Raw genomic sequence first — 140,862 nt, forward strand, 5'->3', positions numbered from 1 at the left:
GGGATGGGCACTCCAAACCTCCCTGGGCAGCCCCTGCCAAGGCCTGAGCACCCTTTCCATGGGGAAATTCCTGCTGCTGTCCACCCTGAGCCTGCCCTGGCCCAGCCTGAGGCCGTTCCCTCTCCTCCTGTCCCTGTTCCCTGCCAGCAGAGCCCGACCCCCCCGGCTGCCCCCTCCTGTCAGGGACTTGTGCAGAGCCACAAGGTCCCCCCTGAGCCTCCTTTGCTCCAGCCTGAGCCCCTTTCCCAGCTCCCTCAGGAACTCTCCAGCCCCTTCCCAGCTCCCTCAGGAATTCTCCAGCCCCTTCCCGGCTCTGTTCCCTGCCCTGGACACACTCCAGCCCCTCCATGTCCCTCTTAAAGTGAGGGGCCCAGAGCTGATGCCAAGATTGGAGGTCCCTCAGCAGTGCCAGCACAGGGGGATGGTCTGGATGCCCAGGTCCTGCTGCCACACTATTCCTGGTCCAGGCCAGGTGCCTTTGGCCTCTTGTCCACCTTGGCACACCTGGGCTCACATTCAGCCGCTGTCACCAGGTTCCTTTGAGCAGAGCAGCTCTTGAGCCACTCCTTCCCACTCCATTGCAGAAATACATCCCTGTACAGAAATAAATTCCTTTATTTATATATCCCATTGTGTCCCATGTCCAATGTGTCCAGAGCCTGCAGCTGGGGAAGGAGAAGGGTTGGAGTTTGTTCTCCCCCCTGCCCAGCCCTGAGACAACAAATACTGCACCACTGCCTGTGGGGGTACAAAAATACATGTTTTTCACAAATAGCGCTGCGTCACTGCGTCCAGGATTCTCTTCCATTTTCCTTGTAAAGTGCAGTGCTGATGTGACCATGTGGTTCTTCATGAGCAATCCAGGGTCAGGTCCTGGGCTGGAGCCTCTGAAGGGAAGCACAGATGGGCTGGAGCGGCTCCTCCATGGCCATGCTGGTGACAGTGAGGGGAGCCAGCCCCGCACTGCCCAGCACAGCTCCGTAGGCTCTCCCAGCATGGCCCAGTTCAGCCCCGCAGACTGTCCCAGTTCGGTCTGGCAGGCTGTCCCAGCACAGCCCAGTTCAGGCCCTCAGGCTGTCCCAGCACAGCCCAGTTCAGGCCCTCAGGCTGTACCAGCACAGCCCAGTTCAGCTCCCCAGGCTCTCTCAGCCCAGCCCAGCCTGGTTCCAGGGCCTCTCCCAGCCCAGCCCAGCTCTGCAGTCTCTCCCAGTTCAGTCCAGCCCAGCCCAGCTCAGCTCCAGGGGCTCTCCCACAGCTCCCCCAGGCCCCGTGGGCCAGCACAGGGGCCATTCCCGCCCGCCCGTGTCCCGGCAGCACCGTCCGTGTGTCCGGCTGAGGCAGCGCTGCAGCTTCACCTGCGGGGATGGTGATTCTATGTTCCCGTCTCCAAAAGCTCCTCCAAGCTCTTCCTGATGTGCGGGGGCTGGGCTGCAGCGTGGGCGAGCAGGCCGGGGCCCATCTGTGCGGACAGGGCCTGGGCCAAGCTGGCCGTGGCCGTGCGGCCGCCGCCGCCGGGGCCGGGCACGGAGCCGCCGCCGGCCGTGCTGCCCAGCAGGTGCCACAGCACAGGCAGCACCTTCTGCTCCACCGCACTCGGCTTCCGCGGGTACAGCTCCGGCACCAGCTCTGCAGGGCAGCAAGCAGCGGCTCAGCATAAAATACTCACTTAAATGACAGTTTAGATGTGATGCCCGGCTTTGAGAGGGGTTTAAATCGTCTCCTCAAACTGCTACTGTACACGAGAGTTTGCTGCTGCAACGCCGGCAGCTCCCACAAAAAATATGTGATTTCCCCACAATCACTCCTGTTATCCTCTCCCAGCAGTTTACACAGTAGCACCAGTGCTGCTGATAATTACACTTTTCCATTAAACTGAAAAACTGAAACAAAGAAAGGGGATTTTTGGTTGGTCTTTTTTTTCAGTTAGGGTTCTCATAAGGACCTTTATTTCTCACAGTGTAAGGTCTGGTACTTCCAATTTCCCCTCTATCTCACAAATAAGCAATAGGTATTTAAGAAAAAAAGCAGCCTTATGCTGTAAATATAGAATCATAGAATGATGGAATATCCTGAGCTAGAAGGGACCCACAAGGATCACGAGCCCAACTCCTGGCCCTGCACATATATACATAAAATATATGTAAAAAATAAATATATATGTTTAAAGATGAAATATTTTCCCTACTTGGACAATTAAACCACTGAATCATTTTGGTTGGAATAGATCCTGAAACATTAATTCAGTGTTTCATTAGCGAATGCCAGAACAGCCTCTTCTGCTGTATAATATAAACCCCTCCAAAAATCCCAGCAAGAGAGGGACTGTTTAAAGGCTGATTAACACCCTCAGAAAGCATAAATTTAGGGATATTTCAAGAACAGCCTGTCCATTGTGTTACTGAGTTCCATTTCACACAGAACTGCTCTGAAAGTGAGCCAAGGAACACGTTTGGTTCAAGCATATTTCCCATAAAGACACTCCTTGTTCACTTAAAACATGGAAACTCAGCCTTTCTCAAGGAATTCCTGGCTGGGAGGGTGGGCAGGCCCTGGCACAGGGTGCCCAGAGCAGCTGGGGCTGCCCCTGGATCCCTGGCAGTGCCCAAGGCCAGGCTGGACATTGGGGCTTGGAGCAGCCTGGCACAGTGGGAGGTGTCCCTGCCATGGCAGGGGTGGCACTGGGTGGGATTGAAGGTCCCCCCAACCCAAACCAGTCTGGATTCCTGGCAAGAGTATGAGGGAATGAGCACTGGGAGAGGGAATACGGTGCCATGCTAAAATTATTATCTGCCTAAGGTATTTATAAATGTTAATCCTTAAGGTATTTAAATATATAAGGTATTTAAATTTAAATTAAATCCTTAATATATTTATAAATATTTATAAATTCCAGGTATTTCTAGATCTTCCAGCTGACTATATAATACTAATAACAATCCTTTGTTTTGTCAGCAACAGCTCCAATTTCCATTAAAGAGCTGAAATGTGACAACTGTTGCACAACCTCCTGAGACAGAAGGGAAGGTACAGAGCCATCTCCACCTTGCAATTAATTTCCCTAATTAAGGTGGTACCCAAGCAACCAACCAAGCAAAGGAAAACAGCACTTTACCAGCCAGCTTTTCTGTCAGGTCCTGCTTTGCTTTTCCACTCAGGAACTGGGCTTTGGTGCAGAGCGGCTGCAGGAGCAGGGAGTTGTCTACAGGCAAAGAGCAGAACACGTTAAATTCTTAAATGGGAAATTAAATTATCTGGAAATAAACACAATGTGGGAAAAGGTAAATAAGAAAATGCTGTGGAAAAATGACCAAGCACTACTGAGCCATATCAGGATGATTTGTGTGGTTTAAAAAGGGTGAGAATAAACCCAATGGTTTTTACACAGTGTAACAACTCTGTGAAACTCTTGGAAAGAGTAACACTTTCAATTTACAGCTTCATCACCACAACTGAAACTATTCCAAATTAAGAGAGAATAAATTGCTTACCCAAGTGTTGACATAGAGCCTGGATAACATTTGTGGCAGCTGCATAAATCCCTGGATTTTTGGAGTTGAGGTTGTTGTCCACTATGGCAGGAATTAACATGTTGATCACAGGTGATAAATTGTCTTTGAGCAGTGGAATCATCCTGTGCATGGCCTCCAAAGCCACCTGGTTCACTTTGCTGTTGGAGTCGTGTAAGCGAGGCTTGAAAGCATCAAAGATCTGGAAAAGCATCCAAACAGCACTCGTGGAATTGGGAATCAGTGCTTGAGGTGCAAAGCTCGTTACCTGCTTTATTGTTACACTCTAATTGTCCATCTCTGCAATGATGGCTCTGGTATCTCCAGGGGTTGGAAACAGATGGTCTGTAAGGTCCCTTCCAACCCGAACCACTCTGGGATTCTGGGATATGCAAATACCTGGGATCATTTTCAGGGCAAGTCAAGCAACAGTTGCTATTTTAACCCCGTGCATTATTCAACCACATCTCACCTCATCTGCCCTGAGTCCCTGCACTGCAATGGACTCCAGGCACAGTAACTCTCACTGTGACTCATATTTCCTGCAAGCCAGTATTTTTATGGCTCTGTTCAGCACAGGGAACGTTTGAAGGGTTTCAAACCCATTCAGTTCGGATAGCAGGAAGTTCCAGAGCAGAATTCCATCATTCCACACACAGACACGGCACTGCTGGAGGACAAGCTTGGGTTTCCTTTCATTGTATCCATCTTTAATTCACACCTGCTGGACCTCTTCTTTCTCCTACAGAACTCCCTTTCCTACTGGACAGGATCCTCATCCTGAGCATTAGCACAATACTTTCCTCACCTTCTCCCACACACAAACTTCTAACTCTATTTCAGACAGTTTTTCAGTACCTGATTAAACCTTTCTGGTTTTTTTTCCAACTATTTCACTATTTGGATATTTACCCAAGAGTGGCATGAAAAACAGCACACAGGAATCCAGAAAATCATGGAATCACAGACTGGTTTGGATGGGAAGGGATGTTAAATCCCATCCCATTCCACTCCCTGCCATCATCAGGGACACCTTCTCCAATCCCAGGTGGCTCCAAGCCCTGTCCAAGCTGGCCTTGGACACTTCCAGGGACTCAGGGGCAGCTGCAGCTTCTCTGGGCAGTAGCTCAAAAGTGCTGAGTGAAAACTTCCATGTTTCCCTCCTCTTCCCTTCCATGTTTCCCTCCTCTTCCCTTCCATGTTTCCCTCCTCTTCCCTTCCATGTTTCCCTCCTCTTCCCTTCCATGTTTCCCTCCTCTTTCCTTCCATGTTTCCCTCCTCTTCCCTTCCATGTTTCCCTCCTCTTCCAAGTTTCCCTCCTCTTCCCTTCCAAGTTTCCCTCCTCTTCCCTTCCATGTTTCCCTCCTCTTCCCTTCCATGTTTCCCTCCTCTTCCCTTCCTTTCCTCCCTCAGTGCCCCACACAGACGCACCCCCTGCTCCTCAATGCTCTCTGTTAATCATCCTTATTCCAAGAAGGACCAAGACTTTTATGGAAAACTTTGTGACCCGGCTCTAAATCCCTTTGAATTCCGGCCTTTCCCTGGAGTTACCTTGACGATGTTGGCAAGCACCAGGGCCGGGTTGCTCTCCGTGTCCACCAGCAGCTGCCGGACGCCGCTGATGCGCTCCCGGAAGTCTTTGGCATTCAGTGACCCGATAATGTCCCTGACATATTCCTCACCTTCCAGGGCACTGCGAGGAGCTGCTCTCCTTGGGGCTTCGTGGGCCTCTGTGCTGTCCCTGTGGGAAAGGGGAACGTTATTCCATGTATTACCACAGGCCCGGGCCCTAGGGTGTATCACCGTGTCCCACAGCCATAGGGAGGAGGAGGAGAGAAGCTCCAGCAGGCAGGAATTGTGCAGCAAGATTGATTTATTTAATTATTTTACAAACTCTTTTATAGACTTCTTTCTTCATAGTCTAATTGGACAAAGGATCAGCCACCCCTTGGGGTGATTGGCTAAAATCCTAAAACATCCATTATCAAAATATTTTCTACTATACCATAAACAAGACTTTCCAAGGTTGCAGGTGGCTTGGTTGTTTACGTTCCCTGCTACCTCTTCTGTGAGAGAGAAAAGTCTCTCACGGACTTAGAAAATAACAAGAAAATCCTTGCTAGCAGCATTTTTGTATCTACATTCCATGAGCCACGTTGGAACAGGAGGCTCATCCCAGACATTCTCTTCCCATCTAACTGCAAGTATCAGGAGTAAACAGAAACTTTCACCTTAAACACAGTGAATTAAAAATAAATCACCGAACAGCAATCGTTGCTCTCAAAGTCTTATATCCATTCTGCTCCAAATGCAGCTGGTTTTGTGACCAGTAACAACTGGGAACTTCCCTCACATCAATGGGTCACAACCCTCCCAAAAAACTTACTGCAGTTTAATTCTTTTTTCTCAAAGCACTTTAAAGTCTGACCCCAGACCAGGTGTTACCTGAGCAACGTGCCATGCTGAGGTGGAAACAGCTCTTTCTAGAACATTTATAAACAAATTTCCTGTGGGACCTGATCTCATTAGAGAGTCATGGAAAGAATTCTAAAACCTGTGGAATCACCTCTCTGTCCAGGCAAGTATTTACAGACCATCCAGGCAGAGTCATTGCCTCACTCCTAATTCCTGAACACAAGGCTTGGGTGGGGAAGGGAATAAGCAATCAAAATTTATCAGTACATGTAGAATCAGTTATTATTTTGAATTGTGGAGGGTGTGTTAAAGAAATGTGGTTCTGAACAGTCACACTGTAGTCACAGCCCTCTGAATTCTGTTCTTGGATGCAGTTTTTGGCTTGCTTTAAATCTGAGAGTGTTTCTTTTTCAGTTCATTGAATCACAGAACCATGGAATGGTTTGGGTTGGAAGGACCTCAAAGCCCACCCAGTGCCACCCCTGCCATGGGCAGGGACACCTCCCACTGTCCCAGCCCCAATGTCCAGCCTGGCCTTGGGCACTGCCAGGGATCCAGGGGCAGCCCCAGCTGCTCTGGCAATTCCAGCCCAGCCCCTGCCCACCCTCCCAGAAAGGACATAGTGGAGTGTCCTGGGGTGATCCATAACGTTCTTGTATTCCAGATCTCTCCCAGCCAGGGAGCCTCTGTGTGTGTGTGTGTGTGTGGTGCTATCCTGAGTGTTTCTGAAATCCCCCCACCCCGGCACTTTGCAGCATTTCCCCGTGTGGTGTTGGCTTCGTGGGCTGCTTGCTCTTTGTCCAGGCAGAGGTCCTTTTTCTCATCCCTTTTTGGGCTCTCTTTTCATTTTTGGTTTTTCCCTCAGCTCGGAGGGACTGCACTGAGCGGGTCTGAGCTGCCTTAAGGGTGAATTCTGCGGGTGCCCGTCCATAGCAGGAGAAGAGCAGCCCCACTCTGGATCACCGTGGGCAGAACCAGCCAGGCAGAGTGGCCCCAGCCCTGGTGCTTGGCCTGGCCCTGCCTGTCCCCTGATGTGGGGAGGAGGCTGACCCTGGATGAGCTTTTGGGCCTTTGTCTGCTGCTGGAACTGCTCCAGGAGGCTCCTGCCTTCCAAACAGGGATCTGACACCAGCTTGTCCCTTTGTCCTAAATCCTGAGACCATCCCTGAGAGCAGTGGGTATTTCCAGGTCTCTCCTTGCTCCTGTGGAGTCCATGAGATGTAGCACTTTGCTATCCAGCAGTTATTTACATTTCCCCCTGCTGCCTGTTGGCATTCTGTTTGTTAATAAACTGTTATTTTCTCACTTGTATCTACTCATATCTCATTCCTTATTGGCAGAGAGGGATTGATTGGAATCAAGGGGAGGCTCCTCATTTCAGAGTGCCCCCCTCTTTAAACTGTCTCAAAGCAAGACAAGGTGACAGTGCTGAGGTGGCCCCACCAGAACCAGCTGGCAGAGGGTGGGAGGTGACACTCTCTCCTCACTGATGGATCCCACGGGACCAGTAGGAAATGGGAAGTAGCTGTATGGAGCCCTACATGGGGAGTCAGGGAAGCTGCTGAAGGACAAAGTGGATCCAGTCACACTGCAGAGGTGAGAGCCTCCAGCTGGCTCTGGACACGCTGAGCAGAGAAGTGGCCAACACTCTCCCTCTGCACTGGCTGGTGGATGGTGGCAAATGCTCTGTGAGAGTGGCAGGGAGGGTGGAAAAAGGGCAATTGGCAGAGGGAAACTGATTGTGGCTGCTGGAGAATGGCAGGACATCAGTGCCTGGGTAGAGAGGCTGACAGTGAAAGGCCATCCTGTGCCTGAGAGTCGGGATAATGAGGAGCATCACAACAACAAACAGCAGGATCAGGCTGCAAGAGTAAAGTGTCATGGGCAGATCTGGACTGGCAGCACAAGGAGAGTGATTTCCAGCTTGGTGGGCCCGTGCTGCCTCAGCTCAGCGGGGAAGAGGTGCCACCTCTAAGTGGGCACAAGACCGAGGGGCGGCTTTAACCACAGACACTGTATCCTGGGTAATCCATGACTGGATCCATGAAACGTGAGCTGAGATCAAGCAGGACCAAGCGGGTGAAGCCCCTGTGGTCTGGGGTCTAAGTATCAGAATGGGGAGGCCCTGTGGCACAGACCAGGGGATGTCAGCAAAGACTGACTGGGTTAATCTGGCCTCGAGCAAACACAAACCCATCCATGGTTTGTCTCAGAGACATGGCTGCACTTGGTGGGTGACACAGAAACGTGTTGTGTACCTCAGAGGGAGTTGATTTGGGCTGAGAATGGCCTGTAATGTTGGTTGTAAAAATGCCTGCTGAACGTCACTGCCAGTGCACAATTTAACTCCCATGGACTGCTCCAGTCCGAGCAGTGATGGACCCCATGAACTCTGCCCATACCCTGGGGATGGGCAGTGAGCACTGCAATAACTGTATTTGTACACAGCTGTATGTATAATGTATAGATATCTGTGTTTACAGTCCAAATGTACTCATTTGTGCATCAATCAGATGATATGGAATAAGGGGTGGGATGTCCTGGGGTAATCCATAAAGTCATTGTAATTAACATCTATCTGAGCCCAGAAATTGTTACTGTACCTCCAAGACCTAAAAAAAGTCAATATAAAACCTGTAAGAAGATAAAACAAAACTTAAAATGGCCAGAATATGATCTAAACCCTTCAGCATCCCAGTCAGGGTCTAAGTCCTTGGTGACCACAGCTGTGCACAAATGACTGATCCGTGCTGCGGCTCCAACCAGGACTGGTTTTTCCGTGAGTCTGAACAGCAACATCTTGGATGATGCTGCCATGGATCCATTGGATCCACATTGCCCAGAGCAGCTGGGGCTGCCCCTGGATCCCTGGCAGTGGTCCAGGCCAGACTGGATGGGGCTGGGAGCACCCTGGGACAGTGGGAGGTGTCCCTGCCATGGCAGGGGTGGCACTGGATGGGCTCTGAGGCCCCTTCCAACCCAAACCATTCCATGATTCTGCAATTCCATACTGGGAATTCCAGGTGGTTTGTGTCCTGTGTGTATTCATAGATGGTCAACAGACAAATTAACTTCAAAATGCACAAAGCCATTTTAATATAACTGGTCACTCCGTTGAAGAGTTTCCCTGGAACGGGTCAAGACCTTCCTTTTCCTTCAGGGATGTTGAACTTTCACAGCCCTGTGTGGCTGTTTCTGTGCTCCCTCCTTGGCCAGGTTCCTCCCAGGATAAGCACTGGAGCTCATTACCTGTCCGGGATGTTGGGAGCATCTCTGCAAGTAGAGGACAACCTCAAATGTCCAACACTTCCAGTCTGGGAACGCCTTCCTTTGGCTGAGGGTGTATCCAAGGGCATCTCCCCCAGGCCCTGCACAAAGGTACAGCAGGAATTCATGGAACAAGAGAATCACAGGGAATTCATGTGGCTGCAGTGCTGGAATTGTCTACACCCAACAGCCCCTGGGACACGTCCACCTGCCCCAGGTGTTCCACAAGAGCTTTCCCACACACCTTCTCTCGAAGGCTGCCAACAGCTTCCTTAATGTAAGGCAAATCCTTGGCTGGCACGAACTTCTCCAGGGTTTTATCCAAGTCAGGATGGGCCATCATGCTGAAGAGCATCTTCCGCCCGTAGAACCTGCAGGGAGAGCACCGGGACATCCAGGAACAGGGACTGGCTTTGTCACTGGGTCACTACAGGTGCGTCATTCCAAAGTGGAAGGGTGCAGGGAGATCGTGTCCAGGGCAGGGAACGGAGCTGGGAAGGGGCTGGAGCCCCAGGAGAGGCTGAGGGAGCTGGGAAAGGGGCTCAGGCTGGAGCAAAGGAGGCTCAGGGGGGACCTTGTGGCTCTGCACAAGTCCCTGACAGGAGGGGGCAGCCGGGGGGGTCGGGCTCTGCTGGCAGGGAACAGGGACAGGAGGAGAGGGAACGGCCTCAGGCTGGGCCAGGGCAGGCTCAGGGTGGACAGCAGCAGGAATTTCCCCATGGAAAGGGCGCTCAGGCCTTGGCAGGGGCTGCGCAGGCAGGTTGGGAGTCCGCAGTCACTGTTACTGGAGGTCTTTTCCAACCTCAGTGATTCCATGACTCTAAGATTGCTGCTGACATGAGTAACCAGACCCCCTTCCATCCTCCCCCAGAGGATGTGCTCAAGGCCCACTATTTAATTAACTGACCAAATTAATGAGAACAGCCTTCCACTTCTGCTGGCTTTAACCAGGACGCTCCAGCCTTGTCAGCCAGATACAGATCGGATCCAAGTGTGGATCCCAGAGCCAGCATTCCCTCTGTGGCTGCATCTCCTCCATGCCCAGCAGGCACATCCTGTGAGCCCCTCTCCTCCCTGCAGCCAGGGCGTGTGGGAGGTATCCAGGTAATTCCTGCCACATGCACTATCCCGACAGTGCTGCCAGTGCTGGGATAGACTCAAAGCTTTGTTTGGAAGGAACCTTAAAGCTCATTCCATTCCAGCTCTGCCACCATCCCAGGGTGCTCCAGGCCTCATCCAACCCTTAACGATCCCCAAGGTATTTTCCAACCTAAGCGATGCTGTCGTGCAGGGCACACCCAGAGAGCCAGGCAGACCGTGCTGCCCGAGGGAGGGAACACTCACCGGGTTTGCTGGGAGCTGTCCTGGGCAAACCTGGCTATGGCAGGGAGCAGCCGGTCAGCCACGGGCTTGGCTCCGGCCAGGATGCGCTCCGGGCCCATGCGCTCCACGATGTCCCCGAGGTGCTGGGCTGTGCATCTCCTCACGGCTGAGTGCAGGTGGCTGGGGAGGGAAACAGGCCTGAGGGCCAGCCCTGGAGGGGCTGCTCACAGCATTCACCTGCCCTACCAAACAAAACCTTGGAATCACGGAATCCTGAATGGTTGGGCTGGAAGGGACCTCCAAGCCCATCCTGTCCCACCCTGTGACACCTTCCACTACAATTATTCTTGCTGGACACAGGCAGGGAGGTTTTAGAATTTCAGTTCTAGTTTTCCTTCAGACAATTTTATTTTACAAAGCACACAACTGTTCTTTCAATGAGCTCTAAGAAAAACCAGGCCCTGTGCTCAGAGACACATCCTGGGGACTTGGCATCACTGTAAAATTGACTAAAGCAGTGTTCAATCGACTTCTAAAGACCCTGCAGGAGTCTCATGATCCCTGTTTTGTACAAAATAAACACCTGTGCTGATGCAAAGGAGAGAACAGCCAGAATCAGCTTTCAAACTTGTGCAGCAAACGACCCTTTTATCTAAATCCTGCCTCCCCTGCTGATCCCACCTGTGTTCAAGAACACAATCCTGCAAGCTCTAATGTCTCCAATTTTATACTTGGATTAAAAATCCTGCTTTGAGGACAGTTTGTAACTCCTGCTGCACTTTCAAAGGGAAAACAATAACTGTGAGGCTGAAAGACCTCACGCCATGAAGCAAACAAACCCCTTCTTCCCAGGAAAGCCCCTGCTCATGGAAACAGCTGGAAAACACTTGTGTGCACATAACACCTTAACCACAGCTCCTACAGACAAGACACAGGATTTTTAAATTCCTGAAGTAAAACCACTCTCAGCTCTGTCCCTGGAATCATGCTCTTGGATCATATATCTAATCACAGAACGGTTTGGGTGGGGAAGAGACCTCAAAGCTCATCTTATTCCAACCCCTGCCATGGGCAGTGACACCTCCCACTGGAATTATTCTTGTTGGTAAAGTCAAACCCAGTTTTGGAGCTGATGAAGAATCAGTATTTTTGTCTAGTCAGAATTAACAGTCATGATCACAGCAGGCTTGAAAGGAGCTGAGCAGAAACCAGGTACATCTTAAGAGGTCTCATGAATTCTAAGTGCCACCATAATTGAAGGTTTTTGTTGTGGTGAATTGAAGCAACTCAGCCCAATCTAGAGAGAACATCCCTGGGGAATTGCAGTTGTGTCAAACAACCCTTTTCACTTCCTACAGAGATACAAATTCCCCCTTTGAAGGGTCATTCCCATATTCCTGGTCACAGCCTCTGGAGCTGGAGCTGCCCTGTGCTCCAGGGCCTTCCCTGCTGACAGGGCCAGAGTTTCCTGAAGCCAGGCCTGGAAAAGCTGCACCTTTAGGCCGTGCCTGATATGTTATCCATTAAAAACATACTGTACTCCATGAGTTAGGAAAGTCTGAGCTGTGAACAGATTCATCTGTGCCCAAATGCTGTATTCAGCCTCACAGCTCAATTCTGATGCCTTGAGAGAGCAGAAAACCTATACAAATTCACAAACTGGAGGGGGAAAGTCCTTACAGCAAACCCCTCAGCAGGTGAGTTTGAATCTGCCAGTGAAGGTGGGGAGGTCTGACACAGACAACTCTGACCAGGAGGGCCAAGGGTCTCTGAAGCCAAGAAGGGAGAACCCAAAAAGGGCACTTCTCTTGGATGCTGAATGAAAGCCAGGGGTAGCTGCTGCCTGCTGCTCCTAAATTCACCAAATCATGGGATTAGCCTGGTTTGGGTTGGGAGGGACCATAAATCCATGGGCAGGGACACCTTCCACTGTCCCAGGCTGCTCCAAGCCTCTTGTCCAGCCTGGTCTGGGACACTTCCAGGGATGGGGCATCCATCCCAAGTCAGTTTGAATCCCAGGAATTCATAAAGAACAGAAATCCCAAGGCTGATTTTTGCCTTTCAGTTTAAAGAGCAGGAAACTGCAGTACAGCTGTCAGGAGACAAAATCCATGTATCCCACACCAACCAGCTTCCAGGGAAACAAAAGAGGAGAGAGAACGTTTTGAATCAAGACTAACTCTGAGGATTGGAGCTGTGCAGGAAATCTGTGGAGGGATTTCCAATGGAGCACCTGAAATGTGTCATGAAGGGAAATGTAGCCTGGGAAATGTCACCAGGGGTGGCAGAGAAGAGAGGAAGCACCAGGGGGTGCACCCAGCTCAGATGTGGTGAGCAGTGAATGAGGATGGAAAAGGAGAACAGACTGAACAGCCAGGGAAAGACGGGAATTAACTCCACAAAAATTGGCCAGCAGCACTGAGAAGGAAATTAAAATGCAGACACAGGCTCAGCCTAGAGAGGAACAGGACATCCAGCAAGATAGATGCAGCTAGAGAATTTTAAGTTATAAATCAGTTTTCCAAATAAAGAGGGGTGCTGAGAACTGGATAAGACAGGACCTGATTGCAGAGCAAAGGAGGAAAAGAACATTATGTCAGCTTTACCAGGCAAAGCAAAACAGCAGCTCCCCAAGCATACACAGTAACAGCAAATAAAATTACTGAAGTGGTGCAAGCCGCCAGAAAATACACCAAGCTCCAAAATCAACAGCCAGCCTCTCACACAGTGCACAGAAGGGAACAGAGGGGCTTTAATTTAATTTATGCCAACAAACATCGCCCTGGCTTTAGCAGAGGTTTAGCAGAGCTGATTTACTGGATTTTCAAATTTCTGTTTACTGTACTCAGCTTTGATGTTAAAAAGCCTACATTTGATAAATGTACTCTATTCACAATATTTTTTATAAAGTCTTTATAGGAATTACCTTTGCCCTCCATTTATAAGAGAACAAAGTGCACGTGCTGGAGTCACATTATTAACCATGGCCTTCAGTGCCTTGTCTACCTCTTCCCTTATAAAAGTGTTGGATTCCCCAGCTTTGTGCAAAAGGACTTTTACTGCATTATCTAGTTCTTGATCCATGCTCTTTTTCAGGTGGGTGAACAAATCCCCTAAACAGACCACAGCAGCTCGAGAAACACCTGAGCGTAAATTCTTGACCTGCACACAGGAAAAACCCAAAAAACAATGAATAATGTTTATCAAATAGACTTTAAAATAAATATTCATGTTTCCCCTTTGTCATTTTTAAGTAACATTACAAGCAACTGAGAAACACATTTCTAATTTGATTCACAATAGGTGAGAATTAAAATACACACTCATAAAAATGTTATTAACTTACAATCTACATTTTCTCAGTCTCTGAGTCTCAAATCATCCTTGAGACCACCCAGTTGAGGAAAGCTCACCACAGGTGAGCGGCATAAATCACTTCAGAGAGCTATAAAATACATATATACACACAGAGAGCCAGTGGAATATTCTAATAGGAAAATTCAACCTCTTGAGCCACAGCCAAAGTTGTTTCGTGGAGCTTTGCAGTCAGAATAGGGGCATGGTAGGCAGACAAGCACCTGACAAAGTTCAGACCCTCAATTTTCTTCTCCCTGTGTGAAAAAAAAAAAATTAAATTCCATCCATTTGAAAATTTTCATTAAAATATTAAAGTGTGGAATTCTAAGGAATCAAATAGCAAACAAATTAGATAGTAAAATAAAGCAATGAGAAATCATGGAGTGGTTTGGGTGGGAAGGGATCTCAAAGCCCACCCAGTGCCACCCCTGCCATGGCAGGGACACCTCCCACTGTCCCAGGCTGCTCCCAGCCCCAATGTCCAGCCTGGCCTTGGGCACTGCCAGGGATCCAGGGGCAGCCCCAGCTGCTCTGGGCACCCTGTGCCAGGGCCTGCCCACCCTGCCAGCCAGGAAATAATGCAGGAAACTCTTTCCTGTGGGATGTTTTAGCACAGCAGCCTCTCAGCTGTGTCCCACAGTTCTGCTCCCAGCTGGCACCAGTGGAGATTAAAGGATCTGTTTCCTTCCCCAGACTGAAGGCAGCAGCTCTGTAACCACATTCCAAAGTCAGGAGACACTTTTATTCCACACAAAGCACTAAGGAAGAGCTTCTGTTCCACACAAAGCACCAAGGAAGAGCTTCTACTCCACACAAAGCACCAAGGATGGAGCTTCTACTCCACACAAAGCACCAAGGAAGAGCTTCTACTCCACACAAAGCACCAAGGAAGAGCTTCTACTCCACACAAAGCACCAAGGAAGAGCTTCTACTCCACACAAAGCACCAAGGAAGAGCTTCTACTCCACACAAAGCACCAAGGACATGCTGCTAATTCCACACAAAGCACCAAAGAAGGAGCTTCTACTCCACACAAAGCACCAAGGATGGAGTTTCTACTCCACACAAAGCACCAAGGATGGAGCTTCTACTCCACACAAAGCACCAAGGATGGAGTTTCTACTCCACACAAAGCACCAAGGATGGAGCTTCTACTCCACACAAAGCACCAAGGATGGAGCTTCTGCTCCACACAAAGCACCAAGGATGGAGCTTCTATTCCACACAAAGCACCGAGGATGGAGCTTCTACTCCACACAAAGCACCAAGGATGGAGCTTCTGTTCCACACAAAGCACCAAGGATGGAGCTTCTACTCCACACAAAGCACCAAGGATGGAGTTTCTACTCCACACAAAGCACCAAGGAAGAGCTTCTACTCCACACAAAGCACCAAGGAAGGAGCTTCTGCTCCACACAAAGCACCAAGGATGGAGCTTCTACTCCACACAAAGCACCAAGGAAGAGCTTCTATTCCACACTAAGCACCAAAGAAGAGCTTCTACTCCACACAAAGCACCAAGGACATGCTGCTAATTCCACACAAAGCACCAAGGAAGGAGCTTCTATTCCACACAAAGCACCGAGGATGGAGCTTCTATTCCACACAAAGCACCGAGGATGGAGCTTCTACTCCACACAAAGCACCAAGGAAGAGCTTCTGTTCCACACAAAGCACCAAGGAAGAGCTTCTACTCCACACAAAGCACCAAGGACATGCTGCTAATTCCACACAAAACACCAGGAAGGTGTCTGTGGGGCCTCTCCAGTCCTTAAACTCACACCCTCCAAGTCTCTGTAAATGAGGGCTGAGAACTGGCCCTTCAAAGTTCCTTTAATCTCAAATCTCACCGAACTCCCCCATTCTTCTCCTCTCTCACCCACAGCCCCCCCTCACTGTTTTTTTAACATTGCACCCACTTCTCTGCATTTTACAGAGATTTCCCCCGCTGCCCACCGTGCCCAGGCCCCTGGGTATAAAAAGGTATAATGTGCACGCACCAGTCCTGGTCATTCAGCAGTGCCAGCGCCTCTGCCAGCGCCGTGTCGGGCCTGGGGAAGGGCTGCAGCTCGGCGGGGTCCAGAACCTCGGGGCTCGGCGGCAGCGGCGGCTCCCGGCAGCGGCCCCGCGGCGCCGGGCACGGCTCCTCTGCGGGAACGGGAACGGGAACGGAAGGGAAGGGAAGGGAGCATCAGCAGCGCTGCACGCTGTGCCAGCCAGAGCAGGGCACAGCGCAGAGCCAGCTGCAAAATGCTGCTGCTGCGGAAAACGAGCTGCACTCCCCTGTGAGAATTTAAAGGGTTTAATAGAGAGACAAGAAGAGACGCATAAAATAAAGCAAAGGGATAACGGCCGGGTGCCTTGGCGCTCTGCCAAGAGCACACCTGATGCTCGAGGTGAGTCCTTTTTATACCATTTTTACTGTCTGTTCTCTATTCATATTCAAACTTTTCAGGAGCTGTTGTGCATGGCCACTCCTTGGGTCCGCCTTTTCAGAGCATGCGTAGTCTTCTGCCTTGCGGTTTTATTTCTTTTGATTCTTGGGGTTGGGCCCGCTAGGTAAGAGTCGATGGTGGGGTGGATCTCTCAATTCCCCAGACAGTCAGGGCTGATTGCAGCTTTGGCCTCTTTGCCCCCCGGGCAGAGCGGTAATAGCGGCTCTCGGACCCTCCTGGCCGCCCGTTCTCCGGGCGGAGCAGCCTTTGGGCCCTTTTGTTCTCTGGACAAAGTGTTGGTCAGCAGCTCCTCGGGGCTCATCCTCTGCTCGCTTGGAGGTTATCTTACTTGCTCACACTTGCTAACATTCTTGTTAAAACGAGAGAAAACTACATCCACACAGCAAAAAGCACTTCTAAGATTATATAATATCTACCTTTATACTTGCAAGAAGCCAATATAATCTATGTTCATAACACTACGGTGCAGGAACCCAGAGTGCCGAGAGGATTCCTCTGCCTGTTTTTAAGGGTTCTTGCCTCCCTGAACAACACTGTTTTAGCTTCAAACCTTGGAAAAAATTACCAACAGTCAGACAAGAACTAGAAAATACAGTGGTGTGAATTAGGTGGTAGACTAATTACGTGATAGACTAATTAGGTGATAGACTACTATGTGAGATTGTCACAGGGTGAAAAATTTAGAGGTTTTGGGCTTCTCTTTGTAGTAAATAGATAAGAGTAAAAAGTACCAAAATGGAGGATTGTTGTTGTTCTCTAAACCTTCTTCTCCTTCTTCTACTACTCCATGTTCTGCAGTAAAAGTAGTTTGGAATGATTGGATAGAGAATTCTGCAGTTCCTGCCCGTGTTACTGAATAATCGGTAGAAAAGTGAAAATAATGTACGTTTTTAGTAACTATTGGTTGAAATATCTTTAAAAGCTGTGTAAATCTGGATGACTCGAGCTCACTCCTGCTTTTCTGTCTTCTGTGCTGTACCTGGATCACGCTGATGGCTCTGTTCCTCTGATAAGACTTAATACACAACTATCTGGAAGCATTGAAACTCCAGGAAAAGTCTGTTTATCTTTGAAACTCCTTGCAAGGACTTTCAGCAAATTCTCTCCCATCAGGAGGGACTTGATTTAGCACGGTTCAGTGTCAATACGGAAAGCAGGTTTTCCAAAGGACACAGAATCCCAGAATGGGTTGGGTTGGAAGGATCCTAAATCCCACCCAGTGCCACCCCTGCCATGGCAGGGACACCTCCCACTGTGCCAGGCTGCTCCAAGCCCCAATGTCCAGCCTGGCCTTGGGCACTGCCAGGGATGGGGAAGCCTCAATCACTCAGCGTTTCATTCATGTAAATTCGATTTTGCACACAACCTTCACTTCTGAGAGTCACAAACACAAAGGTAGTGGTTGTTTAATGCAAAACCAGATGCACAGTGTGCTAAAACAACATCATAAACCTTGAAGAGACACTGGAGAAATTCTGGCCACCTTTAAGCACCATCAGTAGGAGCTTTTAACATTTTTCTACTGCTTATTTTAAAGACTCAGTGCCAAAATGTACCCAGAAAAGGGTTTTGGGGGACAGGAGGGACTCAGTTTGCTGTTAATGCATTGTGTCATTTCAGATCCTGATCAAACAAAAACCCTCTGATGGTTCATGAATCTCCCTAACAGATTCTAGATGAAAAATCATCAACTGAATCCCCAATGAGGAATTAAATCCCCTCCAGCCCCAGCCCCACAGTGCTGATCTTCCAGAGCACCTCAGGACTGTCCACTGCACAAATAAATTGTAATTTGGGACTGTCCCACTCCACCTACCCAAATATTTTAAGAGTTTACTGTCCCAGCTTACCAGAATCTAGCAAGGATGAACACTTTGACCTCTTCAAACTGGATGTTCTTTTCAGGGAAGGGTTCAAGGCCACATTCTCTAAGGACAAAGATCCATTTCTTGGTGATGTCAATAAATCCCCACAGAAATTAAATCCTAGGAAAGAAGGAAATGTCCAGACTACAATAAAACCCATTAGAACCAAGTTAAAAACCAGTACTTCCAGCCCATTTCAGCAGCATTGAACAGGGAATATTCATTTAAGGCAAACCCTCATCCTCACTTTCTGCTGTGAGTTTCTCTGGTTCACTCATACTCAGTCTAATCCTTTCCCAAGGGTTTTCTTCCTTCCCTTCCAAGTCTTTGACTTCCTGCTGCTCTTTATGGTTGTCCTCTTTGTCTTCTTTCCTTTTCTTCCTCAGCTTCTCCTGAGCAGATTTGGACAAGGTCACTTTTATCTGCAACAAAATTCATGCACAGGCTAGCCCAGAACTGATGCCCCAGTTCTTGATGCTGGCCAAGGTCAGCAAGGAAAATTAGGATTTCCTCTGATCTGACCCTTCTCTCTCATGTGTTTATGACACTTTTTGTGCCTCAGGAAAGCTCAGCCACATTTAATACATTCCCCTATTTCCTCCTTTGATCCCTCCAAGGGTTCACATCTTCAGTGGAAATCAGAAAATTAAGACATTGTTAATCATTAACTTCAAGTTTTAGTATTCCTCAAATGTTATTTTAAAGGCTTGTAGAAAGAGTTTCATTTCAATCTTTTTTGACTTTGTGTCACACTTCACTCAGATAAATTTTGCTCCATTTCCATTTGTAAAGAGTATTGAACAAACAGCACCACTCCTCAGGAAACCAGGTTATGGGCAGATATTCAGGGAGGCTTTTAAGAAAAGTTTAGGAATGGAGCTGGATTAATTCATCCCTGGGGAAAACAGGACCTGATCCGACCCAGCCAATCCCTCCTTCCACATCTGCACGTGCTGTGGGAGTCAGGGAGGGCATTTTCCAGCTCCACTCCCTCCTGCAGCCCTTCTCCAGGGATTTCTGAGCATGGTGGGAAGCTCCTGGCACATCCATTTGCCATCCAGGTGGCACCAAGAGGAAAAGCCAGGAGCAGCAGCTCGATGGCTTTGGCTGTTCCCATCAATCTCGTGTTGCCCCAGCACAGAGACTGCGGCTGTGCTGGGCTGGGTTCACCCCCACAAGACCAGGAGGAGATGGCACCAAGCTGGGCAGTGCTTACCTCTCCTTCATCCTCTGCATGGCAATGGGAGTGGGAAGTGCTGGTCTGCTGGAAGCTTCTCCCTGGGGCTGCCTCAGCTCCCTCCCTGGCAGCCTGGTCATCCCCATTGGTCATGTGAGCTCGGGCAGGAGGGCTCCCAAAAACACCTGGGGGGAAGAACACGGGGTCACAGACTGGTTTGGGATGGAAGGGACATTAAACCTTCTCGTTCCAGAGATGCTGTGACTGGAATTGTCTATCCAGGAACTGCAGCACTTCCATGTATAACTCTTTGTATTCCAATTAAACTGGGGACTGTCAACAATCTACAACATTGTATGGATCTATTTGTTCGTTTCCCACCCCAAAAAGGCACATTTCCCCTCATTTCATAACTCAAAGAGCTACAGGAGATGATTTTGGGTCTGTGGTACCTTTACCAACAACAACAACATCTTCAGATGTGAAGCCCAGGTCGTTCTTTGGTGCAAAAGCAGACACTGACTCTGCAGGGCCTGAAAGCACAAAAAGCACTCACTGTAGAACAAATCATGTTGGTTATGCTTTGGGGCACGTTTTAACCTCCCAAAACATCAGCCCTCATCTGAACTGATCCCTTCCTGAACCGGGGTATGGTCAGGTTACTGAAGTCAACAGGATTTACTGAATACTCATATGAAGGATGTTCATACCCCACTGAGCCTGGAGCCAGGCTGGGAATGTTCCCCTGGAGAGGAGAAAGCTCCAGAGAGAGCTCAGAGCCCCTTGCAGGGCCTCAAGGGGCTCCAGAAGAGCTGCAGAGGGACTGGGCACAAGGCATGGAGGGACAGCCTGTGGACACAGCTCCCTCAGCTCCTTTCCTCCATCCAGCAGCACCAAAACTGATGAAACACAAATAATCACAAGCAGTTGGTCCCTGCCCATTTCAGGGATCTGTACTGCACTGGGAGGGTAAAACACCAGCACCACTTAACCTCAGTTCCCACAGGAAATGAGCAGCTTGCAAGCCTGGAACTCCTCACCTGAGGACCCTGAAACCCCAGTTTGGCCCCAGAGCAGCCAGAAATTCCCTTTGGTGAGCGCTGAGGGGGTGCAGGCTCACCAGCCAAGGGAGAACAGCCACATCAAGGGGCCACTGCAGTCCCTCAGGGGAGTGCTGACAGGAACATACCTGTGCCAGGGTGATGCTCTGCCACCTCTGTGTCCCTGGGCCTTGCTGGAGATAATTTTGCAGGGTGGGATTTGCTGCCAAGTGCTGGGAAAGTGTCTGACCTGTTCAGATAAACACATTTCATACGTACAGTCCTGCACACTCGTCAAAGTCCAGCCAAAAACACTTTGTAGCAAAGACAAAAACAGATTTCAGTTTCTCCATGGAAAAACTATTTCCAGTATTTCCAGGAATGTTCACACTGAGCAGAGAAGGAATTCAGTGGGAATTATTTGATGAGCAGGTCCATTATGAAGAACAACATAAAGAAAGCCCTTATGAGGAAACCTTACACTAGGAATAAATCTAGGCTACATCCATAAAGTAAGGAATTGTTTGGCCTGGGGACTGATGATGCTGGTTCCAACCTGGCCAAGGACAGTGACCAAATCCTCCTGCCACTTCCAGGGATGAGCTGGAAGTGAAGAATGTCCAGCAGAGACATTCAGGAAAGTGCTCTGATCTACAAGAACAATTTCTAAATGGTTTTAAATTTCAAATGATTCTCTGCATAGGAAAGATGATGGAACCCAGAGCCAGTGCAATCCCCACAACCAAAGACTCTTTTAAGCTCCAAGGGAAGGCCCCTGCTCCAGGAATGTCCCTAATTCCTGTATCCAGCTCCCACCACTCATGGCAGTTTATCAGCAGATAACCAAACCCTTCCAAAAGCAAACACACCAAAAGCCCCACTCTTGGTGCCCAGGCACAGATTTTGTGAACAGACAATGCCCGTTTGTGCCAGTGCTCACAAACCCCCAGAGCTAAATTCTCTGGCATTTTTCTGAGCATTCCAAGGCTTTCAGTGTCATTTGGGATGGACTCTGTCACTTCTCCCAGCTCTGTGTGACTGCCACATGTCCCCTCTCTTCCTGGCTAGTTCAGAACTCCTCTGGCTGAGGATCCAGTAAAATATTGAGCACTGGGGTAATGGATATGGCAACGTTGTACAGAGCATGGCTTAGCCCAAACCAGCACACCCAGGACTCTGCAGCCCTGACTTCTGAAGGATTCCAGCACTTGAATGTGGTATTTTAAAGATTATTTTAAAAATGTGACTCAGCAATAATGCACACAGGGAAGGGATGTGAATATAAATTAGTTCTGGGCTGCACAACTGAACACCTTCTGTTTGTGAATCATTCCGGGCTCCTTCTGCCTCAAACCCCTTTCCTTTTTACATTCCCCATTTTGCTTTCTGTTCTGTTCACGCAGTCATACATCAGTTACATGGAAGGCTCCCTGCTCAGGGCAGGGCTTGGAATTGGGTGATTCTTCAGGTCCCTTCCAACCCAAATTGCTCTGGGATTCTGGGAGTCTAGAAAAGATTCTTTTAGGACACACAAAAATATCTTCAGAGCAGAGCTACAAAGAGCTTCATCATGGGCTCTGGGAGCAGAAAAGGAAATTTTTTGGACTGAGAAATTTGCAAAATTCCTCAACCTCCTTTTTATTTCATTGAACAATAGTTTATACTTCTCATAACCAGCTGGGTTGTTGCCCTTTACAACCAGAGCAGCAGTTGTTACCACACAATTTCTATTTAGAAGAGCTCTGGAAAGGCATTTTAAATTCACAATTATCTCTCAGGAATAAATAGAACCAGTTCTCGATCCACAATAAGAAACACATGCACTGTTTTCCTCTTCTCAACAAACCCAAGCCATTCCTCCTTCAATTTCCAGGCTGTAATAACCCAAACTTATCCTTCCTATTCACTCTTGTCCTTCTCACTCCCCTGTTCAGCTCTGGGTCATGTTCTTGGTGTGCCAGGGAAAGTCTTTATCAAATATTTATTGCCCCTGGCACTGCCTCCCTGCCCTAGGCACTGCAAATTCACGTTAAAAGCCATTAAAAAATAGAATAATGTCATTAAGCAGCTCTTGTATTTTCAGAGAGGAACATAATTCACATAGAAAAATCAGGCTATTAAGCAAGGCAACCCTATATAAAATATGTGCCAGTTGAGATCATGATTTAACTAAGGCTGTGTGGGGATTTCCAGGCTGAGGGGACACCAAGTGACACTCACATCACTCTCCTCCTGGGGGGCAGGGCGGCCACGGGGGAGCTCAGGGATTCCTGGCTATAAATCCCACTCTCGCCGGTGGAGGCGGCGCTGGGGGAGGAGCCCTGGGAGGGGCAGTCCCCGGAAAATTCGAGTTTCACAGCGGAGTCGGGGCTCTCCAGGTCTGCGATGCTGCTGCTCAGCTTTGCCCTCTTCTTGGCTGCGCTGTTCCGCAGGGATCTCAGGGAATTCTGCATCTGGACAGCGGGGAAAAAATGACAGGGGGGAGTCACTGCAGAGGGAAAAAGCTTTTTTCAGCTAAATAATGTCTATTCCTGAGTATTCCGCTCAGTCCATGGGGTGCACGAGGCACTGCTGGGCAGTGTGATCAGCACTCACACGGTTTTTGTGGGATTACAATGATTCCTTGTTTTATTTCACAAGAATAATTATCCTGCAAGCAAATACAACTTCACAGCACTGCTGCACCCCAGCTGCCCTTCCCACAGCACAGGGACAGATTCCTGCTAAAATGCATCAACTGCTCCGTGGTTTTCAGTAGATTTAAAGGAGGGGTTTGACGGCTGCCAGCACACACAGTGGCACCTCAGGCTTTTCCCAGCAAATCTGCTCATCACAGAAACAGAACCATGGAATGGCTTGGAAAGGACCTTAAGGATCATCCCATCCCAGCCCTGCCATGGCAGGGACACCTCCCACTGTGCCAGGCTGCTCCCAGCCCCAATGTCCAGCCTGGCCTTGGGCACTGCCAGGGATCCAGGGGCAGCCCCAGCTGCTCTGGGCACCCTGTGCCAGGGCCTGCCCACCCTCCCAGCAAGGAATTCCTTCCCAATATCCCATCTAACCACCTCTAAGTCATGCAATCAGTGCCCAGCAAGCAGAGATCCTACACAAATAAGCAAGGAAATCTATAAATATCAAGAGTTTCATGCTGCAGCATTCTTCCCTCTTTTTGCTGAATATCTTTTGCTGAATATTTTTCATGTCAGAAATTCCTCCTCTGTTTAACACCTCAAGTTCCTTTCAGTGGTGTTGGAACCCAAAGTGCAGGGAGTGTTTCTCTGCCTGTCCTGAGGGGCCCAGCCCCCCTGGAAAACACTGTTTTTAACCTTCGTCCATGGAGAGGGCTGCCAAGGCTCTGGGATGAATTAGAATCTACAAGGGTGGGAGTTAGCTGGTAGTATAATACATAGTTTGTTACAGGGTGAAAAATTTAGAGATTTTAGGTTTAGTAGTACAGTAAGTAGATGAAGGCAAGATGGAGGATCCCTGTGGTTTGTCAGGTCTCTTCCTTCTTCTTCACCTACTCCATTTTCTGCAGTGTTGGTAGCACAGAGTGATTGGTGAGGAAAGGCTGCAGCACAGGCTGTGTGACAGGACAGTTCATTAGGCATTGGTGGAAGAGTCAAAACAATGTACACTTTTAGTGACCATTGGTCAGTTTACCTTTAAAAGGCCTTGAGTTTTCCTGCATTTGCCTTTTGGTATCTGCTCTGCTTCACGCTGTGTTGTTGGCATGTAAGTTACTGATAAGATACAATAAACAGCCTGAAGGCCGAGAAGATGCAAAAGTCCCGTTCATCTCTTACTCCTGGCAAGGACTTTCTCCCCCATTTTGGGAGGACATTTGGGGTCAAGACCCTTCACATCTGGTGCCCTCACTGGGGCGGACCCTGCCAGGAGCTCACTGGACAGCAGCCAACAGCCAAAACCAAAATACCTCCGGAGGCAGAACTGGAAGCCCAGGACCTCGTGAACCGGTGCACAGGGACCAGAACGCCGTGACCTGCTGGCCACAGCCCGGACTGGGACTCCAAGGAGCGAAAGAAACAACTGAGAGCTGGTAAGCTGTCCAAAACTAGAAATGGGAGGGGGTCTCTCGAAAACAGAGACCGATGTTCCCAATAACTTAGAATCGATGATTAAGAAACACCCAGCAACTATAACAAGAAAGCAATTAGAAACCTTGGTATCCTGGATAAAAAAGAAATACCCAAATGTTACAGTAAAGGATCTTTTCGATCCAGGTTTTTTGGAAAATGTAAATATGCTATTATATCATTTAGCAACCTTAAATGACAAACGTGCCACGAGCTTATTATCACCTGGGAGAGTACTTTATGAAGTGATACAGGAGGCAAAAACATCCACTTCTCCTGAAAAAGAGGCTTTGCAAACTCCCCAGGACCTCCAAACCGTTCCACTAAAATCTGGAACCTCTAAACTTGCTGCAGAAACTGCCCAAAAGCCTCTGCTAGCGGCAGGGGCTCCTCAGACCCCCCTCCCAGCTCCGGGGGAAGACACCCCGCCCGAAATAGGGGACAAAATCTCCGCCCTTCTAAGTGCGGACGATGATGACCCGTGCCTGCAGGCGGGAGGATCGGTAGAAGGCGGGGGGGAAGCCGCAGTAAAACCAAAAAAAGCGTCTCGTCCCAGACCCGCAGTTAAAACTTGTAATCGCTCCCACAGAGGAACATAATACCATTTTTTTTCGAACTCTCTCCGACCACGCGTGCTCAGAGGGAAAGGGAGGGGGCTGACTCTTCCCTTTCCGTGGCTCCTGCTGCCTCCAGAACAGCGGAGCTCGTCTCCGAGAGCGTGGTCTCACAGCCCTCGCCGTCCCTGCTCCCCCGCGCCCCCTCCCAAGGCACAGGGGCACATCCAGCGGCGTCTGCCGGCCCCCTTCCCCGAGCGGCTCGGTAGCCGTCAGCCCGCAGCCGTCAGCCCGCAGCCGTCAGCCCGCAGCCGTCAGCCCGCAGCCGTCAGCCCGCTCCTCCGACAGCGCAGGCGGCATCGGGGCAGCGCTGACCGCTCCTGCCGTCCCTCGCAACCGGGGACGGTCCCGGAGCGCTCCCGCTTCCCATTCTCCAGCCCACTTCCGAATTCGGCTCCTACAGCGCGCCACGGGCTGCGAGGTTCCCGTCTCTACCGATTACCCCGCCGCTGCCATTCCTCCGTCTCACGCTGCATCTCTTCCCCGTTTGGGCCACCCCGCCCCGCCGCGCTTCGGTCCCAGCCCCGGCACAGCCTCGGGCTCGGGCCGGTCCCGGTCCCAGCCCCGGTCCCGGTCCCAGCCCCAGCCCCGGCACAGCCCCGGTCCCGGTTCCAGCCCCAGCCCCAGCCCTGGCACAGCCCCGGCACAGCCCCGGTCCCGGTTCCAGCCCCAGCCCCGGTCCCGGTCCCAGCCCCGGCACAGCCCCGGTCCCGGTTCCAACCCCAGCCCCGGTCCCAGCCCCAGGCCCGGCACAGCCCCGGTCCCGGTTCCAGCCCCGGCACAGCCCCGGTCCCGGTCCCGGTTCCAGCCCCAGCCCCGGTCCCGGTCCCGTCCCGCCTCTGCCCGCGCCCCGGGCCGTCCATGGCAAACCCGCACCGGAGCCTCGGCAGGGAGGGCGTGCGGCGGCAGCGCCTCCCGGTGGAACAGCGCGAGAACTGCAGCAAACTCAATCGTATTTCAGATTCGACACCGCGGAATCGAAGCCGACGCCGCCAACGCAGCCAAGGCCAAATTTCACCACGTTTCCTTCTATTCGTTCACCAGGAGAACAAGATAAAATAAATATTGTCCCGGTTAAACGGGAAGTCTCGGAGGGAGACCTATCATTTACAGCACATCCTCTGCAAACTACTGAAGATCATTCAGCTGACGTTATAGGACTCTTACAACCACAAGTACCTGCTCAACACCTCGGTGATGAAAATATCGTAACCATCACAGCCTCACAAGGCATTCCTAGATCATCGCAAGGTTCACCTTATTTTTATACTGTAACAAGTACCACTCCAGTTTCTTCAATGCCCATTCCTGGAGTTCACTTCCAACAACAACATTCCACCTCCTCGACACATCAACATCAATTTCAATTTTCAAAAGACTTTGTACGTCAGCTTTTTCTCCAACCTGTGGAATGTGCTAGAGAACTTCTACCTCAACATCGTGCACTGGGTCCCCAACCCTCATCCTTGGAAGACGATGGCAGGCCCCTACCTGCATCCACTGTAAATATTCCTTCTGTGTCTACATCAATGCCACCTACCGTTCCGGCAATGGTGGCTTCAGCCATCCCATCCCTACTTCCTCACGGTGCACCACTACAGATACCCCTCCCCACTCCTCAGCCAGGAGAGGGAAGAGGAGATGGGATGCATGGATTCTTCAGTCAAGAAGAAACTGCATCCTGGCAAGGATATTTAACAAATATGTTTCAAGACATACGTCCGGTTTAACAGACTGGGCAAGCATCAGGAAAAAAGGAGTCAAAGAGAGAGACTTTGCTATGGCAGGAACAGATAATATCGTACTGCCAGTGACATATGGGAGACACAATCAGAATCCTGCATGGCAACCTCTGGATTATCAAGTCATCAAAGATTTAATGGACACACTGAGAAACGATGGATCGGGAAGCCCATACTTTAAACAGCTTTTAAGAGGCACATTTAACAATTACGATTTGGTACCTTTTGACTGTAGGAACATTGCCTCAATAATTTTTACGGACACACAACTCCTGCTGTGGGAGGCAGGATGGAGGAGAGCGCTTCACAAGCTGAGAGGAAGATACACGGGAGGACCGCAGCAGCTCTCACACTGGAGCAATTGGCTGGGGATGAACCTCACGACAGACCAGAAGATCAGGCAGTGCTCTTGCCTCGAAATGTGCTTGTGGACATGAAAGAAGCAGCGCAAAACGCAATCTTAGAAATTCCACCAGACAGAACCCCAGAAGGCGCCTACACAAAAGTAAAACGAGGTCCTTCTGAGTCCTTCACCTCATTTGTCGATTGTCTCAAGCAAGCCTTGGACAGACAAGTCAGTGATGAAGCAGCAAAACCACATCTGCTACAAGGTCTTGCATTTGCAAACGCTAATGCAGAGTGCAAGTGTATAATCAGTGCCATGCCTGGTCTACCAAGCGTGACTGAAATGATAGAGGCATGCAGCGAGGTGGGCACACCTGAGCATATTGCAACAATCCAAGCAAGCATTTTGGGACAAGAAATCAGAAAACTCCTTTCAAAAACTCTCACAGCGCTTTGTCCAGATTTACAACAAAGTAACTCCACAGAAGTGGTGGCCACAAAATTCTCAAGAAGGACGTGCTTCAGGTGTGAAAAATTTGGAGACATCACAAGGTTTTGCCCAGTCTGCAGAGAACGCAGGAGCACCGAATCACAGCGCAAGATGCAGCGATTCGAACCTGCATCAACAACCTGCAAAGTCTACAGCAGCTCTTAGGGAAAATGAACTGAATCAGGCTGATTTTGGAGACCACCAATGATGAATTTGCTCCAGTTTTTGACTTGCTAAGAGGAGACTGTGACATCATGTCTCCCAGGACTCTTACTCCTGAGGCTCAAAAGGCCCTTGACAGAGTGGCAAATGCCAAATACTCATTTTTTGGAAAATACAAAAATATCCATCTGCCAGCGGATACATTTTCCAATGCAGTTTTTGCTTCCTTGCACACAGGAGAAACAGTGAAACATGCATGTCAGCATTTTCTGCAAGCATTTGCATCATTAGGTGTTCCTCGAGAAATAAAACCAGACAATGATCCAGCTTACATAGCAAAAGAGCTACATAAATTCTTAATGAGTTGGGGTGCACATCACTTCTTCGGTATTCCTCGTTCTCCTACAGGGTAAGCAATCATAAGCAATCACTTTAAAATTCCTTTTGGATAAACAAAAAAAGGGGGAGGCAGAAGCTATGCCTCAAATGCGCTTGAATAAAGCGCTGTACGTCAAATTTTTTAAACAGTTCTTTTGCAGAATCCAATTCACCAATAATTAGACATTTTTCCAACACCATATAGGCAAAGTTAAAGGCAAACCCTTTGGTTTAGATTAGAAATCCAGAGAGAGGGAAAATTGAAAGTGCATTTCAACTAATAACCTGGGGCAAAGGGTACGCTTGTGTCTCTAGAGGTGCTGGTCCAAAGTGGATTCCTTCAGAGAACGGGAAGCCCTACAAGCCACAGGAATACCCGGACACCCCTGGAAGCAGAGAAGCAAGCACACAGACCTGAACTGCCAAAAGCTTGCAGCTGATGATCAACATCTTTCATCCCACATGCAGAAGCTGTGATCATGGTTGGATGATCTGTCCGATTGGTTAAGCCTCACTCCAGTATGGAGGGAATTTTTGAAATGGGGTGTGTACGTTTTGATTGTCATTTTAGTTATCACAGTATTTGTGCATTGTCTGCTTCAGTGTATCCAAAAATGTTCTAACAGAGCAGTTAAAGCAGTGTTCATGGTTCAAACAGGAGGGGGAGATGGTGGAACACAAAGTGCAGGGAGTGTTTCTCTGCCTGTCCTGAGGGGCCCAGCCCCCCTGGAAAACACTGGTTTTAACCTTCGTCCATGGAGAGGGCTGCCAAGGCTCTGGGATGAATTAGAATCTACAAGGGTGGGAGTTAGCTGGTAGTATAATACATAGTTTGTTACAGGGTGAAAAATTTAGAGATTTTAGGTTTAGTAGTACAGTAAGTAGATGAAGGCAAGATGGAGGATCCCTGTGGTTTGTCAGGTCTCTTCCTTCTTCTTCACCTACTCCATTTTCTGCAGTGTTGGTAGCACAGAGTGATTGGTGAGGAAAGGCTGCAGCACAGGCTGTGTGACAGGACAGTTCATTAGGCATTGGTGGAAGAGTCAAAACAATGTACACTTTTAGTGACCATTGGTCAGTTTACCTTTAAAAGGCCTTGAGTTTTCCTGCATTTGCCTTTTGGTATCTGCTCTGCTTCACGCTGTGTTGTTGGCATGTAAGTTACTGATAAGATACAATAAACAGCCTGAAGGCCGAGAAGATGCAAAAGTCCTGTTCATCTCTTACTCCTGGCAAGGACTTTCTCCCCCATTTTGGGAGGACATTTGGGGGTCAGGACCCTTCACAAGTGGGAACCAGAGGATGGAAGGTACAGACAAAAAGGCAAATCCAGGAAGTCACAGAATCCCAGACCGGTTTGGGATGGAAAGGACCTTCAAGTTCACCTTGTTCCATGGGCAGGGACACCTTCCATTGTCCCAGGCTGCTCCAAGCCCCATCCACCCTTCAATGCCTCCAGGGATGGGACAACACTGTGAAAGTGCATTTTTCACATTTCACCCACCTCTTCTTGGTCCACGTCCTCAGGCTCCACGTGCAGCTCTGCCAGCCCTGCTGCCAGCTCCGTGCCCTCGCTGCCATCCCTGGTCCCGGGGGGCTCCCTGGGGCTGGGCAGGCGCGGGATGGGGGGCACGGGCCGGGCCCCTCGCAGCCTCCCCTGGGGCACCGGGGGTCTCCCCAGGGGGGCCCTCAGCTGCAGGGATTGCTTCTCCAGAGGCAGGGAGGGCTTCTCCAGAGGCAGGGAGGGCTTCTCCAGAGGCAGGGAGGGCTTCTCCAGAGGCAGGGAGGGCTTCTCCAGCGGGCTATCCCCTGAAACACACAGGGACTGTCAGGGCTGGGCAGGGACAGCACCAGGACAAACTCTATATCTCACTTCTGTGTCCACAAAACCCCTTGTGCCATGGAATGAGTGTTAAAAACACACTTGTGCAGGCTCAGGTACCAATTTATTCCACTTTTAGTGTCTCCTTCCTTTAGGAAAATATAAATCAGTGTTTCATGCATGTGCATCCCAACACAGAATCAAAATATCCTCAGCTGGAGGAGGCCCACAAGGATCATCAAAGTCCATGCACATGTCCTTAGTCCCTTTAAAAAGTAATTAACTTTCTTCATTAAGAGAAAAACACTCATCTCCACACTCCCCTGGAAGCTGCTGTAACAACAAAGGTACTCCAAAGAACCAGAAAAAAATCAAAATGCGTATACAAAACCTGATAAGTGATAAATACAATAATAAATAATAAATACAATAATAAAGCAAGTGATAAACACATCTACAAGGCAGAGTCACATTGAAGGACAGGCAATTCCCAAAGCATTCAGCTGGAAATTTTCCACACATGCACAAAAATATGGGTCTCAGTGAAGATGAAGTTTCCAACAGGCTTCTTTAATCTGTGCAAAATTTGGTGTGGAAACTGTTACTTTGTTTCAGAAGCCTCCTGAGTGATTAGGAATCAACCAAGACAGAGAGCAAAGCTGTTTTTACCCAGGGGGTTGGAACTGGATGAGTTTTAAGGTCTCTTCCAACCTAAACCATTCTGGGATTCCATGATCAAATAAAGAAGCAAAAAGACAAAATACACTGAGTAACCCTGTTCTTGCATGTGTATGAACCAGGGTATGAACACTAACAGGTGTTTCTGTACTGACTTTCCCTAAAAGTGTTCCTCTGGGGGTTTGTTTTAGCTCAGTTTGAAGCCCCTGAGATGTTGCTGGGAAGAAAAGCAGAGCTGCAGCATATTTTGCTTTATGACAAAGCCAAAGGCTCCACTTTTGAGGAGAAGCCTGCAGGGATGTGACCAGTGAAGCCATCAATCAATCAATCAATCCACCCCTCCCATTCCTAACTGTACCTGGGGCACTGCCCAATTCCCTCCCACCTGCCTCTGTGGATTTTCTGACCACTGAAAAATCACTCAGAATACAACCCCCAAATCCCTTTTTATCACACTGAGAACATTCCCACCTGTGTTTTCTCCTGGCTTTTGGCTGAGCAGCTGCTTCTGGGACCCAGGCTTAGGCAGCCCTTCGAAGCTTTTGAGAGGCCAGGAGCTGGAGAGGCTCATGGGATCCTCCTGGGACTTCCTCGGGGAGGCAGCTGGGGAGGAGAGGTGCTTGGGGCTGTTCCTGGGGGATGACAGGGGGAAGGAGGGCAGGATGAAGGTGCCCTGGCTGGCACTGGGACCTTGGAAGGACACGGTGGGCTCTGCCTGAGTGCAAAAACTTCTCTGGGTCTTGCTGGAAAAACTGAGGCTGGAACAAACTGAACAAAAGAAAAGAGAACAGTACTTGTGGTAACCGGCTTTTGTAATAATAATTTATAATGAAATAATGCACCACAAGAATGATTTCCAGTGAAATAATGCACCATAAAAATAATTTCCAGTGAAATGATACATCATTAGGATAATGTCCCATGAAATAAAGCACCATTAGGCAGCCAAAGCCTGAAGGCTTTGCCCAAGCAAGCAGACAAACCAAACAACTTCATTCTGCAAACTGCACTCCCCCTCCAAATGTGAGTTTAAGCCTTAAAACGATTTCTCTGGCATGTTTTGGAGAACTCTAGTTCAAACAAAAGAGTGATGCAAGTAGATCAAACACTGCTCTGATTCTCCCACAGCAGCACCTTTGCTCTAACACCCCGACACAGCCAGAGATCAAAGGTGGGGCTGGAAATTAACAACCACAAATTAAATTACACAGGAGGAGCCATCTGGAGAGGGACTGAACAACCTTTCAGTAACAGTTTTCATTTCTTAGGGAAGCAAAGGAACAAAGAGACAACTCCAAAGTGACATGCCCTGCCTTCGGCCACTGGCAGAAGCCACATACCTTTGTCCTGCTGACAGTTATTTAATCCCAAAAGCTGTAAATCAGAGTCCACACTGCCACTCTTCCCACGTGCCTGTGGGTATCCAAGTGTCCCACATTTCCCTGAAATCTGGGGCTGATGAGAGCCCACAGCACCTTTCAAAAGAGAACACAAAGAACTAAATCAATATTTCACACGTGGTGTCCACCAGAGAATATCCACTGATACTTCATCGGGAATAGACTCCGTGTGGCTCTGAGTGTGAAACCCAAACACACTCCGAGTACTTAATTCCAGAGTCTCTAAGCAACCTCACAGAGCAGCTCGGAGGGAAAAAGGGAAAAGGACTGGCCACTCTTCCAGGGCACTGCTCCAGCTGGGAACTGCAGGGAGGTGAAAGAACCCCCTGGAACAATCCCCTCTTTGAGTTTGTGACAGTGAAGGGGAGCAAACACCTTAAAACCCAAACCACGGCGAGCGAGCAAACTTGGCAAGGCCAGGATTCCTCAAAGGGACAAGGACAGAACCCAGGGCCACGGGGACACAATCACTCAGGTCTGGTCTTGCCCAGGCTTTTCAGACCCTTGTGGCTACTAAAGCACTAAAATCTGTTTTGCCTGGGCAGCTCCAGCACGTCCCTGTGCCCCCACTCACCAGCACCACGGGCAGAAGGCTCCGAGTTCAGCTCCACACTGGGCTGCAATAAAGTCCTGGAAGCTCTTTTCCTGCTGAAAAATAACTCTTCACTGGCTGGGATTCCTTGGGAGGGCCGGAGCTTCGGGGAGTGAAGGAAATCATTGGATGCAGAGAATTGTAGGGAAAAGCAAAATAAACTGTGTGTGAAACGAAAGCACAGTCCTGCTCCGGGCAAACAGCACAATGACAAACATTTTGATACAAGTTTTACTTTCCCAGCTACCCAATTTTCAAATACTTCAAGCATTTTAGCTGTTTTCCAGGTCTTACTAAAATACAGGTTAAAACTACTCACACTGAAAGGGGGAAAAAAAGCCCAAGAAAATTAACTGCTAGAGAATTGCACTATTTTAAAAATTAAATTTTAGAAATTAAACACTGACCTTTTGAATTATGTGCTTTAGATGGGGAAGGGTTTAAACAGACAACAGAACCCCAAAATCCCAGAATGGAACAGTTTCTTGCAAACCACACAGGCCAGAGTCAGTCTAAAAGCTGTACCTGGCAACACCAGCAGCTTTTACTGAGAACTGGCCACAGGTAGGGAGAAATTATCAATAATACCAGTATTTAGCAAAGAAAAGGTAATACTTTAAATAAATTTCTGATTTAATTAGTAAAATCAGTGGTTTAAATCATTCCCAGGCTGTATTTACTCTGCTCTCCTCTTTCACAAAGAAGGCTGCACACAGAAGAGTCTGAGCAGAAATGGAAATATTTATTTATTCAGTAGTGGGAGGAGCAGCACCAGGTTCAGCCTCAAAACTCCTTTATCCAACATCCTGGTGTTCCAAATTCGGTGTTTATCCCAATTCCCCTGGTGAATGGGGGAATCTGTAGTCTAACACATCCACAACATGTTTATAAGTATATTTTCTTCTTTTATTTCACTGAATTTCTCAGTTCACCACAAAGATGGGTTCTCAGACTGGGAAAACTCCTGGAATATGGAACTGCAGCTTCCCATGAGCCTATAACTCCATTATCTCCTAAAGCCAGCCTGGCCCACACAGCCCAGGTTGTGCTGGACAGAGAGAGAGCCCTGGGATAGCTCCCAGATGTCCCAAACCTTCCCTGCTCCAGGAGAAACCTCAGGGTGACTGAACAGATTGTCTGCCAAATTCAGTGCCTGGGACACACAAACAGCAGCCAAAGGCTCTGGTTGAACGTCTTTGAGGGGTTAATTAATATTGCAATGGAGTTTCACAAAGGCATCACAAAATGAAGCAAAGGAATGGATGGGATTCTCATTGGGATGAGAATCATGACAATGAGCACAAACTAATTGTCCTTAATTCCTTATAACATTTACTGTGTCACAGAGGAGCTGAAAAATAGAACTGGTTGTGGAAAATAGAGAAAAACCTCAGAGTTCCAACAAAACCTCCAGGTCCTTTCCAAGTAAAGAGGAGACGCCACAGACACATCCAAGCCAAGAGAATTCCATCTCCATATCCTACCAACAAGACTCCTCTTGGAATAATAAACTTTCCAATTCAAACTTTTTAATTACATATTCCCAATTCTTTTTTGACTGTTCCTCTTAAAAATGGAAACTTTCACTCACACGTGGGTACCTGTGACAGGAAGTAAATAAGGGAAGCAGCAACTTCCCTGGTTTTCCATCCAGTGCTTTAAAAAGCAATTCCCAGAGGGACAGACGTGGACATCAGCTCCTGGAGGAAACACTTCCCTGGGCCTGGGAGGGGTTTTGTGCTTAACAAATTGGCCAAAATGTTGGTTTTGCTTACAAAACCATGCTCGGATTTACTGCCAGCATTTCCCAGGCTCCAGTGGGATTGATGTCCCAGCCTCCAGCCTGAAGCATCCTAAGCAAAGCCACCAAAATGCCCAAAAGCTGAAAACTTGACATCAAAATTCCCTGACAGCCAGAGCTAAAGGTTTTCAATCACCCTGCAGGGATTAGGCTCTCCCTGGAAGGATTTTGGGACAAGTGCTTAAAGCACACAAGGAAAAACTTCGGGAGCCTCCATCCAAACCAGGCTCCGAGGGACACAGGAGGAAAAGAACAGCAGGAAAATGAAGTGGATTATTCCAGGTAATGACAAGCTGGCATAAAAGAGGTGAGACCTTGGCATTCCTGCTCCTGTGATCAGCAAACATTTTCCATCCACATATCCTCCAGTCCATAATGAAATATTCCTTGTACAAATCACCACAGCCTGGTTTTGGCTGGGATTGTGGGAATTTTCTGCTTAGGAGCTGGTACAGGATAAACTTTCATCCCGTTTTTGCCTACAGATAAAGCAATATGTGCAGAAGGAGCAAATTCCAACACTGCCATGACTGTGCAGCTTCGCTCAGCTGTTCCCATCGCAGCTCCAGGAGTGAAAACTCTGCTTCCTTGTACACAAATTATAATTACAGCATTGCAAATTCACTAAACACAGGCTTGAGGGTGGTGGGAAATAAAGCAAACCCAAGGCTGCCAGATGCTTCCCTGGAGTAGATGACAGATCCCAGCAAAGGGATTTCTCAAAAGAAAGGGATTTCCTTTAAATTCCATGAATACTGGAAAATACCTGAATCCATCCACCACAGGAATTGTTAACTTGGTTATCAAAGCACAGCCTGTGAGAGTGACCCATCAGGGAATGGTTTTGGGTGGGAAGGGACATTAAAGCCCACCCAGTGCCACCCCTGCCCTGGCAGGGACACCTCCCACTGTCTCAGGCTGCTCCCAGCCCCAGTGTCCAGCCTGGCCTGGAATCACATGGAAACATTCCCTCCCTGCATCCCTTCCCTGTGGAGCTGTGCCACTGGATGACACTAAAGGTGCTCCTAATCCAACACCAGCAGCATCAACAACCTGCTCCCAGGGGAGAGACCAGCACCACACAAAGACAACAATATCTCCCTAAAATCCTCTCCCAGCTCCAGAAAAACCAGGGCTCAGGTCCCAGAGGGACACCGCAGCTCCCAAGGAAGGGACACCTTTATCTCCCACAGACTGGGCACCCTCTGTGTCCCTCTGATCCTTGGAAAACAAAGAGGTCTTGTTCCATAAATCTGATTTCCCAGGGCATTTGAACCCTTGGAGGCCTCCACAAAGCCCAGCTATCAAGCTCTCCAGCTATCAGATCAATATGGAAACGAGGAGAGTTCCACACCGTGTAGCCAACACCGCAGTTAGGGGAGATCCCAGAGTTCACATGAACTTTGTGACAAGGCTTAAATGTCCAGTGAAATGTTCAAATGCTCTTGTTCCCCCCAAAAGGAACCTTTGGGTACCAAAAGGTATCTCCAGCAGCAGGGCCAGGGCCTGCAGGGTCTGTAACTCTTACCCAGCAACACCCAACATTCAAACCTGCCCTTGGACACCTGAACACCTCCAGGGACGGAGAATCCACAGCTCTCCAGAGAAGCCAGACAAACCCTTGAAGTCAATGTGCCTTATCTACCTTTTATTTTTAGTACACATTAACTTACACATGTTTTACTCACATCTTATCTGATCAGGAAAGTCTAGACACAGCCTTGGACAATCACTGTGTAACATGACCCTAAAAATATTGGCAGGGAAACAGCTTTAAACATTAAGCTACTTTCATGCATCCTTTCAGTAATTGAATGACTCCAAAAGTTAATTTTTAAGCAAATTCATTTCAAAGGAATGTCTGAATTAATAATTAATATCTGACACGTACAGAAACAAGTGGACTGCCTGAGATTCTCGCATGATAAATGCATTTTCCTGACTGAAGGAGTTAAGGGCAGATCCAGGGCTAACCTCCCACACACCCTGACTGCTGAATGCCCCAGGGACAAGAGCCTGACTTACACAGCTCCTGGAATGTCTTCATCCAGCTCCTGTCCCTGCCCAGACCCCCCAACAACCCCACCCTGGGCATCCCTGGCAGCGCTGTCCAAACGCTCCTGGAGCTCTGGCAGCCTCGGGGCCGTGCCCATTCCCTGGGGAGCCTGGGCAGTGCCCAGCAGCCTCTGGGGGAAGAGCCTTTCCTGATCTCCAGCCTGAGACTGGCACAGCTGCAGCTGCTCCCTCAGGTCCCTCTGGTCACCAGCATCACTGGACAAACTGTCCCCTGCCCCAGAGAGCTTCAGTCAGATGTGATGAGACAAAGGACAGGATGTGAAGAAGGAGCAGCAAAGGTGTCAGCTACAGCAATCAGGTGAATATTCCACTATTAAACCACCCCGATGTTTTAAGTTTCCTTTGCAGTAACTGGGGTCTGGCCAACAGGACTCCAGTTCATCCTGTGCCAAATCAGGTTGCCATGGCTGGAGGGCAGGGATGGATAGGATATTGGGAATTGGGAATTCCTGGCTGGGAGGGTGGGGAGGGGCTGGCACAGGGTGCCCAGAGCAGCTGTGGCTGCCCCTGGATCCCTGGCAGTGCCCAAGGCCAGGCTGGACACTGGGGCTGGGAGCAGCCTGGGACAGTGGGAGGTGTCCCTGCCATGGCAGGGCTGGCACTGGGTGGGATTTAAGGTCCCTTTCCAACCCAAACGATTCTGGGAATTGATGATTTCCCCACCTCTAAATGCACTTTACACACCAACCAAACAGAACCCATTAGCTAATTGCTTTCTCTCCCTCCCTGCAGGGGAGGAAGAAAACTCCTCCCACTGTACAGGGATAAACACAACAACATGTACAAAAGGTTCATTCCTTTCCAGAGCCCCTCCCTGACTTCCTTGGACAGGGGCTGTTCCAGGCAGGGAATGTTTCCCCTTCCCAAGCCCCAACCAGGTGTTGGTGCCTGTACTAACTTGCTTTTTATTCACAGCTGCAGAAAAACACCAGCAGCAGCAGCAGCAGCACAGGGCTCAGCCCAACCTCCCAGGAGAACACTGGCAAATAACTGGGTTTTTTACAGGCTGTATTAGTTAATACCGAAAACCTGTCCCAAAAAGGAAACCCTCCTTGCTCCAGAGGTGTTTCCTACACATCTTGTCCAGACCCTGTCTGTAGATATCCCAAGGGAACTTACTGCCTGATTCATCAGCTCGGGAAGACACAGATGTCTTTAGGAGCCTCAGGAAAGGTAACACAGGCACCAAGGAAAGGGATGAGCACGTCGGCATTCCAAGTCTGGGCATGAACGTCAAGGTTTGACAGTACAGAAACATTCACTGAGTTTATTTTGTTAAGAGCCTGCCCCACAGCCAGGCTGCAGAGGAGCACTCGCTGTCCATGACCTCATCCAGCACAGCAACAAGTTACCAAGCAACTGAGAATTAAAATCTGAGTGCGTAAATGTGGCACTGAGGAATCTCCTCTGCACAGCCTCTGATTTCCTGAGGATTTCTGTTTGCTTCAGCTCCCTCACAGGAGGTCAAGTTACGATAAATCAAACGTGTCCACTTTATAAAAACCCCCCAAAACACAACAGAAAAACCACCACACAAAGATACACCTCCACGAGTGGTATCCAAAACAGGTCACAGAACCATTGGCAAAGGAAAAACGACCTGGACAATTTTCCAGAGGTTCCTCCCCTTTCCAGCTGCCGACGTGGTCAGTAGGTGATTACACTCAAACTCAACCAAAATCGTTATTCCAGCCTGACCTGGAATTTTTCCTGCTCGGATCAGCCCAAGGAGCAAGAGCCACCCAGGCATTTGGCAGTGCCCAGGTTTATCCCAGAGCACCCTGGCTCAGCCCCACCCCAGAGCTCTGCCTTCAGAGCCTGAGCTGAAGGAATTGCTCAGTTTTCCTCCAAACAGGAAAGTGTCTGCAGTCAGTCCCAGGCTCTCCAACGCAAACATACAAATAAAGGATGCCTTCCCCACTTCTGTGCTCATTCCCAGAGGTTCACCTGTCATCGCTGACATGGCAGAGTCATGACACTACTGTAGGACCTGAGAAGTGTCTCAGGGAGTCCAACAAACCTCAAAAAAAGATTCGTATATTTTTTTGTAAGTGATAGGTAGCCTGGTAAGTTACTTGGTTGAATCTGACATAAGGAATTCCCAAATTTACCCTCCCAGAGCGATTTGACTGTACAGATCCATGAAACAGCAGCCATGCCTCCAAATATCTCTCACTTAACAAGCCTCTGACAACTTTCCCTCCTCCCTTCAGAAATACCTTAAGGATAAAGGCACCCAGGGAGCTACATACCTGCTCCACACCCTTCGTGACAGGCATCCTGACCGCCGAGCCACCTTCCCTGTCCGCAGCCAGCTCGTTCTCCCAGGGCAGCTTGTTTTTGCCTCTGCCGGCACTCAGGACTCTCCTGGGGCTCAGTCCCCGCTCGGCACACGCGGGGCCGTGCAGCGCAGCCTGGCCGGCGGGGTGGCCGCAGTGGCCGTGCGCGCTCCGGCTCCTGCTGCCCATCAGCAGCCACTCGGTGTCGGCTCCGGGCGGGTGGCAGGGCCCGCGGCAGTGGCCGGAGGAGGACAAGGGCACGCCGTACTCCACGAGTCCCTGCTCGCCCAGCCTGGGCAGCACCTTCCTGGCCAGCCGGGCTTGCACGGCGTGCACGACCCCCGCGCCGCCGGGCCGCAGCTCCACGGCATCCAGGGCGCGGAGCAGCGCGCCGGAGTTGCCGGGGCCCAGCGCCGAGGCCAGCGCGGCGAACGCCTCCATGGCAGCGTGCCGGACCCGGCGCTTCGCGTCCAGCAGCGCCGGCGCCAGCGCGGCCGCCAGCCGGGGCAGGTCCAGCTCGGCGGCGGGGTAGGCGAGCAGCGCGGCGATGCACGTGTTGAGCAGCTCCTCGCGGAGCCGGGCGCTGCGGTGCCGCAGCAGCCGCTCCTGCAGCAGCAGGCGCAGCACGGGCCGCGGGCCGGCCGCCGCCATCAGCCGCAGCAGCAGCCGGGCGCCGTCCCGCCGCATGGCCGGCTGCGCGTCCCCGAGCGCCCGGGCGGCCGCCAACACCAGCGGGGCCAGCACGGCGGGGACGCGGCGGCCGAGGCGCAGCGCCAGCAGCCGGGTCACCTCCAGCGCCCCCCGCGCCACCGCGAAGTTGGGGTCGTGCAGCAGCGTGTCCAGCAGCGCGATCAGCCCCACCACGGCGGCGGCGGGCGCGGCGCTCAGCGCGGCCGGGCTGGAGCCCTCCACCGCCCGCCGCAGCTGCTCCACGGCCTGGGCACGGTTCCGGTAGTCCTGCCGGTCCAGCAGCCGCGCGCGGAGCTCCGGCGGCACCAGCGACAGCTCCGGCCCCTCTGGGGGAGCCGCGTCCTCCTGCGGGTCGGGGGCCTCCGTGTCTTCTTGCGGGCCGGGGGGCTCCGTGCCCGGACCGTCCTGAGCGGGGCTGGGGGCCTCCGTGTCTTCTTGCGGGCCGGGGGGCTCCGTGCCCGGACCGTTGTGAAAGGGGCCGGGGGCATCCGTGCCCGGACCGTTCAAAGCGGGGTCGGGGGGCTCCGTGCCCGGACCCTTCTGCGGGGCGCTAGGGCCGGAGGGCTCCGTGCCGTCCTCAGCCTCCTGCGCGGAGCCGCCGCGCTCCCAGGCGCGGCCGCAGCCCGGCGGTGCGACGGGTCCCGGCGGCGGCTCCGCCATGGCCCGAGGCCGCGGCCATGGGCCGCCCGCAGGCCCCGCCCAGCAACGCCGCCGTCGCCAGGGGGCGCCGCGTGCCGCGCCGGCGCGGCGCCGACCACGCCGCGGTAAGGAGGGGGGACACGGTGCCCCCCTCCCCCGCCTTCTCCAGCGGCGAGCGGGCGGGACGGGGAGCGGATGCGGTGGCGAAGAAGCGGAGAGCGGCGGCGCGCGAGCCGCGGGGACGAAGCTGAAGCGAAACCGCCGGGGAAGCGAAAACGCGGCGTCCCTCCCGCGCGGTGCGCGGTGTGGTACCGCCCGGGCAGCGGCGGGTGTGGGTGTGCGCGGCGGCACGGCCGTTGATTGGCGGGGCGCGCGGGGCGGGGCGGCCGGAAGTGACGTCGCGGGCGGTGGCGGAGCGGCGGAACGAGGCGGCGGCGCGGCCGGGCCGGGCCTGGGGCACCCCGGCACAGGTGGGAGCGGGGACACCGGCACCGCCGGGACACCGGCACCGCCGGGACACAGCGGCAGCGCCGCGTCCCTGGGAGGGGTGCGGATGCAGCCGGAGCGGCTGCCGGTACGCGGGGGGCCAGCCAGGCACGGGGAGACCCCCGTGTGAGCGGAGAGTGGCGGAGCCGCAGAGACCCGGAGTGGTTTGGGCTGGAAGGGAGCTCAGGCAGGGACAGCGTTCACAGAGCAGGGTGCTCCGAGCCCCGTCCCCCGCCGGGACCGGCCGTGCCCCCGGCGGAGCTCGGGCAGCGGCGTTGGGCACGGCCGCCGCGGCAGCAGGAATCCCGTACGCGGGCCGGTCCTGCTGGCGATTTTCCTTCTCGCCCGGGCCGGGTGCTCGGGGCTGGTGCTGTGGGGGCATTCCCAGAGCCAGCCCAGCGGCTGCTCTGCCCCGAACCTTGCGCGTCCCAGCTGCGGTTCGCGCTCGGGGCCGGGGAGCGCCCGCAGCCCTTCCCGCTGCTGCTGCCCCGCGCCGGAGCCGCTGCGCTCCCGGCTCACGCTGCTGCTCTGCACGCCCAAATGCCTCCGCTCAGGTGCTTCCTCTGCTGGTTAACCTCTTAACTTACAGTACCTGCTGCTGCTCGAGGTAAGGTTGAAAGGCTGAAAGGATCTGATCCCCCGGAGGTGTCCGTTTGATGTGTGCCGTGAGCTCAGACCGCTGGGCTGGGATGCAGCTGCAGGGCTGCTTCACGTTCCAGCTGCTGATCGCTTGCTGGACATTCAAATAAATAACAGCGAATCCATGGTATGGGCGAGCCTGGCTATGCAGGGGGTGTGAGAGGTTCTACCAGGGTGGTGCACCAAGCTTTATTGCTGCCAAATAACTTAAATATGGTTATTTTTAGGTGTTTGGGCAGGTTTTGCAGCTGAGCTGTGACCATTCCTTTTTCCATGTGGTGCTTTCCTGTGTTTCCTAATTTCTGTGTGTTTGTTGTGTTTCTGAACACAAACACAAAAGGGGAATAAAGGGGTTTTGTTACTGGACGGCTTTTTTATCATTTTAAATTTTTAATTTTTCCGTGTATAATTTGTGCTGCGCATTTGTGACAGGGAGAATAATGTTGTCTGTGATCTTGCCTTTTGCAGATGTGCTTAAATTAGCTTCCTTCAGTTATTTTTTCCAGTACAGAGTGATAATGGGAGAACTTATTTATCTCTTCATGGGTAAGAGGTTTTCCAGCCCCAGCTGGGAGCCTTCCCTTCTCTGTCACTGCTATTGTGTTCTGTATTTAAACGTTGGCAACCCATTTGATTATTTCAAATTAAGCACTTTTAAGTGGGCTCCCCTGCAAGCGAGGTGTCAGTTAGGGAGCTGTACAAATGATGAACTTATTATTAAGATAAAAGAAGCGAGATCCTGAAGATCATTTAGCGAATCAAAAGCGGCTCAGCTCAGGAGTGGGGTGGTTGCGGTGTTCCCTGCAGAACAATGGGATTCTTTCCTCGTGGCCCTGGATCCTGACACGTTCCTACCCTCCACCTCTCACCAGTGCAGTGCTGGGGGCTGAATAAAGAGCTGCTGCACCCTGGGAATGTTCATGGAGCTGAAATTAGAGCAGGTATCCGAGTGCTCCAGTGTCACGATGCACACGGGAACTTTGGGGAAGAGGAGTTTTGTGGAGCTGTGGAGGAGTGAGGATCCTCCCCTCTGCACTCCAGGGGAGCGTGGGCAGCTGGCAGCGCTGGGGAGGTGCTGAGAATTCCAGGGTGCTCAGCCTGTCCTCCTGGGCCCTGCTCACCTGGGCAGCCCTGAGCTCTCCAGAGGCTGAGACCATCCCAGCAGGGATTTCCTGTCATGGTGGAAGCCCCAGGGTGAGGGGAGGTGAGGATCAGGTCTCCCCCTTCTTCCATGCTCCTCTGTGCATCCACAGCACGGGAATCTGCTCCAGCCCTGCTGGCTCTGCGGGAGTGGTTTGCAGAGGGAAGGCAGGGAATGGGAATGGGAAGCTGCTCCCTGCCAGAGCCTGGCCAAAGAAAGGCACAGCAGGACTGGGCTGCTCCCCAGGAGTGCTAAGTAGGCAGGAATTGAACTGAACAAAAGGAGTTTGAGAACTTTTAAAACTTTGTCTCAAACCAGTGGTATTCTTTAGTTATTTCTGTTTATTTTTATTTCAGTCACTGCTCAGTTCTCGTGAATCCCTGATGTAGAATCACAGAATATCCTGAATGGGAAGGGATCCACAGGAATCATCGATCCAGCTCCTGTGTCTGCACAGACAGCCCAACAACCAGATCAGAGATATTTTACTCCAGAACAAAAAAGAAAAGATGATTGTGTGGTTTTTTTTAATTCAGAGTCGAATCTAGCATAGACTGTTAATGAACACTTGAAGTCCTGGGTTTAAGTTGCATGAAAAAGTGCAGCCTGTGAGGGTTGAAAGGGGAGCTGGGAAGTAACAAACCTTAATAAGATAAAAGCCAAAATGGAAAAATACCTTTTAACTGTTACGTGTGGCATGACTCAGTAACATAAATGTGAAGTGACACATCCCAAACTGTGTTTCCCAGATGGACCCGTCGTCCCCGCCCTTCCTGCTGGCCAAGCTGACCCCGCTGCACTCGGAGCAGCTCCTGCAGGGCCTCAACCTCCTGCGGCAGCACCAGGAGCTCTGCGACATCGTGCTGCGCGTGGGCGAGGCCAAGATCCACGCGCACAAGGTGGTGCTGGCCAGCATCAGCCCCTACTTCAAGGCCATGTTCACCGGGAACCTGTCGGAGAAGGAGAACGCCGAGGTGGAGTTCCAGTGCGTGGACGAGGCGGCGCTGCAGGCCATCGTGGAGTACGCCTACACCGGCACCGTCTTCATCTCGCAGGACACCGTGGAGTCGCTGCTGCCCGCCGCCAACCTGCTGCAGGTCAAGCTGGTGGTGAAGGAGTGCTGCGCCTTCCTGGAGAGCCAGCTGGACCCCGGCAACTGCATCGGCATCTCGCGCTTCGCCGAGACCTACGGCTGCCACGAGCTGTACCTGGCGGCCAACAAGTTCATCTGCCAGAACTTCGAGGACGTGTGCCAGACCGAGGAGTTCTTCGAGCTGACGCACTCGGAGCTGGACGAGATCGTGTCCAACGACTGCCTGAACGTGGTGACGGAGGAGACGGTGTTCTACGCGCTGGAGTCCTGGATCAAGTACGACGTGCAGGAGCGGCAGAAGTACCTGGCGCAGCTGCTGCACTGCGTGCGCCTGCCCCTGCTCAGCGTCAAGTTCCTCACGCGGCTCTACGAGGCCAACCACCTGATCCGGGATGACCACACCTGCAAGCACCTGCTCAACGAGGCCCTCAAGTACCACTTCATGCCCGAGCACAGACTGTCCCACCAGACCATGCTGCTGACGCGGCCCCGCTGCGCGCCCAAGGTGCTCTGCGCCGTGGGGGGCAAGGCCGGGCTCTTCGCCTGCCTGGAGAGGTGAGGAATGGCCCAGAGGGCAGTGGGACGCAGGCACTGGGGGCTTGGATCCCCCCACTCACTGAGTTTGGAAGAGAGCTGTGAGTCCCACCAGAGTCTGTGAGGTGTAGGTGCTGCTGTCCCTCATAAAACCTCTTCAGTAGGTTTTTATTGGCAAGGATGAGCCCCAGATTCAAAATGCTTTTTTGTTTCATGAGTAATTTGCAATGCGAGGGGGTTTTGTTTGTGCCAGACGTTTGTTTGTGCAAACAAAAACTTCTGAAATAATTTTCCTTCTGCTGATTGAGTTAATAACGTGGTTAATTAAAGTTTGTGCAGTTCTTAGTCTTCCCTCCAGGTATTTTTGTTTTACTTAATTTTCCCCCGATTTATTACTATTTCAAACAAGTCATAAAGATTAACTCAATATATGACAAATATGCTTCCTGATAATTCAAAAGTCCTTGGAATTAAAACAGACTTAATCACAGTAGAGTGAAGAAGAAGGGAGGCTCAAGGGGGACTGTTCCCTCCAACTCCCTGACAGGAGGGGGCAGCCGGGGGGGTCGGGCTCTGCTGGCAGGGAACAGGGACAGGAGAGAGGGAACGGCCTCAGGCTGGGCCAGGGCAGGCTCAGGGTGGGCAGCAGCAGGAATTTCCCCATGGAAAGGGTGCTCAGGCCTTGGCAGGGGCTGCCCAGGGAGCTTTGGAGTGCCCATCCCTGGAGGTGTCCAAGGAATTCCTGGAGGTGGCACTCAGAGCTCTGGGCTGGGACAAGGTGGGCATCGGGCACAGCTGGGACTCCATGGGCTGGGAGGGCTTTTCCAACCTCAATGATCCTGGGATTCCATGAAGGAGTTCTGGATCATGATGTGACCGTGGCTTTAAGCCCAGCTGCCGAGCAGGTGTCCCTGTCTGTGCTGGCAGGAGCGGGTGAGTTCTGACCCCTCCTCCTTCACCTGCATTCCAGAATGAACCTCCTCAGTTCCTGGAGAGCATCCCTGAGGTTCATCCTGGGAGCAGAAGGAACCAAAGAGAGAGACAAACAACTTTGTGCCCCAAGATGGTGTGGCTGGCTTTGCTTAGAAGGTGGGATTAACATTCCCAGAGCTGGTGGTTAAGCTGTGGGGAGGCTGTTTATATACATGTGTCCATGTATAGACATACAGACATACAGACATTTATACATACACAGAAAGAGCTTTGATGTTGTGTGCCCTTATCAGCCCCAGGAACGTTCCCTGTGCCCAGCCAGACTGCCTGAACTGGTTCCACAGCTGGGTTCTGGATAATATTCTGGGATATTCTTTTCTGGGACAGTTCTGTGCTTGCAGAGAGAAACACATTTAAAAAGCTGGGAAGAGCTGCTTGTTCTTTTCCCTGTGTTCAGAGATGTCAAAATCATTTAAAGTTTATTTTCCCAATGATAGTCACTGATATTAAACCAGGTGTTGGGACTGGGAATTGTTTGGTTTATAGCCTTAAAAAATAAAGGGGGTTTGTGTTTTATAAGAAGTGTTTGAGTGAATGAAGTCATTCTCTGATATTCTTCAGCTCTGCTTCTTTCCCACCTTCTTCAATGATTATAAAAATGTAGTCTACCAATATAATTTGGATTATTTTAAATTTTTTGGTGCTTCATAATAACAAAATCACATAGAATATATTTAATCTCTATTCTCTGGTGTTTCAGCAGCTCCTGGTTCTGGGCTCTTAGTGCCTGTCAGCTCTCCAGGGGCCTCATGCTCCTGTATGGTTTTTGAACAGATCATGTTTCCTCTGTACCAGATAGCCTCTTAATTATTTAGGTAATTTATTAATTAAACTATTCAGGTGGATTGGTTAGACTTTATACGGGGCAAGCTAGGCCAACTGTGTTCTCACAGGGAGTGTAATTAAAAGAAAATGCTATTTTAAGATTTAAATGTAAGATTTAAATGTAAGATTTAAATGTAAGATTTCAAGTGCTGTTTAAAAGAAATAAGCCGTTTTAAGGACAGATTTTTCAGGTTAGTTTGTGCTACGCTGACATTCTGTTTAATTATAAAAAATTATAAATTATAGAGTGCATGTAAAACACGTATTTATACACTGCAAGTTGTAGTTTCTAAATGTCTATTTTTAAGTATAGGTATCTTGTGCTTCCCTCTCTCTAATTTGCTTTTCTCTCTCCTGTTTCTGTGGCTGTTTTTTTTTTTTGTGTGTGTTTACTCTTCTCCTCCCTTTGGGTCATGTTTGCAGCTGGTTCCTGTTTTGGTTCCTGTTTTGGTTCACGTTTTGCTCAGCTGCTCCTTGCTCTTCCCTTCCAGCATGGAGATGTATTTCCCCCAGAACGACTCGTGGATCGGCCTGGCCCCTCTCAGCATCCCCCGCTACGAGTTCGGGATCTGCGTGCTGGAGCAGAAGATCTATGTGGTGGGCGGCATCGCCACGCACGTGTGCCAGGGCATCAGCTACAGGAAGCACGAGAGCTCCGTGGAGTGCTGGGACCCCGACACCAACACGTGGAGCTCCCTGGAGAGGATGTTCGAGAGCCGCAGCACGCTGGGCGTGGCCGTGCTGGCCGGGGAGCTGTACGCCCTGGGCGGCTACGACGGCCAGTCCTACCTGAGGAGCGTGGAGAAGTACATCCCCAAGGTCAAGGAGTGGCAGCTGGTGGCCCCCATGAGCAGGACACGGAGCTGCTTCGCTGCTGCCGTGCTGGACGGGATGATTTATGCCATCGGGGGGTATGGACCTGCCCACATGAACAGGTGCGTGCTGGGGGGGTCCCTGTGCCCACCTGGGCACCAGCAAACCCCCCTGGGCAGCCTCATTAATCCCTCTGCCCATCAGCCCTTTCCCTCTGTAATCCTCTGTGCTAATTCTGCCTGGCAGCACCAGCTGTGCCTGTGACACCCCTGCAGTGGATCCCCATCCCTGAGGTCCCAGGATCACCCCTGCAGTGAATCCCCATCCCTGAGATTCCAGGATCACAGCTGTGCCTGTGACACCCCTGCAGTGGATCCCCTGCAGTGAATCCCCATCCCTGAGATCCCGGGATCCTGGCTGTGCCTGTGACACCCCTGCAGTGAATCCCCATCCCTGAGATCCCAGGATCACCCCTGCACTGAATCCCCATCCCTGAGATCCCAGGATCACCCCTGCACTGAATCCCCATCCCTGAGATCCCAGGATCACCGCTGCAGTGGATCCCCATCCCTGAGATCCTAGGATCACAGCTGTGTTTTCCTTGCAGCATGGAGCGCTACGATCCGAGCAAGAACTCCTGGGAAACCGTGGCCTCCATGGCTGACAAACGGATAAACTTTGGGGTGGGGGTCATGCTGGGCTTCATCTTCGTGGTGGGGGGACACAATGGGGTGTCCCACCTGTCCAGCATCGAGAGATACGACCCCCACCAGAACCAGTGGACGGTGTGCCGGCCCATGAAGGAGCCCAGGACAGGTGGGACATGGCAGAAATGAACCCTCTGAGCTGGTAGAAGCTGCAGGGAGAGTGGCAGGGACTCCATCTGTGGGTGAAGGTCACTTCACCAGCCCTGTGAGAGGATCTTGATTTCTTCAAGTTCAGTTTATTAATGCTGAGCTGTAACAAAAATAATAGGAAGTAGTAATTCTGCTCTACCCGCTGTTTTATCAGTGATTTCAGCAGTGATGAGTTTCTGCAGTTCTTGGTCACTGTTCTGTTGTATTTTGTTGAGTGTGGAGGCTCAGGGGCGCAGGGTTGTGCTGCAGCTCCAATCTCTGCTCCCTGGGACAGGGACAGCACCCAGGGAGCGCCTGGAGCTGGGCCAGGCAGGCTCAGGCTGGATACCAGGGAAAGGTTCTTCCCCCAGAGGGTGCTGGGCACTGCCCAGGCTCCCCAGGGAATGGGCACGGCCCCGAGGCTGCCAGAGCTCCAGGAGCGTTTGGGCAGCGCTGCCAGGGATGCCCAGGTGGGGTTGTTGGGGGGTCTGTGCGGGGACAGGGGCTGGGCTGGGTGATCCCTGTGGGTCCCTCCAGCTCAGGATATTCCCTGATCCTATCCCATAGTGTCCCTGACAAGGGGCATTGGGACAGAGGGATGTTGTTTTATCCTAGGAAAGGGGATGAGAAGAGCACAAAAGGAGTGCCAGACCTTTTTATTCAGACAGTGAGGACTCTGGGGTCAGCCCCTGGGTGGAGGGGGGCGATTCCAGCTGGGGACAGAAGTGCCAGTGGTTCCCAGAGGTGCTGATGCCGTGCTCTCGTCCGCAGGCGTGGGGGCGGCGGTGATCGATAACCACCTGTACGTGGTGGGGGGGCACTCGGGCTCGTCCTACCTGAACACGGTGCAGAGGTACGAGCCCATCTCGGACTCGTGGCTGGACTCGGCGGGGATGATGTACTGCCGCTGCAACTTCGGCCTCACCGCCCTCTGAGGCCCTGCCCGCTCGCCGCTGGCCTCGGCCGGAGCTGATCCTGCTGCACGGCGATCCCGCGGAGCGGCGGCCCCGGCGCTGCAGCTCGCCTTGCCATGGAAACGAGGAGGGACTCGGTCCTTGCCGTAGTTCTCCTTTGTTACTGCGGTAGCAGAGGGTGGGAAGCGGAGTGTCCAGCTGGGTTTGGCTGGCACCCTGCTCGTGGCAGTGGATTTGGGAGAGAACTGGGATCCAGTTGGGAATTTGTCCATCCAACCCTTCCTAGAGCTTTTGTCTCTTCCTCCTCTGGAATGTGGAGTTCCCTGTGCTGGGGTGAAGCGGGGTGAGAGCGTGGGGCGAGTGCAGGGGTGCTGACCCCTGGCTGTGTGTGCACGTGGGGAAAGCGCCAGTGCTTCACGGGGTTTTTTATGACCAGTAACTCAAGGGCTGCCTTGTTTCTGTATCTCAAGGTTTGTAAATAATAAATGCCATAGGATGTTGCCTGTACTCCTTTGTCACCTGCTTCCTGCTAGGAGGGCTGGGATGATCCTTGGAGACATTTACAAGGCAAATTTGTTGCCTCCTTGTGACGTTTTTGGATCTGATGAAGAGAATTTGCATTTTTAACTTTTCCCTTCTGTTTCCTTGTGGAGAAACGAGTGCTAGATGAACTGACTCCATCCTGCTGTGTGCTTGCAGTTGGAATGTGAGCAGAGCTCACAGCAGCAGCATTCCTAGCATGATATCCAGTCAAACCTCCGAGCCAGCCCATCCCGTCCTCGTCCCCAGCGCGCTCGTGTCCGTGTTCCCCCTTTTCTCAAGGACTGTATGATTGCTTCCTCTGAGCGTTCCCATCTCACAATGGTGCTAAATGTAGGGGTACCCACGAGGCTGTTCCTGATTTCAGTGCATAAAGCATGTTTGGATTGTTCCACTGGTTTGGTTTCTTCTTTGCTCTACCCCGCCCCGTGCCTCTGCAGCCTCAGCCCCTATGGAACGAGCTCCCTCTCTTGGGTCTTTCAGTGGGGTTTTTTATCGGATTTATGGTCGCTGTTGCCATTCTCACAAACAGGGGGAGCCCAGCTCGGGTTCCTCAGACTCCAGTGCAGGGAGTGAAGGCAGGGCTCATCCCAAATGTGTGTCCTGCTGAGGGGCAGATCCTGGGATTAACCCAAATCCCACTGGGTGACAGCCCTGAACTCGCTGAAAACTGGGCCAGAGAGAGAGAAAGTGATGCTGTGGGTTATAACCACCATGTAAAATGGAATTTAACTAATTTAGCACCTTTTGGGTTGTCTTCTGCTCTCAGTCACCTTGAATTTGTGTGGTGTCTGTCTGCCCATTGTGGTACTGAGGATTTTTTTTGCCTCCAGAGTTTCCTTTCCCGTTATTTTGACTTATTTAGGGTTTGTTTTCCAAGCCCACACAGTGTTATTTTGAAAGGTGCAATAATATTTGAAGTAGTTGCTCTAAAAGCCATTTCTTTATGATTTTGCTAAATGGGGAGGGTTGAGTGCTCTGGATTTAGCCTGAATTCTGCAGAGCTGCTTGCAGCCAGGGCTGCTCCTGCTCTTCCATCCCAAACACTGGGATTTCACCAGTCCAGCCGGGTGCTGGCACCATAAAGCATCATTCAGAGAATCCTGGGTGTTGGCACAGACCATAAAATCCTGGAGGCCTCCTTCAGATTTGGTGGAACTGAGCAGGACTTTGAGTGTAAATGAGAGAAACTGCATTGAAAATGCTGGAGTTGTTCATTTGACCCCCAGGAATTCCAGTGACAGCCATAAAAGCCTGGTTTAATTATTCCAGGGCATCTGTGGGCAGGACAGGAGGGGCTCCATGGCTGTGTTTGCAGGTTTGTGTGTGGGGAGGAGGAGGAATCCTGGAATCCCAGGATGGTTTGGGTTGGAAGGGACCTCAAAGCCCACCCAGTGCCACCCCTGCCATGGCAGGGACACCTCCCACTGTCCCAGGCTGCTCCCAGCCCCAATGTCCAGCCTGGCCTTGGGCACTGCCAGGGATAGATCACAACAGAAAATCCATAAACAACAAAATCATCATTAAAAAAACCCCATCAATCAGAAGGAAAAATCCATATTATGGTGATTATTTATATCAACATCTCTCATTTATGGAAGTCAAAGCACTGGAAATTGCAAAATGTTTTATTCCCTTTCCCCAGGCAGTGGGAATGATAAACCCCAGAATGGTTTGGGGTGAAAGGGGCTTCAAAGACCACCTTGTTCCACCCCTTTCCATGGGGCATTCCTCCCTTGGAATGAGGTCAGAGGAGGTGCTGAGGTGAATGACTGACCCTGTGCCCTGGGATGTGACACTGCTACGCTGCAGAGAGCAGCAGGAGCTGCTTTTCACTCCTCAGGAGCAATGCCTGATGAATTTCCCTGCTGTTATTGGGGAACTCCTTACCTAAAGATGGATCAGCTCAGGGATCACGTCCCTGAAACTCCCTCCACCCCTATTTCTGTCCGGGTGCCCCTGTCCCGTCCCTTCAGCGCTTGGGCAGAGGGAGATCAGACACAGCAATCAGGGTAAAGCTGGGTTAAAACTCAGGAATGCCCTGGGAATGTCTGGCTGGGAGCTGGAAAAGCGAGGAGCCGCAGCTGAGCTGTCCCAACTCCCAGTTATCTCCCAGTTATCTCCCAGTTCCGGTTCCTTATCTCTGAGATTGTCTGCTAAGCCCTTCACAGCGGGGTTTCAATGGGTTTCTTTGTGTCCGTACAGCTCGGAATTTCTGCTTTTTAAAGATATCCACGTGCGGGCTGCTTGCCAGCCTCTGCCCCTGGGAATGCTTTCCTTCCAGGAACGGGTTGGAGTTTTTGTCCGTGCTACAAACGGTTTTTCTGGGAGATAACATTACCTCAGTGAACTTCACTGCAAGTCCCCATTCGCTGTGTGAAGCTGCAAAACATCCAGAATTGCCTGAAATTCTTTCCACTGATCCGAAACACAAAGAACTGGATGAGAACTCCTGGTTTTTTATTTTTGTTTTTGCCTTATGCGGTGTGCTGTGTTTTAAACCCAAGGAAAACTCGGATTTTTAGCAGGGTTTAGTAACTGTACAGGGAATTTTGTACTTGGGCTTGGCTGGAGTGCTTTGGTTGGGGTAAAAATTTCCCTGATTTTTGATCCCTGGAGTTTTGTGGTTTTACCTGTATATCTTTATGTTATTTCTGTTTTAGCAGCCACATCCTGGTTTGGTTTTGTTTCCAAAAGCAGCTTTTGAGTTCCACGGGACAAGAGCTGAGCTGTGCTGGGATTCTCTGGCAGTTCCCAGGGTGTTGTCCTTGTGCTCTCGGAGCGTTGTTGTGATGATTTCATTGGAGGTGAAGCCCTTTAGGAAAATAAACCCGGGAAATCCTGGTTTGTCTGGTGCTCACTGCTGGAGCCGCTGGAGCTGCTCCCACCTCTGCCCTCATTCCATGGCTGCTGCCCCTTCTGCCCCACTCTTCCAGGTTGTTTACGATCAAATCCTGGTTTTTACCCCCATGCTACTTTAATTTATTATTAACGCACTTGGACAAGCTCCAGCACACACAGGATCAGAGCACGGGGATTGTAACTCCGGTTATTGCTCTGGGAAGTGGGGCATATCCATGGAAAGCCTGGGAGAACTGGGATTGTTCAGCCTGGAGAAGAGAAGCTTTGGGGTGACCTCAGTGTGGCCTTGCAGGGCCTGAAGGAGCTCCAGGAGAGCTGCAGAGGGACTGGGGACAAGGATGGAGGGACAGGAGGCAGGGAATGGCTTCCCAGTGCCAGAGGGCAGGGCTGGATGGGAGATTGGGAATTGGGAATTGCTGGCTGGGAGGGTGGGCAGGGGCTGGGCTGGAATTGCCAGAGCAGCTGGGGCTGCCCCTGGATCCCTGGCAGTGCCCAAGGCCAGGCTGGACATTGGGGCTGGGAGCAGCCTGGGATGGTGGGAGGTGTCCCTGCCATGGCAGGGCTGGGATTGGGGTTGGAACTCAGGCTGTGCCGTTGTCACACGGGGTTAAATGGGGAGAGGCTGAGAGGTGCTGAGCCCAGCTCTGGGGTTAAAAATGCACCTGAAGCTTCAGCTGCCCCTCCCTGTGTGTCTCAGGGATGAACAGATGGACGTATTTCCCTAAATTCTCTAAATTAAAAGGTAATGTCTTCAAATTACCAATACATGTCCTGCCAGGAAATCACAGCGAGAGGAAGGGTTCACTTTCCTTGCTCCCAGGGCAGAGAAATGTTTGAGTCACCAGGGGATGCTGGAAATCCGGATCCAGCAGCTTCAAAGTGCCCAGGGTGTGGATGTGGGTACAGGGGGCTCACAGACACCCCCCTTTGAGCAGGGAGGGTCAGCACAGTGAGAGATGGAGGCAGAATATGAAAATATTCTACAAATGCTCTGGTTTATGCTTTTTACAATCAAAGTCTCTGCCCAAACCATCCCTGAGCTCTGCTGCACCTGCTGAGAGAGGCACAGAATTCCAGACTGGTTTGGATTGGAAGGGACCTCAAAGCCCACCCGGTGCTGCCCCCTTTCCATGGGCAGGGACACCTCCCACTGTCCCAGGCTGCTCCCAGCCCCAATGTCCAGCCTGGTCTTGGGCACTGCCAGGGATCCAGGGGCAGCCCCAGCTGCTCTGGCAATTCCAGCCCAGCCCCTGCCCACCCTCCCAGCCAGCAATTCCCAATTCCCAATCTCCCATCCAGCCCTGCCCTCTGGCACTGGGAAGCCATTCCCTGCCTCCTGTCCCTCCATCCTTGTCCCCAGTCCCTCTGCAGCTCTCCTGGAGCCCCTTCAGGCCCTGCAAGGGGCTCTGAGGGGTCCCTTCCCTTCTCCAGGTGAGCATTCCCAGCTCTCCCAGCCTTTCCGGACAGGAGAAGGGATTTCAGCTCCTCCATCCCCCCGGGGAAGGAAACCGGGCAGAGCCTGGAGCTGTCCCCGTGTCCCATCCCGCCTGCGCTGCTCGGCGGGGACGGGGCTGGAGCCTGCCCCGGGCGGGACGGGAGGGGGTGCGGCCGGTGCCGGTGCCGGTGCCGGTGCCGGTGCCGGTGCCGGTGCCGGGGAGATGATTTGGGTGGTGCCGGTGCCGAGGGGAAGATGCGATGGTGCCGATACCGGGAGGATTTGGGTGGTGCCGGGGGGATGATGAGGATGGTGCCTGCACCGGCGATGATTCGGGCGGTGCCGGTACCGGGGATGAGGATGGTGCTGGTACCGGGGATGATCCGGGTGGTGCCGGTGCCGGTACCGGGGACGATTCGGGCGGTACCGGGGATGATGCAGCCGGTGCCGGTACCGGGGATGATCCGGACGGTGCTGGTGCAGCCGGTACCGGGGATGATCCGGGCCGTGCCGGTGCCGGTGCCGGTTCCGGGGATGATCCGGGCCGTGCTGGTGCCGGTGCCGGTTCCGAGGATGATCCGGGCCGTGCTGGTGCCGGTGCCGGTGCCGGTACCGGGGATGATCCGAGCCGTGCTGGTGCTGGTGCCGGTGCCGGTTCCGGGGATGATCCGGGCCGTGCCGGTGCCGCGGCCCCGCAGCGCCGGGCTGGGCTGAGGCTCCTCCGAGCCGCCCGTCTGTGCCTTGTCCGCGTTAATCCCGGGAATTCGGGAAGAGCGGGGCCGGCGCGAGCATTCCCGGCTGTCACAGGCTGCTCCCGGGAAAAGGAAAAGCCGCTTTTCCTTTGGAATTGCCGGCTGGGGGCGGAGCGGCGGCGGCGGGGCTGCAGCGGGGCCGGGCGGGCGCTGGATGTCACTGCAGGATCGCCCTGGATGTCCCCGCAGGCTGGCACAGGGACACGGGCTCTGGATGTCCCCGCAGGCTGGCACAGGGACGGGCACGGGCGGTTCCAGCCCCCCCGGCTGCGCTGACCCCCCGAGCCCCTGGAACCCCTGCCCGAGGCTCAGTCACGGAATTCCAGAGTCACTGAGGCTGGAAAAGCCCTCCCAGCCCATGGAGTCCCAGCTGTGCCCGATGCCCACCTTGTCCCCAGCCCAGAGCTCTGAGTGCCACCTCCAGGAATTCCTTGGACACCTCCAGGGATGGGCACTCCAAAGCTCCCTGGGCAGCCCCTGCCAAGGCCTGAGCTCCCTTTCCATGGGGAAATTCCTGCTGCTGATGTGGGTTCAATTAATCCAAACCACACTGCACTTCCCCCTTGGGCCCATGGGCACGGATGGCAGGTACCCCATCATGGAATCATGGAATTGTTGAGGTTGGAAAAGCCCTCTGAGATGGAGTCCAATCCCTCCCCCAGCACTGCCAGGGCCACACTGCCCCATGCCCCCAGGTGCCACATCCACAGGGCTTGGAAATCCCTCCAGGGATGGGGACTCCACCCCTGCCCTGGGCAGCTGTGCCAGGCTGGACAGCCCTTTCCAGGAAGGAATTTTCCCTGATATCCAATCTAATCTTCCCCTGGTGCAACCTGAGGCTGTTTCCTCCTGTGCTGTCCCATCCCTCAATTCCCTGCAGGTCACACTTCTGGAATTGGGGCTCTCCCAGGTGGAACTGGGGCTCTCCCTGCCCTCGGCACAGCTCCAGGGAGCCCCTGAGAGCCCCGGGAACTCCTTCCTCAGATCCCTGTTTCCATAAGGAGCTCCACTGGCTCTTCCAGCCCTCAGCTGGGTTTCTGGCTCATCTCCTCCTCCTCCTCCCTGCCAGGTTATGGATGAATGAGGGAGTGTTATCAGTGAAGGGGTTCTGGTGCCCAAGAGCCTTTCCCTGGGCAGGCAGAGGTTGGGAATAGGTTGGGATCTGCTTCTCCTGGTTGCACAGAGAAAGGGGAAGTGAATCTCAAAAGAATCCCAGAATCCTGGGATGGTTTGGGTGTGAAGGGACCTTAAATCCCAACTCATTCCAGGGACACCTCCCACTGTCCCAGGCTGCTCCAAGCCCCAGTGTCCAGCCTGGCCTTGGACACTGCCAGGGATCCAGGGGCAGCCCCAGCTGCTCTGGGCACCCTGTGCCAGTTGTTTCTACTTCCATTGGAGCTTCTGCTCCATCCCCACACGGCCCTGGAATTCCAAGGGAATGTTTGGAGCTGTGCTGGTGCAGGCACGAGGTGCGTGCTGAGTTTTCTCTGCCTTCCTGTTCACTTTAAATCCTAAATGAAAAAGTGCTTTACTCATTTGTGCAGATTAATTCAGAGAGCTGGAGATAATAATTTATACATTTCCCCTGGATTTCCCCAGGGGTTTGTGGTGATTCAGATTAAACTAATTCAGCTCAGGCTGGTGCCCAGCTAGGAACAAACACAGGCTGACTTTTCCTCCCAAGTCCTCACCCAGCACAGGGAGAAAGCAGAGAAAATAATGGATGGAGTGAAGGGTGGTGAAATCCTGGGAGAGGGAGGCTGGATGTGGCCAGACCCAGGGGGCTGGATTTGGGTCCTGCTCACTGGCAGGGTGGGAACGGGAATGGGAACGGGATATGGAATGGGAATGGGAGTGGGAATGGGAACGGGAAGGAGAGGAGGGGTGGCAGGGGAGCAGGATGGTCCCTGCAGAGCCTCCCCTTGGCTCCTGGGAGAGGGCACCTCTCCCATCCTTCCTCCCCAAAATCCCTCCCGTGGGCCTGCCGTGCCCGAGGGTGCAGGACAGCGCCGGGGACAGGAGGGGCACTGGGAGGACACTGGTTTGCTGTGCCAGGCCAGAGGTGACCCTGCACATGCCAGGAGGGCTGGGATGGCCCCACGGGATGCTCCTGCTGGAGACCTTGGAGCCTCGGCGGGACCCCCAGCCCCGTGCCCACCTCGGCCGTGGCACGTGAGGGGATTCCCATCATCCTGAGCAGGGAATGCTTCGTGTTCCTGCGTCAGCGCGGGGAGGATGGAGACGCTGGGGAAGGGAAGGAACGTTTGCCAGAGTTTCTCCAGTCACCAGGAATCACTGCAGCGTTTGAAACACTCATCCTTTGACAGGACGAATCCATCCTGGAAGTGCCCATCCCTGGAAGTGTTCCAGGCCAGGCTGGACAGATCTTGGAGCAGCCTGGGATAGTGGAAGATTTCATTTATGGCTTTAAGATGAGTTTTCCAAATCCATCCAAAATTTTGGATGAGCAGCTCCCTAGGTACGTGGGAAAGGTTTGGATGCCCCATTCCCATTCCCATGACCATCCCAAATCCTCAGCAAGGCTGGCAGCGACTCCCTAATGATCCAAACATGGTGCCCACCCTGGCTCTGGCAGGTGGAATTGGGGCTGGCAGGACCCCACAGCCCCCCGACCCCAACACTCCTGCCCAGGGACCCCAAACCCTGACCCCACAGGGCTCTGGGAGTATTTGAAGCCAACAAAACCTGATTTTTGTTGTTCCCAAGAAGCTGTTGGGAGGCTGTAGGTGGAGAGTCCACAGCTAATCCCGGGAAGTGTCCGGTTCTCCGGCTGTGTCCCTCTCTGCTTCCCGATGGCCCCTGCCTTCCCAGGGATATCACATTTTATCAGCTCCCACGTGATTGCAGATAACCCCAGCCCGGCTGCTTTAATTCGAAGTGACAGAGCTTGTCGCACGGTGCCATCCTGAATTTCCTGCAGGAGGAAGAGAAGGAGAGGGAGAAAATAGGGGGGGGGGGGGAAAGCATTTTAATATGGCCTGGAGGTGCTGGAGATGACACAGGGGTAATCTGGGACACGTGGAGCCAGCTCCGGGCCCTGCTCCGTGTCAGCATCAGTGTGACAGCAGCTCTGGGGGAGCTCAGCCTGGGAAAGCCCTGGTGGGACTGCGGAGGGTGGGGGGGAGAATTCCAGGGGCTGTGGTGGGGATGCCTTTTCCTGGTCTTAAAATCAAGAGTCAGACATGGTTAGAAGGGAAAAAGGGATTTTACCTTGGTATTTATTTTAAGGATCCGTAGGTGCACACGCCCAGGTGGAATGCACCCCAATGCACACCACAGTGCACCCCAAAGATCTGGTATCACATTAGAGGTGTTACTAATTAGCAGATCTATCAAAGGTTTCCCAGTGAGAGGCTGGAGTGAGCCCCCCTCCCCAAGGAGCCTTCCCCTGGATGGTTCTATCTCAGGTTACAGAATGTGTTCTGGAGAGGACCTTGGGCTCTGGGGCACACTGATCCCCGGCTACGAAGCTGCTGAGATGTTGAGTCTCCTGGCTGAACAAACAAGTCCAAGAATGGAGGCAAAGAGCACTGAGAATGCAGAGGTTGTAAAAGGTATAACAGGGGTATAAAAGAAAAGGCAAAAAATCTTCATGGCATCAGAGGTGCCAGGGCAGGGCCGGGAGCTGCGGCGTCCCTGGGGAATGATGGGTGAGGGGAGCGGGTGGGGCTGAGCTCGGTGTCCCCTGCACCTTGGGGACACCCTGGGAGGGAGCTGGGCGGGCCTGCAGGACCCCAGAGGTGCTGTGGGACAGCCCTGGGGCATGGACACGCTGCGGGATGTGAGGGGAATACCGTGGGATTGCACGGGATTTACTCTGGGATGTTCCAGGAGTACCCAAGGGATGGAAAGGGGCGATTTGGGATGGGGACATGGCAGGGCAGGGGGACAGAAGGGGTGCAGAGGTGGCACGTGGGTGACTGGGCCTGGCCATGCCTGTCCTGGCTGCCCATGGCACGGCCTGGGGCCGGGGAGGTGACAGAAACCAGGATTAGGGATAATCCCCCTCTTGGAATGAGAGGGGAGCATTTCCCCCCATAATCACCTTCAGTGAGGATCTGATGATAGAAAGCTTCTTTTATTCTGCAGAAAGAAAGGAAATAAATAACCTTATTTGAGGAATCTGCTTTCAGAATTACTTTTTAATTATTAAACTTAATTAGCAAAGGTCATATCTTTTAATTACTCAGAAGGAAAGGCACACTCAACAGAGAACCTGATCAAAGGGGGAAGTTTTTGAGAGGAAGATTGTGCTTTGAGAATAGGAGATTTTTCCTCTTGCCACAAAAGTATAAAAGTCCAAATGAAAAGTTCCATCTCCTCCTCCAGAGGAATCCACGGAGCTGCTCCCAGGGCTGGAGCCCCTCTGCTCTGGAGCCAGGCTGGGAGAGCTGGGAATGTTCACCTGGACAGGAGAAGGATCCAGGGAGAGCTCCGAGCCCCTTGCAGGGCCTAAAGGGGCTCCAGGAGAGCTGGAGAGGGACTGGGGACAAGGCCTGGAGGGACAGGAGGCAGGGAATGGCTTCCCAGTGCCAGAGGGCAGGGCTGGATGGGAGATTGGGAATTGGGAATTGCTGGCTGGGAGGGTGGGCAGGCCCCAGCACAGGGTGCCCAGAGCAGCTGTGGTGGAGCTGAAATGTAAATGTTGGGATGAGCAGAGAATTCCTGGGAGCGACAGCAGAGCTCTGGTGGGACCTGGGGTGTTCCCTGCCACCCCCCGGGAGAATACACAGAATTAAACTTAAAAATGCCTGGTGCTGGAACGGAACAGGGATTTTCCTCACAGGTGAGAAGGACTCGGTGCAAGATGTCTGCAAGCGAGAGGAAGAGAAAATAAATCCCTCTGGAGCTCCTGGAATTATTTTGCTGCTGGTTTGTAAACGATGCGGCCGTGGTGGAGCGGGAGAGGTCGGAGATGGCATCGACTCAACCCAAAGCAGCAGTGCTGGAACTGGGATGGGGGAAATGGGATGGGATGGGAGAGCAGGGATGGGGGAAATGGGATAGGGGAGATGGGGTGGGACGGGGGGAGCTGGGATGTGGGAGATGGGATGGGATGGGATGGGACGGGACGGGACGGGACGGGACGGGACGGGACGGGATGGGATGGGATGGGATGGGATGGGATGGGATAGGGGAGCTGGGAGCAGAGCAGGGGTGAGGGTGCCAAGCCCCGCCTCGGGGCTGTCCCCTCTCCCGGGCCTGTCCCCTCTCCGGCGCGATCTCCGCAGCGCTTCGGCCTCGCCCGCGCCGGGGGATGGAGCGGGGCCGGGATTTGGGCAGCCCGAGCCGAGGCCGGGATTTCCGTGGCAGGGGAGGGTCCGTGGGGAGCCCCCGCCCCCGCCGGGCTGTTTGCTCGCTGCTGACACCGGCACGGGTTCAAAGCCTTTGGGACAAAAGGATTTGAGGCTCCGAAAGGATCTTACACGGATCCCTGTGACATTTGACATGCTAATCTTATGGAAATAGATTAATTACAAGTGCTCTTTCTGTAGGCTTAACGCGCTCTCGGAAGGTCACTGCTGAGGGATAAAATGATGAGATTGTGCTGAATAATAATAATAACCGAGCCCGGCGTTCCTGCGGCGATTGCCCGGCTCGGGGCGGGCGGGGGGCAGGATGGGACCGTGCCGCCGGCGCTGCAGAGCTGCGGAGCAGCGCCGGGAGCCCGCGCCCCGCGATGCTGGAACACCCGGGCAGGGGCTGGGGGCTCCGAGGGCACCGAACGCACCCCGGGGCCCAGAGGGGTCGGGGCTCGCCCTGAGGAGCAGCACGGGCTGGGTCCTGCTTCCTGCACAATCCCCGCCCTCGGCAGCGACACGGGGCGGGGTGCGGGATGGGTGCGGGATGGGTGTGGGATGGGTGCTGGATGCGGGATGGGTGCAGGATGGATGCTGGATGCGGGATGGGTGCGGGATGGGTGCGGGATGGGTGCGGGATGGGTGCAGGGTGCGGGATGGGTGTGGGATGGATGCGGGGTGCGGAATGGGTGCGGGATGGGTGCGGGATGGGTGCGGGATGGACGCTGGGTGAGGGATGGATGCGGGATGGGTGCGGGATGGACGCTGGGTGAGTGATGGATGCGGGATGGGTGCGGGATGGATGCGGGGTGCGGGATGCATGCAGGATAGGCGCGGGATGGGTGCAGGATGTGGGATGGATGTGGGATGCGGGATGTGGGATGGATGTAGGATGTAGGATGGGTGCGGGATGGATTCGGGGTGCGGGATGGATTCGGGGTGCGGGATGGATGCGGGATGTGGGATGGATGCGGGATGGATGCAGGATGAATGCAGGATGTAGGATGGGTGCGGGATGGATGCAGGATGGGTGCGGCAGGGGCCAGGAGCGGGGCACAGAGAGCGGTAATTCCCAGTCCAGTCCCAGGGCCGGGGACGTTCAGCAGCTGCTTCTCCCCTCCCTCTCCGATTCCCTCTCCAGCTCCCGGGGGATAACGCCGGCAGACGGGCGCCGGTGTCGGCTCAGCCGCCGGAATTCGCTTGTAGCCATTCCCATTCCCGTTGATCCGGGTTTGTGCCACGGGAATTGCCTCGTGCGGGCAGGGTGGGCACGGGGCGAGGGGCACGGGGGACCCGGGCACAGCCGGGGACACTCCAGCGGCACTCCCTCCTGCACCGGGGAACTTCCTCGTGGGAGGTGTTTGCCATCCCCGGACAGGAGCCGCAGTGGGCAGCAAGGGGCTGACTTCCAGCAGGGAATTGCAAAGGCTCCCAGAGTCCCGGCCGGGGCAGGGCTGCTCCTCGGTGCTGCCGGGTGTCGGTCACTCGGAGACGGGAAGGGAAACGCCTGCGGCTGGGAGGTGCTGCTGCCTCAGGAAATCAGGGAATACCGGCGGCCCTCAGGGCATGGAAAGGTGCGCGGGTGAGCTCACCTGGGCATCCCCTGCCGCGCCAGCCCCGCGGCACCGCCGCCCCCCCGCCCTGCCCCGTTTTTCCCGAGGGAAATGTGGAATCGCAGCCGTGGCGTGCTCCATCTCCTTGGAGATGGTCCCTCGCCCTGTGCCGGGGCTGGGAGCCAGCTCTGGGGCTGCGGAATGCAGCGGGGCTGGAGCTGGGGGGCCTGCGGGCCTGGAGCGGGCAGGTGGCCCCTGCCAGGGGCAGGGCCAGGGAAGGGGTGTTTCCATGCCAGGGAAGGGGTTATTCCGTGCCAGGGAAGCGTTTATTCCATGCCATTCCGTGTTGGCATCGGTGTTTGCTTTGCTGGGCACCAACAAAGCATTTCCTGGGATTCCTGGTGCCGGCGTCTCGTTCGAACCAGGTCAGCGGGATGTGGGAGCTGCCCGGGATGCGTGTGAGCCTCTGCTGGGAGAGCGACTGGATTTGCCTTCGGGAATGAAACCGAGGGAGAACCAAAGCCGCCCTGCCTGCCCTTCCAGCGCTTCCAGGCGCTGCGATGCGGAGCAGCCCGGCAGGAGCCCTGCAGGTGGTAGCAGAGCTCCACCGCAGCCACCGCTGCCAGGGCCCGCAATTCCACTGCTCCCAAAAGCGCTTCCCGCACTTCTTTCCAGAAGGGAAAAGGGGCCTCTGCTCGCTCTGGCCACGGAGCGTGAGCTCGGCCACGCTGCACGGCCGGGAATGAGACCCATGGGCTGGACCTGGGGCTGATGGAGGGGAAGTGAGGAAGGAGACCCATGATGTGGACCCTGGATTGATGGAGTGGGACCAGGGAAGGAGTTCCGTGACTTCAGGTCCTGGATTGATGGAGCAGGACTGAGAAAAAGGTCCATGGTATGGAACCCAGGGGGATGGAGCAGGACCAGGGAAGGAGATGCATGGCCTGTACCATGGATTGATGGAGCAGATCCACGGCATGGATCCTGAGCTGATGGAGCAGATTCACGGCATGGATCCTGGATTGATGAAGCAGATCCACGGCATGGATCCTGGATTGATGAAGCAGATCCACGGCATGGATCCTGGGCTGATGGAGCAGATCCACGGCATGGATCCTGGGCTGATGGAGCAGATCCACAGCATGGATCCTGGATTGATGAAGCAGATCCACGGCATGGATCCTGGGCTGATGGAGCAGATCCACAGCATGGATCCTGGGCTGATGGAGCAGATCCACAGCATGGATCCTGGGCTGATGACACTGGCTGCTCAGGAGGAGCCGGGATTTACCTGGAGGGGTCGCTCAGGGGGTTTCAGTACAATCCCGATCCCCTTAAACCCAGCCCAGGCAGATTTACAACATAACACCGAGCACTGGGAAGAGATTTCCACAGCCAGCAGCGCTGGGAGATGAAAAGGCATTTCCAGCAGCACCTGGCTGTCCCTGGCTGTTTTAAACAGCTTTAGGGAAGAGGTTATTTGGGATTTGCCATCCCAGTGCTGGCAGGGAGCTGCACGGGGCTGGCTGCAGCAGGGATTAGGATTTGCAGTGGTCACCAGCAGGCCCAGCCAGGCTGGGCTTTCCTGGCAGTGCTCCCAGTGGAGCTGCTGGCTCAGGGTCGAGTGAGTATTCCTGCTATCCTGGAGGAAAACTATGGAAAAAACCCTGAAATCCCACTCTGGGGTGGTGTTGGGTGATTGGAGTCCCACCAGCTGGGCCCTCCACCCTCCTCACTGGGGCACCCAGCCTGCACCCGGAGCTGGAGCGGCGCCCGTGTCCCTCAGGAATTTGGGGCTTGGCTCCCATTTCAGTTGCAAGGATTTGATTCTCCTCCCAGAAAGCCCTGACGGTAACGGCCGAGGATCTCATCTGGCTGGAGGGAGGCTGTTAGCTGTGGAGAAGGTTCTGACAGGAGCAGGAAAAATAACCCCTGCCACGGCAGTAACCACAGCTCCCCGAGCCTCCTCCATCGGAGGCTTTTGAAGCACAATCACTTGGTTGGGTTTTTTCCCCTTTCCAGAACATCTAAAACCTGAAAAGGTCATTTCCCCCCCACTGTTCTGTTTTATTAGGAAAAAAAAAAAAACCACCCCGGAAAACACAAACTGAAATGCAGAAAGAATATTTCTGGAACAGTGCTGGGGAGAGGTGAGGCAGGAATTCAGGGATTTGAGGGTGGTGTTCACTCCACCCACACCATGGGCTGGACAACGTCTCCGTGGAGAGAACTTCCCAATATCCCAGCTAAACATCCCCTGGGGCAACCTGAGGCTGCTCCCCCTTGGCCTGTCCCTTGTTCCCCGGGAGCAGAGCCCGACCCCCACCTGGATCCCCCCCTTTGGGAGAGGTTGTGGCAGTGCTCAGGATGGACTTTTTAAAACCAGGGATAACAATGCCCGGTGGGAAGCGCTCCAAGGGGCCGGCTGGGCTGCTCCTTCTCCCAGAACTCTGGGAACATCAGCACCCACCCCTGCTCCGGGCAGGAATCCCCTCTCCGGGTGCTGCCTGCGAGGGGCAGGGCAGGGCAGGAGGCTGGCTGCCTCTGGAATCAGGGCTCCATGGCAAACAAAGGGGCTCCTTCCCGGCTGTTCCAGAGTTCTGGGATGATGTTTGTGGATAACCTCGGCTCTCTCACCCTGTGATCACAGCCCCGTGGTCGGGATTCAGCTCGTGCAGGATAATTTGGCATTCTCCCAGCACCAGCACTGCTAACAGCCAAGGATTTTAGGAAAACTTCTTGGAGAAGTCCCTTGGCAGCTTGGATTGATGGAACAGGACTGAGGGGAAAGGTCCTGACCTTTTCCTGTGACCTCCAGGTGTCCATCAGGCCTCAGCTGCTGCCACAGGGAAATGCAAGGTGCTAAAAATGGCCTTTTTTGCCCCCAAAAGCTTCATGATTGAATTTGAGTGTGGCTGCAGCCACCACCTGCCTGCTGCCTTTATATCCGAGCATCCGCTGGTGGGAGTAGCACAGGAAAATCTTCCAAGAAAGGTAGAAAATGGATATTTTCACTGCCAGGGCAATTGGTGGGATGGGAGCTGGGGTGTCCCTGGAGAAGGGGGAGGATGGATCACCCAGAGGTCCTGGCAGCTAACCCCGTGCAAGGTCCTGGTTAGCCTGGGCCATGGAAGGTGATCCCTGAGCGTGTTCCCAGCTCTCCAGTCCTGTTCCTTGTGCTGGAGAACCATAAAATCCCAGACTGGGTTGGGCTGGAAGGACCTTAAAGCTCATCTCCTTGCCAAAGTGTTATTATTTCTTGACAAAACTCTTATTTATCTCTCAAAGACAACATTTAGGTTGCTTGGAGCAGGTTCAAATGTCAGCTGAGGTTCCCAGGAGGGCAGGAATTCCCATCAGGAAGTGTGGGACATGCTGAGGTCCATAAAACCTCTCCAGGTCCTGCAGAGCCTCCCTGCCTATTATAAAGCATTTATTGAAAGTTAAGTTTTGTGTGAGAGCTTATTAAAAAAGTGTGCTTTATGGATTTAATTAAAGTTCTGCATATGAGACCTTGCTAATCCTGTTTGTGCTGCAACTGTATTAACGTGCTAAAAATCAATATATTTGAGTTTAAATATTTTATTATGGCAAGCCATTAAATATTAATGATGTAACAAGTAATCAGTGTCACTGCTTCTGTCTGTTCCGGGGGAAATCTGCAGGAAAGGAGAACAAAAGCAATCTGCCAGCTCGGTTTGGTGATTCTTTGTGGCTCAGCTCAGGAATCAAAGGTTCTCGGTGGGTTTGGAAGTCATAAAAGCCATCTTGCCATGGCTGGAGAGTGGATTTCCGTGAGGGCCAGCAGTGACAGGACAGGGGGAAGGGGTTTAAGTTGAAAGAGGGGAGATTCGGTGGGATATTGGGAAGGAATTCCTGGCTGGGAGGGTGGGCAGGCCCTGGCACAGGGTGCCCAGAGCAGCTGGGGCTGCCCCTGGATCCCTGGCACTGCCCAAGGCCAGGCTGGACATTGGGGCTGGGAGCAGCCTGGGACAGTGGGAGGTGTCCCTGCCATGGCAGGGCTGGGATGGGATTTAAAGTCCCTCCAACCCAAAGCAGTCTGGGATTCTGGGATTCTGGGATTCTCTCTGCCTGCAGGGGAAAGCAGCCATGGGAATAATTAAACTGTGCTGCTGCAAGAGCCTGATTAAGAGGGAGAAACCTTTGTGATCTCTGACAAATGGACTCAACCTGGACTCTTTTAGTTCAGCCTCACTGAAAGCACAATTAAACGGTTCAGACAGAACCCAGCAGCCCCTCCGTGCCCAGCCCGTGCCCCCGACAGACCCACAGGGGCTGGGGCTGTCCCTGTGTGCCAGGGAGGGGACTCTGCCCCCTGAGCCCCACCCCGGCCAGGCCCTGAGGGGATGCTCTGCCCCGGGGGGTCTCAGCCCTCCAGGACTGAGATTTAATAACCAGAGACTGTGTCCGGTGTTTTTCCCCCAAAATACAAATCAGAGAAAGTAAAAATATGCTTTGTGTGTGGTTGTAGTGTTATATAACCCATCCATGAGTATTTACCCAGCTCTGGCTGCACAGCTCCTCTGCAGAACATTCCAGCTGCTCCCTGTTTCCCACCGCACTGTTCCTCCTGCCTGGAGCTGCCCTGGGAAGGGCAGCGCTGCTGGAATCTCACCCCTGCTCCCACTGCTGCTCCAGGGCACGGGGTGGGCTTTGCCAGGGGCTGAGCAGAGGCTGGCACAGCTCTGCCTCCCCCAGGGATGGATCGGTGTCCCCAGAGCTGTCCCAGGGGAGATGCTCTAATACCTCCCTGGAAGCCCCACTTTTCCATGGCAAACCCACAGGAGCTTGGAATCCTCCCCAGGAGCTGTTGGAGAGGAGGCACCAAGGCAGAATCCCAGAATCCCTGGAAAAGCCCTCCCAGAACCCTCTGGCTGCCCTGAGCCCCCTGGAGCCTCCTGCCCCAGGGTCAGTCACAGAATCCCAGGATCCCTGAGGCTGGAAAAGCTCTCCAGGGTCACCGAGTCCAGGCTGTGCCCGATGCCCTCCGTGTCCCCAGCCCGGAGCCCCCAGTGCCACGTCCAGGAATTCCCTGGGCTCCAACCCATGCACACGATTGCCAGCATGGCTCAGGCCATCCGTGGATGTGCCCGAGGGCAGGTGAGCCCGGAGCCGTGGCTCTGGCATTCCACATGCCCAGGAGATCTTGGATTTCAGGATCTGGCTCTGTGCTGACCTGGCTGGAAGCTGCGGATCCAGAATTCCCTGATCCTCCTCCAGCTTCCCTCCTCCCTCCTGTGCCTCCAGCAAACACGGCTCTCTGGGAATATTTGTTGCTGCTGCTGCTGGGTTTGGTGGTTTTTTTTTTTTTTTTTATTTTGCCTTTGCACTTCTGCAACTTAAAAATGCTGGAACTGATTTTGCCTCCTGCATTTATTTTCCCCAAGTTCCCGAGTGCCCGAGCTGCTCCTCCAATTACCTGCAGCCCAGGGAGATGCTTTCCTGCCTAATTAAAGGAAACAACAGCAACAAGGCAGCCTCAGGCAGCCTGGGCTGGAGCAGCGTGAGGGGAACTGGGGCATCCAGAGGCTGGACTGGTGCCACTGGGCCTGGGGACCCTCTCCAGGGGCAGGCACTGGGTGATGCCACCTGGATCATGGGAAAGGATCCAGGTGTTCCTGTGCCTGAGCACAGGAGTTTCCTCCCAGGTGTGACCTCAGGACTGACTTGTCCCCAAAGCTGGAGCTCCCAAAACTCTTCCCAGGCACTGGGAACATCCTGGGGGTGCAGCCTCAGCACTGACCAGGGCAGGGGGGGCAGCTCCGTGCCAAACACCAGGAGAGATTCATGGAATGCTTTGGGTGGGAAGGGACCTTAAATCCCATCCAGTGTCACCCCTGCCATGGCAGGGACACCTCCCACTGTGCCAGGCTGCTCCCAGCCCCAATGTCCAGCCTGGCCTTGGGCACTGCCAGGGATCCAGGGGCAGCCCCAGCTGCTCTGGCAATTCCAGCCCAGCCCCTGCCCACCCTCCCAGCCAGCAATTCCCAATTCCCAATCTCCCATCCAGCCCTGCCCTCTGGCACTGGGAAGCCATTCCCTGCCTCCTGTCCCTCCATGCCTTGTCCCCAGTCCCTCTGCAGCTCTCCTGGAGCCCCTTTAGGCCCTGCAAGGGGCTCGGGGCTCTCCCTGGATCCTTCCCTTCTCCAGGTGAACATTCCCAGCTCTCCCAGCCTGGCTCCAGAGGGGCTCCAACCCTGGAGCAGCTCCGTGGATTCCTCTGGACTCTCTCCAGCAGCTCCATGTCTTTTTGATGTTGGTTTCTCCAGAGCTGGATGCCATATTCCAAGCTGGATCTCACCAGAACACTGTGCAGGCAAATGATTTGGGAATGACAAAGTTGTCTGTTCCCACAAAAGAAAAAAAAAAAGAATTTAACGAGACAGAACAACTGTACAAAATCTCATTTTCAGTCTCCCTGTGGCCAAGAGCATCTTGTGGTTTAATGTGATCACTTATAATCTGAAGGCAGAAGTCTCAAGCAATTTGATTTACATGAAACCAGTCAGAAATAAATTTTATGGAGCTGGAGAACTCGGAAATGTCAAAATGCAGATGAATTGCCTCGAAGGAAAAGTGGCCTGGGAGTTGGGACTGGTACCCACATGTCCTCGTGGCTGGTCCAGAAGGCTCTTCAAGATGGAATTAATGAGTGGTGCTGAGCAGGGAATGTGCCCAGATGGTGCTGCAGGCACAGGCTATTTCCTTTATCATTGTCTGCCAACTCCAGGTAAGTGAAGCTGATTGTGAACCCCAGGCACTTCCACATCTGATACCAGAGCCAGCAGCTCCAAGAGGAGTTTTATCTCATGGAGAGCAGGCAGAGACTGCTCACAAGGGCCTGGGGAGACACGACCCAGAGGGCAGGGCTGGATGGGAGATTGGGAATTGGGAATTGCTGGCTGGGAGGGTGGGCAGGGGCTGGGCTGGAATTGCCAGAGCAGCTGGGGCTGCCCCTGGATCCCTGGCAGTGCCCAAGGCCAGGCTGGACATTGGGGCTGGGAGCAGCCTGGCACAGTGGGAGGTGTCCCTGCCATGGCAGGGGTGGGAATGGATGGGATTTTAGGTCCCTTCCACCCAAAGCATTCCATAATTCCATGATACTGTTGAGATTCGCTCCCCTTTTCCCCGCAGCAGCAGGAAAAGCGGATTCCGACTGATTTCCCAGCAGAAAGCTTTGAGTGCAGCGCAGGGCGGAGCCCGAGGAGGGTGCAAGGAGTGTTCGGAGTGTTTCCCTCTCACATCCTGAGTTTTCAGTCCTGCAGGAGCTGCCAGCCCTGTGCTGTGCTGAAGGGCTGGGCCCTCTCTCGCCTGTGACCTTAGGCAAGTCGTGTTTGCCACGGCCACGCTCCACGGAGCGACGGCTGAAATATGCAAAATGAATGTTATGAAAGCAACATGATTAAATTTTCTGACAGTGGTTGCCACGATGTTCAGAAATGCATGAAATGAATGAGGCTTGTTCATGGCTTTGTTATCTCTGCCAGGTTGCCAGGGAGGGAGGGAGGGGAAAAGAAAAAATCCTGAAAATTAAAATAATTTTTCAATATGTTAGATAAATATCAGGGCTCTGGAAGAGGTGTGTGAGCAGGCATGAGAAACACTACAATGAAAAAAGATGGAAAGCTTCATGGAAGGGCTGGCACGGGGCTGGCTGTGTGCAGGGAAGGGGGGCCGCTCGGATCCTGGCTCGGAGCTGCTGGGGACAGGCTGGGAGATCTTCCCAGCTGTGGTGATGCCGTGGATGTTCCATCATTCTGGCATTATCCCAGCCCTGGCAGTGCCCAAGGCCAGGCTGGACATTGGGGCTGGGAGCAGTGGGAGGTGTCCCTGCCATGGCAGGGGTGGCACTGGGTGGGATTGAAGGTTCCTTCCAATCCAAATCATTCTGGGAGAAACCAGTTCATCTTCTCCATGAAGAAACATCCCAAAGTGGCCTGGGCTCCAATAACCTGAACATTTCAAGCCAAAAATTCTACTTCTTACTGCATCTCCATCGGGGTGGGGTTCTTGTACCCCCCTGTCCACACAGGGTCACAGAATCATCATCCCAGGATGGTTTGGGTTAAAGGAACCCTAAATCCCACCCAGTGCCACCCCTGCCATGGCAGGGACACCTCCCACTGTGCCAGGCTGCTCCCAGCCCCAATGTCCAGCCTGGCCTTGGGCACTGCCAGGGATCCAGGGGCAGCCCCAGCTGCTCTGGCAATTCCAGCCCAGCCCCTGCCCACCCTCCCAGCCAGCAATTCCCAATTCCCAATCTCCCATCCAGCCCTGCCCTCTGGCACTGGGAAGCCATTCCCTGGCTCCTGTCCCTCCAGCCCTTGTCCCCAGTCCCTCTCCAGCTCTCCTGGAGCCCCTTTAGGCCCTGCAAGGGGCTCAGAGCTCTCCCTGGATCCTTTTCCTCTCCAGGTGAACATTCCCAGCTCTCCCAGCCTGGCTCTGGAGCAGAGGGGTTCCAGCTCTGGAGCTCTCCTGTGCTCTGTGGGAAAGAGAGGGAGCAGGAGCAGCTCCAAGTGGAGCCATTTCCCCGTCAGGCTCTGCACTGAGCACATCCAACCATGGTGCTTGGCTCTATTATTTCTTTCCCCATGAATTGCCTGCTCAAGCTCAAATGCATTAAAATTGAAAGTGAATTTTGAATGCAGCCCAATATTTTATCTGCAATCCTGTATCGTGTGTAATTTGCTTGGCCTGGAGCAGAGAAATCGCTCTTGTCGACTGCATTGAAAATGAGGCAAAGATAATGCCATGATTTTTTCTTTATTCTGGATGATGGATGCTAAGCTGGCTACAAACTTGTGGTTTTTGTGTCCTCAGGAGCTGAGCCAGGGGTCTAAAGTGCTCCGAGCACTGTCTGGGCACAGCCCAGGCACAGGGAGGATTTATGGGAACAGCACAAAGCCGCTGGGGCTGGTGGGCATCACCTGGACCAGCTTTGGACAGAGTTCTGGGAGGATCTTTTATTGGGAGAAGGCTCTTCCCCAGAGGGTGCTGGGCACTGCCCAGGCTCCCCAGGGAATGGGCACAGCCCCGAGGCTGCCAGAGCTCCAGGAGCGTTTGGACAGCGCTGCCAGGGATGCCCAGGGTGGGATTTGGGGGGTCTGGGCAGGGCCTGGGGCTGGGCTGGGTGATCCCTGTGGGTTCCTTTCCCACGCAGGAGATTCCAGGATTCCGTGACACTGGCCATGACTGCAGGAGTCTGAAGACGCTGATCAGTGAGGTGGGAGGAGGGAAGGCAGTCACAGCCCAGCTCGGGGTGCCCTGTCTGCGCTGGCTGCCTCATTAGAATCATTCAACAGCCCCAGCACTGACAGGGCAGGACTTCCCACGGGCAGGTTTTTGGAGTTTATGAAGATTTGTTTGCAAGGATCCGAATAAATCCTGAGGTGCTTCCCCCACTGGGCTCGGGCACAGCTCTTCAAACCCAGCACAAAGCCCCTGCTTGGTTTTGGGAGGATCCAACAGCGCAGCCTGTGCTGGTGCTAAGCTCCTCTTGGAAGGATCCCAGGCTCCAAGTGCGGCCCACGATCTGGAGAGCCAGGCTGGAATGGGCTTGGAGCAGCCTGGGACAGTGGGAGGTGTCCCTGCCATGGCAGGGGTGGCACTGGGCGGTCGCTCCCATCCCAAACCATCGCAGGACTCTGTGTTTCCTCCCAGCTGCACTGAGCTCTAAGGAGTTCTTTGTGCAGCGATTGAGAGGAGCTGATGGGGCTGAGCCCTGGGTCAGCCCCAGGGGCAGCAGGGAGCTCAGCAGGGAGCAGGCTGGGTTTTGGGAGGGCAAGGCTGAATTCCTTCCCCACTCACAGCCCTGCTCTCCCCGGGGCAGGTTTGCTGTGCACAGGGCTCTGATGGATCTCTCCGAGTCCCCGCGGTGCCCCAGGCGCTGGGAAATGGGCAGAAGTGTATTTGTGATGACGCTGGTAGCACACAACGCCTTTTAATGATCCCATAAAAGATTTAGGGGGAATGGAGATGAGGACGGGAAAGATGCAAATCTCAGGCCCTGCAGATCTCTAACATTGCTTTCCCTTTGGAAGGGAAATCACCACTAAATGTCCTCCACAGCTCACTGTGGTTTGCCAGGAGCTGGGTTCTGCTCCTTTTGCCGCTTCCTCGTGCACAGTTTCACTCTCAAAATGCAGGAAAATATCATTTACCCTTTCCTTCCTTGCCTTTTGCTCTGAGGTGGGAGGGACTGGGGCTGGACAGGGCTGGACTCACACCGAGCCCTGTGGGATTCACCCCAAATAACTGCATTTAATCCCTGCTTCCCCTGGCCTGGGATCTGTTTTCCTCTGCCCTCCCTTGGGTACTCATTGGGTGGTGCCCATTGGTTCGTTTGCAGCTCGCCAGTGGCAGGGAATTCATGGAAATAGGTCGGGTATCACAGGCGGAGCTGCAAGATCCTTTACGCTGTGCTGGTAGCAAAAGCTCTGAGGGTGATGGCAATTTTTGCTGATGCCTCATCGTGTAATGTTTGGGTTAATCCTGGAGTGTCTTTGGGGTTGCTGCTGTTGGGATCCCACTCTGCTCTGTCCCCTCCTTTGGGAGATGCTTCCTGCCCCTTTCAAGAGTAATTATTAATTCTGTTAGAGGAATTTTTAATTGGAATGCAAATCTCGAGCCAGTGCCTTCCCTCCAGTGAGACACCTCAGCATTTGGGGAGAAAAGCTCAGTTACCCTGACACTGCTGTTTTTGCACAGCTGATTAACCCTGGTCCCTTTGGCTCCAGAGGGAGCATTTCCATGGAATTCCATTGCTGCACACATCTCCCATTTAATCTGGCGTGGGACACATCAGCCTTGGCTTTTGGAGACGAGGGTAGACCCTGCAGGGCACGGGAATGAGTTCTGAACACCTTTTTTTGGTCATTTGCTGCTCTAGGAGGGACAGGGTTGGAAGGAACACGGGAAGAGGAGCTGCATTTTCCATGGTTTGGCATGGAATTCTTGCAGGAGATGGAGCCCCCGCCTGGGACACTCTGTTCCTCCCAAACTGGCCTTTATCCCCCACATCCACCAGGGGATTTGATGGATGTGTCTGGTGGTGAGGGCTGAACCCAGCTCAGAGTGGATCTGGGGGAAGAGGTAACAACCAAATAGCCAAGGGCTGATCTGAGCAACCCAATCTGGGCTCCCACCTAAACCCCAGTGCTGGGGAAGGTCCGACTCCCACCAGGTCTGGAAGAAAATCCCATCTTTATGGAATTGCAGAATCATGGAATTGTTTAGGCTGGAAAATCCCTGTAAGACCACGGAGTCCAACCATGCCCAGCACTGCCAGGGCCACACCGCCCCGTGTCCCCAAGTGCCACGTCCACTGGGCTCTGAAATCCCCCCAGGGATGGGGACTCCACCCCTAGCCCGGGCAGCTGTGCCCGGGCTGGACAGCCCCTTTTGGGAAGAAATTTTCCCAATATCCAACCTAAACCTCCCCTGGTGCAGCCTGACACTGTTCCCTCTTGTCCTGTCCCTGCTCCCTGGGAGAAGGATCCTCCCTCCTGTTGGGGAGTCGAGCAGAGCCACAGGGTGCCCCTGAGCCCCCTTTTCTCCAGGCTGACCGAGCTGCCCATGAGCAGATCCCGACTTCCCTCTCCCAAGTGCATCCCTGCCCTCCTCCAATGGGAGCTGTCACATTTTCCACCCAACAAGGCAGAGCACTTTGAGTTTTACCTGCAGCTAATTTGCATCTGTTTCACTGAACACATTTTGAAAGATTCTCTCGTCCTGGAATGCCTCCAACAGCCTCTGTGGCAAACGTGATTTTCTCATTATTGCCAGGTTTTTGTTAAGCAGTGATGACAAAAAAGGAAGACAAAGCTTTCAGGTTGGATTGGCCCCTGCTCCAGGCTGTTCTGGGTGTTTTGTCACCTCATCTCCCACGGGGGACATGGGGAGTGTGGGGTCCTCTTACAGCCACCATGGACACGCGGTGGTGTGGGCAGGGATGGGAAAAAAGGAGAAAAAGGAGAAGTAAAGATGGGTGTGAAAAAACAGGGCACAGTTCTGTGCCGGGGACACCAACCACAGCCCGGGGAGCCACGGGGGCTGGGCACGGGCACGGCCAGGAGCCACCTCCCGACATTTAAAGCCACCAGAGTGAGGGGAAGAGGGAGCCAGGGAGGAGCAGCTCCTGCAGGGCACCGGGTGCTCTGCCCCGTGTTGATCTTCCTCCATTTGCTTTCATGAGCTGAGGCTGTTCCGTGCCCGTTCCATCCATAAATTCGACTTTCCCCGACAGTGCTGGCATCACCTTCTCCCAGGGAAGGACCACGCTGCGAGCTGGGGGAATATGCCAGAAGAAACAGGGAAAAGAATCCCAGCTGAGGTTGGAAAAGCCCTCCCAGCCCATCGAGTCCCAGCTATGCCCGATGCCCACCTTGTCCCCAGCCCAGAGCTCTGAGGAATTCCTTGGACACCTCCAGGGATGGGCACTCCAAAGCTCCCTGGGCAGCCCCTGCCAAGGCCTGAGCACCCTTTCCATGGGGAAATTCCTGCTGCTGCCCACCCTGAGCCTGCCCTGGCCCAGCCTGAGGCCGTTCCCTCTCCTCCTGTCCCTGTTCCCTGGGGAAGGGCAGCACAGGGGAAACAGGGCAGTGCACACCGAGTAAAATTCAGCCTCTTTGCTCCCAAAGCCTTTTCCAGGGGCACCTGCTGCATTCCCAGGATGAATCCCAGCTGCCCCAGGGTCTGTAATGAGGTGTGTCCCAGGCTAAGGCGGGTTAGGGGTGATTACAGCTCCCACTGTGCTGCTGTAGCAGGGCTAATGATCTAAAGTGTTTATTTCATGCTCCATTTCTGCAACTAAATGGCTGCAATAGATAATGGGATTATCCCAGCCTTTTTGGGCTGCAGGCTGGCGGCCATAAGGAACACAGGACGTGTCATTATTAGGGGAGAAGTGCTGCTCAGGTATTTCGTGGTCATTAGGTGTTCAATCAGAACATTTATGTGTGGAGGAAACAAACCGAGGAAAAGAGCTACTAGCACTTTACACAGTCATGTCAGCAACTCGCAGGAGTCGTCTCAGTAACTCCCAGGAATCTTTTGGGACTAGAGTGAATGGATGCTCTGCCCACTCTTGAATACATAAAGCCTTGGTACACTTCTCTCCTGATTCTTCCAGGACACACTCCTCAAGTTCTGTTCTTCTCCTGGGTGATTTATGGCCCATTCCAATGGAAATGATTCCATGAATCTCCTGGCTCCCTGCAGACTCCCGGGCCTGACTCAGGGTTTGGGTACCTCTGAGTCACTGCTGATGTCCTTGGCACATTTATGGTGAAGAGGCCCAGGAATTGCAGCTGCCACACTCTGCTAAGTGGGGATTTTCTCCCTCCAGCTCAGATTTCAGGCTGGGAGAGGGTGGAACAGCCCCTGGAGAGGGGGGTGGTGCCCCAAGCCTGGCACTGTTGAAGGGACATTGGGATAATCACAGAATCCTGGAATATCCCGAGCTGGAAGGGACCCACAAGGATCGTCCAGTCCAACTCCTGCCCTGCACAGGACATCCGAAAAATCCCCTGTGAGACCTTAAGAACTTCGGGCAGCCCTGAGGGGCTCAGAGAGTTTGGAGCAGGAGATCAATGTAGAATCCCAGAATCCTGGAATGGTTTGGGATGGGAAGGGACCTTAAATCCCACGTAGTGCCACCCCTGCCATGGGCAGGGACACCTCCCACTGTCCCAGGCTGCTCCAAGCTCTGTCCAACCTGGCCAGGGACCTGTAGGTCCCTTCCAACTGAAATATTCTATTAAATATTAAATATAAAATGCACATATAAAATAAATTAAAGACACTAATATATATATATGTATATAATATGTACATTTGGGGTAGCTTTCCATTTTTCCATCCCAGTCTATGTAAAAGGTGCATCCAGCACATCCTGATTTTACCTGCACAAACTGGGGCCTACGTGCACCTTATCCTCTGGGAATCCATATCCAGTATTTCCCATTTCAATGTAGAGGGCAGCTGTGGGACTGAGGAGAGCCCTCAGCACTGAGTGAACACAGGAAACCCTCCCAGCCATCCAAGAGGGAAAGGGCCCTTATTCCCTTATTCTGACTCGTGGAAGTGCTCCTTTGACCTTCGGCCTCTTGGGTGAACCCTCCTGGATCAGCTCTCCATGGGTCTGTGTGTAACCAGCTGGGAAAACAACACCAGAAAATACCTTTTCTTCTGCTTTGCTGGTTTTCCCAATCCCTGCACGCTCTGCTTTCATTCACAGGAAAACTCCCAGTGAGTTCCTTGGGAGTGGGGAGGCAAATCCCACCTGGGAGGGTGGTAAATCCCAGCTAGAAAGGGTGGTAAATCCCTGTTGGAAGGGTGGTAAATCCCTGCTGGAAGTGGGGTAAATCCCAGCTGTGAGGGTGGCAAATCCCTGCTGTGAGGGTGGCAAATCCCTGTTGGAAAGGGTGGCAAATCCCAGCTGGAAAGGGTGGTAAGTCCCTGTTGGGAGGGTGGTAAAACCAGCCCCAAACCAGCCCCCAAACCAGGCCCCAAACCAGCCCCCAAACCCTCTGCCCTGCTGGCACTGGGAACAATCCCAATCTCCTGATGGGAGCACGGGCTGGGGCTCAGCACCCGCTCCTGGTCTGTCCCTGTGCTGCCCTTTCCAGCTCTCCCAGCTCTACCCCAGCCCCTGCATGGCACAAAGAGCTTCTGCGGCTCCTTGGGGATTTGCAGTCTTGGAGCCAGCCCCACTTCCATGGAGAGCGTGCCAGAAAGATTGGATCTGTCCTGGGTTCCCACAGCTCTGGCTGGGAATGGGCACACTCCGTCCTTGGGAACGCAGCAGGGATGCTGTCCTGGGTTGCAGTGTGTTCTGTTACCGTCCCCATGAGCTGTTGGAACCGGGTGGGGCAGGGTTTCCTTGCCCCCTCCCTCCGGACCATCTTCTGTTAATGGCCCATCCATGCCCTGCCCATGACTCACAGATAACTCCCTCCGGACCATCTTCTGTTAATGGCCCATCCATGCCCCGCCCATGACTCACAGATAACTCCCTCCGGACCATCTTCTGTTAATGGCCCATCCATGCCCTGCCCATGACTCACAGATAACTCCCTCCGGACCATCTTCTGTTAATGAGCCCATCAACACCTGGCCTCCTGACTCATTACCCCATTGTGAGATGCTCCACCCAGGGGGAGGAACCAATCATCCCATCGTGGATATAATCTGGGACTCTGAACACCACTGAGAACCCTTCCCACTGGATTTTCAGAGGACAGGAGCTACACAGCCACCACTGGACCTTCTGAGGAAGAGCAGACCCTTTTCTACAGGATCACCACTTCAGAGGACTGCAGCCACCATTCTACCAGACTGCTGCCACCACCCTGCCTAACAGGGACTCAGGTTGTATCTTGACTCTGTCAGTTTGAACCAGTGTTTCCTTTTAGTTTTTTCCTTTTCTTTAATTTCCCCATTAAATTGTTATTCTGACTTGGTGCCTCCCACTGGTTTGTTTTCAAACTAGTACAGCTGGGACATACTCCTGGCATTTTTAATTCATCTTCCCTGTGCTGCAAGCCCCGAGCTGGACACACAGAAGCACTTTTACCCCAGGCTCTCTGTGCTGTGCTCAGGGTTCATGGCCCTTCCCTCTTTGTTGCTGATCCGCCCGAGGATGATGGGAGGAAAGGGGGTTTGAGGTGCTGCTCAGGCTGGTTTGTAGCTGAAAAATGAGGAGAGTGTTCCCCAGCACGTCTGGGGGAAGTTTTCACCCCGCTTTTCATGATCTTCCAACATGCTGGGCCGTGTCTTTGTTGAGATTTAGGATGTTTTATCACCATTTTCCTCGCTCTGCTCTGAAAGCTCAGGCATTTCTTGCTGGGGAAGAGTTGTCTGTGACTTATTCCAGTGAAAACTGAAGTGATTATTTACCTAACGCTTTCAAAACCACCCTTTGCTTTTCAGACAGGTGCTGGTGATCCCAGGCTCCTGTGCTTGTGAAATTAAATCACTGATTCTTTCCAGTTTGAATGGAATTTTGTTGGAACATTTCTTGCAGTTATAATTTAATCTTTCTTTCCTTTCACAGAATGATTCGATTTTGCCCAAATCAGGCATCAGATTAATCTGAAATAATGTTCAAACAGCTTGACTTGTACAGAAAAAAGCCGTGACAGATCTTGTGCTCCTCCTGGAGCAGCCTTTTCCATCACACAACTGCCAGAGAGTTGGAGAGGTGGTCTGGGGAGCTCCCTGAGTTCTCAGCAGGGAGAGTTTTTCCAGTCACTGTGGGCTTTGCACAAAATCGTGGAATCATGGAATGGGACTAAAATCCCACCCAGCCCCACCCCTGCCATGGCAGGGACACCTCCCACTGTCCCAGGCTGCTCCCAGCCCCAATGTCCAGCCTGGCCTTGGGCACTGCCAGGGATCCAGGGGCAGCCCCAGCTGCTCTGGGTAACACTGATGGATGAAATCATGTCAGGCTAAAACCCGCTCCAGAAGGATTTTGTTTTAGGAACACGTCCCATACACCTGGAGGGTGAAGAGGGCTTTGCTTGTGGTGTGTTCAAGCCCAGGTGGGGTCTCAGGGCAGGGCTTGAGGAGGTGCAAGAAAATGAATTTTCATCTCCCAGCTGATGTTCACTGCAGTGATATTTTAATACAATTATCTGGAAAAAAATGCAAACTGAATTTTCCAACGTGAATTGTCCGGAACAGATAAAGCTGCTCAGATTTTGGGGCAGGAGGGTGCTGGGGGGGCTCTGCTGTGTCCTCCCGGCTGTGTCTGCAACAGAAGGTTAAAATCACTGTCAGGGAGTTCTTTCCTCAGTGCCACGGGTAAACCACCCCTTGATCCTTTTGGAAGATTTGTATTTCCAGATCTCAACTTTCCCGAGATGTCTGCGAGTGAGGAAAATGTCACAGAAAGTGTTTCTTCCCTTTCACCCCTCACTAATCATCACACTCAGAGGAACATGTTGTCAAATAGCAGATGGTGCATTATTCTAGAAATAACTGATCAACATATGTTTACTTTAGACATGAAGGCTGTGCTTGAAACAGCCAGGAATGATTTCATGTATGGATGAAGAAATGCTGCTTTCAAAGGGCTCAGCTCCCAGAGGGCACAATTAGCACATTCTAACATGGAGTTGGAAATCAAAGTTCTGCGTCTCCACCTGATTTCCACTTGTTTGAGCCGGGGCCTGGCTTGTCAAAGGATTTCCTTTTGTACTGAACAATCATTTTGGGTTAGGAAAATTCCCTGTTCTTAATGTTATTTGGGCTCCATCTGCTCCTAAAAATCCAGGCACTGCATTCCTTCAGGGGGAGGAAGTGAATTGTCCATCACCAGCTGATGTGGATCCCTAAGAACTCATTGCAATTTGCCTTTGGTCCCACATAATTCCATTTATTAATTGAAAATATCAGCGTGCCTGAAAAAAAAAGAAGCTTCCCTAATTTCGGGAGACTCATCAGCCTTGGTAGGGGCTGCCCAGGGAGGTTTGGAGTGCCCATCCCTGGAGGTGTCCCAGGAATTCCTGGATGTGCCACTCAGAGCTCTGGGCTGGGGACAAGGTGGGGCCGGGCATGGCTGGGACTCTGTGGCCTTGGGAACCTTTTCCAACCTCAGTGATCCTGTGTTTACATGCTGGAATAATTAATTGAACCTGACTTTTCTTTTGCACTTGGAATTTTCCCCTCAAAAATCTGCCAAGCCTAATGTTGGAAAGAATAAAATTCACTCTGTACTGGAAAGCAAGAGTGCAGAACCAAGTCATCAATTAAAGAAAATAATTCATTTTCATTTTTTAAATGGACAAGCTTTGTTTACAGGGGAGACAAAGGGATGAGTCTGTGTGAGCAACACCAGCGTTTTCCACAGGAACACCAAGCCATGGCTCTGATTTTTGTGGGATCCTGCAGCTCCTGTGCTGCTTGAAGCCTGATCCCACCCCTGTGTTCCTGGCTGGAATGATCCACCCTAGGATAGTGGAGAGTTATTACAGCAACAGTTCCCTGGGAGAACACAACCCTTGAGGGATATTTCCAGCAAGGATCCTGCAAAAGCCGTGTTCTCACACAGAGAGCAGGAAAAAAATGCAGGAAAACTTGAAGAGGACAAAAAAATCCGGAGGTTTTTCCTTCAGCATTTCATCCCAGCTGCTCAGAATCCAAAGGCAATGGCATCATCTAATATCCACCAACAGATCTGTTTTGCCTGCATTTGTCCCCACCTTCGGAAACTCCTCATGATTTGGTTTCTCCAATACTCTGTGGAGGAGTGAATTCCACAGCCTAATTATGTACCTTAATTAACTCCCCCCTAAGCTTTATTTTCAGCTCAGTGCCTGATAATTCCACAGGATCACCTCTAACCTGGGAAGAAGGAGTTGTTCTCCCTCTGCCCTGTCCCATCCCATTCCCAGAGCGTTTCTTTTCTGGACTGGCCTTTCCAGGCCACTTCCAGGCCTTTGCTCCATTTTCCTCCTTTCTGGAGCTCCAGACCAACCCAGCACTGCCCAGGCCATCACTAAAACATCTCTGGGATGCAAAACTGGGATTTCCCAGTAAAAATGCAGCGGGATTTTGTCTTTGAGCAGTGGTTGGGCTGGAACAGATCAAGCCTGGGAGCCCAAATCCCTGGGGAAAGGGCCTAGAGAGGCAAACAGATGCTGGGCTGTTCTGCTCGATCAGTACCAATATCGGGATCCTCTTCTGCTCCACAGAACAGAGCAGGGGCTGATCTTTATTAATCATCCCAAAGATGCTCCATGTGCAAACCTGACAGCCTTTCCAGATGATTTTACAAAATATGTTCAGCAAAAATCCCAAACCCAACCATCCAAACAGCCTCAACCATCCCTGTCCAATCCAGGCAGGCGTGGATTTCTCCTGGGTGAGAGCCCAAGGGGCTGCCTCCAACGTTCAATTTCACTTTCTTGGCAGGGAATTATTGCAATTTAGAGAACTTTTACCTTGGAGTTTTTTCATGAGGAGACGAGAAAAATTTATATTATTGTTGTCCTGAACAACATTTCAGAGTGATTGGTGGATATTTTTATGTATTTATATATATTTTTATTATTATTTATATATTTATTTATTTTTTAAAAATTATATTTATATATAAAAATACTTTTATATTTGTTAGATATTTATATATATTATATATATATATAATTTTTATCTATATTATACAAGTATCTGTATATACAGAGAAATCTAACTCTAACCTGATGCTGCTGGGGGTTAGAGAATCGTGGAATTGTTTAGGCTGGAAAAGCTCTCTCAGATCAAATCCAACCATTCCCCAGCACTGCCAAGGCCAGCACTCACCCACGTCCCCAGGTGCCACATCTGAGCAATGGCTGGGTCGGCTCCACCGACCTCCTGCACAACCAAACTGCATCTGGAATCCAAAAGCTTGGGAAAAATGTACTTTGTTACAAGGAAATTCAAATCCAAAGATTCTTCTGAGGTTCGGAAGAAAATGCTGATGGCAAGCCCCACTTTTGCACGGGCATGGATTTGTTCCTGTGTCAGGTGCTCAGCAGCCTTGGTGGCATCTGGTAAAGTGCCACTGGGGAAATAAATGTAGGAAAAGGGGCTGTGGTGTGGAAGGATTCTGAGAAGAGAGAATTTGGTTGCTCTCAGTCTGAATTTCAGTAACATTTGATGATTGTCAAGTTACATGGTCACAGCTGGATGGAAATAGGGACAGAGAAAGAACCAGAGAATCCTGGAATGGTTTGGGTTAAAGGGACCCTAAATCCCATCCCACCCCTGCCATGGCAGGGACACCTCCCACTGTGCCAGGCTGCTCCCAGCCCCAATGTCCAGCCTGGCCTTGGGCACTGCCAGGGATCCAGGGGCAGCCCCAGCTGCTCTGGCAATTCCAGCCCAGCCCCTGCCCACCCTCCCAGCCAGCAATTCCCAATTCCCAATCTCCCATCCAGCCCTGCCCTCTTGTGCTTTAAAGCCCTCCCCTGTTTTTGCAGCTCCCTGGAAGGGTGAGGGTGGAGCATCCCCTCCTGTGCATGATCCTGCCATGGCTGCTGAGAGTTCCCAGGTGTTTTATCCCAGCTGTGCCTTTGGCTCCAGGCAGGGCTCCTGGAGAGCTCCAGTTTCTGTCGGTACAGAGCACAGCAGCCACAGCCCACAGCTTTTACCTCCATAAGATTTCATTTCCTTCCTTGGGCACTTTTCCTTTCAGCAGCTCGGTGTTCTTGTGCTGTTAATTCCCTAAAAATCTATTTTTACCCAGTGGTTGCATTATCCCTCTATTCATACGAGCTGATTTAGAACTAATAAAACCTTGATTATGTACCATGAACCAGGAGCGGGATTTCGTTTGTGCTGAGATCTGCCTGGAAATTTGTTTCCCCACTTCTTTCATCCAAATGATTTCTTTGTATCACCGCCGCAAAGGATGCTCTGTGCTGTCTGAGCAATCATATTTAACTGTGACAGAGCAAATTAAAAAGGGATTTTCGGGCATCCACACAGCACAAATGAGGCTCACAGTTCATCTATGTCTTTGTAGGCAGCCACGGGGTGCTCAATATTTTTATTTGAAATTATGCACGTACGAGTGTGAGATGGTTATTGGCTCAGGAATTACAGTTCCCCCTCAGCTGCAGGCTGGGAGAAGCCAACCCTGCTGGAATCCTGGAGCGGAGGTTTTGCTGGAACGAGCTGAGCAAAACAAAGCCGGGCGAAGAGCGAGGTTTTTAAAAGCCGAATTAATTTTATAATTAGGAAATTATGAGAAAAAGACAATGGTTTATTAATGGGGGATCTGGGAATGCTGGGAGCTGGGAACAGGGAGGGGTGGGGTGGGGCAATGGGGGGTGAGAAGGGAATGTGGAGGGCATGGAGGGCACTGGGGCTATCCAGAAAAACCATGTGGAGTGAGACTTGCACTGGGCATGAAGAAATATATCCCATCCCGTCCCATCCCATCCCATTCCCTTTCACTCCGTCCCATCCCATTCCATCCCATATAGAATTCCAGACTGGTTTGGGTTGGAAGGGACCTTCAACCCCATCCCATTCCCACCACCTGCCATGGCAGGGACACCTCCCACCATCCCACTGTCCCAGCCCCAGTGTCCAGCCTGGCCTTGGGCACTGCCAGGGATCCAGGGGCAGCCCCAGCTGCTCTGGGCACCCTGTGCCAGGGCCTCTCCACCCTCATAGCAAAAACCTCCCTGTATCTGAAATAAATCAACCCTTCTTCTAGAAAATGTCCTTTCCCTTGCTCTGGTTTCCCTCCACCTCTCTCCGTGATCCTGCAGGATTTTGTCCTTTCCTGAGGCCCCACTTCCCAACCCCTGAGGTGCTGGGAGCTTCCTCTGCCTGCACCACCGCCTTTCACGGGCGGCTCTGGATCCAAAGCAAACCCATCACACTTGAGAACACAAACCCTAAAGATTTACACTCCGGAAAGAAAACAGGACATCCCAGGAGCTCCAGCAGGGTTTTTAGATCCCACCACTTCAAGCCAATTTCAGGAACACTGGCAGCCTTTGGACTCCATTTCAAACACTTAGTTGTGGTTTTATGTCTGATTTATTTCTGAAGGGCTACACAGCGCTTTTGGTTTCTTCCCTTGAACCTGGAGTTTTATGTTTTTATGGATTTTAAAGGAAATTTACAGCAGCACTAAGGCACTGCTTTTTGAAGCAGGGGATTCAGGGAGAAGTGAGCATAAAGTGGAGTTTGTGCTGGAAATCTGCATCCTCCTCTCCAGTGCGAGTCCATTTGATGTTCTGAAGTGCTACAAAAGACAAAATGCTCAAAACCTGCAGCAGGAGATGAAAGCAGCTGGGAAGATTTACAAATCTGAAATAGAAATTGCATGACAAAAGACAAAAGGATTCCTTAGTGAGGGCTCCCAGCTCCCTGGGTCACTGCCAACCTCCCAGTCCCACCAAGAGCTCCCTGATCCCGCAGCTTCCAGCTGAGTTCTCCCTGTCCAAGGCACGTTGCTCCAGTTACCGAGCGATTATTGGGGCTTTGAGGGTCCCAGGTGTGTTTGGGAGCCAGTGCTTCCATCCTTCTCCCTGAAAATCATCACCTTTTCAAACAATGGCAGTGCCTCAGCAGCCTCCTGGGCATTCCTTCCCCAAATGCTGGTGGAAAGAAGAGCCTTGAGGGGTTTCAGACGGAGAGCACAGAGGGTTGGTGTTTATCCAAGCAGTTTGCTGCCGGAACTGTTGCCATTTTCCAGCCCCTCCTGTGCTCCTGGCCCTTCATCCGGGCTGGGAAGCACCAACCCACCTGCACAGACACCACAGGGCCTTAAAGAAATCAGCAGCTCCTGGGCCAAGGCTCTTCCAGCTGCAAAGGTGGAAAAGGGTGAAGGCCCCAAATTCCAGAGGTTCAAGTTGGATGGGGTTTGGAGCAACCTCATCCATGGAAGGGGGCCCTGCCCATGGCAGGGGTGGCACTGGGTGGGCTCTAAGGCCCCTTCCCACCATTCCATTCTGGGATTCTGTGACAGGCCCGGCTCTGTATCCACTGGCATTCATCCCTTGATTCTGCATTCCCATTTTTATTTTCCTGGGTGGCTCAAAAACTGTAGAGGGATTTCAGAGGGATGGGGCTGCACCTACCCAGCTCTTCCCCAGGGCAGCATTATCCCAGAGTTCCCATCTTCCCTTTGCTCCTTCCTCCATCTGAATGTCCCCGTTGGATGGGGATGTGTCCCTGGGACAGCACATCAGCCCAGCAGATGCAGCTGTGCCCAGGGATGGGATGGGATGGGATGGGATGGGATGGGATGGGATGGACCCAGCCCACACAGCAGAGGGTGCAGGTGTGGATAAATCCAGCACTGACTGCATTTCCTGCTTGACAAAGAACAGGAAGACTTGTTTTGGAAACAACTGGAAAAGTTTAAAGCTGAAGTTCCTCTTTGAGAACAATGTTCTCACTTATCTCCCGGAGCCTCGCAGGTATCAGCACTCTGCTGAGAGATAAGGACACTGGATGCCTCCACCTGGCACTGGGAGGTGACAGACGAGGTGACACAACCTGCTCACCACTTCCCTGATGCTTTTCCTTCTCCTTTTCCCTCCCCAAGCCACCTCTGGAGCAGAGAAACATCAGGGAAAATCTGTGTCCAGTGGCCACACACTCAAAATACACAAAGCAGCTCTGAACCAGCAAAGGGAGCTGGGCACTTTGGGAAAATCCCCTGTGCTTTCTGTGGGATGATGTGTGCTGGGGTACCTCCTGGTGATTTGCTTTCAAAGCGAGGAACTCGGGCTCAGCCAAATCAGGAGGGATGGATGCAAGTCCCCGTGGGGTTTTCCTTGGCAGCTGGCACCCAGAGCACCTTCCCTGTGATCTGAGGTTCTCCAGCTGCAGTGGAAATGGGACTGGAAAGGGAGATGTTTGCAGGAGAGGGGAGGGCGAGTTGTGTCAGGGTAAAACACCCAGGATGGTGAATCCCTGCTGGTCCTACAAAAGCTCTCTGGAAATACCTTGGCTTCTCTGAGCACCCCAATCCCTCTGAGCTGATGGAGCAGGTGCAGCACATTCCAAATTCCTGACCCTCAGGAGCTCTGTGCAGGAGGAATTGCTCATCCTGGTGGGTCTGAGCTGTTGGTTTGATGCTGGCCAGGAGCTGAGTGTTCATGTTGATGGGGATGAACAGAAATACCTGTTCAGGCTTCAGAGCTGTGCCTCAGCAACCTCTCAGCTGTGGGACAAGGGTGAAATTAATGTAATTTTAAATGCTTGGAATTATTTTATATTTTCCCTCTGAAACAGCTTTTAAAAAACTGTGTTTTTCTAAAAACGCCCTGAATCTGGAGGGTCACTCCTTTTATTAAATCCGTCTGCCACGAGGGCCAAAAATTTGTACTAAACAAGCCAAATAAAAAGCAAATCACTCATTAACAGCTAGAGTAGGAATTTTCTGTTCCTTCTTCTGCTCAGGCGAGCTCAGGGAGACAGTTCTGGAAGGGCCTTGATGAACCCAGAGTGACAAGGGGCAGGATGAGGAGAATGTGTTTACCTGGACACATCTGGGAGCACAGATCCAGGGAAAGGGACCTCAGCTATGGCCTGGGGGTGGGCTGAGAGTAAATCCATGCGCAGGACAGCTCCGTGCTAGGAGAGGAGTTTAACCTGCAGGTGATGGAGATGGAGAGGAAGCATCCAGAGAAATGGGTGAGCAATTTGGGAGGAGTGAAATCCCCTCAGGGCTCCAGCTGTGGAGCTGCCCTGTGTTTTGGAGTGGGAATAGGGCAGGACTGTGGTGTGGGAGAGCGTGGGAATGCCCTGTGGATCAGGGATGAGGAGAAATTGAGGTGCCTGTGGAAGGGGACAGCCAAGGAAGGGTTGTTTCAGTCTGTGGGTCTGGTGTTTGCTTGTGGAAAGCATTTTCTGCCCTTAATTCCTGAGGTGCCACCAAGTTAAAGCTGGTAACTTACTGGCCTGCTGCATTTATTTCAATTAAAACCAGGAACTCAGCTCTGGTTTAGTGAGGCTTAGAGGGATGGGAATGATCTGTCCCCATTTCCTTGGAAAACAGCACTCATCCAACGGCACATCAAACGTCCCCAGATCTGTAGCAGAATAACAAACAATTTGTTTGCAGAGCAGGCTTTGGAGCTGATTGTTGTAATTGAGGATGCAGCGGAGCTTTTGCCAATTTCTCGGGCTCCTGCAATTTCCTCCCAGGAGCTGATTGCCAGCGAGAGCCGTGGCACCTTCATTAGCGCCTCCTGAACTTTCCAGGGAGCTGGGAAAGCAATTGCTTCGTGTTGGAGCAGGGAGGGAGGAGCTTTGTTTGCTGTCAGAATTCCAGACACTGGCCCAGCACTGAGGATGGGAATTGGGTTTTTTTTTCAGCTCCTGTTCCTGAACTCGGCCCGAATGCAAAATCCCAAATGCACCTGCACACTCTAAATCAGCACTGCCCCTGGAACAGCACACAGGGAATGGGCTCAGCTCCCCTGCCAGGCTGGGCAGGGCCTGGCAGCAGGAGGGACAGAGAAATGTGCCTCTGGGAAGGGCTTTGGGGGGGCCTGGAGGTGGCACTCAGAGCTCTGGGCTGGGACAAGGTGGGCATCGGGCACAGCTGGGACTCCATGGGCTGGGAGGGCTTTTCCAGCCTCAGGGATCCTGGGATTCTTAGAGGATGGGATGAGAATGCACTGCAGTTCACCACAAACGTCAAACAAGGCTTTGTTTTTCCATCAGAGCCCGGTTTTCCAAGGCTGGATTCCTTGTCCTGACCATCTCCTTTAATCTGCTTGGCTTTCCCATCCTGGGTCAGAGATTTCATTGCTTGCCAACCTAAAGGATCCCGTGATTCCTCACTGGGCACTGAGGGAAGGTGGCTCAGCCTCTCTGCAGTGCTCGGAAGTGTTGCACTCATCAAGGCTGCTGAATAATTTAGGCAGATTTATTTCACTTTCGTGGTTCATTATCATTCCTTGGTTTCTCATCTCCCTGCCTCGCTTTCTGGCCATGCACCAGACGATTATTCCTGGAGCCCGGGAGGTTCAGAGAGAGCCCCAGGCTGCTCCAAGGCCAGGGCTCTCCCCAGCTCTGCTGTTGATCCCTGCCCGTGGAAGGTGTCAGTGTTAAGGAGAAGCACGGGGTGAGTGCCCAGCCCTCGCTGGCCCTTCCAAATTGTGTTTTGAACACAGGAATTTTCTGTGGTGCCGAAGAAACCATTCCTGCCTCGCTCAGGGGTGCCCTCGGTGCTCACCCACCCCATTTCTCCCCATCCTTGTGTTCCCCCGGCTGCCGGATCCCTGTGGATGGAGGATCCGAGTGGATGCAGGATCCCTGTGGATACTGGAAGTGTTCACAGAGCAAGTGCTGCTTTTGGGGGACCCTGACCCCGCTGCCAGGGTGAGGAGCAGGGGCAGAGGCTCCTTTTCCCCGTCTGGAGCCCCAGCACCGCCGCTCCTGGAGCAGCACCGAGCCCTGCGTTCCCTCCTGCTCCTGCCTGGTGATGCCATGAAGAGTTTTTGCCTTTTCTTTTATACCCCTGTTATACCTTTTTACAACCTCTGTATTCTCAGTGCTCTTTGCCTCCATTCTTGGACTTGTTTGTTCAGCCAGGAGACTCAACATCTCAGCAGCTTCGTAGCTGGGGATCAGTGTGCCCCAGAGCCCAAGGTCCTCTCCAGAACACATTCTGTAACCTGAGATAGAACCATCCAGGGGAAGGCTCCTTGGGGAGGGGGGCTCACTCCAGCCTCTCACTGGGGAACCTTTGATAGATCTGCTAATTAGTAACACCTCTAATGTGATACCCAATGTTGTGGGGGGACTTAGAGACATAGAGACACAAAGAAGAGAGACACAAAGACACAGAGACTCGACAGGGTGCATCTCGATGCACATGACCTGGACGTGTGCACCTATGGATCCTTAAAATAAATACCAAGGTAAAATCCCTTTTCCCCTTCTAACCGTGTCTGACTCTTGATTTTAAGACCAGGAAAAGGCATCACTGGAGCCACGAGCCCCGTGCTGCTGTGCAGGGAGCAGCATTCCCTGCTCCAGAACCGCGGGAGAGCTGCTGGAGCACGGCACAGGGCTCCGCTGCGGCCACGGAGGGCTCTGCTGCTGCCCAAGGCGCTGCTGGCGTGCCTTGGGGGCTGGGGATGCTCAGCTGGGTCAGTGTGGCCCTGGCAGTGCTGGGTGATGGTTGGACTCCATGGTCTGGGAGGGCTTTTCCAGCCTAAATGGTTCCCAGATTCCTGTGGTGGAGCAGGGGCTTTGTCCCAGTGGGACCCTGGAGCCCCAGAGCAGAGGGGGGTGAAGGATCCACCCCACAAACACGGTCCCGGTGTGCCCCACTCCTGCCCAGCCACCTCTGCCTTCTCTGGGGTGCACAGCTCCATGGGGCTGCTCCCCCTGCTTCCCTTGGGAATGGCTGGGCTCCGGGGATGAGCCATCGGTGAGTGCAGGGCATTGGTGTGGGGAAAGAGCAGGGCCAGGGCACAGGGACCGGCTGCAGAGCCCGGGAAAAGAGATGCTCCTGCACCCTGGGACTGCAAACCCAGCAAGCTGTGCTGCTTCAGCACAGCCTCTCACAGAGATGTGAAACTACTGAGGTGTCAGGAAAACCTTCATTTAAAATCATAAACTCATGGAATGGTTTGGGTTGGGAAGGACCTTAAATCCCACCCAGTGCCACCCCTGCCATGGCAGGGACACCTCCCACTGTCCCAGGCTGCTCCCAGCCCCAATGTCCAGCCTGGCCTTGGGCACTGCCAGGGATCCAGGGGCAGCCACAGCTGCTCTGGGCACCCTGTGCCAGGGCCTGCCCACCCTGCCAGGGAAGAGCTTCTCCCTAATTTCTTATCTAAATCTGCCCTCCTTTGCTGTGTTTTTAGGGGAAGTCTCGGAGCTGTCCCTGGCACGCTGCCCCTTTCCCTCTGCAGACACAAATCCCTCTCTTTCTGCCGCTCCTGAACCCACCCAAGTGTCATTTGGAAAGCTTCTCTCTCTCTCTCTTATTTGTTAAATACTTTTCCAGGGTATTTATCTGCAGCATTAGAATGAGGAATTAATCCATGGAGAGGATCCTCCCCTCTGCGCCCTGGGGGGAAGTGTCTCTTGCAGGATTCAACCCTTGCCGGCACAGTCTGCATCTGCTGGGCTTGCTGAGGCTGTGGGATGAGCCCAGAGCCCCTGGAAGCACAGGGAGGTGTCCCAAACCACCTGGCAGCAGGAGCTCTGTGTGCACCCACTGCTGGCGATGTGCCAGGAGCAGTGTCCTGCCCCAGGGAGGGGATCCCCAGCTCCATGGGGTGAGCTGGCACCAAAGGGATCCCCCAGGGGAGGAATTCTGGTGACTTTGATGGAGTCAGGGCGGGCTGGAGTGCTCTGGCTGCTTTGCTCAGGCACCTCGAGGTCACTGCTGAGCAGATCAGGGCAAACTCAGCTCCCAGCTCCAAGGAACAAACCCCTCCAGGGATCTCGGCCCGGGCACGAGCAGGGAGCAGGGCTGCAAGGCTGGGGAAGGCTTCCCAAAGGGAAAAAGCTCCTCACTGAGCATTCACATTGAACTTCCCAGCTTTCTGAATCCTCCATCTGCTGCTCCCAACTCCTCTGTGCTGCCTGTGGAGCAGCAGAGAGAACCCTGCCCTGGCTGCCACCTCAGCACTCGCAGGGACACCTTTCCATGGGGATAAAGTGTCCTCAGCAGCTCTGCAGGAGTGCCAGGCAGAATCAGCCCGTTCCATACAGTCTGAACGCCTCAGAATCCATTCTGGGCTTGAATAAACGGTTCTGGTTGCTGCTGCAAGAGGCTTGAGCTCCTTAAAAACAAACCTCTATTGTGTAATGGATTTCATTAACAGCACATCCAAGGGTTTGGCGAGTAATAAACTGTGTGACAGTGTTCTCACGAGGGAGTGAATGTGCTGAGGGCTCCTGCGTGCTTTTCTTTGTGTCCAGAGCTGGATTTGTTGTTAGCTGGGCCCTCGATGTCGGGGTGTGTTGGATGTTCCTCCTCTGCTTCCGCTGGGAGTAGCTGGGCCAGAAGGCTGGGGCTGCTCCTGTGGCATCTGGGTCACTGGAAGGGACACAGCTCCTGAGAGACTCAAGAAAGTCTTATTTACAAGTTTATTAATCTTAGATTGTAGAGAAATACACAAAATCCTGGAATGGTTTGGGTTGGAGGGACCTTAAATCCCATCCCATCCCACCCCTGCCATGGCAGGGACACCTCCCACTGTCCCAGGCTGCTCCCAGCCCCAATGTCCAGCCTGGCCTTGGGCACTGCCAGGGATCCAGGGGCAGCCACAGCTGCTCTGGGCACCCTGTGCCAGGGCCTGCCCACCCTCCCAGCCAGGAATTCCTTCCCAGTATCTTACAAGTCTTAATGATCTTATGAAAGACTTATAGCTGTAGTAAAGCCTTTGCAGACAAGTGATGGCTTCAGGAGGTGCCTTGTTGGCTGCTGGAAGGGGATGAGGTGGTGGCTCAGTCACGGGGCCAGTGCTGGTTTTTAATAAAATTTGTTATTGACACACCTGGGGACCAGACTCAGCCCCAAAACGTGGAGCTTGCGCAGGTGGTGGGAATTGGAGACTTCTTAGTCTCCCTCCTCTGTGGTTCTTTGACGTTGAAAAGGGAGATTTTTGCATTCTGTTTGCTTGCCTGGGCTGTATCTCCCTGTCATTGTGATACGCTCAGTTATCAGATAATAAATACCCATTGACCTCCTTGGGAGGCAGATGCAGCCCTGGCAGAGCAGCGATTCCCCCGAAGTTTCCAGGTGGAGCTGCTGGAGCCAGACCCTGCCCTGCTCCCCAGCCCATCCGGAGCCTCCGTGAGCAGCCACCCTGGAGCCCCAGAGCAGAGGGGGGGTGAAGGATGCACCCCACAAACACGGTCCTGGTGTGCCCCACTCCTGCCCAGCCACCTCTGCCTTCTCCAGGGTCCCCCAAGCTTTATTTTCCAACAGCAAAACCAACAGAAACGCTGAAAGCTGACTGGAGAAAGCTATTTTTAGACATCCCTCTAACATTCCTGACCCCAAATTCCCAGGGGCTCGGGCATGTGGAGGTGTCCCTGCCTGCTTCCAGCTGGGAATGCCCCTTTATCTCATCCCGCTGCAGCCTGGGGTCCGTAACTGCGGGAATGCTGGAGGGAGAAGGAAGCGGAGTGTGGAATAAGGAGCCTTTCCTTGATGCCATGAAGAGTTTTTGCCTTTTCTTTTATACCCCTGTTATACCTTTTACAATCTCTGTATTCTCAGTGCTCTTTGCCTCCATTCTTGGACTTGTTTGTCAAGCTGAGAGACTCAACATCTCAGCAGCTTCATAGCCAGGGATCAGTGTGCCCCAGAGCCCAAGGTCCTCTCCAGAACACATTCTGTAACCTGAGATAGAACCATCCAGGGGAAGGCTCCTTGGGGAGGGGGGCTCACTCGAGCCTCTCACTGGGGAACCTTTGATAGATCTGCTAATTAGTAACACCTCTAATGTGATACCAGATCTTTGGGGTGCACTGTGGTGTGCTTTGGGGTGCATTCCACCTGGACGTGTGCACCTACGGATCCTTAAAATAAATACCAAGGTAAAATCCCTTTTCCCCTTCTAACCGTGTCTGACTCTTGATTTTAAGACCAGGAAAAGGCATCACCTCACCTTGCCTCCTTCCCTGTGGGGTCCAGACGCTCCTGTCCGAGCTGGGATGGATCCTGTCCGTGCCCTGCCGGTGCTGGCTGCTCGGTGCTGCTCTGGCAGGAGCCGGGAGCTTTTCCTGCTCTGAATAAAACAGGAGCACATTTAAGCCCCGCTTCGTGCTCCGGGCAGCGGTTATTAGTGAAACCCAGGCAGGTTTTGGCAGCATCCACTGGTACTTTGTGACTCTTTGTGTTTAACTAATGGCTTTTCTTTCTCCCCCCAAATTCCTGTGATTTTTGGAGGCTTCCACAAAGCCCAGGGCAGCAGTTTCTGGAACGGCCCGGCCTCATTAGGGTGATGCATGGGAACGTCCACACTAATGAGGAGTCCCGGGGAGAGGGAGACTTGGGGTTGTTCTTTCCCGGGGTTGCCGCTTGAAACGAGAGCGATTGCCAAGAGCAGGTGGTGCTTTTCGGGAGGGAGAGCAGGGAAGGGGCCAGGGGCTGTGGGGCTCCAGGGAAGCTGATCTGTGCAGGAGCAGAGCTTTTCCCTTGGCTCTTCCCGGGGTTTAACCTCAGCTGCCAAACAATCCCCCCCAGCCTCTCGCTCCCTCTCCCAGCAGGACGGGGAGAGATGTGGGAGAGTGGAAGTGAGAAAATCCGTGGGTTGAGATAGACAGCTCGGTAGGAAAAGCAAATCAAGGCATTAATTCCCCGCTTCCCGTGGTGCTCAGCCATCCCCTGGACAGCAGGGCTCCAGCACACGGCTTGGGAATGCAAACCCCAAATGTGCCCCGTCCCTGTCCCCCAGCTCCACGTGCTGGGCACAATGTCCTGGGGACTGGGGCATCCCTTGGGAAAGTCGGGATCAGCTGTCCCAGCTGTGTCCCCCCAGCCCCTCGCTGTGGGGTGGGTGAGGAGCAGAGCAGGGCCTGACACATCCCTGGGGGTGCAGATCCCAAACACAGCCCCAGCTCTTGGGAAGGAACAACCCCACAGCCCCAGCCCAGCCCCCCCACGGACCCCTTTGCTCTGCATCCAACCCCATTCCCCAGGTAGCACTTCCCAACCCATAATTAACTCCGGGCCCGTAATTTCTCCGTGTGGGTAGAGGAGCTGCTCAGCTCAGTGAGCACCAAAAATAGAGCTCAGTTCAACCCCCAGCCAGCTCACGAGCTCGGTTACATTAAATGTTTAATTAACAAATTTTCCCTGCGTTACTTATGGCTGTTTATTCATCTATTGCTGTGTTTCGTGAATGATCCCGAGCAGCCTGTGCTTGTTTTGGCATGTTTGTCATAAACCTTAAATTAGATTTTTTTTGTCGAGCGGGCGACATCAATGACTTTTTTTTTTTATTATTATTTATTTTGAAATGGGCTCTGGGAAAGGTTTTTCTTTCTCATTATAATGGAGCCATCCATTTCTTTTGAGGCATTGGCTGCATAAATCTAAAAGCTCTCAAAATGCCTCATTTCAGCTTTAATAGGCAGCTGGATTTTTTTGTGTGTGGGAAATATGAGAGATGTGGGATTGTGATTGCAGTGAGTGAGGGTGAGCAGAGCCACAGGTCCCCTGCAGGGATCTGCCACCAGCTGGGCTGGGGACATCCCTTCCCTCCCTCCCCATCCTCTGCTTGTCCCCAGGGCAGGACAGGGCCAGCCTTGGCCTCACACCAAGCAATTCCTTTGCTGTTTTGGAGGGCAGGGCTTGGGTTGTGCGTTTGGGTGTCAGCAGAGAAGATGAGGAGAGAGGGAGCTGCAGCTTGGTCCTTTTGGGGTGAAATTGGTGTCTTTATCTGCACCTGAGCCAAGGCCAGGCTGGATGGGCTTGGAGCACCCTGGGATGGTGGTAGGTGGCTCTGCCCATGGCAGGGCTGGAATGGGCGGGCTTGGAGGCCACTTCCAGCCCCCAGAATTATGATTATGGGGGAGTGCCCATCCCTGGAGGTGTCCAAGGAATTCCTGGAGGTGGCACTCAGAGCTCTGGGCTGGGGACAAGGTGGGCATCGGGCACAGCTGGGACTCCAGGGGCTGGGAGCTCTTTTCCAACCTCAGGGATTCTGTTATTCCATGGAATTTTTTGTTCCCCTTTCCTGCTGCTGTTGGTCCCTCCTGGAGCAGGTTTCCACCTGCAGGGAGAGGCCCTTGGATCTCTCTGGGTGCCAGGCGCAGAGCTGGGTGTCACTGCTGACCTGGAGGAGCTGCTCCTGTTCTGCCTCTCAAGGGCTCTTCCCACATCCCTGAGGTTTGCTCCCTGCTCCAGGGACTTCAGCTTGAACCTCTCCTCATGTGGGTTTGGGACTACTGAAGCACCAGAATTTGGAGCTGCTGCCCATTCCTCATTTGGCAGGTTCAGCTTAGCACATTTATTTTTAATTGAATCTTTTTATTTTGTTTTATTATATTTTAATTTTTATTTCAGTTTTGTATTTTCTTTTTAATTTCTTTTACTTTTTAAAGTTTATTGTTTTCATTTTATTTTTATTTTATTGTTTTTATTTTATTGTGTTCTTATTTTTATTTTATTGGGCTTTTTATTGTTTATTTTATTGTTAGTTTTTATATTTATTGTTTAAAATTTATTTTATTTTTTATTTTATTGGGGGTTTTTATTTTATATCTTCTTTTTTATTGTATTTTTAATTTCATTTTACATTTTTTACCTTCTTTCATTTTATTTTCTTATTTAATTTAGTTTTATATTATATCTTATCTTTTATTTTATTATACCTTACCTAATTTTACTTTACCTTATTCAATACTACATTATTTTATTTTTAATTGAATGACATTATTTCATGTTACCTTATCTCATTTATTTTATCCGATTTTACCTCGGCAGATCAATAGCTGGCAGAACAACGAGATGGCTCCGATGAGAGATGATTTCCTTTTGCAGCTGCCCCTCTTGTGCCTCAGGAATGCTGCTGGAGCTCTGCTTTCCATGGGAACGGGAGCCCAAACGGAGCCCAGCTTCAGGGGGGGCTCCCCCCAGGGCACAGCAATCAGTGATTCCTCCTTCTTTTCCCAAGTCTGCCACTCCTGGCTCCCCTCTGGCAGTGGTGGGAGCGTCCCGAGCTCATCAAACCCTGCACTGATGGATAAACCTGGCTCTAATTTACATGGCTGGGCTAATTAAGTGATACAAATTACCAGCCTTGGAAATTTCCACTGGCAGACAAAGCCATTTTTTCCTCTTGGCATCCTCTCGAGGGAAGAGGTTTTTGTGGGGAAGTGCAGAAGGAAGGGGCTGGATCTGGGGTCTCCCTGCCCAGGGAATGATGGAATTGGGAGCCGCAGGCCCCGGGGATGGGGCAGAGACCTGGCACAAATTAAATTGGCTGGGCAAGAAATCAGCTGAGGGCTGGGCAGAGCTGTGTCCCAAAGGAGTGTGACCAGTGCAGGGCTGCCGTGTTTGGTGGCTCTCGGGCCAGGCACGGGCCTGGAAAAGGTTATTATTATTATTATTATTATTATTATTATTATTATTATTATTATTTCACATTCCAAACCCACGCCGTGTTAAACTCACCCACTGTTCCAGGGTGTGCCAGGCACTGGAGTTGTCCCAGATGATTCTTGGGATGGGGTTGATTCCTACAAACTGAGAAACCCTTAATCCACCGTGGCACAAGGGGTGAGCTCTGCCCCCCTTCTGTGTCCAGAGGATACAGATTCATTTTCCTCTGGACTGGTTCCATCTGCTCGGAATCCCTGGGGTGGAAAACGAAAATCTCCTTCATCGCCTGGCTCCTTGCGCAGCATTCCCTGAGGGAAGGGGTGCACCCGGCTCTGTGAGAGGAGACCATTTCATGGAAAACTGGCTGTACCTCGGTGCTGGGATTTGGGATCCTTTCTGCTGCTCCAAGGGCCAGCAAACCCTGGGATCAGGAACCCAGGACACAGGGCGGTGACAGGACAGGTTCTCCAGCCCAGCCGCCCTGGGCGCTCCCCACACAAGCCACGAGCTGCTGCCCGGTCGAGGCTGTACTTTCACTCACTTCGGAGCAGTAATTGCTCGTGTTAATGAGCTGTCTGATGATTAAAGGATCATCCCTGGCTCTGGGGCTGCTGCTGTGACTCGGGGCTGTCCCTGAGTTGCAGCCACGGACGGGGCGTGTGAGCTGACCCCGATCAGCCTCCCGGGGCTGGCCAGGATAATTAACAACTCCAAGCTTTTGGGTTCTGGAGCTCTTCAGATGAAAGCCAGCGGGAGAGAGGGATCAGCTCCTGATCCCAGCACTGTTCCCTGAGCACCCCGGAGGTTCTTGCCATGACACTGAACAGAGGGGTTCTGTCCTTAGGAGAGGCCACCTTGTCCCTGCCCTGCTCCAGAGCCACGGCCAGCTGGCAGGGCAGGGATGCCCCATCCCGTATTTTTGTATCCATCAGCAGGACTTTTCATATTATAGATGACCAGAGAAAACCACTCCTGGCTCTTCCTGAAATCTGGATATTTAACAGATCTGGAGGCAGATATTTAATGCAGGAAATTGAGTGGTGGTGATGTTCTCTTCCTCTTTATCCCATTACCTCTTTTCCTTTTATTTTCACCTGTTGTTTCCTGGCATTATGTGCAATGTTCTGTTCCAGAGCATTCCAATGGGATAAATGCAGATTATTTCTATTTGTAAAGTGGTTTTCCTTGTGTCCAGGAGGAATTGCATCTCCTCTGAGTTGCCCAGGGCCCAGCAGCGTTCCTCTGGCTGTGGCACAGCACAGGTGACACAATGTGACAACACCTGTGACAAATAAACTGCTCCGAGCCTTTCTCAACAGCCCAGAGAATCAAAACCAACTTGAAATTCAAGCCTGGATGACTCTGCAGTGCCTCGTGAGGGCTGACAGGCGACACAGATCCTGTAATTCCAAGTACATCCTTTCCCGGGGTTCTGTGGATGCCGAGGGCCCCTCGGAGCTTGTCAGCCAGGGCAGCTCATTTCAAGGGATAACACTTCCTTCCTGGGACTGCAATGCGTTTTATTCATGGGCTTGCTTCAGCAGATTTCTATTTTCAATGCTGCCAGCCTGGCTCCTGGTGCTTATTTGGGTTTTTATCCATGTGTACTGCACAGATAACACCGGAGTTCAGCTGCTTTCATTAGCAGGGCGAGGAGAGAGCCTGGGAGAGGCACAGCCTGAGCTCAGAAATGCTGAACTGGGGGTGGCCACAGACAGCTGGGGCCCTCCATGGTCATTTATTGATTTATTCCCTGCTCTCAGGATGGCAGGTGGATGTGGAATGTGCAGAACACATCAAACACGGCTAAAACAGAGGGGGTGGGAAGAGGGGCTGCCCCTGGATCCCTGGCAGTGCCCAAGGCCAGGCTGGACATTGGGGCTGGGAGCAGCCTGGCACAGTGGGAGGTGTCCCTGCCATGGCAGGGGTGGGGCTGGGTGGGATTTAAGGTCCCTTCCATCCCAAACCATTCCAGAATTCCATGAAAACGCTGTCCCAAGCCCTGAGGTGGGAGGAGCTCGGGTGCTGAGCTGGCCCAGCAGCTTTGGTGTCCTCCTCATGTCCAGTTCAAGTTAATTCTGCCTAAACCAGATCCAAACTGAGCTTCTCCCCTGGGGAAAGGCTGAAAGTGGGGATTAACAGTTGGAGCCAAGCTGGAACTGGGAGGGGTGGGATTGCCTTGGAGAAATCCAGGGCTGGACACCAGGGAAGGATTTATCCTGAAGGATTTAAAGTGTCCCTGGATAAGTTCAGGCTGAGAAGCAGAAGAAAGTTTCTGACCTCCACTAAAATAAAGAACAGCTCCCGACAGGACAAGAAGGGGCAAAGGATGGGTTTGTTTGAAGTTCAGCAGTTTATGGAAACAATCCCAGGATGTGGTCCCGTGGGAATACATGAAATGTTCTGGATGGATCCTTCTCCTTCTCACCGGGGATTGACAGGGCAGGAACAGCCATGGGGGCCTGGGGACATTCCAACCCATCTTAATGACCCTCCATGCCCCAATTTAGCAAAATTTCCCAAAACTCCGTATTTTAGTGAGTAATTGTTCTTAAAAGTAGCTGGCAGAGCAGTTAAAATAAACTCATCACTCCTCAATATTCCACTCCTTCTTCCTGGGCTTGTTTCCCCAGATTCGAACTTTATTCTGGGAATAATAAATAGACTTTGCTGCACATGAGCAGCGAAAATGTCGTATTAAAAGCAGCCTGAATATTTAACTGAAGTTTAAACTTGTCATTCAATGAGCTGATAATAAATGCCATAAGCTATTCAGCTTTCAAATTAAATCCCTGAGCAAATGTTTTGAGAGAAGGGGCTGATTTATCCCTGTGTACGACTTTATTTGCTGGGAAATTTCAATATTGAAGTCACAGCACTTCTGAAAAAAAGCCTTAAATCAAGATTTTCCATTGACAACTTAATCTGGTAGCAGAGGCTGATGAAGATAGGCTGGTATCTTGAATATTGAGTTATTTCCCAGGCTTCTATTTTTCTCCCTTGGAAATTTGCTTTGCCAACTGCCTAAAAAGTAATTTTTATTATGATGGGGTTTTATTTTCACATAATTTTGCAGATTATTTACTGGGAATGAGAGGAGAATGGGGTTTAAAGCGATGTGATGGACACATGATGGATACCTCTCCTGTTTGCTGGTTCTTCTGGTAGTTGTAGGTAATAAATTCCAACTTCCAAGGCAAAGGGAATTATCCAGGGAGGAGCAAACCCCAAGAACCCTCCCTGAGAGTCCCTCAGTGCCGCAGCTCCCAGCGGGGAGAGGAACATCTGGAGAAATCAGGCCAGTTCTGGGTTCACATCTGCACTAAAAATATCTAAATCTGGTCAGATATTGGTGATTCTTCTCAAACTTCAGCTCCAGCTGGGCCAGGGCAGGCTCAGGGTGGACAGCAGCAGGAATTTCCCCATGGAAAGGGTGCTCAGGCCTTGGCAGGGGCTGCCCAGGGAGCTTTGGAGTGCCCATCCCTGGAGGTGTCCAAGGAGGGACTGGATGTTGGGCTGGGGACAAGGTGGGCATCGGGCACAGCTGGGACTCGATGCTCCTGGAGGGGTTTCCAACCTCAAGGATTCCAGGATTCTGAGAGGATGGGACCGGAATCCACCGCAGTTCACTGCACACATCAGCCAAGGCTCTGGTTTTCCATCAGAGCCAGGATTTTCAAGGCTGGGTTCCCTGTCCTGACCCTCCTCTGTCCTGCCCAGCTCTCCCATCCTGGATCAGGAGCCGATGCCCTTCCCGCAGCCCGGGAGGCACAGGCTGCACGAATCCACCAGCAGCTGCGTTTCCAGGATCAGCAAACGACTGAGGGAGAGGAGAGGGAACAATTTATTAACATTTCTTTTCCACAGGCAGCTGAGCCTGGGCACGCTCCTGCTCTGGGCTTATCCCATCGGATATGGGGACGCTCCTGAGCCGAAAGGTGAGTCCATGTCTGAAAGCACTGAAAGGAAGCTTAAAAACAGAGAAGTTCTGCCTCTCACCCCTCTAAAATTCCCAAGAAACGTGCTCAGAGCAGCTCATTGTGGAGCAGGCTGTGCAACACCCCGAGGTCCCTCCTGTTCCCAGTCTGTGTGCCGCAGGATTAGAAAGAGACTCCATGTATAAATAGAGTGTAGAAAAGAGCACAGCAGGCTTAGAGCCTTGTTTTCAGTTCAGCAGGCTCCAGCGATGAACAGCGCTGGTTCCTTTCTGCTCTGACAGCAGAAAAACACCTCAGCAGTGCTTTTCCCCTCCTGGAGTTGCTATTCCAGCTCTGGAGCCGCTGTGCAGCAGCAGGGAAGCTGCCCTGTGCTTCCCACTGCCCGTGGATCACCGTTCCCACCTGCAGAAGCCTCCCAGCAGCTGGCAGGACTCACACCTCAGGACTATTCCAGTCTGTTCCCCACCCTGCATTTTGGTGGGACAGGGTCTGGATGCTGCAGCCAGACCCTGGGGAATGTCTGGGCTCAGGTGTCACCGTCAGCAAAGCTCCAGGGACGTCCCACGGCCGTTATTCTGATGGGGCTTGGGATTTATGGAATCACAGAATCGTTGAGGTTGGACAGTCCCTTTAAGATCACAGAGTCCAACCCCTCCCCCAGCACTGCCAGGGCCACACTGCCCCATGCCCCCAGGTGCCACATCCACAGGGCTTGGAAATCCCTCCAGGGATGGGGACTCCACCCCTGCCCTGGGCAGCTGTGCCAGGCTGGACAGCCCTTTCCAGGAGGGAATTTTCCCTGATATCCAACCAGAGCCTCCCCCAGCTTTTATTTCTTTTATCTCTTTTGATGTTTTTTCCATGTCTGAAGCATGATGGCCTTTGGGAGAGCCTGAGATGGGCCTCATTCTCCATCCACAGGGCAATTCAGAGCCATCAGTTCATCACCGTTCCCAAAATTCAGACTTTTAACAGGCCTTGTGGGTCTCTGGAGTTTGCAGATCTGGAAGCTGGACCTGCAGCCACCTCGCTGGCTGAAGGCTCCGTGCCCAGAGCTGGGGCACTGCCATGTGCTGCCCACTCTTGTCCTGCTCCACACTTCCCACGAATTTATCTAAACGTGGAGAAAACCCTGATTCCTGATTGCCTCAGCAAGGCACAAATCAAACCCAGCCATGCACCAGTAAATAGGAAATTGATTTCAGATTTCCCTCACACAGATTTGCCTCAGTTTCACCTCACGCAGGAGAGACGGAGCCTCGGATGGATTGGTGCCCACCGAGCAGCAAAGTGGGACCTCCTGTGCTTCCAGGAGAGGTGCCCAGCCTTGGGGAGCCTGAATTATCCAGGAGGCAAAGCAGAGGTGGAGGGAAATTCTGGGGTTTGGTGCTTCAAGCAGGAATGTGTGGAAGATGGAAACCAGGACTGTTCCAACAGCTCGGAACTCGCGACAGGAGCTGCGATCCCAGGAAGGGTGTGCCCAGCCAGGAAGGGTGTGCCCAGCCAGGAGGGGGCTGCAGGGCCACCTCAGCTTGTTGTGGCACTCGGGGACACGGCAGTGCTGGGGAACAGCTGGGCCTGGTGCTCTCAGAGAGCTTTTCCAGCCCCGAAGATTCCAGGATCCAGGATCTGTCACCGAGCACCAGCCTCCGTGTCCGTGTTGGACACTCCAAGTCCCAGGGCATGTTCAGTGTGCGCTGGAGTGCTGGGAGCAGCCAAGAGACAATTAGAAACATTTTAAACAACTGATTTTCCTTCTAATAACTCCTGGCATGAGCAATAACCTGCTCTGTGAGCAGACCCAGGCAGCTCAGAGCCGTATTTCCATTTTAACGTGCGCTGCTCTCCAGGTGAGTTAATAGAGGCTTTCTGGAATGACCTAAATAAAACCTCCATCCCTCATGCCTGCGAGCACTCGGGGTTTCAGATTTCTCCCAGGTTAGGTACAGGGAAATCAGCCAAGCCACAACCCCCACACTCCCCACGTGCCCGTGTCACCGCTGCACGAGCAGGAGATGTTTTTACACAGCGGAACGGAGCAAACTGGAGGAGCAGGAACGATTCTATGAGAATTTCCTAAGTATTCTCCAGGTTCTCGCTGCCATTAGCTAATTTGAGCGGGATGGTTGCCATGGAGATGTGGAAGCAGCACGGATGGAGCCTCACGGATGGAGGGAGGAGAGAGCAGGGTGGGATTTATCCCAGTCCTGCTGCCAGTCCGTGTGTCACACACCCTGTGGGTGCACAGGGACCCCATGGACAGGGGCTGGGCCATCCTGACCCCCTGGTGTCCCACTGGGCACATCTCCAGTGTCCAACTGGGAATTGGGGCATCCTCAGCGCTGGGCTCCTCCGTGCTGCCTGCTGGAGGCAGAGGATCCATGGCAAGAGTGTGACCCCAGCACATCTGTCCTGCCTGGCCCTGGCAGTCCTGCAGGGAATCCCATCCCTGGGCTGCGTGCTCCTGAGCAGCCCAAATTTCCTCCTTGTAGTGACCTCATCCCACTCTCCATCCCCGGAGGCACAGGAGGATGTGGATTTTGGCTTTAAGGAGTTGAGGTTGCAGCAGAGAAATGAGAACCTTCGGAGGCTGTGTGACCTCGAGCTCAGCTGGGCTGGTTTTGTGTGTGAGGCCCAGCCTGGGTATCAGGAAAGGCCCTGGCTCCCAGCAGAGCCAGCAGAGGGAACTGGGGCGGGAATGTGTCCCTTAGGAACGGAAGGAGGATAAATATAGATGGGATATTGGGGAGAAATCCTTCCCTGGGAGGCTTGGAGGCCCTGGCACAGGGTGCCCAGAGCAGCTGGGGCTGCCCCTGGATCCCTGGCAGTGCCCAAGGCCAGGCTGGACATTGGGGCTGGGAGCAGCCTGGGACAGTGGGAGGTGTCCCTGCCATGGCAGGGCTGGGATGGGATGGGATTTAATATCCATTCCCATCCAAACCATTCTGGGATTCCATGGTTCTTTACCTGGCATTCAGACCCCCCTTTCCTGGGGATTCCCTGGAATTGTCATCAGGGGTGGCTGTGGAGGGACAGTGACTGTGGCAGAACCAAGCTGGGAGCTGTGGGTGAGGGCTCTGTGGGCAGAGGGAGCGGTGTCCTGGGGCATCCATGGAATTCCTGGGCTGATGGGAGGTGAAGGGAGCCGGCACCTGCGGTCACCTGTCAGAAGCTGCTCCGCTCAAAGGAGCCAAGCTGGCGCTTCCATCGCTGCCGGGAGAGTGAAAAGGTCGCTGCACATGAGCTGCTCTGTCCTGGCCCGTCCCTGCACAGGGCCAGTGCCACACTTGGTGACGTGGCTGCCACCCCGGGCCTGGCTGACAGCGCTGCTGGGATCATGCTCATCCCGGGTGGAAGGGATCCACACAGGCTCTGAGAGACAGCTCAGCCAGGCCAGTGCTCCCAGCAGGTGCAGCTCCTGTGGCCACAGGGTCACTAACACCCCCAGGTGACACCAGGAATCAACCAGCAGCTCCGAGGAGTGGCTGTCCCTTGTCCCCACGGTCCTGTGGCTCCAGCTGTGCCGTGTGAGCGCGGCACTGCTCATTTGTTATTCCCCGCGATGGGCTGCAGGATGTCACAGCAAAGTGTCTGCAGCAGGCTGCAACAGGGAAAAGCAGATGGAAGCCAGAGCTGTGCTAATTAAGCTTGATAATAGAAATGTTAATTAAAAACCCCGAAGAGGAAAGGACATTCTGTAGTCTCCTGGTGCTCTCGAGTCACGCAGAAATGGCCAGCTGGAAGGAGCAGTTGGGCTCTGCTCTGAGCTCGGACCCCAAAGCCTCCCCGGGGATGGAGCAGGGTGGGAGCAGGAGCCACCCCAGGAGCTGAAGGAATTCTGCATTAGGGACACTTTGAGAAGGAAAGCCAGACTGTCCTGAGAGGAATGCTCCATGCTCCAGGGAAATCTGTGAGCAAAGTGCTCTGCAGGCAAAGGGAACCTGGAAGGAGCAGCACCTCCATCCCAGCAGCTGCTGCTGCCCGGCCTCCTCCCGGCTCCTCCTGCTCCACTCCAGGCAGGATGTCCCCAGGCTGGAGGGGACAGCACCGTCCCCTTCTCACAGTGCACAGGGCTCGTGAGTCATCATCACAGCACACACCGAATTTTGTGCCAGATCGGCTGCTTCATTCCCTGTTTTCCATTCCCATTCCCTCTTTTTTTTCTGTCAGGAAAAGGTGGCACAAAGAGTTCTCATTCTTCCCATCTCCTTTCCTGGGGACAGTCCTGCACGTCCCTCAGTGCCACTGGCGGTGTTGCAGTGGGTGTCACTGTGGGGGTTTCAGCGTGAGGGTCACAGAATCCCAGAGGGTTTGGGTTGGGAGGGACCTTAAATCCCATTCCATTCCAGCCCTCCCACTGTGCCAGGCTGCTCCCAGCCCCAATGTCCAGCCTGGCCTTGGGCACTGCCAGGGATCCAGGGGCAGCCACAGCTGCTCTGGCAATTCCAGCCCAGCCCCTGCCCACCCTCCCAGCCAGCAATTCCCAATTCCCAATCTCCCATCCAGCCCTGCCCTCTGGCACTGGGAAGCCATTCCCTGGCTCCTGGCCCTCCAGGCCTTGTCCCCAGTCCCTCTGCAGCTCTCTTAAAATGTCCCAGGCCAGGCTGGACACTGGGGCTGGGAGCAGCCTGGGACAGTGGGAGGTGTCCCTGCCATGGCAGGGGTGGGGCTGGGTGGGCTTTAATGTCCCTTCCAAGTTAACATTCTGGGATTCCATGATTTTTTCCCAGCAGAAAATAGTCACTGTATTTAGCAGTGAATCAAATATTCAGCACGAGCAGAGCATGGGGAGAACCCGTCCCCCAGATGAAGCTGTTGGGTGGAATGGCAAACCCAGCTCCCAAGAGACTCCTTGTGAAGCAGCCAGCCCACAGGATTTGTTCCCTGCGTTAAGGATGATCCATGGCTCCCATTTCCATGAATAGGTATCCATAAAGTATCTTTGTCAGCTGGGTTTTACTCGGAGTTAAATAAAATATTATAATTTATGACAGGCATCAACTTTGCAGCATCCTGGGCTCCTCCAGAGCTGCCTGAACATCTGGGTTGCATAAACAACCCCATGGTTGGGATGAGGTGGCTTTTCAGCTTGGTTACAGCACACAATGAGCTCTTCAGCTTTATGGGAATGCCATAAAAGCAGTGAGAGGAAGCACCCAGACACAGCAAATGCCAGTTGTGGCTGAACTTTGTGAAAGAACACATGTGTGTGGTTGGGCAGGTCAGGGGATGGATCCGGAGCTGGTCCAGCGAGGATGGAGGGCGGGTGAGCTCCTGTTGTCTGGTGGGGGCTGGACCTACTGGAGAAGATTCCAGCATGGAGAGGGGATGGGTGGAGGCTGAGGGAGTGCAAGGATGAGGGACAGGAACAACAGGTTCTGCTTCACCTCAGATCCTGTGTCCAGCTCTGGGCTCCTCGTGCTGAGAGAGACATGGAGGGGCTGGGGCAGGGCAGGGAACGGAGCTGGGAAGGGGCTGGAGCCCCAGGAGCGGCTGAGGGAGCTGGGAAAGGGGCTCAGCCTGGAGCAAAGGAGGCTCAGGGGGGACCTTGTGGCTCTGCACAAGTCCCTGACAGGAGGGGGCAGCCGGGGGGGGTCGGGCTCTGCTGGCAGGGAACAGGGACAGGAGGAGAGGGAACGGCCTCAGGCTGGGCCAGGGGAGGCTCAGGGTGGGCAGCAGCAGGAATTTCCCCATGGAAAGGGAGCTCAGGCCTTGGCAGGGGCTGCCCAGGGAGCTTTGGAGTGCCCATCCCTGGAGGTGTCCAGACAAAGAGGGGATGTGGCACTTTGGGATACAGTTTAGTGGGCAAATGGTGATCAAAGGTTGGATTTGATCATCCTGGAGGTCTTTTCCAGCCTTAATGATTCTGTAATTCTTTGGTTCCAGGTCTCTCTCCCAGGGGAATTCTCCTGCCTGGCATACAAGGAGAACAGCAGATGTTCCCAGTTGGTTTTCCTGCACAACAAACTCCTCTGGAAAAGCACCTCAGCTGCTCCCAGGTGCTGCTGCTGTGCCATGGAAAAGCTGCTTTGAGGAGGAGCCAAGCTCCTTCCCCATCCCGGGAGCAATGCCAGGGATGAGGAATGCCCAGGGGAGTACAGGGATGGGGAACTCCCAGGGGAGCACAGGGATAGGGAATGCCCAGGGGAGTGACAGGGATGGGAATGCCCAGGGGAGCACGGGGATGGGGAACTCCCAGGGGAGCACAGGGATGGGAATGCCCAGGGGAGCACAGGGATGAGGAATGCCCAGGGGAGTACAGGGATAGGGAATGCCCAGGGGAGCACAGGGATGAGGAACGCCCAGGGGAGTGACAGGGATAGGGAATGCCCAGGGGAGCACAGGGATGAGGAATGCCCAGGGGAGTGACAGGGATAGGGAATGCCCAGGGGAGTGACAGGGATAGGGAATGCCCAGGGGAGCAGGGTGTTCCTCACTGAGCCCTGGAGGGGCTGTGGGGACAAAGCCCCATGAGGTGGGAATGTGATCCCTCTCCTGCCCTGCTCACAGCAGGTGTGGGAGCACTTCCAACCCTTCCTGCTGGAGCTCAGCTTATCCAAGGGCTCCAGGGAAAAGCCAAATTACAGCCCTGGAATCGTGCCGGGAAGGGAGTGGGAATGAATTCCGCAGTGTTCCCTCCTGGCTTGGGGGCTGCCAGGTACAAGAGTGTTCTTGGAGTTTGTGTTCCCACTTCCTCCAAAGGGCTCCACTTGTTCTTTCCTACGGAGAAAGCCCAAGGAAAGCGACGGCTCTGAGGGCAGAGGCTGAGCTGGGCCAGAGCTTCCACCTGGGAAAACCTGGGCAGGGAAAGGCCTTTTCCATCCAGGATTCTCAATGGGAGCATTTCCATAATGCACAAAGCATGAAAGGTCCAGGATTAAAGCACACGGGGATACCGCACCAGGAGAGCTGCTCTGCACGGCTCTGGTTTCATGTTTTACATTTTGGAAGCAAGTCCCACAGACTGGAGGGAGCTCCAGACCCCAAGCACCTTCTCCCTGCCCTCCCACTTCTCCCAACCCATTAAATAAGTCAAAATCCCATTAAAGCCTCACTGCCAAGTGTTTAAGCTCAGCATAAATCACGGTTAATACACTTCTTATTAATTGGCTTCCTACCCTTGCGTTTCAAGTGGAATATTAAACTTGGTGGAGTTCAGAAACAAACTGTTTAATTGCTGGACACAAGATATATTTTGATCTTTTCCAGGGTAAAAAACCCCACTCAGATTGAAAGCCATGCTTGGTTTGTGATTGGAATTAATAAGATCAAAGGAGAATGTGGCATATTTAAGCAGCAGTAATTCAAAGGAGTGTTGCCAGCAGCCTCTGCTCCCTCCAGTCAGAATATTCTTCTTCAAACTTTGAGGGAGCATTAAGTGTTTGATACTTTAACATTCCCTCTTGTGGTATCTCTCATTGTATTACCCCGATTTCATGGTCCAGGGATGGGATAATCAAACCCTCATAGCAAACAGCACTGATAGAGGAAAAGGGGCTGGGGGCTGGAAGGACAAGGTTACAGAAAAGCAGAAAAGCAGATAAACCAGTGAAATACCAGAGGAAACTGCTCCTGGCCCTCAGGGAGGGAATGGAGGGTGGAAATATGTCCATTTACCCCCCTCACGGGGATAAACGAGAATGAAATCAGCAGCAGAGACTTGATCTTCCCATGGATAAACAAAGCCCAGAAGCTGCAGGAGCAACGGTGGCTCCGTAAGGCCTCAGAGCAGAGCAGCTGAACCATTCCTTCACCTGGTCAACAGCAGGTGATGGCATTTGCGGTGTTTGGGTCAGCAGGGAGGGGAGGATTGTAAAGAATTCTCCCTTTTTGTGAGTGAAAGCCCTGAACTGAACACTTACAGGTCAGATCAGGTTAAATCTCTGAGTCTGAAGGGATTAAAAAGGCAGGGGAGAGGGAGATGCTGCCAAAGAGCCCAAACCCTCAGCCAAGCTTGGAATTTCAAAGGGCCAAACTGAGGAATTCCGAGGGTTTGTTGGGAAATTTGGCAGAACTCAGGTAGCTGGATATGGATAAATCCCCGATTTGTTTGATTCCACAGTGCCAAAACCTTCTAGGACTGGGTGTTGGGGTAACAAATCCATCCCAGAAAGGAATTAGGAACAAATCTGCAGAAATAACTGACCCTCAGATCCAGGAAATGTAGAGGGAAAGGCTGGGAGCCCCAGGACAGGCTCAGCTGTGCTCCTTAAGGGCAATTAAACACTGAATCCCAAAGTTCATGAGGGCAAAAGGGGACAGAGGGAGAAGAGGAGGGGCTGGGCAGGATTTAAGCATCCTTTAAATGGCCAGCCCAAGCACACAGAGCACAGATACAGCGCAGCCATTACCGGATTTCCAGCAGGGACGGTTCGTGCTGAACGCAGGGAACAAGGGAACGAAGCAGTTGCCTCTGCACAGATGGGATATTACTGCTCAAATAGGAGAGGATGGATAATAATGAGAGCCATAATCGGGCCAAGGAGATGAATAATTGCCTGCAGGAGAGGTGAAAAACGCTGCCAGTGGAAGCCACAGGCTGCGGGGAGTTACCTGTGGAGTTTCTCCGAGACTGGAGAGGGGACCAGTTTTAGTTAATTTTATTAAATATTCTCATTAGCAATGCTGGGACAACAGCCAGAAACACACCCAGGGAATGTGCTGGGAATGAGGAGCTGGGAAACCTCCTCCTCATGGAGGAGAAGCTGGCTGCTCTTCAGGACTGGAGTAAAATATGAGTATTTAAGGAGTGATAATGAGAGGCACTAAGAAACATGACTTTAAGCTGGAGACACTTTTTAGCAGTTTCTTCTGCCTTTCCTTGAGCTTTTCCTCCTGCTTTGTCCTGGGAAAATGCCAGCTCTGCTCCAGGCCTGAAGTTTTCCTTATGCAGCATATTTGTCTTTATTCTCTTTATTTCCTCAGGTAGTGACGAGCAGCTTTCCAGGGCAGGTAATATTTAATTCTTCTCATTTCTTTATTTAATTATTCAAATTTCTTTATTCAGTTCTTCTCACTTCTTTATTTAACTCTTATTTCTTTAGGCCTCTGTGTGTCTCACTCTCCCTGGGAATCAAGAGCTTCTCTCTCACCCTCCCGGGGCCATTAGTCAGTCCTGGCAAAGTCCTGTGTCCAGCAGGGGTCTGAGAGCACTCAGAAGGTCCCAGCAAGGGGAGGGGGTGTAGGAGACCACAGGAGCTTTGACTGGCTCAAAACAACCAGCTGGGAATGGTGCAAAGTGTGGGATACGTAAGATTTTCTAAAGGAGGGTGTTTAATGTTTGATCTCTGTGTATTTCCAGCCTAATCAGCAAGGAGGGAGATTGAATCCACGGAACAGAGCAGCCCACAAGCTCTAAGTGATGTCCAGGCGCTGGAAAAGCAGCGAGACTCGGTGCAATTGCCTTGTTAAGGTTCAGGCTGGCTGTGTTTCAATGATCCGGGCTCAGGGGGAGGTGAACAAGGCTTGAGAAGGAGGATGAACCTCGGGGGAGTGGGCACAGGGAATGCAGCATTTATGGGCCATGAGGACAGCTGGCAGAACTCCCAGGATGAGAATGAAACTGATAACTCAGGCACCGAAATCAGCTCTGACTGGGGAATGGGAACTCCAGCAGGGGGTCTGTGACCCTGACCCAGGACACCACAAACCCAGAGGAACGCTGAGCATGGCACTGATCAGCCTGAGAAGGGACAGGATCATTAACCAATGCAGCTAGAACACTAATTAATGACAGAACTGTGTCACTTGCAGCCAGTGAACAGCAATTCCTCTGTGTGCTAAAAGGTACAAATAGTAAAAAAGCTGTGCTTGGTTTGTGGGGCACCACTGAGCACCCAGCTCTGAAACAACCAGTCAAGGTCTCTCTGCAGCGTGGAATTATTGCCTTGTTTCACAAGGGGTGGTGGATCTGATTTTTGTGAACAACAAGGCCACACCGGAATCAGGGGGGAGATTCTCCACCTTGTCTCTCTCTTTTTCTCTCCCCTTCTTGTCCCGACTTCTTCTCAAAACATATCGTAAAATATCCCAGTTGTGTCTGGATAAATTAAAGTTTGCAGAGCGCCTTCCTTTGGATGGTTTAAAATTCGCCAAGGACCTTGTTCAACACGAATATTCTGCACTTTGCGAGTCCGAGTTGTTACTGAACCCTTGGAGAATTTGGGTGTTTCCCCCTCTCACTGCCCAGGGTGAATCCAGCTTCCCTCCCCTAAAGCCCTGGAATGGGCTGGGGCATTCCAGGGGTGACTGCAGGGGGATGGGGTGAGGCTTTTCATCATCCTGTGCTGTGCTTGGCCCCCAGGTGATGCAAGGGAAGGGCTTTATCCCTCAGAGTTCCTCCCTGGATTGTCCCAGGCCAGGCTGGACAGGGCTTGGAGCGTAGTGGAAGCTGTCCCACGGCAGGGGGATGGAGCAAGATGGGATTTAAGGTCCTTCCAACCCAAAGCAGTCTGGGATCCTACGATAAAGAAATTGCCTTTTGGCCTCGATGCCTCCTCCTGTGTGGGACCTGCACAGGTGTTTGGAGGCTTCCAGCTCCTCCCAGCCAGGAGAGCAGCATTTCCAAGGAAAAATGGATGTGACCTGGGCACAGCCAGCTCCTCCTTTCCTGGGAGCCACGAGTGTCTTCGGCGTGTAACCCCCACAATTCCCATTTCCCAGGAAACGCGGCTCTGTGGCAGCGCAGTTCCTGCTCCCCGAGCAGGCACAGCAGCCCACACCCCCTCGCACCTTGGCAGCATCAAAGGCGGCTGCAAAAGGTGGCGATTATCAGCACCGCCAGGGAAAGCTGTGATTAAAGAAATCCGATCCAGGGGAGGAGCTGCGAGGAGCCAGCCCCGCTCGGGAAACAGCAGCACAGGCGAGGCACATCCCCGGGGACAGCCTGGGACTCTGCCTGGCACACGGATGTCCTGGCGACTGCGGAGCAGGGCTGCGGTTCGTTGATATGACAGTATCAATCAATCTAACTAGATCTTTTTGCATAATCACAGGAAATTTGCATAAAGAGTAGAGCCAGCCCAGGAGACAGCGGAGAAAAACAAGGGTTGAGTGGAAACCAGAAACTTTGGATTTTTTTTTTTTTTTTTTTAAGATTGCAGCAATGAGGGAGGGGAAAAAAACCTTGTAGGAGTGCCTGGAGCCTAAATCTGGAAGAATAAAGGATGTAAAGCACCTTTTTAGAATAGAAATGGAAGACAAATCCTAAACACTTAAAAGGTTTCCCAGGGCTCCTGTGGAAGGACACAGCTGAAAATGTTCTGGCAATATACTTGAATATTGAAAAATGCGGGTTTAATTAAGATTCGCAGCACAAGGTTTCAAATCCATGAAAGGAAATCAGGGAGAAGGATTCCTGGATGGCAGCAGGGAGCCTGACCTGGGCTTTCCTTCGCTTTTTGCGTTTTGAGGGTGTGGAAGTGAGCAGGGAGCTGCCTGGCGCCGGCAGGGCATGGAGTGCTGGGGTTGGGCTCTGAGAGCTCGAGAGGCACCTCAGGAGTGAATTCCCTGGAAAACAACCCCATCCTCAGCTCTGATCCATTGCCCTGCACCCTGCAGGTGTCCCCAGCCCTGAGGGACAATTCGCTCCTGGCTGTCACCTCTGCCCCAGCCCTTGGGTCCCCAGGGTGAGGATGACAGGCTGGGAGAGCTGGGGGTGCTCACCTGGAGAGGAGAAGCTCCAGGGAGAGCTCAGAGCCCCTTGTAGGGCCTCAAGGGGCTCCAGGAGAGCTGGAGAGGGACTGGGGACAAGGCCTGGAGGGACAGGAGGCAGGGAATGGCTTCCCAGTGCCAGAGGGCAGGGCTGGATGGGAGATTGGGAAGGAAGTTTGGACAAGTGGGATGTATTTTGGAGCGCACACAGCCTGGCCACTCTCTCTGATCCTTCTGTCAGGAATTCTCTGCCTCGTACAGACAAGAAGTGTGTGAATGCAAGTGCTGGAATTCCCAGAGCTGTGACCCTGCTGCACCAGGAGCTCGGTAGGTTTGAGTCTCTGCATCCAGCTACAGCCTAACCCACCTCCGGGATTAAAGAGGAAAATAAAAATAACTTGGTACCTTCCAGCTAGGAGAAAAATATATTATTCCCTTCAGTAATCAAAAAGTAGGTCATTCACACACATCATTAATGAAGACAAATTAAAATTTTCTCTTAATGAAAGCCACTATTTCAAAGACTTGGGTTTATTCTAGAAAGCTCAGCTGCAAAAATTCCAGTGCCACCATTCAGCTGTGACACATTGCTGGGAATTCAGGCTCTTGCTGTGCTTTAGACATGGATGAAATGACAGGAAAAGCCTTTTCCATGGAGATGCCCAGGATGGTGATGTCCTCCCAGAGATGGACCACAGGAAAGCTCTACGGACTCACCAGGAATGGAATGGGGCTGTGGGGAGGAGCTGGGGAGAAGGCAGTGAGCCCTCCCTTCAGAGAATCATGGAATCCTGGAATGGTTTGGGTGGGAAGGACCTTAAATCCCACCCAGTGCCACCCCTGCCATGGTAGGGACACCTCCCCCTGTCCCAGGCTGCTCCAGCCCCAATGTCCAGCCTGGCCTTGGGCACTGCCAGGATTCCCTCCCAGCAGGAATTATCGGTGGGAGCACTGGGACAGCTGCCACACGCACCTGACCCCCCACAACCCACGGGGATGTGGGATGAGGGAAGGTTTGGGATGGGGCACACCCACAAGAATCTCCCTGTCCTCCACTGCCACCGCCTTCAGTGGCTCACACCCTTGCAGGTGCTGATGGCACTGCCCAGCCCCACCTGGGCCCACCGCCCTCAATCCCAGGGCCCTGCCCATCAGCTGAGCTCTATTTGAGCTCCATCCTAAATCCCAGCTTGGCGCTGTCTCTAGGCTGAGCCTAAGCTTGGTTTTATCCTGCCTTGTCTTCTGCTGCCCCGGATTCTGGAACTGGCTGTTGTCCCACCTTGAGAGGATGTCCAGGCTCTCAGGAATGTCCCGTGCTGTCCCTGGTGTGCCCAGGGATGTGCCCTGGTGTGCCTTGAGAGGATGTCCAGGCTCTCAGGAACATCCCCTGCTGTCCCCAGCCTGTCCAGGCTCTCAGGAACATCCCCTGCTGTCCCCGGCCTGTCCAGGCTCTCGGGAATGTCTCCTGCTGTCCCCAGCCTGTCCAGGCTCTTGGGAATGTCCCCTGCTGTCCCCAGCCTGTCCAGGCTCTCAGGAATGTCTCCTGCTGTCCCCAGCCTGTCCAGGCTCACCCAGGCTGGGATGCTCGGGATGTCCCAGGCTGGGAGCTGCACATGAGAGCTGCTGGCCCAGGGGGTGGTGGATTCCCTGGGAGGAGCAGCATTGGAAGGAGATTTTGATTCCATCAGGAGCAGGGTTGGGAACAGGTTCATCCAAGCTTTCCCTTGTCTCTGGGCCCTGGGTGGGAAAAACACTGGAAGAACAGGAAAAAGACAGGAACACAAAGAGCAAGGAACCCTGAGAGCTGCAGGGCGGCTCCTGTAAACTTCAGTATTTAGGAAATTCCTGAAAAGTAAGAAATCCTGAGTGCATGGGGTGAAGAGTCCCTCTCTCCTGAGCACACGGCATTGCTGGAGTTTTAATGGGAATTTCTCCACACAGTTCCCTTGGCACAGTGCTCATGGCCTCTCCTCAGAGCTGGTGCTTGAGGTGAGTGACCAAGAGTGGCCAGGGTGGTTTTTCCAAGGAAAAATCAGAATGTGACCCTGTGTTAAAAACCTCCCTCACATGTCAGGGATCCTGAGGGGACAAATGCCTCTTCCCAGACCCGGGGATGAGCCAACAGGCCTTGGAGAGCACTGCAGTCCCAGAGGGTGAAACTGGCAGGACATCACCGGGTGCTCCGGGAAATGGGCTCACTTTTGGGACGACAGAGAGAGCTCATGCAGAACTCCTAGCAATTAATTACACTACATTGAATTTTTTTTTCAGTTTCAGCATTTCTCTACCCCTCACAATTTGCAATACCTGGCTGGAAGACAAGGTACTTTCAGTACTGGAGGCAGCACAGGCCTGTTCACCTCACCCAGCATTTCGTTCGGATTTTGAGGCTTTTTGGCCCTGTGCATCCGGGGTAGGGACAAAACCAGGTGGTCCTGATCCAGGATATTTTACCTGGGACTTGTTTGGAGTTCCAAAGGTGGTCAGGCAAAGCAGAGACACACTTTAGAAGCTGGTTTTTCAAGTTTTATTTTCAGCATAAGCAGGGTTGGCAGGCAGCGAGGACCCCCCATGCCTGAGGAGCCACAGTCCCCAGCGGCAGCTTCCACCCTGAGCAATGGCACATCCCTTTCCCTCCTATTCCTGTGTCCTTGACATATTCCTGAGGAAAATGCTCTGGGTTTGCAGTGAAAAATAGGGTGAGGGGCTGTGCAGTTTAGAGGGGCAGTGGCACCTCATGAATTGTACCTGAGCAACTTTGAGCTGGCCCCAGGGAGCATGGCTGGGGTGCGAGAGGCCATAAATCTGTGGCTTTTCCCATAAAGCTGTCTGGTTTTCCCCACTCCCAGACCCCCAAGCTCCCAGCTGCTGTTTGGATGTTTCAGGCACATTAATTTTTCAGCTGCTCTGAGTTTTACCTCAAGTTCTTGTCCCTCGGAGGAAGGGGGAGCAGGCCCGGCAGGAGGGGAAACGTTTCCAGCCAGTGGCACAGAGAATTCCCTGCTCCTTCCCAGGTAACACCATCTCCACACAAAGTCACTGCAGGCTGTAACCTACTGGAGCTCGGATATTTGCTTTCTTCTCTTTTTTTAATTAAACAGCTAAGCTGAGGGGATTACACGATTTGGAAAAAAACTCTGAACCATTGAGCTCGAGTATTAAGTCGTATTATTGAAAAAATCAAACACCACTTGGAGCTGTGGAGTGTGGAAGGGGAAAGGGCAATGGTGTGTGTAAAATATTTGCATATCTTTGAAAAGAGGGAATTCTTTCTATGGAAGAAATTCTTGGCTCTGAGGGCGGGGAGGTCCTGGCAGAGCTTTGCCCAGAGAAGCTGTGGCTGCCCCATCCCTGGAAATAAATAAAACTTGCAGTCTGAAGTCCTGTATTCCCTTTCTTTGTAGAGTTTCAGGAAGGAACTTTTCTGCCTTTTGAAGATGGGAGCAGCTTCCCTGAGGAAGGCTGGCAGCCTGAGCCCTGTGCTGGGGCTGAATTCCGCTCCTCCTTCCCAAAGCTGAACCAAAGCGCCACTGCCAAAGCCAGAGGCTGCACTGCCCCTAAACCAGCTGTGTCTGTATTCTCAAATGCCACCCAGCTCTCTTTGGCTTCCTCCTGGAGCTGGGCTCCATGGGGTGACCGTAAGTGACCACTCTGACCGTTCCAAATTAAAGCCACATTCCAGGTGAGCTGCGCAAGGAGCGAGACACCCAAGTGCTGTTGGTGCCACAGGTCTGGGGGATGAGCTTGAGTTGAAAATGTTCGACGACTTTGGTGGGGGAAGACATTTCAGAACAACCAATATGATTGATAAAGCAAGCTCCGTTTATCAGCAATCCAGAGGCACTTATGTAGTATACCAGCTTGTTAACTCTTAATTGGCTTAAACCTATCAAAGTGCATTTCTGCTTCTACATAATTACACTACATGGGCAAGCTTCTACTAGTTATGCTATGATTAAAGAATTCAGAGTTCACCCTCCCTTCTCCTGGTCAGTACATCTTATCTGCACAGCTGCACGTCCTCAAAACTCCCTTTTTGTTCTCAGGCTTGTTTCTCACACAGGTGCTTTCTCATGGAGACAGTTTCTCACACAAACCTTTGCTTGCAGGCCTTTTGCTTGTACAGTTCTTTTATTGATCCCATAATTCTATCAGTGACCCATGCCCCTGATCCTCTAACCATTCTTCAACAAGTTTGTGTCTCATGGCCCATTTACCTACAAAGGTTGGTAAATAGGGGAAAAAAATGGGGTGGGGAGAATAAACCTCCAGGGGATTGAGAGGACAGCAAGGCAGAACTTGCCTGGGGCAGCAGCACCTCGGGGTGGGGCATTTCTGGAGCATCTCCCCTCAGTTTGATCAACACCCAGCCGATGTCGCGTCAGGGTTGGGGATTTCCAGCTGGGGCAGGAAAACAACCCCAGCGCTGGAACAAATCCTCTCCAGCCACCTTCGTGCTGGTGTTTCTCCCAGTTTTATTTCTACCAACCATGAGAGCTGTGACAGCGCACTGCAGCCTTGGCTTTCTCCCTCTCCCAATTAAATTAAGGGGTTTGACATCTCATCTCTCTGCAGAGGTTTCTGGCCCCACAATCTCTTTGCTCCCCACGTGTCACTGCAGCACAGCTCAGGCACTGCTTTTCATTGATCACATTTTCCATTTGCCATTAAATTTAACTTATTTTTACGAGTAGAGGTGAAGCCTGAGGGTGACACCTTAGCTCCTGATTCCTCACTGAGAGGAGGAAGCACCCAATGTTTTCTTTCATTGGGTTGGGATGATGGATTATCTGATTTATCCCAATTTGTCCTCACTGAGCCACCCCTCCTGCTCTTGCAAACACCTCCTGGCTCCTGTTTGATCTTGGTTGGAGGCTGGGGAGCTGCCCCAGCTGCTGGGATGAGAGATTTGGCACAAGCAACAGAAACCTTGGGTTTAAATGTTTGAGAAGGATCAGATGCACCTCCTTCATCAGGGAAGATGTCACAAAGGTGGGTAATTTAACTAAGAACAGAGAGGAAGGAACTGCTACCCCACCAGGAAAGCTTTGGGTAAAAGTATTCACAGAAAAGTGTTATTTCCTGCCTGGAAGTGGAAATCTGGGTAGAGTGGTCAGGGCTGGCTGCTAGGGGGAGATTTGGGGCACCAGGCTGCTTAATTATCCCTGTTCTATAATTACCGAACATGGATTTTTTAGTTCTGTAATGGTCCCTTGAAGACAGCAATAATTTAGAACTTTTGCCTGCATTATGTATGTTGGCCTCGCCACTCATTAAGCCGGAGATCACAGAACATCATTTAAATCTTAATCCACAGATGATCCCCTCTCCCTGCTCAAGCCTTTGCTCATGTCCACTCCGTGAGTGTGAGATTCAATTCCCTCTCCCTGGCAGCTGGGAAATGAGGGCTGAACAGAGCCAGAGGAAGCATTTTCCTTAAATTAATTGTGCCACTAAGTCAATCTCCATCTGAAAGGACTCGGATCAGAGGTGGTGTGGGCTGCCTCCAACTGAGGTATCAATAAATCCCAGGTCAGTGACTGCGGTGGTTTTGGGGAAGCCTGACTTTCCCAGAGCTTTCCCTTCCTGATTTTCAGCTCTGTCCTGGTGTAGGATCAGATTTTCCTTCTTGGCCTGAATGAATCTCGAGAGTTCAGTGGAGCCTGCTCAGTTCTGCTGCTCCTGCCCTGGTTTGCACTGGGAGCTTGGACTGGGAGAGGAGGTGCAGGTGTGAGAGCTGGAAAGAATCCCAGCCAGTCTGGAATTTCTAGGAATGCTGGCTGCTCTTTGGATAGGACATCGGGAAGGAATTCCTGGCTGGGAGGGTGGGCAGGCCCTGGCACAGGGTGCCCAGAGCAGCTGGGGCTGCCCCTGGATCCCTGGCAGTGCCCAAGGCCAGGCTGGACACTGGGGCTGGGAGCAGCCTGGGACAGTGGGAGGTGTCCCTGCCATGGCAGGGCTGGCACTGGGTGGGATTTAGGGTCCTTCCCACCCAAACCATCCCATGATTCTGATTCCCAGTGTGGAATTAACCACATCACTTCCCCACGGTCTCACAAAGGGCTGTGCTGCAGGTGCTGAACTCTCAAGTCCTTAATTTCGGGCTAAGTGCTAAGGCCAAGGGAAAGGCAGGGAGGGCAGAGGGTCAGGATTTGAAGCAGGATCACTTCTGTTCCAATATTCAGGTTTTAATGGAACCTCAGGGCAGCCACGGGATGTGCATGCAGGGAATGGGATAACCACCTTCAATTCCTGACAGCACTGGGTGATTAAACAGCTTGGAGAAGGATGTAAATTACAGAGAATAAACAGCCCTGCGTGCACACTCAGCCTGCGCTACAGAACTGCAGCACTAAGTGGGTTCTTCAGGAGTTTATTCTAACTCAAGGGCTTTATTCTAACAATGCGAGTGAGAGAAAAGCTGCTGAAGTCATTCCTGTTATTCTGATGGATCTGGAGAGCGATCCCACCAGGGCTCCAGGCTGGGGGATGTGTTGTGTATCCATAACCACCCACTGCCCTGCAGGGCTCCCCTTGTGCTTTGGGGATACATTTTTATAGATTTTTTTACTAAAGATTATTCCTTTGTCCTCAGGAATCAAGAAAATGCTTTAAAATTGTGCCTGAAGGAAGAGCTGAAGGAAGTAGTGGCACAGGGCAGTGGGATTTGTTATTCCAGGTGGGCCTGGATAAACCTGATCCATCAGGTGCTCGGTCTCTGATTGAATCACCACACCTTGATGAGGGGGAGCAAATCCAGGGTTTGGACTGGGGTGCTGGCTCCATGTGGGCACTTAGAGGATCAAGGGATAATTTGGGCTGGAAGGGACCTTCAATATCCTCTTATCCCACCCCTGCCATGGCAGGGACACCTCCCACTGTCCCAGGCTGCTCCCAGCCCCAGTGTCCAGCCTGGCCTTGGGCACTGCCAGGGATCCAGGGGCAGCCCCAGCTGCTCTGGGCACCCTGTGCCAGGGCCTCTCCACCCTCCCAGCCAGGAATTCCCAATTCCCAATATCCCATCCATCCCTGCCCTCCTTCAGCTTTAGGCACTCCCCCCTGTCCTGCCATTCCCTGCCTACCTGGGACTAGCTTGGAGGGGGGATTTCTCAAGTCTTGCTCATGATACCACATAATTATTTTTAATTTTCACTTGGACTTTTTCCATTTTCTTTGCAAATTTTAAGTTATGGACACTCCTGTCTCATCATGGCAGGCAGAGATCAGAGAATCATGGAATACCCTGAGCTGGAAGGGATCCCCAGGATCATCCTGGCCCTGCACAGACACCCCAACAGTCCCACCCTGGGAGCGGTGTCCAAATGCTCCCAGAGTTCTGGGTGTAGTTCCTTCCCTCATCTCCCCTTCCTGGGTGCTCTCCAGCACTTCCCTGCCTGTTCCATCCAGGAAAAGCCTCTTGTAGTGCTCTGCAGGTATCCATGTGCTCTGGGAGACACCAGCTGCTGTCTGCTGTGGGAACTGCTCCTGGAATTCAGGAGGCCGTGCTGGGTGCCCAGGACATCCAACGTTGTGCCCTGATCACCCTCACAGAGCAGGAAAATTAAAAATATAGAAGTGACCTGCACATGTGCCTGGGACAAAAAGCCGAGCAGGAATGGATGGAATGGGCGTTATTTGATTTTAATTCAGGGCCCTGGGACTCTGTTCTGAATAGCAAAGGGAATGAATCATTGCTGATGGATTCATCACAGCCATTTCTGTTCTAAATACTCGCTTTTGCCACACAACTGCCTCAGGTCGTGTGAGGAATGTAAAGGTTTTAAATACCAAGGTTTTTAAAAAGCAATTGGTTTTGTTATTTCAAATAGAGCCTTAACTGTACTTAATATTTTTGTGCAGCTACCTGGGAAATTGTAAATTCAGTGACTGATTACAGAGGCGGCTGGGAGTTGATAATAAAGGCTGATTATGTGTTGGTGCAGCAGCAGGGAGTGCTGCTGGAATGGGGGTTCTGGAGCGTTGCGGAGCGGGAGGCAGGGCTGGGGCTGTGTTACTGAACAAACACGACAAGAGCAGCTCTGGCAGCTGCATCCCTGATTTCTGCCTGTCCTCGGCAATCAATAATTTTATTGACTGAGCTGGGCAAATTCCTGTCCCTTGCTTTGCCTGTTTGCAGAGTAACAGAGCTCCAGACAATGATTTATGTGCACAGCTCCAAGGTGTCCCAGGCGCCCACCTCCCGCTGCCTCCTCCCTGGGATGTGGGTGCCTGGAGTCAAACAGCTCCTGGAAAAGTGCTGCTTAAATCAGGGAATCCGGGAATGGGCTGGGTTAAAGGGACCTTCAATCCCACCCAGTGCCACCCCTGCCATGGGCAGGGACACCTCCCACTGTCCCAGGCTGCTCCAAGCCCCAGTGTCCAGCCTGGCCTTGGGCACTGCCAGGGATCCAGGGGCAGCCCCAGCTGCTCTGGCAATTCCAGCCCAGCCCCTGCCCACCCTCCCAGCCAGCAATTCCCAATTCCCAATCTCCCATCTAAAGAGCAGGAAACACATCACCTGCAGGAACTGGGAGGAGAGACTCAGGCAAATGTTGAGCTGAACATCTGGACTTTGGAGTGGGTGCTGTAAAAGGGAACAGAAACCGAAGGGGCAGGTGAGTTAATGGGATGGAAAATCCAATTAACAGGTAGTCCTTAATGAAATAACTTCTTTCTGGTTTTGAAAACGCAATAGGTTAAATAGGTCTGTGAGAAGACTCTTTCAAGCTCATTTAAGGTAAAATTACGGGGAGGGTTGGGAGCAGTGAGGCAGCTGGGGCTCCCAGGTTTTGATCAGTTATTTGGAAAACTTCAGTAAAGCTGACAAAACTTGAAGGAAACCTCTGATCATTGAAATTTGTGTGGTTTCCTCCCACCCAGCCCCTGCAACCTGGCCTTAAATAACATTTCTGTTCATTTTGGTTGTGCTGCATGGGGCAGCAGCTGGATGTTGTAATGTGAACACAAACCACGGTGAGAGGCTTGGGGCTGACAAACCTCTTCACTTTTAAATCCACAGTCAAGTGGGCTCTCCATGACTGCCCTCGCTTTGCCAGGTGCTTTTTTTGCCATTTTTTACTGCCTTTTTAAAAGATATGTTTGCAATTCAGATGTGTCCGTACTGGGGATGATGCACAGTTGTACTCTGGACTGAGTGCGAGCCGTCTGTCAAAAACAAAAGCTAAATTCTCTGTAATAAAAGCCACCAAAAGATTGATATTTCACATTAAAGGCAGGGCTGAAAAAAAAGCAATTTTGTTTATGGGCAAACTTGTGTCTGGCACATTTTTCATGTCATATAAAGATGGAAATCTCACCTTATGGCTGTAGATTGCTGCTATATTTCAGCCTTTACAATTGGGGACAGCTCTGCATGTGCTGCTCCGTTAAGAGAGATAATTCCCCACGTGTTGTTGGTAGCAGTGAGTCCATCTGAACACATTCCTGCTGCTTCCCAAAGGTGCAGCATTTCCCATTGGCTGCCCATGGCTGAGCTGGTGAAGCACATTCTTCAGGAAATTTGATTTGTATGTGAAACTTGTTTGTTCCTTTCAGCTCCTTTCAAAGCTGTTCTGGCTCTCTCAGAGCAGCTGTGGCTGCCCCTGGATCCCTGGAATGTTCCAGGCCAGGTTGGATGGGGCTTGAATCATCCTGGGATAGTGGGAGGTGTCCCTGCCATGGCAGGGGGTGGAATGGGATGGGATTTAATTCCTTCCAACCCAAACCATTCCAGCATTCTGTGATCTGTTGTGTCTGTCCCCCAGCACTGGTTTTGTGCCTTGGACTCTGGGGCTTCCTCTAAGGCTTAGGGCTGAGGATGGCAGTGAAAAGGACAGGGGAGGCTCAGGGTGGACAGCAGCAGGAATTTCCCCATGGAAAGGGTGCTCAGGCCTTGGCAGGGGCTGCCCAGGGAGCTTTGGAGTGCCCATCCCTGGAGGTGTCCAAGGAATTCCTGGAGGTGGCACTCAGAGCTCTGGGCTGGGACAAGGTGGGCATCGGGCACAGCTGGGATTCCATGGGCTGGGAGGGCTTTTCCAGCCTCAGGGATCCTGGGATTCTGTGAACACCTCAGCTGAGCTGCTCTCTCTCCATTCCCAGGGCATTTCCTCCCCTGCACTGGGTGCCTCTGACAGTGCCATGATTCCAAGGACTGCCGGGAAGCTGCTGCTGCACAGCTGGCTGCAGCTGGCAGGCACACGGCTGTGCCCAGCCCCATCTCCAGCCCCCGCTGGGCACGGCTGAGCAGGAGGAGCTGCACACCAAGCAGCCACTCAGCCCCGCCGTGCCGCAGAGGTTGGATCTCACAAAGCTCTTTGGCCCCAGGGTCAGTATTTGTGCCTGCAGCACCCTCTGCCTGCTCTGGGGCTGCCCATCCCTCTGGCAGTGCTGTGCAAATGTGGGGCAGCACCAGCTGAGGCCTCCAGCAGCATCGCCAGGTGGATCCCGCTGCTCCGGCGGGACCCTTCCCCCGGGAGCCCCCCGGGCTCGTGGAAGCATCCCTGGCCCAGTTCGGGCTGTCAGTCTCCTAGAGAAGCAAAAGGAAATGCAAATGGCTCGGCTGTGCCTCTCCAGGCTTTTGCTCCCTGTGCAATACACACGGATTTGATTTGGCTGCCTTGATCACACACGGAATTCCCACGGGACACTCCAACCTGCCAGAGCAGTCCGGGGACTGGGATGTGCAAAGTAAATATTCACAGTGTTAAATTGGAAAGAAAAAAGGCTGGCTTTGCAAGGAGGGTGTTGGCAAGTACTGATTTGGGGATCTCTCCGGGCGTGGGAGGGCAGGGGGAGGCTGCAGGCTGCTCCTGTGCTTCCCATTTCAATCCCTGTTCTCCCCGGCTGCAGCTGCGTGTCCCGAGCGTCCTGTGCTGCCCAGCTGCTGCTGGACCCGGGCACAGCGTCTGCTGTGGGCACAGCGAGCCCCCTCCGCCAGAACAGCCACGGTTTCTGCTCCCTGGAGGGGTAAAACATCCCCAAGTGAAGCAGAGCCTGCCCGTGGGCCGTCAGCTTTTCTGCCTTGCCTGTTTCTGTCTCTCAGCCCAGGGAATTCGGAGCTCCCAGGGAGCCAGGGGTGCTCGCAGGGCACTTTCTGCTGCAGGAGAGTCCCCCCAGCTGCTGCTGTCCCCCAGCTCCAGTGCTGGCACTTACCTGCACCTAAAGCTGGGCCTCCTTCCCCTCCAGGTGCCTCCCCCTCACTTGAGTGATCAGCCCGAGGTCACGGAATCCCAGAACGGGTTGGGTTAAAGGGACCTTAAATCCCATCCAGTGCCACCCCTGCCATGGCAGGGACACCTCCCACTGTCCCAGGCTGCTCCCAGCCCCAATGTCCAGCCTGGCCTTGGGCACTGCCAGGGATCCAGGGGCACCCTGTTAAATTAATCCTGGTTTGCGTTTTTTTTTTTGGTGGGGTTTGTTTGTTTGGTTTGGGGTTTTTTGTTCTGTTTTTTTTGTCGTTGTTGTTGTTTGGTACAGGAGGGAAATGTTGAATTAAAGCTTCTACTCAAGACATTTCCCAGCTATATTTCCTCAGCTGATTCCAAATGTTGGGTCATTGTGCTCCTGGCTTATTGTTGTTATTTACAGGAGAAAATAAAAGAGGGGTGATACAACCTGGAGGAGTTTTTTAAATGAAATGAATGTCTGACAAATTCCTGGAGCTCCCAGGAAGGCTGGAGGAGGCAGTGCTGTGAGAATTGGAGCTTCCTGAGTAACTGCAGGTTTTTTAGAAGTGTTTTTATCACTGATGTGAGGAGAGGTTGGGGCTGGGGTTTCTGTGCAGCTGAACTGAGCACAACAGGACCCCTCCCAGGGGAAGGAGAGGTTCTTTTGTTAATTTTGCAGGGGCAGGCAAAAGATGGGATGTGAACCTGAGCCAGGTGTGTCCAGAAGGCCAAAGGCACCTGGACTGGGTCAGGAATAGGTGGCAGCAGGACCAGGGCAGGGATTGTTCCCCTGTGCTGGGAATGGGTGAGGCCACACCTCAGATCCTGTGTCCAGTTCTGGGACATGGAGGGGCTGGAGCGTGTCCAGGGCAGGGAATGGAGCTGGGAAGGGGCTGGAGAATTCCTGAGGGAGCTGGGAAGGGGCTGGAGAGTTCCTGAGGGAGCTGGGAAAGGGGCTCAGGCTGGAGCAAAGGAGGCTCAGGGGGGACCTTGTGGCTCTGCACAAGTCCCTGACAGGAGGGGGCAGCCGGGGGGGTCGGGCTCTGCTCGCAGGGAACAGGGACAGGAGGAGAGGGAACGGCCTCAGGCTGGGCCAGGGCAGGCTCAGGGTGGGCAGCAGCAGGAATTTCCCCATGGAAAGGGTGCTCAGGCCTTGGCAGGGGCTGCCCAGGGAGCTTTGGAGTGCCCATCCCTGGAGGTGTCCAAGAAATTCCTGGAGGTGGCACTCAGAGCTCTGGGCTGGGATAAGGTGGGCATCGGGCACAGCTGGGACTCCATGGGCTGGGAGGGCTTTTCCAGCCTCAGTAATTCCAGGATTCTGTGGGACAAAGTGAGGCAGTGGCAGGGGATTTATTTCCCTGCTGGCCTTGGACACCTCCGGATCAAACATTGCACATTTGTGTCCATGGGTCAGGGCAGGGACAGCTGGAATAACACCCAGCATTTCCCTGTGATCCCTGAGAATTCCCTGCCAGCTGTGGATAAGGATTTCTGCTTAACAGGGGGAGTGAAAAGTGGATGAATGGAATTAAGGATCCCACATTGGTATGTGACCACAGGGTTTGAAATGGATACAGAAAGGAAGTTATTTGAGAGAGAAAAGCAATTCAAAGCTTCCTGCCAGGCAACACTTGTTCCCAGGGCTCATCCCACTGTTTCCCAAGATCAAAGGATCATCAGTGCAAGAAACTGGTGAGAGGCTTTTAAACTTAAAACAAAATCCTTCCTTGATCCCAGTAACAGCAAAAGTCCACTTTGCTCCTTGGGTTTGGCCACAACAACCTTGGGACTTTTGGGAAAGAATTTCATCCTGAGCAGGGTGAGCCAAAAAATAAAAGGAATTATTTGGTCTCCAGCTGATTGTGGGATAATCTGGCGGTCAACAATTCTTCTGGGAGAAACAGGAGAATGATACTAAATTTGAGTATCCATTTCTTTTAAAAAAGCCTAGAATCCCTCCAGGGACAGCAGAACCAAGTATATTTCATTTTGAAAGAAAATTACTAGAAAAACTGAGTCAGGAGCAGTTTTCTGTTTTGACATCTTTGGAATAAGTTTTTTATAACAAAATTTTGTGGGGGTTTGTGGGGTTTTTTATAATACACACATTTTACTGATACAGCAAGTTCCAATTTGTCTCTTCCTGGCCCCAAATTGACGTTTTTTCTGAATATTCCTCTTTGAGGAATTTGCATTTTTCAGATGTCGTTCTAATTAAGGATGAAAATGAACCTCAAGGTCTTGAGAAAACGGAGCCTCCTCCCTCTGTGTCTGATCTCTGCTGGGTGCCAGCGCAGCACCTGGAATGAGCCCTGGTCAGCAGGGTCCTTCCTGGGGAATTTTATCATGGGATTCACAGGACCTGACAGAAAAGTTCAGCATTTCAGCCACCAAGCTGGGAAGAGAATTCTGGGTATGACCAGGAAATACAAAGGAAAACATTAGACTGGGACTGGAACTTGTGCCAGCAGAATCAGCTTTTGTGGTTCACCAGGAATTCAGAGGAACACCAGGAAATTCAGGGAAATTCACCCACAGGGTCTGTGAGCTCTGCAGGGTCATGGATTCACGTGGGAAGTTCTGTGGTTTGGATCTCATGGGATAAACTGGGCATCCCTCGGGGCCTCTGGATGTTCCCAGCACAGAGAGTTGTGGATGCAGCACCTTCCCACCCAGCCTGTCCCTGAATCCCTGTTTTAGGGTGTCCAAAGCACAGTGACCCCACAAAAGCTCATCCATGAGGATGAGACCCCTTTAGCCCCACTCCCATCCTTAGGGAGCACCTCTTCTCCCCCAGATCCCCTTTTCCCAGTTCCCTGCATCCAGCTGGATGTGACCCTGCAGCCTGGATCCCTTCTTCAGCCCCGAGCTGCTTTGAAACCCCATCAGATGCTTCCGCTCCTCTCTCTGTGTTTGGTTTTCCAGCTCCTCTCTTCCTTTAATGAATCCCTCAAAGCAGAAGGTTTCCAAGCCCTGTCTCCCTTTCAAGAGCCTCTCTCTGATCTACCAGAGACTTTTCTCTCATCTGAGGAGTGCACAAGGAGACTTCACTGCTTGCAGAGGAACAGAGGTGCCCAGGAAATGCTCTCCCTGCAGGGCTTTAATCCGTGCCCAGAGCAGGGAGGAGAGGTTGTGTTTACTGTTGTTTGGGGCTGTCCTGTTTCTCTGCCTTAGATCTGGGAAATCTGGAATTCTGGGCGTCCATCCGTGTTCCGTCCAAACTCTTTCTGGAAGAAGGGAAGAATCTGTCAGTCGTGGCTGCAATCCCAGAGGAGCCCTTAACTCCAGGGCAGCAGAGGAAAGTGGCTCCTGCATTGCCATTTCCTCCTCTGCATCATCCCCCAGCCTGAAATAATCAGGAGCATCGTGGGATGAGAGGATCCAGCCAGGAAAGCAAAATCCCTGTGCCTCCTTCCTCCGTGTCCCGCTGACTGCAGGGACCTGGATTTCCTCCTGGGCTTGGGGTCGGCCTTCTCCCACCTCTCAGCACCTGCCCCACGAGGTGGAACTTGGGACAAGTCCCAGCTGCTCTCTGGTGCTGGCATGGCCAAAGGAAGTTCCCTTTCTTCCCACTCTGGTTTGTCCTTGTGGCCACAGGATCAGTGCATGGATGTGCCTTCCCTCCGTGTCTGCAGGTGAGCCCAGGCAGGGATCCAAGCCCTACAGGTGCTCCTGGAACCTGACTCAAATCCTTTTTTCACCTTCACAACTTCTCACCTCCAGGAGCTGCCAGAGGCTCTTTCCTTCTTTGTCCAAGGGTGCAGATCTGCAGGAATTCCCCGTGGCGGCCAAGTGGCTTCCACCAGCCACTGCAAGGAAGTGGGAAGTAAATTCCAAGTGCCACTGCAGCCTATCCCAAGCTGTCCCCTCAGTGAGAGACCCTCATCCTGTCCCAGGCTGTCCCCTCGGTGACTCTCCCTGGACTCAGCTCTCTCCAACCCCAGTAACCACCCGGGTGGGCGTCCCTGGCACATCCCTGCAATGACTCTGCCAGATCCTGGTGGCAGGGAGAGTTTTCCTCCTCTCACCCAGGGATAAATTAATCCTTAAAGCATCTGCAGATGCTTTATTTGTGCAGTAATAGGATTAGCAGGGAATACCCGAGGGAGGATGCTCCGGGAAGGGAACAATTGTGTTCTTTCAGAGAATATTTACATCTCCTTGCTTTGGTGTGTGCATCTCCAGCCGGAGCAGGGAAGGATCCGAAGCACCCTGAGATAAGCTGGCTGGAGGAAGCCCTGCTGACGTGGCTTATCAAAGCCAGTGTGTGGCTTGTGGCCTGCAGTGATGTCACTGCTCCTTTCGACCCCCTGTCCCTCTGATGAGTTCCAGACAGTGCTGGCAGGGGCTGGGCCCTCTGCTGTACTTCAATTCCTCCCTCAGGACCCATTTTGGCAGGATTTTTGTGGCGTGGGCATTCCAAGCTCTGCCAAGGGCCTCACGATCCCACACTGCAGCTGCCCCAGTGTCCCCACTGCCTTTCCTCGAAACCCTCCGGAGTGTCTGTGATGGCACACAGGGAATTTGTCTTTTAGTGAGGGAAAACTCTCAAGATTTCATTGTGGATGGGGCAGAAACTGCTTCACCTGAAGCCCTCACTGCTTTCTGAGCAATGCAGGCACCTTCTGCTGGCTTTGGGACAGACCATGAGCTGATTTTCCCCCAGTGGAGTTTCAGCTCCAGTAAAAATCTGCAGCACAATTCCCATCCAGGTCGTGGCTCCTCTCTGGACAGCCATGGCAGGAGCTGGGCACAGGCTCAGACCTCGGGTGCCTCCAGGCCTTTCTCTGCTCAGAAAGCTCCTTAACACACCAAAATCCTGGGAATGAGAGGGTTGGGAAGTGAGCTTTGGATCAGTGACCTCATATTCAGGTGCAGACTGACACTGCTGGCATGGTCTTGTACAAAAACAAACAAACCCCACAGCAGTGGAAGCTACAGATTCATTTGTGACTTTTTTTTTGCACTTCAAAAGCATGAATTGAACTATTTTGGGTGCATAAATTGGGAGGGCAAGGATGAGGATGACTCCTGCAATTTGTGTTAATTTAATATTGGTTCCTTTCAGCCCAGAGGAGCAAGGAGGTCACACTGCAGGATGGAGGAGCTGGTAACACATTCCAGCGTGTCTGGGAAGATTTTGCCTCACCCCTTTCCCTGCAGGAGCTGCAGGAGGTAGGTCAGGAGGCTGAATTCCTGCAAGGATCAAGGGCAGGGTGGATTCAGCTCCTTGTCCCACACCTGACATCTGCAAGGCCTGGAGGGACAGGAGCCAGGGAATGGCTTCCCAGTGGGAAAGGGCAGGGCTGGATGGGAGATTGGGAATTGGGAATTGCTGGCTGGGAGGGTGGGCAGGGGCTGGGCTGGAATTGCCAGAGCAGCTGGGGCTGCCCCTGGATCCCTGGCAGTGCCCAAGGCCAGGCTGGACATTGGGGCTGGGAGCAGCCTGGGACAGTGGGAGGTGTCCCTGCCATGGCAGGGCTGGGATTGGGTGGGATTTTAGGTCCCTTCCACCCCAAACCATTCCATGATTTTACAGCCTCGTGCTTTGGTTTTTGTACCAGATTTTTGCTCAGCATTCCCCACATGTTGGCTGTGTTGCTGTCGGGGCTGCTCCTCCCCACCAACAGATTTCCGTTTGTTGATCTCCTACTCCTCTGCACCATTTTTCTGTGGAGGGGATCCCAGCATGCCGAGGGTGGATGTTTGGCACAGGAATGCCATCCTGCTGCAGTGTCCAAGACAGAGGAAACCTCAGTACTTCATTTTCTAGCCTGGAGCTCAGAGATTCCCACTGAACTGGGGATTCTCTTCCTGCCTCCTGGTTCTTTATGGCTGGGGCTTGAACAGAGCCTTCCAGCTGGGATCAGGTACCCAGCGACAGCTCAGGCAGAATTCCGGGCTGTGGAATTCTCTGAATTCCTCTCATTTCTTTTCCACAGACACACACTGGTCTCTGACACAGCAGCTCTGGAAGTTCCTGGATCCAGGTCACTTTGGGTGAACCTCATAGTGCAGGAAGTCAGTCTGGTGGAGGAGCCCTGTCCCCACATCTGTCCCTGAGCAGAACCTGTTATTCATTTCTTCTAAATAAATACCTGTAACTGCATTGGAATATTTGACTCCATCCTCCTGGATAAATAATCCATGATCTCTCTCTGGCTTTGCCAACTTTTGTGAATGCCAAAGTTTCTTATCCACCCCCTGCCTCAGTGTGATATCGAAATTCACACCGAGCCATCTCAGCAAAAGGCTTTGCATGCAACAGCAAATCCCACTCAGAAAACAAATGATCCAGCTCGGGAAAAAACTCCGGGAATGGGTTTGTAAATGCGTGGGCACAACTGCCTCTGCCAGAAGAGTTTATCAGGTTGTCCAATCGCTGCAGCGAGCACCACGTAACTTATCACTTATCGGGAGACAGCTGAGCACACTTTTCAAATGCTTATCTGCTTATCTGCAGCATAACAATGGGAAAACTCCTGCAAAAAACCCCTTTTCCCATGGTCATGGATATTCAGCGAGAGGCAGATCAGAGCCAGGGGTTGCTGGATGTCAGCTGGTTGCTGTGATGGGTGTGATTATGGATTTATACATCACCACGCTGATGGTGGGGCTGAAACGTTCGTGCCAGGGCTCTTTTCCATTCCAGTGTTCCCAGAGGGTTTCCTGGGGTCAGTGGTAGCTGTAACCTCGAATGTTGAAATGTTTTATTATTCCTGAAGAGGGGGAAGTACAACTTCCAAATGGAAAATCGTGTGTGGTGGTGGAAGGTCTGCTCAAGGAAGAGGAGCTGAACTCGGAGTTTTTAGGGATATTAAAGGAAAATTAAAGGGGGATTATCAGCTTCTCTGCTTTTTCTCTGAATAAAAATCGGGATGTTTTCTGGGCTTCCACAGCCTGAAGCTCTCTGCTAAATTTCTTACAGTTAAGCAGATGATAACACAGATTATAAATGCAGAAATCTTGGAAATGTGGAGGAGAGCCCTGTTTGCTTACTAAGGCATAAAAACTTCTTATTGGGGACTTAGATCTCAGTCATGTACTTTTAATTTGATTTTTTGTCGTGTTCTCTGACCACATTTCTTCCAGTTTTTCTGTGGCATCGGGTGTGTGCAGAGAGCAAGACGGAGCCAATCATCTGAGAAAGGATTTTATTTGCAAATTAACCTGCTGTGAGGGGGTAAGGCTGAGCTGTGCATCCACGGGATCCTCTGGGGGTCAGGTCTTCCCAGAGCAGTTCCACAAACTAGGAGGGACGGGGATCTCTGGGTTTTACCATGGAACCCTTTAGGCTGGAAAAGACTCCAACATCATCGAGTCCAGCTGATGCTCCATGTCCCTCTTGAAAGTTTAGGTGACAGTTCTGGTTTTTCCGATTTGTTTTAGTCTCAAGCTGAAGAGTTGTGGTTAATCCCTGTTTCCAACAGGAATCTCTTGCTGAAGCAGAGCGTTCCAAGGTGTCCGGGCGTGTTCCCCGCTCTGGGCAGGACCTCCAGGCCTGCTCTGCTCCTGATTATCACACCTCTGGAATATTGAGTAACCTGGGGGGAGTGAAAACCTGGAGGGTTGGAAAATGGAACAATTTTACAAAATCAGTCCCTGTGCCTGGGCGGGGATGATGTCCACTGTCAGCGCCAGCAGCACTGACTCACCACTGTGTGAATTCCCTCCAGTTCTGACTCCTCAATCCCGAAGTGCTTCCCAGGCAGCTTTAGGGAAGCACTGAAATGCATTTGCTGTGGATGCTGCGAGTGCTCTTCTGGCTGAAAGCAGCACCAACACGGGGAGGTTGCAGCGCTGGCTGCTGGGAAAGGCCCTGCCCTGAGCAGGTGAGGTTTTCCTCAGGCTGTGCAGGAATGCTGTGGAAAAGGGGTGATTTGGCTGCCCCGCCTTGCTGGGAGGAGATAAAGGTGGGATGGAAGGAAAACTGCTCTGCAAATCCCTGTGGCTGTGTTTCCCCCACAGGCACTGCTGGATGAGAGATCCTGGGAAGGGATTTGGTTCCATGGGTGGATTTGTGGTTCAGAGCCAGAGGACTTTGCTGGGGGTGTCCCTCAGGATCAGGAGGGACACAGAGGCCCACGTCCAGCAGATGTGGTGTCCAGCACAGGGAGCTGGGTGGAAATTCCACATCAGTCCAGGCCTTGGAACAATTTGGGGTGGATCTCTCATGATTGGTGTCCAGGTGTGTGCAGATAAAAGGGGAATGGAAAACTCTGAAGGAAGCTCCACATCCCCAGAGTCTTCAGTTCTCACCCCAGCTCCAGAATCCTCTGGCACACCAGGAAATGATCCACAGGGATTTCTACTCTGAGACCTCTTGCAACAGCCCATAAAGTTTCTGTTGTTGTGACAGAAGGTGCCTGACAGCCAAACTCCTGGGAAAGATGGAAGCATTGGGTCTGGAGAAATGGAATTGGTGTTTGGCTGGTACCTGGTGCTGCTGGTGCTGTGCTCCCTCTCTGGAAGGTTCCAGACAGGAGCCCAGGTTATCCAGAGCAGCTGGGGCTGCCCCTGGATCCCTGGCAGTGCCCAAGGCCAGGCTGGGCACTGGGGCTTGGAGCAGCCTGGGACAGTGGGAGGTGTCCCTGCCATGGCAGGGGTGCCACTGGTGGGATTGAAGGTCCCACTCAACCCAAACCATTCCATGATTCTGTGAATCCAACCGCTCTCCCAAGGGCTGGAGGTGCTGCACCATGGCCCTGGCTCTTCTGCACCACTGTCCCCTGTCCCCAGGGGCTGGGACACAACTTTTACATCATTCCCATGGCCCCTCCAGATGAGGTGTTTTGCTGCTCAATCTGAAGAGCAAAGCAGGGTTTGCTCCAGGCCCAAACTGGGAGAGCTGGAATGTCCCTGTGGGTGTCACCACCCCAGGGAGCAGCTGCCACCAGAGCTCCTGGCACTTCAGCCTGGCCATCCTGTCACTCTGATCTGCCTTGCGTGGTGCTTTCCATGACAAATTCCTGAGCCACCCATTCTGGGAAGGCCCCTGAGCTCAGTGCCCGAGCACCCTGAGGCTGGGCAGGTGAGGAGCCTCTGCTGTGGCTCTGGAGCCATCTGAGACTCACCTGAGGCTGAGGAGTCTCCATTGCTAATTGTTCCCTAAATATTCCCATTCGTTTGTAAATCGCGTTGCCATGGCAACAATAATTTCTATGCATTACGAATATCAGACACCTCTCTAATCAATTTGTTTTCCCTGGTTGCCATAGTGACAGACATTTTGTCAGAATTATTTAGGGAGAGAGAAATCCGGAGCCTTTTGCAGAGAAAGAGCAGCAGAAGGAGCCCTGTGGGGAGCTCCCAACCTCCCAAATTCCTCCTGCCCAGCTCTGAACGAGCATTTTTGGGTTTGGGCACAAACAACCCCTCATCACTGCCCCATCTCTACCCCTGTGACCTCCAAACTGCAGCACGTTGCTCATGACTGTCATTGCCTTGGCTTGGAGCTTTCCCAGCCTGGCCACCATCAGATCATTCCTCTCTGCAGCCTCTGATGGCTTCTCCTCTTAGATCTGGGCTTTAAAAGGCTGCACCTCGGCTTCCCAACCTCTGCTTTCCAGAGTAACCACTGCTGAAGCACCTTGGAAAAGTGCCCCGAAGTGCTTCTCTGTATAATTATCAACGATGCAGAACAGGAGCGTTCTGGAACATCTCAGCAGGGATTTCATTGCCTGAGTGGGAGCTGAGGCCTTGGAAAGCTCTGCTCTGCAATACCTGCCCTGCAGCCCGTGTTTAGTTTGAGTTGCTGCCATTTCACAGAGGCAGCTCAGTTCTGACACTTCATTGAACCATTTTGGGGCTCTCTGCCTTCTCCACTCCTCCTGCTCAGCTCTTGGGCTGCCAGGACCTTCCACCCAGGGTGGGGTGGGCTCTCCAACACTGCAGCCAGTAGAACTCCTGGTTCCTGCCATTCCAGGAGATGGCTGGGATGAAAGAAAGGTCACAATATCAAAACAATAATCTGAGCTCGGTGGCTTTGATGGCCACACAGCTCTTACTTGCAGTCTCTCACTTGAGGAATAACAAAGCCATTTTCACATTCCACCCTACTGACTCCATATTTTAATCTGAGGGAGCCGGGGCTGCTCAGCCTCGAGAGGAGCCCCAGCTGAGAGGGGCCCTCAGCCCTGGCTGTCCCTGGCTGCAGGGAGGGCTCAGGGCAGGGCCCGGGCTCTGCTCCGGGGCCCGGCAGCAGCACCAGAGCCACGGGCAGGGCCTGAGCCCGGCAATTGCCCTGCCCAGGAGGCAGAACTGCTGCCCTGGGCCGGGCCCGGGCTGGAACAGAGCCCAGAGAGGGGCTGGAGCCTCCTCCCTGGGATATTCCAGAGCCCTCTGGACACGCTCCTGTGCCCTGGGCTCTGGGCTGGCCCTGCTGGAGCAGGGAGTGGCACCAGTGACCCTCTGAGGTCCCTTCCAGCCTGATCCATCTGGGGCTCTGTGACTCCATCTGTGTTTGACAGGCTAGGAAATAAAAAATCTTTGGAAGGATCTGTTGTTAAACACCCAAGTGCTCAAATTTTAGGTGAGCTGTGGAAAACAGATCAATCTTCTGAGCATGAGTTGGGAATCTCCACCATGGGCTTGGAGGCTCCAGCAGGAGCCAGGGCTGTGCTGCATTCCTGCTGACACAGGCTGCTCCTGCAGTGGGAAAGCCTCTTCCCTCCCTGCCAAACAATACGGAATGCTCCTTGCCTGGGGAACGTCCAGGCACAGGAGCCAGAACACTGAAGCAGAGAGTTGACATCTGGCAAAGTGACTGAGGGAAATCCCTCGGGGCTGACAAATGTTCCTGCACCGACTGTTCCCTAAATCCATCCATCCATCCTCGGTGCACACACGGAGTCTCCGTGTGCAGTGCTGGGGCTCAGCACGGAGCTCTGGGTGTGGGAATATCTGCAAGGCAGAGGGAAGAAAACCCATTTTCTCCCTATTGAAGACAGAACCAGAAAATACAACGGTGCCCTCCTTCCCAGATAAATCACTGGGAGCACTGGTGGGGATTTACAGACGCTGGTGTCGTCCCACCTTTCCCTGCTGTTACCTGCACGTTTACCTCCACTTGGTGGTAGCATTTTCTCTGTGTTCCCTCTTCTTTCCCAGCTTTTGGAGCAGCTGTGGATGCGAGCAAGGAGCTCCTTCCCCGTGGAATGTGTGAGTGAAGGAGAGTGGAGTCCGCATTTTCCTCTGTGGCACGGTGAAGTTCGAGCCTCTGATCCTGCCCAGGCTGGGCTTCTGTACCCAAACCATTTCCTTCTACTGGAAAAAGGAGCAGGAAAAAACCCCAACGCTTGGGAATGCTGCCCATGAGCAGTTCTGCTTGTCCTCGGGTGGGCTTGGTGCCCTGCATGGACCTGACTCTGGAGCTGGTGACAGCGAAGGATCAGAACTGTGGCTGTCCCCAAACCAGTCCAAAATCTGCTCCGGGTTAGGAGGAGCCTGACCCAGGGCAGGGACAGGTGGAGCCTAAACCAGGGCAGGGATGTGAAGAACCTAAACCAGAGCAGGGACAGGAGGAGCCTGACCCGGGGCAGGGTCTGGAGGTGCCTGAATCAGAGCAGGGACAGGAGGAGCCTGAGCCGGGCAGGGACAGGAGGTGCTGGTGGCTCTCCCCAGGCAGGTGAGGTTTCAGCTGCTGAGATCACCCCCTGTCTGCCTTGGAGGGGTCTTCAGCTGCTGCTGAGGGGTTGATTCCCACCCGGCTGAGCAGGATGGGAGAGGACTTTTCCCATGGAGATGCTTTAGAAGAGCTGGGAACAGGCTCTGCTCAGGGTGGCAGCAAGAGATGATGTCACTGCTGCTTTATTTTTGACTCTGCCTGTTAAAAACCTCCATAAATGCTCCACCTTGATGCTCGTTCTCCTCTCACTGCTTTTGGCTGTCATTAACCCTTGGAGGTCTGAGCAAAACTGGGATTAAAGGCTGTGGATGAGCTGTGCCAAGGCCTGTGCTGCTCTCTCTGTGCTGCACAGGTGCATCCCATTTCCCAGGGAGAAAAATTGCAGCACCACCTGCTGCAAACGAAATTATTGTCATATTGATTTGATTTCTTTTAATTGAAGTGTGCCATTTATAAAGGGCTCGTCTGAGGGCTGTGACTGCTGTTCCCTTTCCTGGCAGCAGCAGGCTTCCAATCACTGGCAACTCATGGATATTAAAACGCAGTAAATTGGTTTGCAAGTTAAAAACTCTTATTCGTTTCTGAAGCATCGATTGCCACAGGGGCTGGTGGGATTGGGAAGGGAAGCTTTTTCATCTCCTGGTGCCTCAGGGACAGTGGCAACCTGGGCTGTGGTGACAGTGTGTGTCATGGCTTGTGCCAGCCTTTGAAATCCCCTTCTGTGGCTGCTACACCTGGGGTTTATCCAGAGATGTGGAAAGGAAAAGAGGGGAAAACTCAGCCCTGCTGCCTTTGTGCAGAGCCCCAGGGCTGCTGGGCACTGCAGCTTCTGTGCTCAGAACCGGCTTTGCTCTGAAACGTTCAGGCAAATGTGGCACTGCCTTGTCACTGCCCCTAACCCTGTCCTGGGCTAGGGACTGTGGGGTGGGCACTGCTGTCCTGCTTTTCCCCTCCTGGGAAGGGCTAGCTGGCTTAAAAATATTATTGTTGTGCTTTAAGATGAGCGGGGAAGGTGAGGATCCTTGTGGTGCTAAAAGCTCTGCCCTGCCTGGAGGGCTGGGCTGCTCTCAGCATTTTGGGGACCAGAGGGGACACAGTTGGGGTGTGGGGCTGAAATTGTCCCTGTCTGTCCCCACAGCTTGAAGGGCTGCCCCCCTGCCTGGCTGGACGTCACCCTGGGGTCACAGTGATGGGGCCAGTCCCAGGGGTGTTCTCCATCACAGAATCCGGGGATGCTTTGGGTGGAAAGGACCTTAAATCCCATCCCATCCCAGCCCTGCCATGGCAGGGACACCTCCCACTGTGCCAGGCTGCTCCCAGCCCCAATGTCCAGCCTGGCCTTGGGCACTGCCAGGGATCCAGGGGCAGCCCCAGCTGCTCTGGCAATTCCAGCCCAGCCCCTGCCCACCCTCCCAGCCAGCAATTCCCAATTCCCAATCTCCCATCCATCGCTGCCCTCTGGCACTGGGAAGCCATTCCCTGGCTCCTGTCCCTCCAGGCCTTGTCCCCAGTCCCTCTCCAGCTCTCCTGGAGCCCCTTTAGGCCCTGCAAGGGGCTCTGAGCTCTCCCTGGATCCTTCCCTTCTCCAGGTGAACATTCCCAGCTCTCCCAGCCTGGCTCCAGCCTTTGGTGCACTCCATGGCCTCCTCTGGACTTGATCCAACACATTCCCACCCTTCCTGTGCTGGTGGCCCTGGAGCTGACCCAGCTCTGCACGTCGGGTCTCACCTCAGCTGCAGCAAATTTTCTGATTTCCTTCAAACGTGGCTGTTCCCCTCTCAGGTGCCCTGGGGGGCTCAGGAGGTGCCCCCCACCCTCCCAAAGGCTGTGGTAGGGGAAGGAAGGGCTGTGTGTCCTCCTGCTGCGAGGAAAGGGGGACATTTAAAGCAGGGAAAATGCAGATTCCTTGTGCTCAGCTCACCAGGGAGATGCCGAGCCTGGAGCCGGGACAGGCCGGGTGCGGGGCTTTGGGAGGGCTCTGGAATTACCACGGCTACCCCAGCTCATGCTCAGCCCTAGGAATCGTTATCTGGGATGAGGAATAAACCTCTTAAGAGCTTAGTGCTGCAAACTGTGCGGAGCTCGGCTTCCTTGGGAGCAGCCGCTCCCGGCTGTGTCAGGAGCGGCGCAATTACTGTAACGAGCCCTTGGCAGCCTTGTTTGGGAGCACAGACTTCGTTCCTCCCTGCAGAGAGCAAAACAAGCATGGGAAAGGAAGGATTCCTCCAAATCCTGTGCCTCCTGCCCTCCTCCGTGCCCAAGAACAGGAGAGGCCTTTGAGTGTGTCTTGCTAAAGACAGATTTTCCCCCAGAGATGTCTCGGAGTGTGGCAGCTGCTGGTGGAGGATCCTTGAGGAGGCACCTGCTCCAGCTCCTCTGGATGTGGGAGAGCGGGGAGGGGGTTTTTCCCAGAGATCACCTAAACTCCCTGAATTTCACAGTGGGAATAAAGCAAGAGGGAGGGGGCTCGTGTCTTCTGAAGAGGCAGGGCTGGAGTGGGGGCATGGAAAAGAAGCACAGGGAATTGTAGGATCACAGAAATGCAGCTCTGAGCAACCTGCTCCAGGGAAAGGTGTTCCTGCCCTTGGCATGGCGGTTGGAACTGGAGGATTTTTAGAGTCTTTTGGGTTCTAACCCAAACCATTCTGTGATAAACATGGACTGAGAGATGGAAATAGCTGCAGACACACATAAATGTTGTTCCTGTATTCCCCTCTGAGCCTGCAGCACTGATGGAAATGCAATCCCATGGTTATTATTCATTTACAATCCCATCCAAACCTGAGATTTCCCCTTTTCACACCCTGGGTCTGCGTCTCTGTGATTTTGGCCTTTTTTGACAGCTGAATCAGGGAATGTCCTGGAGCTGGGCTGGAGCCTTGGGGTACTGCTGGTCCCCAGCCTCCTCCTGATCCCCATTCCCACAGCAGCAGCAGCAGAGGAAGGCAAGGGGAAAACTGGGAATTAATAAAATCCTGGAATCCCAGAATGGTTTGGGTTGGGAGAGACCCTAAATCCCATCCCACCCCGCCCCTGCCATGGCAGGGCCATCTCCCACTGTGCCAGGCTGCTCCCAGCCCCAATGTCCAGCCTGGCCTTGGGCACTGCCAGGGATCCAGGGGCAGCCCCAGCTGCTCTGGCAATTCCAGCCCAGCCCCTGCCCACCCTCCCAGCCAGCAATTCCCAATTCCCAATCTCCCATCCAGCCCTGCCCTCTGGCACTGGGAAGCCATTCCCTGGCTCCTGTCCCTCCAGGCCTTGTTCCCGGTCCCTCTGCAGCTCTCCTGGAGCCCCTTTAGGCCCTGCAAGGGGCTCGGAGCTCTCCCTGGAGCCTTCTCCTCTCCAGATGAACACCCCCAGCTCTCCCAGTCCTTCCTTACTTCTCCCACCCTTTAATCAGGAACAGGATAATTGGGATAGGCTGGCTCTGTCCAGCTGAGCCTCAGCCAGCCCAGGCAGTGTCTGTGGCTCGGTGTCCCAGCAGGGAGGTGGCAGCCAGGCTGGCAGTGGTGACATCCCCAGCCCCTGCTCAGCCTGACCTAAAGAACAGTCACAAACAGATGGATTTATTCCTTTCCTCCCCTCTCAGCTGATGAATTGATGATTTATGAATATATTTCTGATCTGTGGCTAGCTCTGGAGCCCTCTAAGGATTATTGAGGATAAAGGAGATTGACAGAGAATAAGGAATGCCAAAGCTTTTCCAGCAGCTGATGTGGTTGGGTGTTTTCTCATTTTTTTCCTCAGTTTTCATGGCAGTGAAATCCAAAGGTTCTGCTGCACAAAACCGGGGCTGAGGCAAATTCAGCACAGCTTTTCCTGCTGGAGGAGAGCACGGCCTCAGGCCAGCTTGGGAAGGTCCCAGGGCCTCCTCTCCTGGAGCAGCTCACTCCCAGGCGGGTCTGGCAGGGCCGTGTGCACTGTGAATTAACCAGCATTAATTAGGGCTGGGTGTTCACACATTAAAATTGCAGCTCCTGGAACTCTGGGAATGGGCTTGGGAACCAGAGAGGGACTGGGAACAAGGCCTGGAGGGACAGGAGCCAGGGAATGGCTTCCCAGTGCCAGAGGGCAGGGCTGGAAGGGAGATTGGGAATTGGGAATTGCTGGCTGGGAGGGTGGGCAGGGGCTGGGCTGGAATTGCCAGAGCAGCTGTGGCTGCCCCTGGATCCCTGGCAGTGCCCAAGGCCAGGCTGGACATTGGGGCTGGGAGCAGCCTGGGATGGTGGGAGGTGTCCCTGCCATGGCAGGGGTGGCACTGGGTGGGCTTTGAGGTCCCTCCCAACCCAAAGCATTCCGGGATTCCATGAAAATGGACCCAGTTCCACGTGCTGGGAGCTGCCTGTGCCCACCCCACGAAGCCTCACCAGGGCTTTGCTGCCTCTTCCTGCTGGGAAGCTGTTCCAGAAAATCATTCCTTTAGCAATTAAATCCCCTATTCTGAATTTCCTGGCTTGAGGACTCAAAGCTGGAATTTTTGGAGGATCCATGACTTGTCTGTGGGTTCCTCCTGCCCCTGTGGAAGCCCTGTGGGGAGCCCAGGAGTGTCCCCTGCCCTCCCATGGGACAGGGGTCCCTCAGCCCTCAGGGACCCCACAGCTCTGCCCTACCCTAAACAAGGAACTCGCTGCAGCTCCTTCAGCCCGGAGCTGGCAGTGCCTCCTGTTCAGAGCTGCTGCCTGAAACCTGGGAAGGAGCTCTTTGTGCTCAGACCTCAAGAGGAGACTGATTTTATGGGAAAGCTGCAGATTGACGTGGCTGGAGAACCCTTGAGCACAAAAACTTTGGAGCAGGAACAAGCAGTGCGGAGAGAATGGCTCTGTTCACACATTGGCCTGTTTATGACACTCTGGGAACTTGAATTTCTGTATTTTCTGCTTTAGTCTGGTGCTTTGATTCGGCTGGGCAAGGGCAGCTCCAGAAATTACACCTCAGGAACATTTTCCAAGGGAAAAAGCTCCGCCTGTTGTTTGTATAACAGGCTGGGAAACAAAGCAGTTGCAGGCTACTCCGAGTGTAATAAAGGCCTGTGCAAAATGTATTTTGCTCAGCAATGCCAGCTTTATTTAAATCTTCAGAGTGATTGTTCTGCATTTAAGCATATTCTAATGGCTGTCTCCAATGCTGCATCGCAAAATCGAATTTCTCTGACAAATTATTCCCCTGTTCAGGGCGTCAGGTGAGAGCACTGCACGTCTGTGAGGCTGAGCTGTCTCTGTGTTAACAGAGCTGCTTCACAAAGGTGCTGCAATTGCTCCTGGCACCGACTCGTGCACAGACAGAGCTCTCCTGACTTGCCTTGGAATGATTTCACTTCGTAGCTCATGGCTCATCCTGCTCAGCTCCGGGCAGTTTGCAGCTCTATTTTGCCAGTACCTGCTCTGAAGGAGCCCCTTGCAGGGCCTAAAGGGGCTCCAGGAGAGCTGGAGAGGGACTGGGGACAAGGCCTGGAGGGACAGGAGCCAGGGAATGGCTTCCCAGTGCCAGAGGGCAGGGCTGGATGGGAGATTGGGAATTGGGAATTGCTGGCTGGGAGGGTGGGCAGGGGCTGGGCTGGAATTGCCAGAGCAGCTGGGGCTGCCCCTGGATCCCTGGCAGTGCCCAAGGCCAGGCTGGACATTGGGGCTGGAGCAGCCTGGCACAGTGGGAGGTGTCCCTGCCATGGCAGCAGCCCCAGCAGAGCCCTGGCAGCTCCGTGTGCTGCTGGCAGAGGCAGCCGTGCCCCGGGGCCGTGCCAGCGGCGCTGCTGATGGCTTGAGGGGCATCACGCACTCGGTGCCATGGCGCTGCGTGCTGCTGATGTGATTTATCAGGTGTGAAGGGCCAGGGGACTGTGAGGGGTGATGCTGTGATGCCACCCCAGCCCCTGGCAGGAGCTGAGGGCGAGGGCAGCACAAGGGCGAGCTGTGGCTGCCCTGAGTGAAGGGTGTGATGGGCAGAGGTGACAGAAGGACAGCTCCGTGCCTGCCCGGCTCCAGGGGCTGGAATGCGTATGGATGTGGCTCGCTGCAGGGATGGATGTGGAAACTTAAGCCATGATTGAGGCTTTCGGTGACCTCTGTTCTCCTTCCTTCTGTGCCCTTGGGAGCTCGAGGTGCATCTTGTGCAGCCCTGAACTCCTCTCCCTGCTCCTCGCTGTCATGCCCTGCCCCAGCAGACGGACACCGTGAACATTTCTGTGTGCTCCCCTCCTCCTGCTGCCAGCTGAGCTCATCTCCTCCATGCCAGGAACAATCCAGGGGCAGAGGCACTTCCTGGCTCACAGCTGGTGCCACCCTGCTGGGGCCTGGGTTGTGACAGAGGCCTGAGCAAGAACTTTCTGATGGTGAGGGATGATCTGAGCAAGTTACTGACACCCATCTGTCCAAAAATCTGCTGCATTTGTGTCCTTGCTCATGCAAAAGCCCAGAACAGCCACTTTGGCCCCATTTTCCTGGCTTTTCTTCTGGCAGTGCCTGCCTTTGGTGTTCCCAGCGGGACCTGGTGCAGCAGGGTCACACCCTGAGCTCTTCCCTCCTGCACCAGGCCTGGCTTTGGATCTGCAGGAGTGTCCAAAGCTCTGCTTTCTGCCGTCCCTAATGGAACAATGCTGATTTGCATTGCTTTGCCTCCTCCAGAACTCGTGTCTGCTTCCCCAGGCCTCAGCAATGCTGAAATGCTCTCTTCATGACACAGCTCCCTTAATCACCGGGCTCAAACCATCTCCAGGAACTTACAGGAGGAAAATGGGCTCTCTATCACACGGAGAGGTTAAGAAATAATGCTTGGTCAACTTTGCAAAGCAATTTGAGCTCTCTCAGTGAAATAATAAGTAGCAGACAAGAGCTGTGCATTATTGGCCACCTCTTATCTCCAACTGACCTTTCCTGGTCAGCTGAGCCCCCAGCCAGAGAAACGAGGGCTCTCATTTCCTGCTGCCACAGCATCCATTAGGGGGTCCCAGCAGGGCCTGTGACCTCAGCACACAGAACGCTGTGGGATGCTGCGGAGAGCAGGGATGAGAGCAGGATAAAACCCCAGGGGGTGGGCTGAGAGTCTGCTGGAGTCACAGCAGAGACACCACAGGAGCCAAAGACCCAACGGATGGCAATGGACCTTGGCAGAGTGCTGGGAAGCTCAGAAGGAGGGATTTGACTTCCCTGGCTGCACTGGAGGGAGGGGGTTTGATTCCCTGGCTGTTTTGGAGGGAGGGGTTTGATTCCCTGGCTGTTTTGGAGGGAGGGGTTTGATTCCCTGGCTGTTTTGGAGGGACGTGGTTTGATTCCCTGGCTGTTTTGGAGGGAGGGGTTTGATTCCCTGGCTGTTTTGGAGGGAGGGGGTTTGATTCCCTGGCTGTTTTGGAGGGAGGGGTTTGATTCCCTGGCTGTACGGACAGAGTGGCCCCTGTCCTGTCAGCCCTGGCCCGTGGTGAGGTGGATCTGTGGTGCCAGCCCCTGCAGGGCCTGGCTGCCTGCCCCTGGGCACCTCTCCTGGGATGCTGAGCTTTGTGCCCTCCTGGAACTGCAGCACCAGCCCAGCTCCTCCTTGTGCTGAGCCAGGCAGTGCAGCAGTGGGATGAGGCTGTGGGGGGGTCTGGGACAGGGAATGTTCTCCTGCAGGGTCTGACCCATCTCCCTGAGCAGCATTTCCCTCCTCTTGGCCCAGCCTGCTGTGCCCCCACAGCTCTGGGGATGGACCCTGCTGAGGGGAAAAGTTCTTATTTCGGCAGGCTCGTGGAATCCTGGAATGATTTGGGTCCAAGGGACCTCAAAGCCCACCCAGTGCCAGCCCTGCCATGGCAGGGACACCTCCCACTGTCCCAGGCTGCTCCCAGCCCCAGTGTCCAGCCTGGCCTTGGGCACTGCCAGGGATCCAGGGGCAGCCCCAGCTGCTCTGGGCACCCTGTGCCAGGGCCTGCCCACCCTCCCAGCCAGGAATTTCTTCCCAATCTCCCATCTCGCCCTAACTTCCTTCAGTTTAAAGCCG

At 52.9% G+C, this 140,862-nt stretch overlaps 2 protein-coding genes across 3 annotated transcripts; one reads left to right on the forward strand and one right to left on the reverse strand.

Moving 5' to 3' along the window:
- Positions 1–649: 649 nt before the first annotated feature.
- TOGARAM1 (TOG array regulator of axonemal microtubules 1) lies at positions 650–40,246 on the reverse strand. 2 transcript variants are annotated; one of them, XR_014226503.1, is made up of 22 exons: positions 38,856–40,246; positions 32,709–32,829; positions 32,075–32,209; positions 31,206–31,502; positions 29,739–30,043; positions 22,627–22,859; positions 20,556–20,656; positions 19,819–19,899; positions 19,406–19,551; positions 18,437–18,611; positions 18,175–18,309; positions 15,869–16,016; positions 14,017–14,122; positions 13,438–13,673; positions 10,533–10,691; positions 9,433–9,559; positions 9,171–9,289; positions 5,058–5,247; positions 3,489–3,708; positions 3,113–3,199; positions 1,667–1,880; positions 650–887 (listed from the first exon to the last, which is right to left on the reverse strand). XR_014226503.1 is itself a non-coding variant. In XM_082283707.1 (22 exons), exons 1-21 carry the CDS (start codon positions 40,230–40,232, stop codon positions 1,373–1,375), a joined length of 4,752 nt encoding a protein of 1,583 aa, XP_082139833.1. In that variant the 5' UTR covers positions 40,233–40,246; the 3' UTR covers positions 650–887; positions 1,356–1,372. The 2 variants fall into 2 exon arrangements, 1 of the variants encoding a protein (XP_082139833.1); XM_082283707.1 differs by lacking the exon at positions 1,667–1,880 and adding an exon at positions 1,356–1,626.
- Positions 40,247–40,622: 376 nt separating this feature from the next.
- Positions 40,623–49,417, forward strand: KLHL28 (kelch like family member 28). Its single transcript, XM_082283072.1, has 5 exons — positions 40,623–40,681; positions 43,227–44,125; positions 46,414–46,857; positions 47,343–47,551; positions 48,343–49,417. Exons 2-5 carry the CDS (start codon positions 43,227–43,229, stop codon positions 48,504–48,506), a joined length of 1,716 nt encoding a protein of 571 aa, XP_082139198.1. The 5' UTR covers positions 40,623–40,681; the 3' UTR covers positions 48,507–49,417.
- Positions 49,418–140,862: the final 91,445 nt, after the last annotated feature.

The sequence above is a fragment of the Coloeus monedula genome (genome assembly GCF_965178545.1).
Source record: "Coloeus monedula genome assembly, chromosome: 6".
Taxonomy (NCBI): Eukaryota; Metazoa; Chordata; class Aves; order Passeriformes; family Corvidae; genus Coloeus; species Coloeus monedula.

Excerpts from the sequence above, each read along its gene's own strand:
- TOGARAM1 (XM_082283707.1), bottom strand. The coding sequence starts at position 40,232 with ATGGCGGAGCCGCCGCCGGGACCCGTCGCACCGCCGGGCTGCGGCCGC. Across the intron at positions 10,692-13,437 it reads CTTATAAATGGAGGGCAAAG|CCACCTGCACTCAGCCGTGA; the intron begins GTAATTCCTATA and ends TTCCCTCCCCAG. Across the intron at positions 9,560-10,532 it reads GACAGCTCCCAGCAAACCCG|GTTCTACGGGCGGAAGATGC; the intron begins GTGAGTGTTCCC and ends CTCTCCCTGCAG.
- KLHL28 (XM_082283072.1), top strand. The coding sequence starts at position 43,227 with ATGGACCCGTCGTCCCCGCCCTTCCTGCTGGCCAAGCTGACCCCGCTG. Across the intron at positions 46,858-47,342 it reads GGACCTGCCCACATGAACAG|CATGGAGCGCTACGATCCGA; the intron begins GTGCGTGCTGGG and ends TTTTCCTTGCAG. Across the intron at positions 47,552-48,342 it reads CATGAAGGAGCCCAGGACAG|GCGTGGGGGCGGCGGTGATC; the intron begins GTGGGACATGGC and ends TCTCGTCCGCAG.